This window comes from Stegodyphus dumicola, chromosome 1 (assembly GCF_044657685.1).
Source record: "Stegodyphus dumicola isolate Sdum_Otavi_A_Nest chromosome 1, ASM4465768v1".
Taxonomy (NCBI): Eukaryota; Metazoa; Arthropoda; class Arachnida; order Araneae; family Eresidae; genus Stegodyphus; species Stegodyphus dumicola.
In genome coordinates, this window is record NC_140768.1 from 188,849,907 (window position 1) to 188,994,085 (window position 144,179).

Sequence of the window (144,179 nt, forward strand, 5' to 3'; positions counted from 1 at the left end):
GCTGTCATTAGCGTGGGGAGAAATCTTCTTGATGTTTTGGGATAAAGGCCTTGCACTGACTCTAAAGAAACAAATTTATTACCAGTTACAAAGTGGATGCATATATAAAGGGATTTAAGAATTTCCGTTTTAGAGCAGTTATTGAATAAAAAATAGAATTTTTTACAAAATGAACGTTTACCTATAAGAGCATTAATGAATTAAAACGAGAAAAATAAAAGTAATAAATGCAAACATAAAAATTTGAAAATGCAAATCTTTCAGATTTTACATTACGCCCAAAGGGCGTTTTTTTAACGGTTTGTGGGTTACCTTTATTTTTAAATATCATGTTCTTCGCACTTAAACCATAAAACTTCAGTTAAACAGCAATACCGCAAAATAAATTTTAAATGAGCATATCTTTAGAATTTCCGATACACAGTCTCGCCCGTTGAAGATAATTTTTTATATTATTATTTTCATACAGTGTTGCCTTTGCTCGCTTTAAAATCGTTAAGTTTCTTAATAAAAAATTTATTGAAGTTTTACGAAATATGAAACATATAATAAAACAAATTCCAAATCTCGGCTTCGAGATGCCCATATTCGGGTGGAAATGTACGTTATTCAAAATTGGATGGGTCTAGGTACCGTTGTTTTATCACAATGCGAGAAACATACATATATTTATGCAGATTATTCATTATTTAATTTCAAGGCAGATAGCACTCGAGTGCTTTACCGTAATCTAATAAACCAAAACCATTATTTAATTTCTTTAAATATAATACAGGGCTGTAATATGTGGTAGCAACAGTTTGAAAAGTGAACTGACATAGTTTTCCAACGGAAAATGAAAAAATGAAGTTAATAGACCTTCTCGGCTAACGCCCTTTGTTTTAAAAATAATATATCTTGTAATTTAATGGGAATACGAGATTAAAAAGTTCTCTTTAAAAAATTCTTCTACAAATTTATATCACGCATAATAAAAACGTGAGGCTGTCTTGATAAATTTATAAATATTATACATCTGACAATGCGATTCAATTATTTGATTTCGTAATTTAAGAACCTATGATTCTTCTTATAAAACTGTACAGGAATTTAGCAAAGAAGCTATTAAGTAATCTCTTATTACCATTAATCTATGCGATAAATTATTATTATTATTACTTTTGGTTCAGTCTTTTACTTCCAAGTATGCTTTTACCTCAAATAATCGAAAAGATATATAAATTTAAAACAAAATTCGCCCCAAAATCAGAAATTAGGTTACGAATTTCATACAAATTTAATTTCAAAAGCTATTTTACGCTCTGTAAAATGATGCAAACTTAAAAATTTTGAGATTTTTAGTTTATTCTTAAATGGAAATATGCGCAAAAAATTTCTTCGACATTAAATTTTAAAAACGAATTATTATCATCCGTAAACGGTGTGTGTAGAAAATTTGAATTCAATAGCTTATCGATAAGTAGTTCAAAAATTGACGACGAGCTTTTGATTAAACACCGTGAATGAACTGAATACAATTTTTGGAACAGCTCTATTTTTAAGCACTTTGGAAAGATCGGTAAGTTGTTGATATAGCATAACCGTTATTTTTATAACATTCTTGGCATTATGAAACGTGTAAGTGACATTCATAAGCGATTCCCGACAGTTCTGTTCATTTGTCAAAGTGGCTGCTTTTGAAAATATTGTGAAGCTCACTCGATGTGCTCCACTATCTATGATACTCATTAAAGATATTTAACTATGTTTTATTTCTATACAGAAATACTCCCCCCGGGGGTCGACGTAGAGAACTCTGCGAAGCTACTGGCTAGGATCTGTACCTAGGCAGTCTCGGCCACGGGGGTATAAAATTTATGAACTTGGTGGTTCTGAAGGCTCTGGGAAAGGTCACTTATTGGCCGGCCCCGGAGTCTGGCACGTCCTAGCACGGCGTGGTACTAGTAACCCGGGGGGTCTCCCCCGGGGTCGCTGGGTAATGTCCCGCTGCGACGGGCTCGCCCAAGCGACTGGTAGGAGCATTAGACGACCGGTGCTGCCTGGGGCCTGTCCCCAGGTGGTGCGCTGCTCTTGTGGAGGGTAATAGTGGAGGTTGAACCTCCACGACGTGCCCAAAGGGAGAGTAGACCTGTAGTGGGATTAAGTTCCCGGAGCAGGGCAGCCAAAATCCTATACAGAAATACTGGTAAAATTAAGAGGTCAAATATTTAATTATTTGAGTTATATAACTACTTATACTGTTTCAAGAAATTTTGAGTCATTTTGTAAAAATAATCTTTTCTTTAAAATTCCTTTCCCCCCTACCCCCTATGCTTCATGACTTTATTACTATTCTGATGAATGGAAGGTTTGTAGAGACATTACATTTTTTTTAACAGCAAGAGACATGAAAAATGAGCAATGCCTTACCCGGGACGCGAACCACGGACTTCTCGAATGCGCGCCGAGCGTACTGAGACCACGAAGGCATGCTAGAAGGGCGGGAGAAAATACCGTATATACTCCCCCTTTTAAAGGGCGACTGGGGATTAGGGGACCGAATCGCCAAATCCTTGCGGCGGAGAATCATCATCCACCACCTTTTTTGGTTTGGGTACCACAGTAGAAACATTAGGTTATTTCGAAGCAGTACATGTGAAAGAGGAGCAATGCTTCCCCGGGACTCGAACCACGGACCTCTCGAATACAAGCCGAGCGTGCTGACCATTACACCCCGAAGGTATGCTAAGAAGGCGGGAGAAATTACCTTATAGGTTATGAAAACCAAGAGTTGAGTAGGTAATTACAAATTTAACTAATAAATGCTCTACAAATACAACTTTTAATATTTTAGCAGAATTTTTTTTGAAACGTATTTATATAGATTGTTGTAGAAATCGACACAGTTTGATGCCAATTTAGAGGAGGGGTTGTTTATGAGCGTATTAAAAATGCTTTTCCCACTCAAAATGTTAACTACTTTAAAATAATAATTCATAATCGCACTGAATCTGATATGAATTATTTCCCCTGAGATTTCTTTAAAAAGAAAGAATTACAATTGTGTTTAATGCAGAAAATTTAATGGAATTGGCATCTGCGCAAGAGGACGGAAACTATCAGTTAGGACTTTCTAAGGAAAACTAGATTTCCTTCACATTGAACGTAAAAAAACTTTCATCGAACAAGCATGTTCACCAGGATTTGAACTTATGTAGGATTACCAGTACTCAGCGGTTTTAGCGCTTGGCCACTGGGGCCCAGAGACCGATTAAAAATCTTGTTTAGAAACCTTTTATCTTGATTTAGTGTGACAGGTGCCGTAGTTTGAAGGTTAGGATTACTTGAATACACCAAAACACACGAGGACTATCTGCTTTTAAGGAAAGAGATGCCTTCCTAGAGGAATTTTTAACGAGAAAAGTCTCATATTCATGTTATACATAGGAAAAAACATGGAAAAATACCATTCAGCCATCGTATTCGTTCGTCAGGGTGTAAATCTAAGTCGAACTACCAGTATTTACCGGCCACTAATATGGCCGTAGTTTAATAGGGGAAATAACTGTTGGATTGTAAGGCATCTAAATTAAGAAATAAAAAAAATTCACTTCTGAGGTAATCTTAAACCCAAATTAAGTTTTTTATTATAATTATGAAAGAGTTCAACTCATTTGTTAATTTTCAGATCGTTAAAATTAGTGTGGCTTTAATGAATGATTATTTAGACCTGTTACAGGAAACAAATACATCAAAAGTTTCCTTTAAAATATCAGGAATTATTGAAAAATCTTCTGTAATTTATAAACGAGAAAACGTATTTAACCAGATTTTACATGTGTGAAAAAATAATGAATTTTGATCTCCCCTAGTAGAGACATTTGTAATTATATTTCTAATTCCAAATTCAAAGTGAGAAATCTAGGTGCCTGAAGCCAGAGAACACTATCGATTCTTCTTGGCTTCTTTTTTCAGCGATGAAATAGATCAACTGCATGGAATTTTTATGATTTTTCTCAACATGTAAACTAAATGCGTGTAAGTGTTTCTTAGAAAGCTCGTAAGTAGAATATCTCTATCTTGGTAGATAGATAACGTGTGCTTTAGTAAATTTAACAAATCTAAACACAGGGCCGACAGTACTATGTTTGAGGCCTTTCTCTAACTTAGTCGAATAGTGTATCGAATAGCCGAACAGTGAAATCACCCTACATCGCCCTCTTTTACTTACTTTTATACTTTTATCTCAATATTATATATTGCATCCACGAAAATTTCTCTGAATTAATGTTATTTGGATTCGAAAATCATTTTATGCTTAAATACATCTTTCCAGATGTTTGTCTTTTACTCACTGAGAGTCAATGCTTCTTGAAGATGTCAATTCATGAATGAAAAATTATTTCTTGCTTTTCCGGTTTCTCCTAACCGTTCCCACAAAGGTCGAACCTTTGGGCAAAAACAGCCCTCCTTTGATGTTAATTCCTTAGTAAAAGAGAAAGCACTGAACGGGGTAAAGTAGTAGAAATCTTGACCTTCCTTTTCACTCAAAATTCAAGCATTCCCAAAATCTACTATAAAAGATATACTTCCTAAGGTATAAAATTTTTGTGTAATGAAATTATAAAATGCTATATATATATATATGCATTCTAATATATACATATGCTAAAATATGAATGCATATATATATCATTGATTATATAAATATATCATTGATGACATATATATATATATCAATTAAACCATTAGACACACTCACACACATACATAATCAGATATATTACAGATATAGAATCACATAGTATCAGTAGGTGAGAGAAGAAAATATATCCTACTGGTGAAAGATTGCTGAAGAAATTCAAAGCATAATGAAAGTTTCTTTTATCTTGGAATCAAAGAACTTTTTTTTATCGCTTTAGTTTTTGGGAGACTATTAGATTAAAATGTAATAAATAAATAAGTATATGGAAGAAAAATAAATCTTTAAAGGAAGAAAAAGGAAAAATAGAACCAAACAATCAAATCATTTTCAGCATTAAAACCAATTTTAAATGCGACAGTTTATTTTTCTGCCGATACGAAAACTTAAGAAAATAGACAGAAATCTGCATTGTTTCACCTATTAATATACGACAAATGGAAAAACGATACAAGAAAAAGTAAATCTGAAAAATTTGCGAAAGCGGAATAATTTCGAATGCTGCACAAACAGAAAGATACCATGCAGAGACATTGGATTTTTTTGGAAGCAAGAAATGCGAAATTTCAGCAGTGCCCTCATTGTGCTTCTAATAAGGAGGTCTTCCAAATTCTAACTGGAAGGACTTCCATTTATAACAAGATAGTGAGAATGGCATAATTCCTTATTATTTGTTTTCATTTAAAGGGCGAGAGAGAAGAAGCACGAGGCACTGTCGGAATAATTCATGTGTTAACGAATTATCGTCTGACATGTTTTCGTTGAGGTGCCATTGAAGAGACATAGCGTTTTTACAAGGAGAAAAAAAAAAAAAAAAAAAAAAAAGACACGAAAAATCCGTTATCTTATCAGCGGAATACGAACCACAGGCATTCCGACTGATAGTCCGATCTACTATCACTTGCACTCCGAGTTCAAATTCTAGCTGGAAGAAGCTCCATTGAGCAATTTCCAGCTAAAAGAAGAATGAGATAATTTCTCATAATCAATATGGATATATAACTGATGATTCTAAAATTTTATTATCATTAAGACTGGAAAAAATACACGATTTAATTCATTTTCATACATTTTAAAAGAAGTTAAATTTTTCAGAGAGTTACTATAAAATATTTATTAGAATGTCAAATTTAAGCATTTCAATTATTTATATAATAAAGGATAAATTTTATATTTATATAATAAAGAAAAATCGTTGATAAAATCACTCTGATTTTAGTGGAGATATTTTAAGAAATAAATAAGTGAAAGCTGGAGGAAGAAAAACTATTTCAAGTTATATGTTTATCTTAAAAGTAACAAGAGAAAAATTATGTTAAAAGAAAAGGCACGCATATCGAAATTGTTCCCTGTACTGCTGACAAATTGTTATATGGCATGCATTACTATAATGTTCATGAATAATTGATTGCTACTAGATTAATACAAGCATAGCATATTTCTAAGGACTGATTTGCTGTAATTTCCAATTTGATTTTTACATACTTTTATATTTATAGACACTAATTACATCACACTGAAGATTACTCAATGCAATAATTCCATTGCAGTTTTATAGAAAATTATAAAATTTTCAGTTTCAATAAACAAATATATAATATTTCGATGACTCAGCAGGTAACATAATTTATTATCTTTCAAGTTTTTTTCGAAAACACCTCGGCAGATATAGAATCAGCCGCAGACTGTACTAACTTTAACAAGCGCAGTATCTGAGTGTTCACATTTCTGTTTATAACTGCAATAAGAACAAGTATAAGTTTGAAACGTTTACCAATGGCTATGTGGATAAAAGAGATGATCATAAGTATTTTGACCTGGTTTTGGTTTCTGGTCAATACGTTGGCTGTAGGGAAGATTTCGTGATTTTTTCTATGTGAACTAGTTTTCTTTATAAATTCCTTTAAGTCTTTCGTTAAGTGCATACAGAGTTGCTACATTAAACATTAGTAAGTGTTTACATAGGTAAACATTTTAAAAGCGACTAGCGTAAAGAAAGATTATTTAAATTATGTTTTTAAAATGCAAATTCATAACACTGAAAACCAAACAGTAAACATTATAAGACTAATTTAATAATCTTTGGTTTGGTTTACTTGAAAACTTTGATGAAGTCTAACGTTAGGAATGGAGACAAATAAATAAGCAGAGATTCATCTAAATTAACATATATTGAAACACAAAATGGCACAAGTACAGTAAATTCTACATGGTAAAGTAAAACAGTGACAACAACTTAAAAAAAAAGTTGCCAAGAGAAAAATATAAAAAGCGTGTTGCCACACATGTTGTAAAATACAAATGGGAAATATAATCACAAATAAAAGTTATTTGCAACACTCCCCCTTGATTAAATTTCCCTCAGTCCTACACAGAACCTTTGATTGAACAAGGCTTTCTTTTGCACACTCTTTGTGAACATGTCTGCTGCATTTGATCTGGAAGGCACATACGTAAAGTTTAACAACTTCTCTTCAACCTTTTCTCTCAAGAAAAAATGCCTGAGTTCAATATGTTTGTTACGCTCTGAAGTGACATGGTTTTTGGCTAAAGAAATGGCACCCTGATTATCAACAAATATGCTTTGTGGAAAGTTTAAAAAATGTTCTCCCACAATTTCTTTAAAAAAATTTTGGAACCACAGTACTTCCCTGGCTGCGTGGCACATTGAGAGGTACTCAGCTTCAACTGTTGACAATGCAGTTGTCTGTTGTTTCTTACTGCTCCATGAGACAGCTCCACCTGCTAATAGCACCACATAGCCACTAAATGATCGTCTGTCAATCTTATCACTAGCCCAATCAGAATCACAAAACACTTCCAAATTCTTTCCTGTCTTTTGGTAAGTCAGCTTTAATTACTTGGTCTGTTTTAGGTAACGAAGGATATGTTGTACACCAGCCCAATGTTCCTTGCTTGGGCAATTATTGAATTGGCTCATGTAAGTAGTAGCAAAAGCTAAATCTGGCCTTGTTCCTCCTGCTAGGTACAAGAGCCCTCCAACTGCCTGCCTATATTTTAATGCTCCTTCAGCATTCAACATGTTATCCTTAGTGGCTGTTGTATATTTCATACCTGGATCTAATGGTGTTGATGCTCCTTTAGCATCTTGCATATTGGTTGTTTCCAAGAGTTCACTAGCATAGACACTTTGGTCAAGAGTCACACAGCTATCTTCCCTTCTGCTTATCCTAATTGAAAGAAGGTGATATATTTCTCCCAAGTCCTTGATTTTAAATGTAGCTGCAATATTATCCTTAAATTCCTGAATGATGAATTCTTTGCTGGACATTACAAGAAGATCATCCACATGCACATCTACAATTAACTCCTTTTCTTTATTGAAGTAAACACAAGGATCTGCTCTGGATCTTGTTAGGCTCGTTGATTTCAGAAATTTATCGAGGCACATATTCCATTCTCTCTCAGACTGATGAAGTCCATAAAGGCTTCTCTTTAGCAAGCAAACTTCTCTGTGTGTTTTCTCATGCAGACTCACGGGTGGCTGTTCCATGAAAATTGTCTCACTCAGTCTTCCATTTAAATAGGCTGCAGTAATATCAAGTTGATGAACCTGCCAGTCTTGCTCAACTGAGAATGCTAATAAAGTTCTAATTGATTTTGTTTTTATTACAGGAGAAAACGTCTCTTTGTAGTCAATTCCTTCGACTTGGGTGTAGCCACGAGCAACTAAACGAGCTTTATATCTTTCCACTTGTCCATCTTTGTTAAGTTTTCTCTTGAAGACCCACTTACATTTCACAACTTTCCTTCCCTCTGGCCTAGGCACTATGTCCCAAGTTTCATTTCGTTTTAAATTTTCCAACTCTTCTTCCATGGCTAACTTCCATTTTTCTGCATCTGGACTAGTTAATGCCTCTTCTAAAGTTTCAGGATCATTCTGGAAAGCTTTCTTGGTTGTTGAGCCTTCATATTTCTGTTTCTCGGATTGTCAGCTGCACTGCATTCCACTTGTAATTCCATTTATTTCTGGAGGATTTTCTTCATAAATCTCTGAATTTTCCATGATATAATCCTTTGTCCACTTAGGCGCTGAAATTTGTCTTCTGGGTCGAGTCTCCTTTTCTGGTATATTCTCCACCTCCTGTTGAGGGCCTTCATCTATTACTTTATATTCAACTTCATCATCTTGAGATGAATTTCTTCCAGAAACTTGTGGGTGCAATGTTATAATGTTTCCAGTCATGGAAGGTTTCTCTTCAAATATGACATCTCGGGAACAGATTACTGTACTGGTTTCTTTGATGAAAATGCGGTACCTTTCATCTCCATCATACCCAAGGAGATAGCCTTTAGTTGCCCTTTTGTCCATCTTTCTCCTCTTCTGAACTGGGATATGAGTATAGCAAGTCGATCCAATGATGCGCATGTGTTTTATTCTGGGTTTCTTTCCCATCCATAATTCATAAGGGCTTGAATTAGGAACTGAAGACTTGCCTGTCCTATTCAATATATAAATTGAAGTACTGACGAACTCTGCCCATAGGAAAGCTGGAAAGTCCACTTCCTCATTCGAGTATTTGAGAGTTCTGGCCATTTCTAGGACTGTTCTGTTCTCTCGTTCAGCACTGCCATTTTGTTCTGGTGTATATGGAGCTGTGAGCCTCTGGGAGATTCCATGCTTGTTCAAGATCTTGCGAACGGCTTGGTTGTCAAATTCTCCACCATTGTCACTGAGCATTTCTTTAACCGTATGCCCTAAGTTCTTAGCGTGAGCTATGAAATTTTCAAGCACATCTTTTACTTCTGATTTGTGCTTTAAGAAAAAACAGTATCGAAATTTGGTGTAGGCATCTTTGAAGATTGCAAAGTAACGGTATTTCCTAAATGACTGATCAAATGGCCCACAAATATCTGTCGAGAACAATTCTCCAGCTTTTGTAACCGCTTTCCTGGTTCCAAACTTTAAACGGTGGGATTTTCCGTATACACAAGCTTCACATAATTTCATATCAGACTTAATCTTAATATTCAACTCTTTCTCTACAATGGCCTTTACATGCTTTTTATCTTGGTGACCCCATCGTTCATGATAAAGTTGGAGAGTTGATTCATTATTCTCAGTCATGTTGATGTCAATGTGAGTTTCAGGAACTAGGTCTTCATCACGGCTTTGAAGAGACCCCCACCAGCATTTCTTGTTCCATGCAGAACTATTTCACCATCTATTTTTAAATAGCAGTCCTTAAATGTTGACTCAAACACACTGTTTTGATTTCTATCTTGAGATGCTAATACAGAAAATAGATTTTTACTTATTTCTGGAACATACCAGACATTTTCAAGATTTTTGATTTGATTCATCCCATTTACAATGGTCATTATCTTGATGGTGCCTTTTCCAATTGCTGGTAATGACTTTCCATTTGCCACAGTGATGCTATGAGGAAGCTTAAATCTTTTGAAGTCTATAAAGTAGTGCCTGTTATTGACGACATGCTTCGAGGCCCCATTATCAATAAACCAATCATCAGTATTCGTTTCTGCAGAAAATATTGTATCATCTACGGCTAGAAGTGTCATATTTGCAGCAACACTGTTTTTACTTCCCTTGTTTGGCCCTATATGTGGACTGGGTTTCGGCGGTTTTCCATCAGCTATCCATTTCTTGCATGTTCTGACCCAATGTCCTCTCTGGTGGCAATAATTACACTTGCCATTGTTTTTCTTGTTAATAGATGATTTCCGCTTAAATTCCGGATTTGCTATCAATGCTTCCTGATCTAAAGTTTCTAAAAAATTTGGATCTTTCCTTAATTCTCTTTCATGGGTGCACAATTGTGTGGTTAATTCATCTAAAGTTCTCTTTTCATCACTAAGAAGTAACCAACTCGATTTGAAAGTACGATAACTGGGAGAAAGAGTATCCAATATTTTACAAATCAACAGCATTTCTGGCAGTCTGTTTTCTTCCTTATTTTCAAGCCCACTGTTCAGTTCATTCCATAGATTTTTCAATTTTGACAAATGAGCTGCCATATCATCATTTGACCAACTGAATTTGAAGAACTGTAAACATATGTTATAAAGTTGGTTATCGGACGAATCTTTGAATATTTTGTGAAGTTCCAGCCAAATGTCTCTTGCGCTGTCAAATCTCATTACCGTTTGTAAAGTGTCTTCAGTCATGGAGTTCGTAAGAACCATCATAGCGCAATTATTTGCTTTATTAAAAACCTTCATATCATCTCTAAATCTCTTTCGAATCTCTTCGGCGGCCGCATGATCAGGCTCCTCTGGCTTCTTCAGTTTTCCTTCCACGACTTCTAAAGCGTTTTCGTGATAATTTAATACGAACTTAATTCTATATTTCCAAATAGGCCAATCACTTTTTCCGCATAACGGCTGAACCAATATCTTTGCAGCTTCCATTTTTGCGAACTAATTTGCCGACTCACGTACGGCTTAAGAACTGCCGTGTTAGGCTTACGAACTGCCGGTAATGTTTATCTCCACTTCGCTCATAAATTTCCCCGCACAGTTATAGCATACTGGTACCCATAACCTGATGAAGTCTAACGTTAGGAATGGAGACAAATAAATAAGCAGCAGAGATTCATCTAAATTAACATATATTGAAACACAAAATGGCACAAGTACAGTAAATTCTACATGGTAAAGTAAAACAGTGACAACAACTAAAAAAAACGTTGCCAAGAGAAAAATATAAAAAGCGTGTTGCCACACATGTTGTAAAATACAAATGGGAAATATAATCACAAATAAAAGTTATTTGCAACAAACTTTACTTAAAAAACATTGAAATTTACAATGTTTACAACAAACTATTATTCTGCCATATTCATCGATTGCGTTAATCAATATCTAAAATTATTTAACGTAAAATGTAACTATCCGAAAATTATGTAAAATGAGAATTTTTTCCCACTATATCTGTAGCTTACAATGGCTAGAAAAAAAAGATAGCTCTAGATAATGAGTATTTCTACAATGAAAAAACTCTATTGACTAGAAATAGTCTTTGGAGACCTTACTGTCAGTTAGCCGGCGGAGGTCAGGTTCCCTTCCAAGTCGTTTTCTTTTCCCAGGAGGCAGAGGTAGAAAGGATTCTTCCCGATTATTATTACTTTTAGCAAAGATGTTTACAATTATCAATTCAATCCTTGCTAATCAGACGAATTTGAGAAGGAAGGGAAAGTTGTAGATAAATTTTGCTTCTTCCAGTGCCAATTACAAATCGTACAGTTATTCAATAACATTTGAACTATATCATTAACGTTGCATATTACTAAAATGTACTTGTTCTTAATTAAAGTCCTTGATCTGTTCTAAAAATAATACCGCAGAAGTTTCAGAAGTGAAGTACAATTTAAAGCTACTTAACATTTCTATGTATATAAAAAAGTAAAACTGTTTAAAATGCATATAGTTTAACGCTTCCTGTTTTATTTGGAATAATATTTCAAAAATAAAACTCGTGTTGGTTACGACCCAAGCAATACTTAACGGGATAAAGAGCCGTACTTTGATAATGCCTAGGATCATGCATTCAGTTTTCGTCGTTTTAATAAAATCCATTATGATACTTATGCTGGTAATTATACCAGCATAAGTATCATAATGGATTTTATTAAACGACGATACTGCATTTACGGATACAGAAGTATGATTAATACACTAATATCACAGAATATAAGCTTTTTATTCTCTGACAAGTTTTGTCAAGATACCAATTTTTAGTTCATATACAAGTCGTAAATTCCCTAGCCAGATTCCTTTTTTTATATAAATAGATGCATAGAGGACAAATTGGAACAGTTAATTATATTTTTTATTCTTTTTCAAAATTTAATTCTTTTAGATATAATTTTTAACGGTAAACGATATTCTGCTAAGTTATAATACAAAATTTATTACTAATAATAATTTATATCCTAATATTTATATCCTAATTTAATAATATATATATCCTCATTTATATCACTCAAAACAGAATTGGAAAACTCATTCAAATCATATTTAATCAAAACATTTTACGAAATTATGGGAAAAAGGAATTTTGGAGTTTGTTTGATTTTTAACGGTGAATTCAATCATTAAAACATTTTTACCGTGTTTCCTCATTCATAAAACATTAGCAAAATAATTTACTAAATAATTCTTAGATGTAATAGTATTCTTGTTTATCTTTTGTTATATGACTAAAATAAATAAAAAAGCGGCTGGTATTCAATATTTATTTTTATTTAATTACAAATACTTGGCTATTGGTACTCAAGACATAGTCTTTCCATATTATCACTTTTCTATTAGGCCTTGAAATTATGTTAACGACCTAATAGAATTCGGAAAATCCTATGATTACATAAAACTGCGGGAGGTGCTAATAATGACAAATTTTAAATGAAAATAGAAATTTATTTAAATAAATTTATTTAAATTCTATTTGTGAGTGTCTGCTTTATGCATTTAATGTATCAAATGCAGAAAAGTGAGAAAAATCCATCCAACACACAGAAATAATTTTTTCTAGTCTGTGGTAAGATTGTATCAAATACATTTAAACTTCCGTTTAAATTCGAAGTGCGATCTCTCAAATCAACGAAGGAATACATTTTTGGCTTTAAATTCCACATTAGTAGCAACTGTATAATAGCTAAACTTACCAAAATATTTGTAGAAAACCGCCAAAATTCTAGAAATAGCTATAAAATCCCGAAAAATATTAGGAAGATTATTGCTTGCCAATTCCACGCTGAAAAGACGAAGATGAGCTCGACTGTTAACGAACAACTTGTGGGAAAAATTCAACGCTAAAATATAAATGCATATGCCAAATTTTCCAAAAATTCCTGATAAATATTGTACTCTCATCGTAAATATATATGGACTTATAATGTGATGAAAACTGAGTCGGTAAAAGAATGGATTAAAATTTAATTTCCCAAAATAAATTTTCCTACTAAAACTAAATAAAATAGATAAGTAAATAGTAAAAAAAAAAAATGGGGAACAAAATAAATAATGATCTTTCTTAAAATACTGCCCAATAAAACATGTCGAATAATTGAAAGTTTACAAGCTTGGAAGCTAAAATTCTAAAAAGATTTCGGAAAATTCGGCCGTCACATGTTAAAAGAAACAAGTCTATAGGCTACTAGTACAAAGAAAGAGGAGGGAGACGAAACTAAACGCAACAACTACTTCCCGCCATTCAATAGCGGGCAGGCAATTTTATGGCTTATCCACCACACTAAGGGGAAGCAAACATATTGCCTTAGGCTGGGCCATCTTAGAGAGATTTCAGAAAACGGAAGCGATTTTTTAGAGGGGTTTGTTGTCTGACAACGCGACCGTTTTCAAAGCATTTCGTTCCGAGGGGCGGGCTCGTTGATGGGTTAAAACAGCGCACAACTGATTATCACATTCATGTCTGTTTACATAATGAATTGCACTTTCCAATTAAGTGCACGGGCCTACTAGTGGCCGAAGCGTCGTTGAACACTGGTAGTTCTGTCTCAGGTTAGAATGCCGCGAACGGGCTGGCTACATGACGTTTCCTTGGTTTGTCCCATTTGTAACTGGTATACGAGCCAGTTTTAAAAAATCTTCTACAAAGGGATCCCTCCTGTTGTTATCCCTCGAGGCTTTGCGGTAATCACATAAAACCAACTGAGCCCACCAGCGGCCGAGCGGTAAAGTCGCTGAACACTGGTAGTTCGGTCCGAGGTTCGAATCCCGCGAACGGGCTGGCTGCATGGACGCTTTCGTGGTTTTCCCCATGTGTAACGTGTATACGAGCCAGTTTCCCTTAGAAAGTCTTCCCCGAAGGCATCCCATCCCTTAGGCAGATAGCCCTAGTGTGCTTTGCTGTAATCTCAATAAACCAAACCATAAAACAAACTTATGATGTGAACACCTAATTTCTAGAGTTGGTATAATTAATGTGTTTTAGGTATATTACCGAGTGTTGGACAGTAAACAGTGTTGGACAGTAAACAACTCGCACATGTTTGATTGCTCATGTATTCATATGCTTTATTTGATCTTCATTTTGCTGAATAGTATCTGCTGGCTGTGAGGAGGTAAATATCAGCCATATAGATTTTTGTCATTTGAATGGACAGAACAGTAATTATGAGCCATAAAGTTAGTCAGAAAATACTTTCACCAGGTCACAAATTTTCCAGTGAGCCATCAAATTTTCATTGAAATGCAGACAACAGAAAATACACATAAGCGATGCGTGATAAATAGACTTATCCAGCACATGTTTTTAAACTATTCTTAGTGTATGCAAGAATTTGGCTTTTACTGATGTAACTGATTGCTATAACCAGAAGTGTGTTTATCTGTTACATGAAGTGCCAGAGTGGAGATCAAAATGATTAACTTGATAGCAATCACCTTTCTATCATCTTCCATTACTAACAATAAAGTTTAAAACGAAAAGCGTGTGAGCGATACAAAACAACACGAAGAAGCGAATGTCACTTGAAAGGAAACGTCACTTTTGCCAATCTGAGCAATAACTGATTCTTGTTTGGCTTTCAGCCTGTTTGCCAAGTGAAGATGATAACCCTATTTAGCCAAAGGCCGTTTCTCAGAACTGTTGCTACAAACGTTTTGTCCCGGCAACAAACAGCTAATGTGATAACGCTTTAACATTTAGTGGCAACAGAATAACAACACAGCTTCAAAACATCGGGTTAGCCATGTTGGCCGTTTATTGCCCATTGAAAAACAATCGCCAAGCAGTGGGCTAAACCGTATTTTAATCGAAGAGACAGGGTATTTTACATCAATAGGTAAAAAATTACAATCCCTTTTCACATGAATTTTTAAGCACTATAATTAGATAAAATACGAGGGCTATCCAGAAAGTAGATTACGTTCTGGAATAAAAAAATAAACAAAGTATAGGAAACAAATTTTATTATGTACAGATGAAAGCCACACTCAAATACTACTTTTCTACATAGTCACCATACAAATTAAGGCATATATCGTAGCGATGTACGAGCTTGGAAATTCCTTCGTCGAAAAATTCGGCCGCCTGCGCCTTCAACCACTTCGTTACCTCTTCTTGCAGCTTGGTTACCACAAAACTTGTGGTAACCAAGCTTTTCGCTGATGATTTCGTGCAACAAACTTCGCGAAATTTGTGGAAAACTCAAAGAAAGTTCCGTTATTGTGAAATTTCGATTTTCACGGACTTTAGCATCGACTTTTTCGAGAAGTTCGGCGGTCACTATGCTGGGTCTCCCACTTCGATCTTCGTCGTGAACATTGGTTCGGCCATTTTGAAATCTTATGACCCACTGACGCACTCCACCTTCAGTGATAATGTTGTCCCCATACACTTCACGAAGCTGCCGATAGATTTCTATCGGTTTACAGTTTTTTGCAGTCAGAAACCTTATTACTGAGCGCACCTCGCAGCTCGCGGGATTTTCAATTAACGCAGACATTTCAAACAGTCACAGTATCTGAACGGAGCACAGCACGAACCTCTCACTAGCACGGCTAGATGCAGACTGAGCTGCGCAACGCTCTGACCCCAAGATGGCCGCGCTAGCCCCGCCCCTAGCGGACACAGACGGAAACGTAATCTACTTCCTGGATGGCCCTCGTATTAACAGATGACTTCAAGAATAATATCAAAATCTAAAATCCCAACAAACACTGTAATTCGTTTTTAAATAATACTGCAAATGAATCCAACTAGTTATCTTTTTTCAGATCCTGATTTTTGACAACAAAACACAAATGGGAATGTTATGCACCAAAGATGTAATTTATTATGAAAACCAGAGAGAAATTTAACTAACATATTCTTCTCTGTTTACTATTATATAATTCGGAACTTAATTCCAATTGAATTTTTCGAATGTTTCAGATATTAAGCAGAAAATTATTTGTTAAGTATAGACGAATTCATAAAAAATGTTTCTACAACTGAAATTGATCAGAAAACCAGAAATCACGACACATGTAGAATATATAAACATAAATTATAGAATAATTGATTAAGTTATTTACAATTTTAGACTGAAATTTCAACAATTCAAATAAGTAACTTGCTCTTAGCTCAGGCGGCAATCCAGTAAAATGTAAGAGTCTTCGAACAAAAGCTGTTAGTTCAGAACAGAATACAACTGTTTATCTCCCCTAAATAACTTTATAAACTGCTTAACAGATAATGCAAACGTATCCAGTATGCTTCGGAACATTCTTCTTTGAATTGAATTACGATGGTGTATTCAATTTAAAAGATACATCGCTAAACATTCATCCGACGCCATTACTTTTCGATCGCAAGATTTTTAAACGGTTGCATATAAGCAGCCGAAAACCAGACGATCGCTACGCCGCACGAAATGGTTTCGATCGGTGCCGGAGGATTGCAAATTGTCGCTCCGCACGAAAAACCCGTCATATGTGACGTCACTCTCGTATCGAGATCTCGTCGCACGCAAGGAGGATAAGGCCCCAGGTACCTTTATTGGCTAGAGTCACCGATTTTATCGTCGGCTAGTGAGCAGTGAACACTAAGGCTCCTAGTCCGTCACAATTATGTACAGACACACGCCAAAGGTGTACGGAAAAGTTTACCGTGACGTCACGGGCTTCTGTCTGGGTTACAATATTTGGCTTTTTATCATGTTTCGCGGTGAATTATGGCAAAGATTAACAATTTATCGTGCGATGTAAAGAAACATCGAAGATTTCTTGTTAGGGTGCAAACGTTGTTGTAGTCAAAGAATATCTTAGATATTCGTTGGTTGTAGTGTTCGCTTATTAATAAATTTCTTCTGGTGATAATTCAGTTAAAATCACTGACAAAAGTTTGATAGGACATGTGAGAACTTCCATTGCAGTGTTCTTTGAATTAACATTTATTTCCTGCTAAACGTATTATAAATAAAAGAACAAAACAATTTCAATTTTTAATATCTCTGTTAGCACTTCATATAATTTTTTTAGTGGTATGAATAAATTTTGTGCATATTGATTTAAAACTATTACCATCAGGGATACAAAACTGAGTTTTTTTTCCTCTTACGAAAGCACTGAAACTGTTTAATTATAAAAATACTATTTTAATACTTAATTTTGAACGCATTTTTTCTGTTGATAATTTATTTAATCGTAAAATGACTGTGCTTTCGCATAATTTAACATCATTTGTGAAGTGAATGACACTAAATTTCAGATGTGATGATTTTTTAAATTGTTTCTGCCTCTGAAATAAAAATTTATTCTAATGTTTTGCGAGTTTTTAAGTGTATCAAAATGTCAATGTTCCATCGGCACTTGTGCAGAAACATGGGAAATTGACTCATCGTTTGTTGTAATTATTATGTCATTTAATGTGAGCAAAATGTTGCAATGTATTTTATTTTTTTCTTGATGAATTTGAAATTATGAAAAAATAACGTATGGTGTAGATGATGACAGAAATTTTTAATGAATGAATTTAGAAACTGTAAGATGAAAAGAATTTTACCTTTGATCTGATTCACAACTGCATGTTACAAAACATACTTCATAAAGTATGCCGAAGTTTTATTCCTTGCAAAAAACATGATATCTATTATTCAAGTTTGTGATCAGAGAATTATTATAGAGCAATGAAAGAATATGATCTTCGTGAGGTGAGCTGTATTCTTCATAATCAGGAAAATTTGGAATTTTATTCCTTGCAGAAAACATGATATCTGTTATTCCAGTTTGCTATTAAGAAATTTTTATAGAGTGATGAAAGAATATGATCTTCGTGAGTATTCTTCATAATGTGGAAAATTTGGATGAAAGTGCAAATGAATTAATAAGGACTAACCTCCTTGGTGTATTTTCTGCATCTTCTAAATACATATTTTGAAACCATGTTTCAGAAAACACAATAATAAACTGTTTTAAGCAGGATAACTTTTACTGATGGCAAAATCAGTCACTTCCCCAAACAGATCCAAGTACAAAATAAAATAAAAATGTCTTTGAATATGATGATGAGAAAACTTTCTTACTTATTATTTCTCAAAACTGTCTCACCCAGTGCTCATAAACTGTGTATGAATGAAATTTTTCATGACAACTGCATGCTCTCCACTATTATTGAATTTTTAGCTCTTATTTCTTAATAAAAGTCCTATGGAAACATGCAATTTTATATTTCAATTATACAACCATTTATTTAGTTAAACTGTATTGCAATTTCCTTGGGCATATTTCTCATCATTTAATATTATGATTCAGTTTTTGCTATCAACACAGATATGGACGAATGTAATGATATGCAAAACAGTGTGTGCTTTTTTTGTAGAAAATGCAATCGAACTTTCCAAAGAGAATGACCTCTTACTTAAATAGATTTGTATTATGGGAGTGGTTATCTAAGGAAATGTGCTATTAGTGATGTTCTATTATCAGCCATTATTTTATTTTATATCAAGTATGCTAATCATTCGCAAAGGACCTCTTCACATAAATTTTCTCTCCATTATACATGTATAAATCAACTAGTTGAATGCTTTGGCATAATCAATAAAGTATTACTACTTGCACAGTGATGTTTTGGTAAAAGTATATTTACAAGTACCCATTGGTGATTTTTGGCGGCACATGGATACCGAGTTTGTGCACATTGACCTACATAAATGCGACACGAAAAATTACAAATTATGATCAGAACGAGAGAGTTATAATAAAACATTGGTATAACAAATACATTTGTTAATGGAAAAAAACATCACAGAATTGCACAAACTAGGCATTGTGCACTGCCTTGACTTTCTTTATCCATGAACACGTTGACCTATTTTCACTTAAAAAATCACCAGAGAATTGCAGAAACTTGGCATTGTTCACTCCCTTGACTTTATTTACTGACTGAGTATATTTACGGATGTACAGAACATTCAACTACTCAACAATCAACATAAATGAAACAACAACTTGGCAATAAATGAAACAACATCTTCGCAATAATACAAGGGGTACCCTTCAGTCTACTCTAACCGATGCTTTATATAATTGCCTGTACTTCTGATGAAATGATATTGTAGCTTTTGCTTACAATATTTTATCAATAATTATTTTCTTTTCTATTAAGAGCATGTATATAGTCCTCACTGTACCTTTATTTACCTCATCTTCATGATATGCATTGCTATGCTTAATTTGACATCTGCTTTCTATTTTAAATATTTTTCCTCCTCTTTTTTTTTTTTTTTTCCCAACTCCTTAAAGGATGGGTCTTTGGGAGGAAAAATTAATGTCTCCTAAAGTGTCATGTGCTGTTCTCAAAGTGGGCCAATCTTTTTTTACCTGCTTTTTTATTTTCAGCTTTCTTGAAGATAATCTTTTTAGCTGAAAGGGGCAATTTGCCCAGAAAGGCTATTAATTTTGTTTTGGCATTTTGCGTTGATTCATTATAAATGGTGAATCACTTTTTCAATTGTTGCCACCAAATATTAGAGTATTATATTTAAAGAAGTTAAATAATGAAGAATCTGCATAAATGTATGTATGTTTCTCACGTTGTGATAAAACAACTGTGTTTAGGGCCATCAAATTTTGAATAATGTATGTCTCCATTAGAATATGGGCATCTGGAAGCCCTAATTTGGAATTTGTTTTATTATCTATTTCATATCTTGTAATGCATTTATAAGTCTTTGATTAAGAAACTCGATGATTTCAAAGTGAGCAATAGCAACTCTGTATGGGAGGAGGGAACATTTTTATCTCCAATGTGCGAGACTGTGTACTGGGAATTCGAAAGACATGCTCTTTTAAATATTTGTGATATTGCTGTTGAATTGAATTTTATGATTTAAGTGTGAAGAACATGATATTTAATAAATAAAGATAACACAAAATGTTAAAAAAAAACCTCAGGGCATAATATAAAATCTGAAAGCTTTCAGTTTATTTATTTATTTATTTTCAAAAAGTAGTCAATGGTTGATCATGTTCAGATAAATGACTTGGTGGTTTCACAAAATGAAATTTGCTGTCTGGTTCCGAAACGAAAAGTAAAACAGATCTGATGAATTGGAAACGGATGAGTAATTACACGAGATGTCACTCAAAAAGTTGCACTAAATGTATTTAATATGATACATAATTTGCTATTTTTATTTTCTTTTATATGAATTGTTGATAAATTATGATTAGTCATGTATACTTCAGATTGAAACTACTTTGTGAAATCAGGTAAGGTATGAGGATTGAATATTAAAATTATCGTACACAAACTTAAGAGCGTATTTCATTTCTTAAATGAGTTGAATGAAAAATTTAAATGGGTGAATTATCTGTTTTCTTGGTACATTCACTCTGCTAAAACAGATTACAATATTTGGATTTTATTTTTGCCTTATGATTTGGTGCAGTTTTTTTAATCAAATCAATTAAATTACTACAAAAATTCAAGAGGGAGTCATACAGTGAGCTATAGTACAATGAAATTAATAAATACACAGATATTACATGATTTGTAAGTTTTAAAATGTTTTATTCTGTAACATATTACAGATAAAAAATGATTACTACATGAAATGAAATAAAAGTTCATCAAATTTGACATAATACCATAAAGGTCATTGTGTGTTCCTGTTGGTACAGGACACATATTGACCGGGTATCACAATTCTATTCACAAACATAGTAAAATTTCCCTGCTGATGGTCATCAAAGGAGCTATAATGCAGTCTTGGAGTTTTGATATTATTAGCAATAGGAGCATATAAATATAGTCTAAAGCACATTCCAAAAGCAAAAGATTACGGAGTGTATGGTCAATGATCTCATGGTCATCTGAACAACATTGAGTCATCTTCTGATATTGATCAATCCAAAAAAAGATATAAATTTATTATTAGGTAATACAACAGTTTTCAGAGAGGAAATGTGTATTTTTCTGAATCATATTTCATTTAGAGAAATAACAACTATAACGTATTAAAATCTGACATACCTTTTACAGTGTTTCTGTAGAAAAAAAGGACCCATGTACCTTTATCAGTGAAATGGCATATAAAATGTTCAAGTAAATATAATTTCTATTCAGTAACAGCATGACAATTTTCCATGTCCAGTACATAAACGTACCTATCCAATAAATGCTTCACCACTAGATAGTGGAAGAATTGTCTTCCATGCATACGATTGCAAAATTTATATTGCAGCATCTGTAAATAATATGGTTTTAGTTGTAATCAACATTGCAAAATCTTCCCTATGTTTGGTTATAGAACACATATTTGCTACTAATGTAATTTGTAGACCTATCCTGTTTGTGGATTACATGCAGTGGTGAGCTATGAAAAACTTGACAAAGAGTTTGCATTTTATTCTATATAAACAACTTATGCAATTCTAATGAACTGTTATATTTTTTACAAAAACAGAAAATACTAATAATTGTATATGAATGAGAAAAACGTAATATCTTTTACCAATAAATCACAAAATATCAATTTTTAAATATTTCAATACGTTTACCATTACCAGTCTCAGGTTAATCTCATTGATTTGGAGGGTTAATCTCATTGATTGGTGATAAAATGCATATAATGTATCAAGAAATATTTCAAAATGATTTCTTTAATGGTTTTGCTTACTGAATCTTGTGATACTACTGTAAATAAGAAGCTAAGCAGTATACAGTAATAAATTACAATATTAAGAAAAATATCTAAAAGTTTGATTACAGCTACTTTTTTTCCCTTCTTAATGTCACACCAGCTGTATGTGAACAAACTGCAATTAAATCTTTCTTCAAATAGTTTTAAAAAAATAGGTATGAATGTTAACCATTCATTATACATGCATGTGTAGATTCAGTAGCAGCATTTTCTGAGTCTAAACAAAAAGAATAAGTTGTATCTATCATAGCTTAGATATAAATTTAATAAGGGGCTAATGCAAGTTTCCTATAGCTCAGTTACTAATTTATATGCGAAACTAAATTTTTGCACTGTTTCATTGGAAATGACTGGCCATCTGGGGTTCTTGCCTTTATATAAGTAGCCAGTGTTCTTGAACTGTCAATACCATCATAGGATACTCTGCAGGTTTAGAATCATAGGATGCTTTGTGTACACTGGTGTGCAAAAATTAAGGACGAAGTCGAAAAATTAGCATATCAGCTGAACGAAGGGGCAGAGCGGACAGAAAGACCAATCAAGAGATTAAGTAAGGTGATGTACGGTAGCACATGCGCAGATATGCAGGTAGACGTAATGGGGGAGTGTCTGAGTAGTATAAAGCATGTTCTTGGTGTAAGATCAGTATTTCTGGCAAAGAGATTGCACACCGTATAGCAGTTAAAATCACACCCAGTTGCTGCCTCAGCGAGAAATGGCGAATAATCAATCTGTTAGACGACATCTGGATGCTTTTACCCGAGGTCGAATCATTGGCAAGTTGGAGGAAGGCCGCAGTGTGACAAATGTGGCTGCAGAGTTCGGAATTGCTCACAGCATCGTTTCACGACTTTGGAGACAATTTCAAACTACAGGAACAGCTATCCGGGGGTTTAGTAGTGGTCGTCCACGAGGAACCACACTCGCAGATGACCGGTATATTGCCTTACAGGCCAGAAGAAACAGGCGGGAGAAATCGCTAGACACACGACACAGGCGACTGGACGACCGATATAGCGTTTTACGATGGCCAGAAGACTGCACGGTGGTGGTCTGTTTGCACGACGCCCTGTACGGTGTGTACCTCTAACGCCTGCTCATCGGAGAAGGCGTTCTCTGTGGTCCCGGGAACACCGGAATTGGAGAGACAATGAATGGGGACGAGTACTCTTTACAGATGAGAGCAGATTCAGTCTGAGTAGCGATTCTCATCGCATACTCATCTGGAGAGAGCGGGGAAGCCGCAATCATCCCTCGAACATCATTGAAAGGGACAGGTATGGAGGTGGCGGTGTTCTCGTTTGGGGAGGCATCATGCTTGGTAGTCATACAGACCTTCACATCTTCGACGCAGGTTCAATCAACGGGACCCGTTATTGTAACGAGATTCTTCTTCCAAATGTGCGTCTTTTTAGCGGCGCTATGGGTCCGCAGTTCCTTTTCATGGACGACAATGCACCATGTCATCGCACAGTAGCTGCCGAACAGCTCTTGGAGAGTGAGGATATTGAACGTATGGATTGGCCGGCACGATCTTCGGATCTCAATCCCATCGAGTATGTATGGGATTTTCTAGGCAGACGCTTGGCAGCTCGTATCTTACCACCAGTAACGATTCCGGAGCTTTGATTGGCGCTGCAAGACGAATGGGCAGCAATTCCTCAACAACTCATTGACACCCTCATTCTCAGCATGGGCAGACGCTGTGAAACCTGCCTAGCAGTCAGGGGAGATCATATCCCCTATTAAAGACCGGATGTTTCTTGCTGGACACCCATCACAGGGATGTTTCGGCCTTCAGTCGCATTGCGCTCCATGCTACTTTTTCAATAAAGCTTCTTTTTATCCCTCTGATTTCTCTTTTAGTAAGTGTTGCTTACATTACTCATGTCCTTACGTATTGGTGATCTTACGGTATTTAATGTGTTGATTTGGAAAGCTTTTGTACAAAGTTATATTGAAAAAACCGTCTCGTCCTTAATTTTTGCACAGCAGTGTATATCAATCATGCTTGTCTTTGACATATGTGTTGCATAGTCAAAATTTATAATTATTTTGCTTTTACTAAAACAAAAGCTTTTCTCTACTGTAACTTCACATTTTCAAAATAGAGCATATATTTTTGCTACATATCACAAGCAAGTTTCCATGCACAAATTTTGAAGTTTAAGACATTTTTTTCATTACTTGAATATCAAGAATGTATGAGTCATCGATCACATATTCTTGATTACTTACAGAATCTTACAACCTAATGAACCATTTGTATTTTCTCCCTCCTTCCAGCATGCCTTTGTGGTGTAACAGTTAGCACAGTCGGTGCATTGAAAAGTCCAGATTCGAGTCTCCGGTGAGAGCAGTGCTTATTTCTCACGTCTCCTGCTTGAAAATATCCTTATGACTCTACATTAAGACTGTACGATGATAGATAGAACTGAAAATTTCTAGATCAAAAGTTCCCCCCCCCACAAATAAAAGAGCATATGATTGATAACACTTTTCGCAGGCGTTGTAGAGACATTAGGATTTTGTTTGGAAGCAGGCAAGATGAAAAATGAGCAAACGCCTTAGCCGGGAATCGAATCGCGGACCTCTGGAATACCGGGCCAGCGTGCAGAACCACGAAGGCGGGAGAAATACCTTATATACTTCCCTTTTAAAGGGCGACTGGGGTTTTTAGGGGACAATCGTCAAATCCTGGGTATGGAGAGTCATCATCCACAACCCTTTTAGTTTGGGCGCCACTGTAGAGACAGACATTGGGATTTTTTTTTTGGAGGCTGGAGAAATGAAAAATTAGCAACCGCCTTCGCCGCGGACCTCTGGAATACCGGCCCAGCGTGAAAAAACACTACACCACGAAGGCACGCTAGGAAGGCGGGAGAAATACCTTATAGTGTAACTTAATTTTGAGATTCTACATATATGACGTGCTAGGAAGGCGGGAGAAATACCTTATAGTGTAACTTAATTTTGAGATTCTACATATATAACGTGTAGAACTATCTAAAGGCATTTCTTTAAGAAAAGCAGAGATATACCTATTTTAGGCAAGAAAATCATCAATGAGTAAACGTTTTTACCTTTTATATCTTGGAGATAGAAGCTTGAAAAATATAAGTCATCCTGTGTTGTGCTGGGAATCATTTGATACAATAAGAAATTCACAGTGAACGAGCTATGAACAGCAGTTGACACCCACCAATGGCTGGATGGATAGGACCACCGAATACCAGTAGTTTGACCTGGTTTGGATGTTTATGATTTTCGTGTTTTCCCATCTCTCACCAGAGTCCCTTTTAAAGTCCTCTACAAAGTTAAATCTTTTGGAGAAATAGCCTCTTGTGCTTTGTCTTAATCAATTTGTAGAGACATTAGGTATTTTCTGGAAGCCAGAGAGATGAAAAATTAGCAACCGTCTCCGCCTAGAATCGAACCACGGACCTCTGGAATACCAGCCCAGCGTGCAGAACCACTACACCACGAAGGCACGCTAGGAAAGCGGGAGAAATACCTTATAAATTTAACAATGATAACAGCTGAACAGCACCCTCAGAGCTTGTTGTGAGTGTGGCAATCCCAAAGTATCCTAATCCTTCAGAATATCACCCTCTTGGTGAAATGGGATTCGCGATCCTGGAGCCCTAGTGATCTTTCTTCCTTTCTTTTTCGTCTCTGCTTTTTTGTTCTATTTTCGTTTCTTGCACCTTAGTGGGTTTCCTTTTCGGGTGTTGGGACTGAATGTGTGATTCTGTTACATCACTTTCCTTCCAGTTTCTCATGAACAGGAAACCGCTTACGCGTTTGCCGTGCCTTGTCACCCATAAAACTGGAAAGGAGGATCCTGGTAGTTGAGGGGTGGGGTACTGTCCCCAACACACTACTTTGCCCTCTGCTTCAGATTAAAACAGGAGGCTTTTAGCTGTTCCCTGTAGTGTCAGTCGGTTAGTCACTAGTCCTTGGTATCAGTGGTTTCGGGTGTTTCCGCTTTTTGGAAAGCTTACTGTGGGGCTTCAGATTGCGTATAAAGTCAGTGCACCCTGTCGCAGGAATCTGCATCCCTATGTTGGACTCTGTGGTGGGCTGGGCTGCTGCCGGGACTGAATCTTTTATTTCACTAAATATGGCTTCTAACACACAAACACATGAACAAAATGAAAATTGTCCTATTTCTATCAAAGTTAAGACAAATGCAAATTCTGACAAGAATAAAAAATAAACTGCAGTTTCTGATAATTAGTAATCCATCAGAAAATCTTCAGAAAGTGACACCGTTCTTAATGTGTGTGTGTGTAAGAACGCTAAGTTCTGCAGCCAACAAAGGGCACTACCTGATAGGCAGTTCATCGCCTGCGTACCTGAGACAGACAAGGATAGACACTACGCGAAGGTGAAGGCTATCGACTTCCGATTTTGTTCTGATTCCGTGAGGGCAAGAAGTGACTTTATAAAGAAATGAAAAATTTCCTTGTGTTTATCTAGCGCGAAGAGCCGCTAAACAACTGTTATATCTCTATTTAGTCTGTTAACTTTTATCCGTAATTAAATAAATGCTCTGTGACGTGGAAAACATTCCAATTTTCACTCAAAATTTTTTTAAGGCTAGAAGTTTTCAAGTTAGAATTGGCTCTGTTTTTTTTTTTTTTTTTTTTTTTTTTTTTTTTTTATATATATATATATATATATATATATATATAACTTTGAACAAGACGAGGTTTGCTCATGGGTGTGTTTTGAGTGTTATCTTAATCACGCTAAAAATAAACCGTATCTTAAAGGAACTTCCTCTCACTGTCTCAGGATAATTGTACATTGACAATCTTCAAGTTACCAAGGGGCAGATATGAGATATGTGGAGAGGCAATTACGGATCACTATTAATAAGATCCAGATATAGTCAAAGAAAAATGGATTTGCGTCTTCAAAACGGAAGGCTGTCACAAGCACTTTTGCAGAAAGGGAAATCTGCATCCTGAGCTTTAACTTGAAGGGTCATTAATTCCAACTACGCCCGAAGGGAAATTCCTATGAGTGATTGTTCAATCGGAAACTTACTTTCCTTCCACGAATGATGTACCTGAGGAAGAAATGTTTCAGAACTCTTACCTTCTCAAAGGTCCTGGCCAACACCTTTTTGGGTGCAGAGGATGGGATTATTGTCCCGCATATATAGGCAATTCATCCGCTCTAGACTGGACTCCCGATAAAACGTGATTAGGTCTTTGTTTGTACCTTACTTCAACCCATATTATTACTCTCAACACATTTTATTATTCTAGTGTTAGCGCATTTATATACTTTGCATATAATTTTCAATCCTCATCGCTAGAATACAGTGTCTTAATCTATTTCATCTATGCTTATTATGTTTCAACTTTATTTTGCATTTTCCATATAGCAAATAACATTTTCATGTTTGTTTAACTTAGATACTAATCTAAGTCGCGCAAAAGCGTTTATCCTTCTATTTCTAGCCAAAGGCCTCAGAGCACAACGCCAACTAGAGGTCAAAACTCCTAGTGGTTGATGCCTCAAGAGCCACCAGCGATGTCTAGACTGGACTATAGGTTCAGAAGTTAATGATTCGGTACAGACTTTTGTATTATTGAAACTTGATCCGATTCATCATTGAGCTCTGCGGATTTGCCCTAGAGTCTTTAAAATATCTCCTGTATAAAAACAGTACATTTATTGCTTAGAATCATCGTTTAAATTAAAGCGTGAACAATTGACCCTTCATCACTAGTTTTGTATAATGTCGCAACCTAAACATCCTTGTCTGAGTACTCTTGATGACTGCTATAGCTTATTATTTGCAGCACGGCCTCTCTGCATTCCTACGTTCCCTGCAAGAGCTGAGCCTTTGATAGAAAAATATTCAGTGCTTGATGTGAATAACCGTGCCCCGAGCAGAATGACGTCATATCCTACCGTGAGATGGTCCAGAAATTCGGCTCATAGAAACTTTTACGATTATGATAACAGAAAAACGAACGAGTTAGCTTACAAATAGCTTTTCTATGAACAAGGAACAGACACTGCAATTACATTCCAATATACATTAATGGCTCAAAAACAGCAGGTCATGTGGAAGTATCATTTGCGTTTCGACGTCACGTAGAGAAAAGAAGGCTGCAATGTGCTTGCTGACTATTTAACGCTGAAGCCGATACATTCAAGTTACTTCGTATACTTACTTTGATACTTACGTATCGGTATTACGAACTTAAATAATTCGGTGTATGACGCTGTTAAATATTCATCTAAGCCAAAAAAAGTTTATAAGGTTATTTCTCCGGCCTTTCTATCATTCCTTGGTTCGAGTCCCGGCTAGAGCATTGCTCATTTTTCTTGTCTCTTGCTTCGAAATAACCTAATGTCTGTACAACTTACACCGATTTGTTAAGTGCACAAAATGCTTTTCAAAGTTTCTCTAGAGCCAGAAACCGATGGTGACAGAAGTGTTATTGACTACCTTAAAACTTAATAAGCCGTGAGTACGAGATCCTTTACTGCTGTGTTCTTGGACACATTCAGATAACGGGTAACGAACTGGCAGATATCACAGCAAAATCTGCCGTGAGACTGTTTAAATCAACTTGTTACTTTGAGAAATATTAAAGTGATTATCAAGGGTAAAATCCTGAGTCTATCGCAAGGACCTGCAAGTGAATAATAAAATTAGAAGCACAATGCCTAGAATTAAATATTGGGAATCAGAGTAGGAGGAAGTCATTTGAACCTGTCTGACAAACGGTCACTTCCAAATTACGCACAATTATCTCTTAAAAGCGGATAGGGAACCAGTATATTCCAGTTGTAATATTAATCTGTCCTATATGACTGGCGGGTGGCGATTGGCCTCCCGAGGACAAATGTCCAGAACCGGCTGTAGGCGGCGTGAACCGTGAGCTTGAGATCGTCGTAGGCAGTGGCGGAAGGCAGGAGACCCGGCGTTTGATCGATGGGCAGGGACTGTGGGAATGGCTTCAGGCTGGCCTGCTTGCGTCTCCCACAGTTCAGCGTCAGCCTCCTCGTGGTCCCGCTGGAAACTATACGGTGCCTTGGTCCAAGCCTTGGCTCGTATAGGCTAGAGCTACTAGAGATACTTTATAGTAGCCTTAGTATAGGCTAATGAAGCTAAGCAACCAATCCCAGGGGATCGACTGGTGGGAATTTCCGGAACCGACCATTTATGGGAGGAGACCCGGGGTTCTCCCAGACCACTGGCTGGACTTGTGTCCTGCCAGCTTCGATTTGTTGGGTAAATAATCAGACTTCACAGGACTAGAACCACAGGTCCATCCTATGGTAGGCGCGGGCTTGGCAGAGACCGTACTGGTACTGTCGTATCCGTTGCCTTTGCTGTGGGGGCGTTCTCATGTAGATTTTGAGTGCTGTGCCGAGGTAGGGGACGGCTCCCCGCGTAGCCCTCAGTGTGATGGATTATGGCGATGAACATGAGAAGTCCCTGCGGGCTGTTCGGTGGGTTGGCGCCCCGCCAGCGCAGTCAACTGAGGAAGGCCTCTGTATCGTGTTAAGGCGCTCTAGAAGCAGCCAGGTAATGTTGCCCGAATCGGAGTTAATGTTCTATATGACAGATTTTGTTAGAATTGCTCACGTTTTGATAGACTTCAGGAAATACTATTTCACTTTTTCAGGTACTTCTCTCGACTTTTAATTGGAAAACCAATCGGGTCTCACGAAAATTTCCTGCCACCGCAAATATCGTTTGAGCAAATAGTTCGCGTTGACGTGTTGAATCATATTTTGTCAAACGCTTTTTGGCATTTGAAAGGAAGAGACTTGCTTTAGAACACTGTATTGTGAAATTTGTAAAAAAAATTTCATCATTATTATGTACAAGGTGACTGAAATGGAACTATCACGCTACGAGATTTAAACTATCATTTACTTCCAGTTTTATTGCAAAACGTCAGCTACAGAATGTCACCAAATCGTGTGTATAGCTTTAGGTGTGTGTGTGTGTGACTATGGCAAAGCCTCGAGGGCTATCTGCCTAAGGGGAGGAATGCCTTCGTGGAGGACTTTCTAAGGGAAACTGTCTCGTATACATGTTACACATGGGGAAAACCACGAAAACGCCCATGCAGCCAGCCCGTTCGCGGGATTCAAACCTCGTATAGCTTTAGGTACTACTAATGTTTGACATTGTTAAGGTCAGTGCCAGATTTATGTATAAGGTGAACATAGCTTAGGGCCCTCCGAAATATTGTAGCATATCCCATATAAAAAAATTGACTGATATCCCTCATAAAGGGCCCCATATCCCAAATAGTTTAGGCTCTCGTCAAATCTAAATCTGGTGCTGGTGAAGGTTTGGTATCGAAATTTCAAAAACAAGCATTACGACATTCAAGAGGCAGAGCATTCGAGTCGGCCTACTGATGTTGATGAGGTCCGCCTGCGAGAGTATGTGGAAGAAGTGCAGTATGCAACCAATTGAGAGCTTGTTAATGAGTTAGTGCCATGTCCATTGGTCGCAGTATGCATCTCATACACTTGACGTTAAAGTTGAATCGCTGGGTGCCGCATGAGATGATTCAAGCTGATAAGGACGGACGTGTTTGGGCCTGCACTCATCTGCTCGAATATCAACGCAAAGATAAAATTCTGTACCGGATCATCACTTGTCATGAAAAGTGGACTTCAACAACACAGGCCAAAAAGAGGGGTTGGTCTGCACCCGACGAGCCCATCGGCAACGTCGCAAAGGGCAATTTGGCTAACAAAAGATAACGCTTTGTATCTGATGGGATTGCCGGGGTATTATCTAGAATATGTATCTGGAAAAAGATAAAGAGCGAGATGCTAGTCTGTGTTGACGCTGCTATTAAGGGCAAACGTCGAATTGAGTTCCGGAGCAAAGAGGTAATGTTCCATCAAGATAATACAAGACCACATGTGTTTGCTTTCACTGACTGGAGTCTGTAAGGACTCGAATGGAATCTTTTGTCACACCCCCCCCCATATAGCCCTGACATTGCTGCTTCGGATTTCTACCTTTTTTCACATCTGCAGTTACATCTTGCTGGTGCTATCTTCCATTCTGCACAGGACGTCTGAAATGAGGGTGATGTTTTTTGGATTCTTGGCCAACAAGTTTCTATGCCGAAAAACTACCAAAACTTTGGCAGAAAATCATAGATTTGGGAAGTGATTACTGCCCGCACTAAAGGTATTGGTTTCATGTTTTCTCCCTAACTTTAATGAAAACATTAACCAGATATTAATCCATTTACGTTTTTAAGGGAGACTGGGTTTTCTTCTTTAATCTGAAGTGGTTGTAAAGCGTTTTAATGTACTTTAATAATTAGAGATTTTACTTGGCTTTATATTTTATTTGATCTTGTGAATTTTATGCATCCCTTCACATCACGGTTTTGCTACGAGTCGTTTCATTATTTTGTTGCTTTTATGTTGTTTTGCATTTTTCTCATTACATAATGCATTTTCAACATGTGTTAGCTGATTTTTATAATTTCATACCATTTCTAAAGGAGGGAATAGATTATCATGCTTTTGGCCTATTATAGTCATGTGCCAAAATATCCACCAACTAACCAACAGTATATGGTCATAAACAGACCTAAAATTGTATAAGCTTGGTTTTTGAGATGAATCATAATTCTAGACGGAGCGCACCGGAGTCCTAAATAAGAACGCTTCGGCACTTCTATGTAACTGAACAATAATTTCAGTAGAAATATGGTCTCGAAAATTTTATTTTTAGCAATAAAATTATATTAAAAATTGCTTATTAAATTTTAATTCATCTCTGTACATTTCAGTGCTGGTTTAAGCTCATTTCCGGCGCTGTGCGCAGAGGATCTAGGGGGGCCCTTGGCACTGGCAGATCCAAGGAGGAGCGATATCAAATGAAACAAAATTTTAATTTTTATTGTAAAAATATATATAAAAATAAACAGTATTCTTAAAAAAATAATAATTATACCAGCATTTGCTATGACTACACATAAAGCACAAGGACAATCATTCAAAAAAGTGTAGGTATATACTTAGCTGAACCTTTTGTCACATTAAGTAGAGTAAGAAATAGATACAATTTAAAAATCGCATTGCCCGTAGATTCAAAAGAACATATTACAAATGTAGTTTACAAGGAGTTATTGTAACCAGATTAAAGGAAGCAATACTTTTATGAAATATATATACTTAAAAAAACTTTTAAAGATGAATACTATAAAATCCATTCTCAGAACAGGTAGCTCTGCTAGTACTACTACTAATAATTTACCTTATTCACTACTATCTGCTATCTTGCAAACCAGTACAGTAATCTATCGTTTTGTTTTTCTGGCAGTCCACACGCCATTATTTATTTATAATGTTTGTGTCGTGTTACATATTTGGTAAGGTACTGTCTGTAGTCTAATTCATCTGCCTGCTTCCTGATGTAAGACTCATTATAGTTGTCATCCCACTCTTACCACCCGGAACCGCAAATTTGATATAGACAGACAATATGGACATGGATGTGCAGGTGAGAGGCGCGGATTATTTCCACAAAACTATTTATAGTTTTTCTATCGAAATTTATAACCAAAAATTCTGGTTGGGTCCAGCTTATCCGGGCTATTTTATATATTATTATAACTACTTATTTTTTAAATTATTAATGATTCTCATAGCCATTTTATTTATTTATTTACTTTTGTTCCTCTTTTCTGATGGTATTGCATAGGGCTCCGGCATTTTAGAAACCAAACCCTGGTCATAAAAGACAAAAAACAAAAACATAGCACCAAAATGTATCAGATTTTGCAGATGAATTAAGGCTGTTTTCCCCAATATTTCAATAAATTATCAGCAGCTGTCTAACTATACTACATTACAAATATGAAAATAATTTGGGAAACTTTTCCTCCGGTGCGTATCAGTGCATCCCAATATATAAAGCCTCAGAAAAATGCAGTTTTGTGAAGCCAATAAAAAAATATTCACGATTTTCAACAAATGATGGAAAACTAACAGTTCTTTCAAAAAATAATAGCATAGGAAAATGAGTAGTTAGTTAAGGCATTTTCTGCTCTAAAAACAAGAAAATTAATTAATTTAGGAGGAAAATTATTCAAAGAGAAAGGAAAGAAATAAAAGGAAAAATTATGTATGTTGTGAATGAACAAGACAGATTTTAATGCAAATTGATCAAAAGCATGTATTGTGATTTGCTAGATTATACAGAAAGTATGGCAGACATTTTGAGATTTATTAATTGCTACAAATATTTTTCATTAGATGCTATTTCACTACCTTGTTGTAGAACAGCAATTTGCAACTGGAAAGCAGGAAAATGTGATTAGTTGCAGCTTTTCAGCCACATACCAGCAAGCCATCATTGTACCTTTTACACGAATTAGATGACTGGCTATTAATATCATATTGATCACCAATACGACATTCGACAGTTGCAACAGGATTCACTTTTTCTTCATAACTAGACTCGAACATTGCGACTATTGTTTAGTACAACAAAAATTATTCCTTAGTTAAAAATGTCCTGAGCCATTCATTTCATTACACCAAGAATCTTAGCACCTTCACATCAATCCAATCTGTCTTGTCAGAACAGCTGTTACCAAATACCAAAAGGTTTTCAAAGATCCACATCCAAGCAATCTTAAAAAAACTCTCTTCACTTAAAATGGAATATCTGCAATTCCTTGTCAGAATGTCAAAAAAAAAAAAAAAAAAAAAAAAAAAAGCATTATGTAATTTTCAAAACATATTATAATTATGAAATAAATCTTACCATTTCTTTTATGTCTTGAAATGTGTTTCCCTTGTGCTACTTTAATTGAAAGTAGTGATTACACATTTCCATTTTTTGTTTTCACCCCATGCAAAAACTAACATATTTTTTTGTCTATCATCCTATCTGTTAAAATCAATTCCTTCAAAAATTTTGGTACTGTTCTGTTATCAGGATCAGATTCAGAACTGTATGTGTTCATGTATGCATATATATATATGTATACACATATGAATGTATGTGTGTATACCTGTACATTTCTGAATCCAGTCCCGGTAACAGAACAGTACCAAAATTTCATTATAAAACACAGTTGTTACTAATAAATGCACATGTGTAACTGATGTTTGACAAATATCATTATATTAAAAAAAAAAAAAAAAATATTTTTATTTCATATAATAATCAACAGATGATAAAATAACAATCAAGAAAAACTATAATAAAGCAAAACTGAGCATAGGTGAACTTGCTATCCTAAGGAGGGTCCAGACACCAGACATAGAACTAAGATGTCCTAATTTTCACAAAAGGGGAATCTGAAAATATCCTAAAAGCACTTATTTTTTGAAAGCTATCCAAATGTACTATATAGACAATCATAAAAACAAGTGCCATTGGGATTTCATGAAATATGGTCATATTGAAATCTACGTAAATTAATTTACATTTATATCTTTAAACAGACACAAAAACATCATGTAAGCTCTTATTTCAATATTAATAATAAAAAAATGTCAGCAGAGATTTTAATGGCTAACAGAGAAAAGAAATTGATTATAAAAAAAGTCCCTCCTGAAACAAAAATTTAAACTAGTTTTAGGAGACTATTTAAAATCATTAACATTAGAAACAGTCCCAACACTGACAGACATCAAGGCCTAAATATGAAATCAAAACAAGATTTATCACAGCAATTTAATTATTAAATTTCAATACATAAAATTTTGAATGTATCAAATTTCAGGGTTTTTCCTAATTTGCATAATTTATTTTCCTGTTCTCAACTTCCCCCTCACATTCTCTCACCAGGATGTAAATTTAAAGTTAGGTGAAGTGCAATTTAAACGTGTGATTATATCAGTTTATTCAGAGCGTGTTTCACTAGCCTAGCACACATTTTGCGGTCACTCGATTAAGCCTTTTGGCCTTACCCGTTTAGATTTCTGCGAGTCCATCTCTTAGGCGTAATTTTGAAGTGCGTTCTTGCACTCATTTTTTTTTTTCAGATTTTATTTGTATTTTCGTTTATATTTAAGTTATCGCCGCAAGTGAACTGTGTTTTTGTAACGCACAAAGCCCGTGCTGTCTGTTATTTTACTTTGAGTTAATAAAGGGTTATTTTGCACCCTTCTTTTGTGCTGGTATTTATTTCATGCATGTGCGAGAATTCGCCAGGTTCATTGTAGGATCTAAGTCAGTGTATGTGAAAAAGTAGAGATGGATCTCATAAAATTTAATGTTTAGAGATAGCATAGCATAAAAATACACAGGTTTCTATGCCACCCAGGAGGTACTGTGTCAGCTCATTACCATAATGGTTCCCTAAAACTAATTACATTTTTACATTCAGTTCTACATAATTACCATTTAGGTTTTAAAAGTAAAGTTTGTAGTTATCCAAAGTAAAAATGTTTGTTAAAGGCCTATAATAAACTAACTTCATGAGATGGGTTATGATGCAAGTTTCAGAAAAAAAAAAAAAAAAAAAATAAGCTGTTTAAATTCTCTTTAAAGTGTTTACTTAATACTTAAATGATACAAAATACTGATCGAAAAAATAAGTTCAGGACATATTAATTATTTTGAATATGAAATACTGGATAAAATACATCAATTACCTAAATTTAATACTACAAGAGAAGTAAAATTTTAAAAAACAAATATACTATTCAAAATCAGACTAGTTAAAACTTTAGCTCTCATTATCTCAGATACGTCCATTTACTTGAGTTTTCATTAAAAAAAAAAAAAAAAAAAAAAAATTTCTAATGGCTTGGCAAAAAATTACAAAAAACTAAAATCTTATAAACAATAGAACTACGGATAAACAGATTCATGGTTTTTTAATACAGATAAAGCAAAAATATATTTTCTTAAAACAAACTTTATTACATGAATATTGAATTGTACTTAAAAAACCATTAAACATTTTAAATCATGACCTGCAGAAGATTTTGGCAAGCTTCAGAAAGCTACTGTTATTCAACATAATGAATGTATTAAAAATGAAACAAACAAAATAAAACTGTGTAAGATGGAACCATATAACTTTACTGAAATACTCTGGCGCAGGAATAAAAACTCAAAAATCCTGGTTCGACAATAAACTTCGTTCCCGCGGGAGGATACCTGAAAAGAGAATGATCTTCGGGTTTAAGCGCTGAATAATCTTGTACAGATATTTATGATGAATTATAAGTATCTTCATTTTTCCTGTTTGCTTAGACAAAGACATAATAAAAATAATACAAATAACAAAATCAAATTAAGAATAAGCACGTGCTATAAAAACACTCACCGACGCAAATGGCGGAATACGATTTGTATTTTTACTACATTACGTATTTGGCGCAAGTGTCCAGTTTGGGGTGAAAATGATAACCCTCCAACCAATCACAGCAAAGTACACTTTCCCGACACATTTGGCGTTTGTCTGTACATAATTGTGTAAACTCCGCGACCGGGGTACGCCGTCTTGCCAGGTGAAACTAGTCGATATTTTGGTGACGTCAAAAATTCGAAAAGTGGGGTAGGGTTTGGAAATACGCGTCACAGCAGGAGGGTACGGCGAGTACGTTTTAGGAACGTGCAACAGGCCCCACAATATTTTACAGTTAGCTTGATTTTTTTTTTTTACCTTCGAGCACAAAGACATACGAAATAAGACACACGTGTCTGTGTTTCTGTTTGCGCAAAATAATAAAAAGAATATTCTAATAAGTAAGTAATAATGTTTTTTTGATTGAAATGCGATTTGAAGTGCCGAAGTTAAGAAGCAGGACCATTGTCAATAGTAGAAATATTACCTGCATTTTATTTGAATGTAAATTCTAAAGTTCTGCTTTTAACCTGGTGAATATCGGATCTGTCATGGATGTGAAAGGTAAACAGGCGAATGCAGTGGAATGTGTTAAGACTGAATTCGTATGCTTGAGATTTTTGATTAAACTGAAATTGTCAGAAAACAGTGCATTAAGCATAACGGGAAATGTTAACGCATTAAGCATAACGGGAAATTTCCCGTTATGCTTAATGCACTGTTTTCTGTGCTAACTTGAATTTAATACAAATTTATTTCGTATATCACGTTTAACCTGTTAGTTTTACATCTACACACTTATTATCTGTGAATTTTTACTACCATTGTCTGCTAACTTGAATTTACATACTCTAAAAACCACGTTTACGGCTCGGCTCATCGGAGCTTGGCGAGTAAAAATGCAACGGCGCCAACGGGTTCTCTGCGGATGAAAACCCGAAAGGGGAAAATAAATTATCCTTTACTGTACTAAACGTTTATGATCTCTTAGTTACAGTGTCTCACAAAAGTGTTCGTACACTTTGCGGAAAAGCGCTGTAACATGGAATTTAATTCGAATATGAAGCCCAATATTTTTTCATATTATTTACATGTGATTTTGAATAAAACCAAACTTTTTAATTTGTAATAATGACTTATTTTCTTTTTCTAAAATTGAAAATATAAGAAGGCACAGATAAAACATTTCATAAAAGTGATTGTACACCGAAACATTTTCATTTAATATTTAAAAATGCTTCGTAGTCATAAGCAGAGGCGTAGCTAGGGTTTTCAGTGTCCGTAGGGTAACTGAAGAATTTCCACCCCTCTATGTGTGCCAAGAATGGAAAACGTTTCAATTTAAAATTTCGTAACATCAATTTTGCGCCACTCCCTCCTTGCCCCACCCTAGCTACGCCACTGGTCATAAGGAAATAGCAAACATCATTCAAAAATTGATCATTTTTCTATCATAACGATGGAAATTCGATTCTGGATATCGCTAAAGTAGTAAATTTATCCTCATGTACTGTGCAGTATGTGATAAAATGCTCTAAAAAAGAAAATCCAATTCAAAATAAAAGAAGAGGTCTGGCAAAGAGGATTTGATGTGACTCAATGTGATCAGAGATTTAGTGTTAGAAAATCTGTGAAAAATCCACATTTAAGAGTTGTAAAGATTTCAACAGAATATACTGAAAAATGTTCTACTTCAATTTCATTTAAAACTGTTTGACGAGTTTTCAGATCAGCTGGATTACATGGGCACTTTGCTCGAAGGAAATTTTTGGAAGTGCAAAAAATAGAAAGCTTAAGCCTTTCTCCTCAAAATCAATGCTAAATAAGCTTGAAGCATATTGGAATCGTATTTTATTTGCAGATGAAAGCAGATTCACATTTTTGGTCCCTATGGGCACATAATTGTATGGAGGGGGAAAAAAAATGAGCTTAATCCCAAGATCTTGGTTATGAATAATAAAGAATAAAGAATGGCGAAATGAGAAAATAATAAAGAATGGCGGTGGAGGTGTTCCAGTGTGAGTGTGCATATCAGCACCAGGATTAAATAATTTAGTATTTATTGATAACACAATGAACCATGATCTTTATTTAAATATTTTGAAAGATAATTCAAAATTATCCACCCAAAATTTAGGTACTATAATCAACTTTATTTTTTATCAGGGTAATGATGTCAAGCACACGGCCCTCAATGTTCGCCTTTTATTTTGGGTGTCTATAATCCACAAGCTCTTAAAACACCAGCTCAGTAACCACATATAAACCCAACAAAACACATTTGGAGTGAATTAGAGGTTGGAGTACGAAGACACAACATTAAAACAAAAACCGAACTAAAAATGGTAATGATGGAAGAATGGAGAAACATTGATGCAGATATTACAAAAAAAAAAAAAAAAAAAAAAAAAAAAAGGTGTTAACTATATGCCTAGATGTTTGAAAGCTGTCATAAATACTGCAGGATATACTACAAAATACTAAGTGACAGAAATACTACAATATTTACTAATATATGCAGATTTTTTTAAAGCATACGAAGACTTTTGTGAGGTAACTTTTCTGTTACTTTATTAGTATTGATTTCCCCCCTCCAAAAAAAAGTTTTAATATGTTCATAAAATAATTTATGTAGTTTTGTTAAGAGAAAGTTATAAATATTATTAAAAAATTCCATTTCAAAAGCAATATTTTTCAAAAGCAATTTCCAAAAGCAATTTCCAAAAGCAATATTTCACTGAAACTTGAAAGTGTCTGAATACTTTTGTGAGCCACTGTATATAAAATTATGTATAAATCGTGTTTCCCAGGTTTAAATAGATAGCCCTTGGGGAGTTTGCCATATTCTAATAAAGTGAAAACCCAAGTTTTAATATCTTAGAATGATGGGGCACACCAGTTGGTGTTTTATGTTAAATGGTAGCATTTTCAGCAAAATGGGCAAGAATTGATCATTACTTTAAATTATCGTAACTATAAAATTAAGTGAAATGGCAAGATTTAAGGATATATGTAGAAAGGTTTTGATTGCTGTTTTCCAAGGAAGATTTTAAAATATATAAAGAAAGGTTTTGATTGCTATTTTCCAAGGAAGATTTAAGAATATATAAAGAAAGGTTTTGATTGCTATTTTGCCTTTGTAAGATTTTTACATTTTGAATTATTTATTTGAAATTTTGATATAAAACCTTTAATAATTTGCCTTTATGTGATATCAAAGGAAGCACTCGAGATATAAAGAACTCTTCTGAAAAGGAAGCTAAATTTTATTTAGTTGGATGATAAGATTTGAAGTGTGGTGGAAGGCAAATGGATGTAGTTTTATCATTTACAGTAGTGTTGAAATTGCATATACAGTCAAAAGTCGTTAATTCGGACATCCATAATCCGGAATGATCTATAATCCGGACCTCAAAGCTACAAACTTTCTGCGCATGCTTCGCGTTCACGCATGCGCACAGGCGTTTACAAGAGCGCGTAAGACCCTTACGGCTGCGAATATGTTTGTGCGCATGCGCGTTTAATGTTTAACGGAGTTATCTAATTCAGTTAATGTTGCAGATTGCATTGTTCCTTAATCTTCGAATTGGATCCGGCTTATTATTTTTTGCAGACTGTTAGAGCAATTTTATAAAAGTAAGCTTGAACTTTCGATTATGTCAAATAGAATTTCCAATATATATTTACTACAAAGCGAAAGTATGTTTTGAAATCCGAAATCTGTTTATCAATTTCACGCTGCTCTGCGGCAGAGGTGGGGGCAGAAACGTCATTATTATATTATGATAGATTAGAAAGATTATGTCAAATAGAATTTCCGATATATATTTACTAATATGTAATTTGTATCTACAAAGCGAAAGTATGTTTTGAAATCCGAAATCTGTTTATGAATTTCACGCTGTGGATTGGAAGTTGATCTGTCAACACTATCCTTATCTTCAGAGCAGATGTTTTTATTTTATTTGGATTATAATTCGGTACTAAGTTTAGTATTTTGTCTCGATGTACTCTGTCTTTGATATGATTTAAATCAAGTTCCTCGTCATTATAATTCGCTTCGGATAGTGAAGAAAGTGACCCAGAGGTTATTGAAAACGAAAACATTTCGATTGACAAATTAGTTGGTATTCTCAACACAGCAATTATAGGACTTGAACAGCGGAACTTTGTAACTAAACAAGAAATTATGTCTGTTTAATAGAATTAAAGAGGAAGTATTATTACATGAAACGAAGCAACTTACATTGAAGGAAATGTTTAATAAAGTAAACAAATAAATATTAAGCTTTTTCTTTTTGTAAATTTTGATACCCTTTAGATCATAATTGTTCTCTATTTCATAAATTACGGTTTCATATTTTTAATTTTGTAATTTTTGCATGCCATCTTACCAGATTTAAACTGATGATCTATAATCCGGAAAAATCGATAATCCGGAATCGCCGAAGTCCCGACGAGTCCGGATTAACGACTTTTGACTGTATTTCATGTGACCAAAATGTTCATTTTTTTTTTTTTCATGGAACTTTCTTGAATTTTCTGGTCTATTATCCTCATCGGTATCGCATGAGCACAGGCTTCTTTGTTATTTCATTTCTAAAGAAGGAGGTTCTATATTCAGACCTTTGAAACAAATACTGCAAATTCTTGGAAGTTACCTCTAATTCTTGTTGCTCTAACACCTGCAGTAAACACTGAAAACTGTCCATTTATTGTGAGAAATATTTTTCAAGATGCCGTGGAGATGATTCAAAACTGGTTGATTATTTTAAAACACTTTTAAGGTTTAAGTTTCTGACTTTAATTTGATAGCTTTTTGAACATTTTGGTATGTTTTAAAATTTTTATTTTTATGTGTTCTATTTATTTTAAAGTTTTATGTGTTTTTAAATTTTCCATGTTTTTAATTCTTTCTGTGGTAAAACTGGATATTACGGTCCAGTTTTGCACATTTTAATAAAATTGCCAAGTCCAGGTTACGGTATCTGGAAAACCGGAAAAAATCAGGGAATTCGAAAATTGACCAAAAAAGTCAGGGAATTTAAATATTTTAGTCAAAATCTGGAAAAGTCAAGGAATGTCATACGGCGATCACCCAAAAAGCGAGTTTTGTGCCAATGTTGGAAGCGATGACTTTGTTGGCGAATTATGTATCGTATGAGCGTCATTCGGGCAGCTGGCGTAGAGCCAATTTTCGCAGCTTCAATCAGATTTTCTTTTAGAAAGGCAAAGCAAGTTTCCGCCAATTTTTGTTTCCAGTAACCTCAAAAACAGGGGTGGCCCAAGAGCGATGCGTTGTGCAGGGAGAAAATTATGCCACATGTGCATGACGCCATGTGGGTGACAGTCGCTAGTTCTTGGTGTTTGTTTACATTAGCTGCATCAACAGTTTGCTTTGATTTGTGTTTTTAATTTGCTATTATATCTAGTCGGAAGTGGCAAATTGTGCTCTAGCGTTGTGTCAGAATTATGCACGCCAATATTTTTTTTTGGCGGAAAACACTTTACAACCACTATTAAAATAACTGACTATTTTTTTAATGAATTTATGTAGTTTTCATATATAACTGTGATGTAATTTTACATTTATTTTTTATTTTACTGCTATTTTACATTTAAAATGGAACAGCTTGAGTATAGGACCCCCATTGGCGATTTTTTGGCTTGGCGACCAGAAATGTCGCCATGGAAAAGCCATTAAAATTGAAAACACAAGTTAGAAAGCACGGTTTACCCAGAAAAAGTTTTAGAATATATGTTGAAACAGCAAATTTGAAGGCACATAAGTAAGTAGGAGCACATTTTAAAAAGTAATATTGAAAATACAAGTTTAGCCTTGTAAAACCAGTTAAAATTGAAAATAGATGTTAGAATGCACATTTTAACAAAAAAAAAAACAAAAACAAAAAAAAAAAAAAAATTAATACAAATTTAGAATATATATTTAAACAGTGAGACTGAAAATAAATAACGGCATATTTTTAGCAGTCATACTGAAAATACAAATTACAAGCTGTAAAATTGAAAATAGGAGCTCAGAATACATGTTTAAATTAAAAATATAAAAATAGGAGTTAAGAATGCATGTTTAAATTAAAAGTAAAGTTTGAAACTACACAAGTACATGGAGGCATATTTAAGCAGTAATATTGAAAATGCAAGTTTTAAGTTATAAAACTGAAAACAGGAGTTCAGAATACATGTTTAAATTAAAAATAAAAGAAATGCTGGAAATTTAGTAAAATTTACAAAATCATGGTAATTTTACAAAGAAATCCTATACTCTGCCCAATTTATGTCCCTTACAATTTCAAGAAATTTGTTGAATACGAAGTGGAGTATTCTAGAATTTGCTGGGTTACCAGAAAAACAACCATTCAAAAAGTGCACCAAGCCAAAAGTCGCCAATGGGGTCCTATACTCAAGCTGTACCTTTCAAATTGAAAAATTTTTCATTTTAAATAATTTTTTATCATAATCTTTATTTTGTGAATGAAACTTACATCATAGTGAGATATTTAAACTCAGCGTCATGTTTACCAATATTGAGTACCTGAATGATTAGTTGATAAATTCGCTTATCCAACTTCATTTACATGTTTTGGTTACTTTCTTGGCTGATCTTTGGAATATGGTAACTGGTAGTTTGGCGACATTTTGGAGGCGATAAAGGTTACTACCTAGGACTTTGGTAATAATGTGAGCAGTACTCAGTTCCGATTATGCATTATTTTGTGTGAGGGAAATGAGAGATCATGAGATATGTCATGTGATATTAATGGACGAATTACAGTTCTTTAATCGGAAAAGGGGGGGAATTTGGAAAAATATCTTTGGCAGTATATTATTTTGTATTAAGCTTCACTGTGTGTTGTGTGAAGTAGTGTTGAATAATTTTCGGATTGTAAGGCGCTGTCTAATATTATTTTAAAGATCCGGAAACAGGTGCACATACCAATACAATAGAGGGCACGTGGAGTGTTATAAAAAGCGCCATTCCGAGGCATTGTGATAAAATACAGCACGTAATCTTACGTGCTAATCGCGGCATAAAGTGGAACATGGAACAACATTGTGATAAAGAGAATTTTGCTTTTTATTTAGCGGAGGAAGTGTGGAGGAAAAATTCGCAGAAAAAATCGTTCAATAATTTTATTGAATCAATAATAAAAGTGTATCCACCATGTAAGCAAGATTCTGAAGAAGATTAGGTAAGTTAGTATTTTTAATTATTTGAGGATATTATTTTTATGCATTGTTCTAAATGTAAGGTGGAAGTAAAGTAATTTGGTATTATTGGAAAATTGTTATTAGCAATGATTTAGTTTAAAGTAATTAGGATTGTAAGCTAATTTTTATTAATTTAATGTATGTGCTTATTTATATTTTAAGTAGTGTTTTTGAATTTAATTATATTTTAATTAAATGATAGTTATTTTGTGAATTATATGTTTGTAGAATTTGGTATACGTTAGAGTGGAAGTAAACATGCATGGAAATAATTTAAATATTTGACACTAAGTATTTGTAACCATTTGTAATGTTTGCGGTATGAATTAGTTGGTGACGTTTGTAATATAATAGATAATGTAGAGGTAAAAGTTTTTGGATATTTTATTTATTTTATACATGGAAATGTTCATATTTGGAAAGGGTATATACTTTTTCACGATCAGGTAATTTCATATATGTTCTTTTTACCGGGTTTAAAGATTCAGAAAATTGTCATGCATTTTCATGAAATTTTTCTAATTTATGAGAAAAAAGCAGTGTACATGGATATAGTGAGCGCAATGCCATTTTTGTGCAATTCTGGGATTTTTTTTAAGTAAAAATAAGTCGATGTGTACATGGTTTAGTGATATTTTAATTAAATGATAGTTATTTTGTGAATTTTATGTTTGTACGAATTTGGTATACGTTTAAGTTGAAGTAAACGTGCATGGAAATAATTTAAATATTTGACACTAAGTATTTGTAATGTTTGCGGTATGAATTCGTTGGTGACGTTTGTAATATAATAGATAATTTAGAGGTAAAAGTTTTTGGATATTTTATTTATTTTATACGTGGAAATGTTCATATTTGGAAAGGGTATATACTTTTTCGCGATCAGGTAATTTCATATATGTTCTTTTTACCGGGTTTAAAGATTCAGAAAATTGTCATGTATTTTCGTGAAATTTTTCTAATTTATGCGACATGGATATAGTGAAGAGTTTTAAGTAAAAATAAGTCGACGTGTACAGGGTTTATGTGTATGTGTTTATTCGGAAAAACGCACAAGGAGTTTGCTATTGTGCACTTTTTCCCAATTTTGCAGTGAAAATTTGTCATGATTAAGCAGTTTTGTTAGATAAAATTTCTAGCATAAGTGTAATTCGGCTAGTAGATTGTTGGAAAAAGTGTTGAGTAAATAAAAAGAAAAGAAACATGTGAAAAGAAAAGAAACTTTACTTCGTGAAGGCAAAATGGCGGTGGCAAAAAAAAAAAAAAAAAAAAAAAGATTGTTGCTGTAGCAGAGTTGGTCGCCAAATTTTCGCCAAAAAATCACCAAATTACCTTAATCCAAAGATCAACCAAAAAGGCATTACGCACACTCTTGACTTTATCCATGTACACATCGACCTATTTTCATTAAAAGTCAAAGAAAATTGACCAAAATCCAATTCTTCTTACTCTTGTAAAAAGCGCCAAACAAATAAGTGGGCGATTCTACACTTTAGCAGCGCAATTGTTTCTAAGTGCTTATTAGCTAAAATTACGATCGAAATTTTCCGGAAAATGTCACATTACATGCCTCACGATCTTTCATTTGTCTGAGACAAAATAATCTGTGATTCAAACTGTGTACTTCTCACATTATTGCTGAAGTCCTAGCTAGTAACCTTTATCGCCTTACCAAAATGTCGCCAAACTACCTGTTACCATACTCTAAAGGTTAGCCGCCTTTTTTGTGCAATTCTGGGATTTTTTTTAAGTGAAAATAGGTCAACGTGTACATGGATACCGTGTATGTGCAATTTTTAAAAATGTGGGAAGCAGTTTGCGATTCTGCACTTTCTCCCAATTTCACACCTAATCTTCGTCATGATTAAGCATTTTTGTTCCATAAAAGTTCTAGTATAAGCGTAATTCGGTGAGCAGATTGTTGGAAAAAATGTTGAGTGAAAACGTGCTTTTACTTCGTGAAAACAAAATGGCGTCCAAAACAAAACTAGCAGTTTGCTGTAGCAGGGTTGGTCGCCAAAAAATCGCCAAATTACCATAATGTAAAGATTCACCGATTTATTTAATGCAGACAATACAATACAAAAATATTGAAAAATACCTTGTTTTACAACATTTATTTCCCTTAATTAACTTAAATATCGTTTTTCATTTTCTAATGCTTTCCTTTAAGAAAAGGATGTAATGTTTACTATTATTTTCAGCATTCGTACAAATTCTGTGCATAAAATAAATATTTGCTTTAACAAAATGCTTAATCAGAAGGTATATACCTGGTATTTCCGGTATTTTATTATAACTACCGCATATAAATTGATAGCTTACATTTTTGTTTACATTTTTTCCCTTACCAAAATCATGTGTCTTGTCACCCGGGTGACGTCACTACCAGCAACCAATAGCATGCTTTTTCCGTTCCTGGCCTAACCTTTAATATTAAAGAACCTTGCCTCGAGAATCCTAAGACTCACATGTGCAGGTTAAGTTGAACTGAAGAAAATACCTTCCCATTCTCGTATACAACAAAATCGGTTTAATCCCAATATACGGTACCATGGAGGCTAGAATAGCTCCCATGTACTGTGTTCTAATGTAAGAATGTCTATGCAAAGAAAGAAAGGTTCTATATACGTAATGTAAATCAGTTTGCTATAGTGCCGCTAGAAAGCGGAGAGAAAATTGTGGAGCATTTATGTTAAGAAGAAATGTTCTTTGACTTTCGCAATAATTTATACTCAGATTTTCGTACATTTTTGGCTCAATATAACTAATCTATTAATTAATTTACTCGCACAAAAAAATCTTTTCTTTTCCTTTAAAGTTTAAGGAAATTTAAAACGATATTTGTTTTATGTATTCTTGATAAACTTGACCTTCGAACTTCGCGAGCTTCGGCGACAGATATTTTCTGCATACACAGCTCTTTCCCTCTACGTTGGGACAGAGCCATTCCTGTTGCAGAGAAGTTTTTTTATCGTAACAATACATATTTTTTTAATTCTAACCTCCATATACAGTACACATGGGATTTGGCGACATTATGATGAGCAGTAACTACAGTAACTTCTTTCTGTTTCTTAGTCTCTGTTTAAGAAGGTGTTGGGTAGTAAACCAGTCATTTTGGTGTTGGCGGCAGTTTTCAGAATTGTACAAAGATCATAGCGAAGACTAGGATTTTATCGCAAAATCTTTTAAACTTTTTTTTTTTTTCATTTTAAAAAATGCCTTAAATTTCATTTTGCAGTAAAATAAAAAAATAGTAATCAGTCATTTAATATTTGCCAAAATAGCATTAGTTATTGTAATTAAATTTTTAAGTAATTAACTTTATTTTAATGTTATTTATGTCATTTAATGTTCTTTCCTCTAAATTTATTTTTTATTAGTTAATAATACAGTCAAAAGTCTTTAATCCGGACCTGTCGGGACTTCGGCGATTCCAGATTATCGATTTTTCCGTATTATAGATCATCAGTTTAAATCCGGTAAGATGGCATGCAGAAATTATAAAATTAAAAATATGAAACCGTAATTTATAAAATAATGAGCAATTATGATCTAAAGGGTATCAAAATTTACAAATAAAAGAAGCTTAATATTTATTTGTTTACTTAATTAAACATTTCTTTCAACGCGCGCATGTGTAAAGCATACCTTACGCATAGCCGAAATTAGAAAATTGCAACCAGAAAACTATTTGATTTGTATTCGTGATATTTATAATGACGAGGAATTTGATTTAAATCATATCAAAGACGGAGTACATCGAGATGAAATACTACATTTAATAAGTAATTATAAGCCGAATAATATAAAAACATCTGCCCTGAAGATAAGGATAGTGCTGACAGATCAGCTTCCAATTCATTGCACGCGGCGTCGTTTCCCTCCCCCCGCAGAGCAGCGTGAAATTGATAAACATATTTCGAAATGATTAGATAATCAAAGGATATGCCTTTATCCATTTTTTGCAGCAATTCCACTTTCTGTTTAATGGACTTCGAAACATACTTCCCCTTTGCAGATCCTTTACATATTAGTAAATATATATTGGAAATTCTATTTGACATAATCGAAAGTTCAAGCTTACTTTTATAAAATTGCTCTAACGGTCTTCAAAAAATAATAAGCAGGATCCAATTCGAAGATTAAGGAACAACGCAATCATCAACATTAACTGAAATAGATAATTAGATAATTTTAGCTTATACCGTCCGTTATACATTAAACGCGCACACGAAAACGTATTCTGCGCTTGCGCAGACGCATATGCGCAGTCGTAATTGTCTTGCGTGCACGCGTAAAACGCCTATGCGCCTGCGCAGAAAGATTTTAGCTTTGAGGTCCAGATTATAGATCATTCCGGATTATGGGTGTACGAATTAACGACTTTTGACTGTACTTTCAAATTTCAGGCAAATTTCTCTGGCATAATTCTGAAACTAAATCTAGCAGTATGATGACATGCTATCACGAAATTTAATGCACATATTTTTGTTTATGTATGCTGCTAAATAAATTTAAAATACCTGAATTTATTTCAAAATATCATTAAATAGATTTCTTTCTTTCGTTTAGCTGCAAAATGTCTGCAAAAAACTCATTTTTTAATCCAGATGGGGCAGATTCTAATCTCAATCTTCAGTGGAGAAAACAACTCCTATTATAGCTACAATAGTAATGTTTTCAGGATTATATATATAATAAGTCATATGCAATAGGCAAATTTTTGTGTTTTCAAGTGGTGCCATAATTAATTTACCTCTAAGCGCAGCCAACGCGCACTATGCGTATAGACTGGAATTTTCTCAAAACACACCTGGAAAAGTTAGGGAAATTCATTCTCCTCTTTAAGTGACAACCCTGCAAGTCGCCAAATCGGTTGTTTTTGTGCGTCTTAGAAAATTGCTAATTCATCATATCACCATATCAAATGATTGCGAATTTGAATTAATTCTGTAGGCATGCAAAAATATCTAAACAACCTGTAAACATGCAAAAATATCTAAAAAAGGACTTCAAGAAAAACAACAAAAAAGGGAGAAAGTGCAGAATCACCCACTGCTTGGTGTGTTTTTAAGAATTGAACATACTCGGTATCCATGTACACATCAACCGATTTTTCACATAAAAAAAAAAAAACATCCCAGAATTGCACAAAAATGGCATTGCTCACTCCCTTGACTTTATCCATGTACACATCGACCTGTTTTCACTTAAAAAGTCAAAAAAAAATTGACAGAAATCCAATTCTTCTTACTCTTGCAAATGCCAAACAAATAAGTGGGCGATTCTGCACTTAAGTATTTGAAAGTTAATAACTATGTATTTTATAAGATCAACAATATTAAAAGTTTTCATAATACCATATACCATTTTTAAGACAGTAGCAAAATGCAGTAAAGCGTTTTATCACAAAATTTAAGAAATTGTAATAAGCAATAAATGATCGGAAAGCATTGATTCGTATTTAATCGGTTGTTTTCATGCGTTTTAGAAAATTGCTAACTCATCATATCACCATATTAAATGATTGCGAATTTGAATTAATTCTGTAAATATGCAAAAATATCTAAACAACCTGTAAACATGCAAAAATATCTAAAAAAGGACTTCAAGAAAAACAACAAAAAAGGGAGAAAGTGCAGAATCACCCACTGCTTGGTGTGTTTTTAAGAATTGAACATACTCGGTATCCATGTACACATTAACCGATTTTTCACATAAAAAAAACATCCCAGAATTGCACAAAAATGGCATTGCTCACTCCCTTGACTTTATCCATGTACACATCGACCTGTTTTCACTTGAAAAGTCAAAGAAAATTGACAGAAATCCAATTCTTCTTACTCTTGCAAATGCCAAACAAATAAGTGGGCGATTCTGCACTTTACTTAAGTATTTGAAAGTTAATAATTATGTAGTTTATAAGATCAACAATATTAAAAGTTTTCATAATACAGTATACCATTTTTAAGACAGTAGCAAAATGCAATAAAGCGTTTTATCACGAAATTTAAGAAATTGTAATAAGCAATAAATGATCGGAAAGCATTGATTCGTATTTAAGACAAGAGGTTACCAGATTTGGTGCAATTTCCCTTCACTTGGAGACTGGACCGTAATCTCCAGTCTAGTCCCTTCTGTGTGTGCACTGCATGTTTCTACATGCTAATAAATAATGAGTACTTTTCCCGGTAAAAATATTTTTACGCGTGCCCCTTGGCGAAAATTGGCGGTACAGGGATACCGAGTTTCATCCTATTTTCACTTGAAAAAACATCAGAGAATTGCACCAACTTGGTATTGCATACTCCCTTGACTTTGTCTATATACACATTGATCTATTTTCTCTTAACAAGTCAAAGGAGCAGCCAAATATGTATATAATCTCATGTAACTACATTTTAAATCAAACAATCAAATAACAAAAAAAAGGAAATTCATCTTAGCACTACACAAAGAAAATATTCACTTACTTTATTTAGAAATTTTCCTGTGTTCAGTCAAACAAAATTCCTTAACAGCACCCAAAAATTACCTAAAGTTATCTGAACTTGAATCTGTATACTGGCATCGCCACATAAATTCACAAAGAGAAGAGTCAAAAATATCCTTCGACGTTCAACCATATTTCTTTCCTTCCTACAAACAGGACGGTTATAATGGCTGCTAAGTAAACCTTCGTTTAGACACCTGTCAATTAATGCACTTCCCCCCTTTCGTTCCAAATCTTACAGAAACTTCAAATTAATCTCCCCATATTCAGCCATTTTACCATCTAAACCACAAAAAAAGCAATAAACTTCCTACCCAACACACAACACAAGCCCTTACAAATCTTTTCCCATCATTTAAATTTACCGCAATCAGGTAACCAATTACGTCATTATAGAGTTTCCATAACATTCAACTATTCAGGTTACCATAAATGAAACAACAACTTTGCGATAATACAAGGAGCAACCTTAAATCTACTCTAACCCTTTTCCCTTATGCACCTGCCCCCCCCCAAATTCAAACACCAGGGTTTTTAATTGTAAACTATTTCTAGTTACAGTTGATGGGTCTTGGCATCAGGGCTGTGGAGCCAGGAAAATGACCGACTCTGACTCCTTTATATATACAGCCAAAAGTCGTTAATCCGGACTCGTCGGGACGTCGGCGATTCCGGATTATAGATCATCAGTTTAAATCTGGTAAGATGGCATGCAGAAATTACAAAATTAAAAATATGAAACAAAGAACAATTATGATCTAAACGGTATCAAAATTTACAAAAAGAAAAAGCTTAATATTTATTTGTTTACTTTATTAAACATTTCTTTCAATGTAAGTTGTTCATGTTGCTTCGTTTCATGTGATAATACTTTCTCTTTAATTCTATTAAACAGACATAATTTCTTGTTTAGTTACAAAGTTCCGCTGTTCAAGTCCTATAATTGCTGTGTCGAGAATACCGACTAATTTGTCAATAGAAATGTTTTCGTTTTCAATAACCTCTCTGTCACTTTCTTCCCTATCCGAAGCGAATTGTAATGACGAGGAACTTGATTTAAATCATATCAAAGGCGGAGTACATCGAGATGAAATACTACATTTAGTAAGGAATTATAAGCCAAATAAAATAAAAACATCTGCCCTGAAGATAAGGATAGTGCTGACAGATCAACTTCCACCGTTGGCGTTTCTCCCCCCCCCTCCCTCACTGCCGCAGAGCAGCGTAAAATTGATAAACAGATTTCGGATTTCAAAACATACTTTCGCTTTATAGATCATTTACATATAAGTAAATATATATTGGAAATTCTATTTGATATAATCGAAAGTTCAAGCTTACTTTTATAAAATTGCTCTAACAGTCTGCAAAAAATAATAAGCCGGATCGAATTCGAAGATTAAGGAACAACGCAATCTGCAACATTAACTGAATTAGATAATTTTAGCTTAGCTTATACTGTCCGTTCTACATTAAACGCGCATGCGTAAACATATTATGTGCATGCGCACATGCATATTCGCAGCTGAAAATGTCTTACCCGCACGCGTAAACGCCTATGTGCATGCGTCAACGCATGCGCAGAAAGTTTGTAGCTTTGAGGTCCGGATTGTACATCATTCCGGATTATGGGTGCCCGAATTAACGACTTTTGACTGTATATATGTGCGTAAACATATACAAATGGGTTACAGCTTATTTTTTTAATATAAAAGAAGTAATAGATGCTACAGAAAAAAATTGATGGCATAGAAAATTATTTATATTAATTAGCATTTATTATGTAATAGAAAAACTGACATTAGTTATTTATAAGAAACAGTATAGCTTCGGCAAGATATTCTTTGTTGGAGGGCCATAGATCCGATTTGATAAACTTCAGAGCTGAGAAGAGTCTTTCCACACTAACTTGAGTAGGAAGAAGAGCTGTTACTATTAGGGCTACTTCTTTTAACTTTTAAGGATAGATTTTTATAACTTCTAAAAGAGGTGTCTAGCAAGCGCAATCATATTTCTGTATTTCTTCAAAGGCTGTGTACAAATCTTGTTTGTATTTTTTCATTTTTATATCTAAAGGCTCTTGATTTTTATTTTCATTCACTTTGCCTTAACCTTTTCAATATTATCCAAAAATATTTCTTAAAATCTAATTCATCACTAGAAAAGGATGATAGAGACTCAATTGTAGTGTCTGCAGTTTGACTGTCCTGATTCGAATTCTCCAATTGTTCTGAGAATAATTTCATTCTTAATGAAAGTTCATAGATGACTTTCTTTGCTTTTTGAATTTTTTCGTCATCCAAGGAAATTCGGTGTTTCAGATCTACATATATTGAACACAGCAAGATCTTATTGTCTAGCAAACTAGTTTCTCTTTTCTTTATTGAAGAAATGATTCCTTCTGCAATAAACCCTCCATTTCAGAAAGAACAAACATCCCATTCTTCCATTCTAGCCTCCTGTGAATTCTTCAGATTGCAACTTTTTTGTGGCTATATATGGTATAGAAAGAAGAGTTTCCAATTCTTCAAAATCATTCCACAGTCTTTCTGTTAGTGAAACATTAGGATTATCTACTTCTTCTAAAAAAGTTCTTAATTCTAAAAACTATTTATCAACAAATATGTACTTCCTTATTGCGTTGCTTGATCAACAATTGCTCCTTTTCCTGCTCACTTCCTGAGAATGGTATCAATTTCAGGAGTTCTTGCTGCTATTGCTGCTTACCTAAATTTACCAGTGAGATTTGTAACTAAATGAAATTGCTAATGGCAAATATCGCATCCATCCGTATATTTATTTATTAATATGTCAATAAAATAGAAAATAACTATTTAATTAATGTATACAGTCCATAAATAAAAATACTAATTCAGCTTATCATTAATTTTTTTCAATTCATTGTAATTTCACTTCAAATTCAAACTGTCGAACAAAAACTGGAGTCGAAGTCGACCTGCTTTTAGCGACTCCAGCTCCGACTCCTTTTACCCCAAAATCTGCCCGTTTCCAACTCTGACTCCACAGCCCTGCTTGGCACATGTGTGGCTTCTCTTTCTCAAGCATTAAAAAGCATGGCAATTGTATAATGGAAAAGTACCAAATAATCTTATATTGACATTTACTGCTAGAAATATTTTTTAATAAATGACATTTTGCAAAATGCATGCTTGTTGTATTTTTATGTCAAGGTAAATTAAATCATTAATAACAAAAATATATACCTTCTGTAAAGTGTAATTATTTAAGGCAGATATATTTTTAAGATTTTTCTTATGCACATGATTTGTAATGTCATTAGATTATTTCAGTGTGACATTCAAATCGTCATCACTCTCAACAAAATGGCTATTTTCCTACTAACTTTTAATAAGATTTAATTAATGTATAATAAGTTAATATGTGCATTTAATTTGGTTTTAAATCAGTAAATGATGAATTACTAATAATGTACATTATTGTATGTGTATGAATTAATAATGTTATCTTCAGTCTGTTTAAAAGTACTTAGTTTAAATAGAAGCTTGTTTTCCTCACTCAGGATTTCACCAGCATAACATTTTAAAGGAAATAGATACTTTCTGGTTGCTTGCATCTCTATGAGAAATCGCCAACTAATTTGTGATTTTTTTTGTTATAATAACTAAAAACTAATTTGTGATTTTGTGAAAGTGATAAGTTTGCATACCTTTATGGCTTGCAGGTATTATTCTGTTCATCAATGAAAATAAAAGAAGCATTTTATAAGAGAAAAAATTACAAGTGAAAACAAAATTCCGTATGGCTCAAATTTACATTTTTACAGCCAATAGGTACTGTAGCAAAATATTAATTAATTGGAAAGTTGTAAATCCAAATGTGTTCAAACTCTATGTGGTATACATGCATGGAGGTAGTTATTGTCACATGTGTTCTTGAAAATATGGAAATAACTTTCTTATTTCCATGTTTTTATTTGGCACTTCTATTGAATGTTGAAAGTGGGAGCAGAGATACAATCTTTGAAAAGTACCGAAAATTGCAGAAGAGAATTAATACTGCGTTCTTTATATAGAATAGTGCTGTTGAAGAATCGGTCCAGTAATATTGCTTTGAAATTTCGACCTTAAGGTTCTTGACAAATGAGGCTAATCGCACCCCAATAAAACAAGCAAGCAATTCAAGTCGTGGTATACGTTTTTCAAGGGAGCTACTCGTGCTTTGGCTTTCACTAGAGTCACTTTGACTTCTTTATTTTGCCTTCTCAAATATACTGCACTTGTATAAGATCCCTGTGAAGCATCTGCAAACATATGCATACTAAAAGAGTTTCCTTTTGTCAGTGAAAGTAGTCTGGGAATCTTCACAGATGATAACAAGGGCAGTTCTTTGACCCACTTCAAGAATTTTCTTTTGATATCTTCAGGTAGCTCTGCATCCCAGCTCAATTTAGTTTCCCAGCTTTTTTGCAAGTATAACTTTAGAAGGAGTGTAAAAGGACAGGTGAAATCTGTTGGGTTAAAAACTCTCTGTAATTGATAGTACATTTCACCTTGTCAATGAGAGATCACTCAAGTCAATATTAGGGATGTCACAAAACAAAGAATCTTCATATTTATCCCACAAGTACTTTCAATGGTTCGCTCATTGTAGATTTTTCACTACTCAGTTCTGTTTGTTCCCACCCTCATAAGTCAAAGTTAGCACTTGCCATTAACTGAGTTGATTTTGTAATAAAGTATTCTGCTTCTTCATTCGAATTCACTGAAGTGACACAGTTGTCAACATAGAAGGAATTTTTCAATTTTGTAGCCACTTCCTTTAAAGAAGGTTCACATTGGTCTAAATGAGAGTTGATCACTGCTCCTATAAGAAATGGAACTGTATTTTAGTCCAAAGACTACTCTGCAATGGCGAAATTTTCTTATTTCCTTTTGTTCCGAGTTTTTCCACCATAGGAATCTTAGGAAATCATGATCAGAACTTTGAACAGATATTTGAAGAAAAGCTATTTTAATATCTGAGATAATCCCTATTTTTCCTTGCCTAAATTCAAGAAGCAGTCTAGGTATTAATTCAATTAAATTTTGACCTTTTGCTAAACAGTCATTAAGTGACGGGAAATCCTTTTGCTTGCACAAAACGTCAAATACAGGCTTTACTGCTGTTGTACAGTTATCTTTGAAGACTGGTCTGTGGGGAAGATAATGATTGTTAACTGGTTCCTCTTCTTCTGTTACTTCTTCTATTACTCCAGATTCGAGCCATTCTTCGAACACTGCATTGTATGTTTCAAATTTATCTTTCAACATTAGCTTCTTTGTCGTGAAAATCAATCGCTTTTCAGCAACTTCTCTGTTACTTGGCAAAGCTTCCTTATCGTTGATCCAAGGTAAACTGACTTCATAGCGATCATCCACCCTCTTCAGAGTCCTATGAAAGTGATCCCACACTGCTTCTTCTAACTCTGAGTCAGTTTTACTTTCTTTGGCATCTCTAATTCCCAGTGCTTCTAGCTTCCACAAGTTTTCTATGTCACTGCTGTGAGTCAACATCGACGTTATGGTTTAAGACATGGACAAGGAGTTTCTTTCTGAAACATTATCTTTTATCTTTCCCGTGATTGTCCATCCAAGTAGTGATTCCACAGCAGTCAGCCCATTTTCTAATTTCTGAATTCTTCCGGTTAACAGAACACCTGCGATGTCAGCTCCAATAAGAACTTCTATTTTCAAATCCTTTTTTCCTACATCAGTTGCATGGATATTCTTCTGTTTTAGTTCTTCTATCCATGGTCCAGGCTGTAAACTGATTACTGGTCCACAAATCTTCGACTGTTCCAACTAGATTAGTCGTCTAGAAAAATCACCTCTTAGGCTTCTAACGTTCACTTCATAGCGTTTGTGAATTTCTTTCTTTGTTGTTACTCCTCCAAAAAGTGCATGGATTAAAGATTCAGATCCAATTGCGTGACACCCTACGTCTACAGCAGTCTCCTTTAATATGTATGAACGTTGCGATCCTGTATCGATAAGTGCCCTTACAGTCTTCTGCTTTTTATTTGCGTCTATATTAATTAATAGGGTTTGAAGAAACGCTTCATTTAGGAAATTAGTGCTCGCAAGTGATACGTTTTGTGTTTCCTCTTCTTTATTCTTTTCAACATCATTGCTCTTTTGATTGGTGGGCAAATCCGGACACATAACACCCCAATGTTTTTTCGAGCATATCAAACATCCCCAATGTCTTTTCGAACATATCAAACATCGTACGTTTGTTTTGCATTGCTTGGTCTTGTGTCCAATTTTGAGGCAGAAGAAGCAACCCTTCTTTTTGTTAATTTCATCATTCTTTTAACTCGGAAGCATCTTATGAGCAACAAAGCAGTCTCGACTTCCATGAAATTTTTCACAAAATATGCAAGAATTCTTCTCACTATAATTGGTTGCTTTATTATGGCCTGAGAATAAATCATTTGCTGTAGGCACGAAATGTTCACTCTGGTACCTTTTATCTCTTCTACTTTCTTTCTTGGCACCCGAATCAATTAATTTAAATCCAGCTTTTGCCAAAGAAATTATCTGCTCTCCTTCCACTTCGTTCTTTAAAAACAATAATAATTGTTTCAATTTCTCAGAGTGAGAATTTTCTGCTGTAATTATTGATGCATAATTTGTAATCAAAACTCGTAGAATTTCCTCAGGAATGCAAGATTCCGCGAGCGGAAACAGCATTGCAGCGTATTTCTCGCTTGTCATTCCTGTTGACTCCAACGAACGTAAATACGACTCTAACTTGTCATACAATTCTGATATACTGCATTTTCTCTTTTGATCAGTGACATTTTTAATAATCAAACCTAATAATTCCCGAATATAGAATTCTACCAACAATTCTTCCCTGCCGAACCTATTTTTTAAGCTTTCTATAACTTTTTCATAATTTTCGGCAGTTACAGGGGAGCTGTTTACAATATCCCGTGGTCTCGTACTGGGTACGGTCGCTTGAACAAGATAATGCATCTTATCCTCATTTTGAATTTCTTTATCTTCATGTATTCACCAAAATTGCCCCAAAACCGTAACCAAACTTTAATTTCGAAACCGAAGTGTTTTAACTCTATTTTAGGTAATTTTAGTTTCCGTTTGTTCGAATTCGGCGGAACACTGCTAGTAGATTGTATCATTTGGTGATTGAAGAATAATTCCGTTTTTACTCATATTAAATCTAATTTTTCTTTGTATTCTTCAACTTTTGCCCATTCATTTTCAAACTGATCATTCAAAGAAAATTCTGAATTTAATATTTGAGTATCAAATGCATTAAGTTCAACAGCTAAACGTTCTAAAGTAACGAGTTTCATTTTTATAAATTCTTCATCAGGAATTTCCTTTTCTAATTCCTGCAAAATTGCATTAATTGTTTTCATAAAAGACTTTCTGACAGGTTTCCGTTTCTCAATTAATGATTTCATTTCAATAAAAATAAATTCAATAAAGTCAAATAGAATTAAATTCGATAAAACCAACAAAATTTCCTTGACTTGTTTTACCGATCAAATAGTTCAGTAGCTTCAGAATAAGCTAAAGCTTTCTCACTTGAAAAGCTTTAATTGCCTTATACCATGGCGATTTTTTAATTTGGTTAACCAACCCTGTCTAATATGTGTACTCATTTTTTAAATTAATATCTTCATGAAAAATTTTAGCTTGAAACATTAGCACTGTATTTGACAATGGCAAGCCCTTGCTGTGATGCCGTCTGACCCATTCAAGCATCACTTTGTCATGATCGTCACTTCTAGCGCAACGGATAATTTTTCTGTTATTCTTTGCAAGTGGGGTGTTGGAATCACAAAAATTTTTTTAAAAAAAATTCCTTTTTCTCTTTTCTTACGTGATGTACAGTTGACTTCCCAATACCATACTCTTAGCATAATATTGAGACCTTTATTAATTTTTTGTAGCAATTCCACTTTTTGTTTAATGGACATCAAAACATACTTTTGCATTGTAAATCCTTTTGCAGCTCCAGAATTAAAAACTCTTTTTGCTGTAATCAAAAGTTCAAAACTTTTATTTTCATAAAATTTCTGTAATGATAACAGCCTGCAAAAAATAATAATATGGATCAAATCAGAATGTTAAGGAACTGGGAAATCTGCTGTATTAACTGAAATTCTTTGGAATCGGTAAAGTATAATTTTAGCCTAGCTTAATAAGTCTGCTGCTCAGTTTTGTCTTGTTTCTATCGCACATTGAAGCAGTTAAGCCTGAATTAATTGAGTTATTTATTATACTTACATCTATTTTTTGCAAATGCTTAAGGCTTATAGAGGGTCGACGCTAGATATCTTACTACCTCATGTAGTCTCTGGGGGGTCATAAATTCAGCTCTCGAGTGCCTCCCTCAGTTCTAAATTTTTGCCGCCCATAAATTTTGGATCCCAGTGCTTTTCCTAAATTCTAAATATGTCATGCCTTAATTTTGTTGCTCGGTGTTTCTTTAAATTCCAAAAATTTTGTCTTTTCTAAATACTGCCACCCGGTGTGGCCATACGAGTTCTGACGCAGGTTCTTGGTTAATGTGAAAAGCAAATCGGTTATTCTTAAGTCAAATAGCACTAAATGTAATATTTTGGTCTATGAGTATTAATAACAAAATCTATTTTTAGCATATGGAAAGAAATTTTTGTTAAATTCTTCCTCGTCGTCATTTCTTTCGCATTTAACTTAAATCTGCAATCATTGCGAAGTGTAATATCAACATAAAAGGTTACCATACTTTTTGCTATTCAGTTACTAATATAAAAAAAAATTATTTAGGCATTGCTGCATGAGTCTTTACCGGTATAAGTTATCATGTGTTGATAAACATGCGGTGATGAAAGTAAAATATAATAGATTCCCAAGGTTGGCATCAAGGAGCCAAATTATTGATCACACAAATAATTTATGCTAAAATGGTTGTTTCTTGAATAATAAGTTATTTTATTTAGTATCGAAGTGAAGTTAAAAATTGGAACTCTCCGCATGTTTTATAATGGGGAAGGGGAATCAAATGTGCATGCATAAAGCATCCAAAAAAAAAAAAAAAGTTGTTGGGGGCTTTGAAGTCCAGATTTTACATCATTCTGGATATTGGACGTCGTGATCTCGAACTTTGTACTGTATTTCATTTTTAAAATCGTAAGAATTCATATTACAATATTACTTCAAATTTAAGGCACACTTTTTATTCTAATTAAGACAAAATTTGGCTTATATGAAAAGTAAATGTTTATAATTTTTCTACCAATATTCCTTTCTACATAGATTTTTATTTTTTAATCTTTCTAAAATATAGTATTAATAATTATTTAAATAGTACTCAGGATAATGTGTACTAAAGATAGGCAAAACTGCTCCTTTAAGGAATCTGATCAGAGCAGTTTGTTCACTGAAGTGAGTCATTTCTTTATAATGACTCATCGCTCACTAACAGTGACTTTGATGAATGCGTTTGAAAAGGGATTGATCAAGAGTGGTCTGCAAAGATGGGGGAAAAGCAGAAAGAATTGAACAAGGAGTGGGATTACTGGAATCAACTCAACCAAACTGCTCACTCCTTGGACTGATTTCTTTCAACTGTACTTTCAAGATTCCCGAATAAAAAATCTTTCTACATAACAACAATAAAATTTGGAATAAAAATTAAAAAATAATGAAAACTAAACCTAATTTTGTTAAAGATTACATTATTAGTCCAAAGGGGCACTTCGCCTAGAAGGACTATTAATTTTGTTTTGGCATTTAACATTGATTCACTACAAGCATTATTTCACTCTTCAAATATTTCACCACCAAATGTTTTCACTCTATATTATATTTAAAGAAATTAAATAATGAACAATCTGCATAAATGTATATATGTTTCTCACATCGTGATAAAACAACGGTACCTAGAGCAATCCACTTTTGAATAACGTATGTTTCCAGCTGAATATGGGCATCTGGAAGCCCAAATTTGGAATTTCTTTTATTATTTATTTCATATTTTGTAAAACTTTAACGAATTTTTGATTAACAAACCTGATGATTTAATCGCGAGCAATGGAAGCACTCTTCGGGGGGGGGACCTTTTTTATCTCTGGCGCGCAGAACTGTGTATCAGAAATTCTAAAGATATGCTCACTTTAAAATTATTGTACGATATTGCTGTTGAAGTGAATTTTATGGCTTAAGTGCGAAGAACAGGATATTTAATAAATAAAGGTAACACACAAAACATTAAAAAAATGTCCCTTTGGACGTAATTTAAAATCTAAAACCTTTTAGGTTTTTTTGTTTTTTTTTTTTAATTAATTTTTTTACTACTATAATTGATATTTTATTGCTACTACAAAAGCACAGTGTAAAAATTAACTTTTAGATTGGAGGCAGATCCTGAAGAACAGAAAATTGTCTGCTGACAGTACCGGCATTTTCCTTTTTTTTTTATGTAATTTAACAGAATGATACCAAATATCACTCAAGATTCTTCGGTAGGATCCACATTTTGTTCTGTAACCTTGAAAACATGCATTAGATAGACAAATTTATGTTTATAAATATATACTAATTCGAAAGAAGATTAAAGAGAAATTTACAGTTAGTAAAATAAGTAAATAAAAATATAATTTATATTACATGAAATTTACTGTGATATTGTAGAGAAAAGGTAATACTTAACATTCATATCTATACTGTGACACAGTATTGAAAGAATCGAAATGGAATTCATAGGAACAGCTCCAAGGAAACAAACAGAAAAAAATAAGACTCTGCAGGAGCTAGATTTGAAAGAGCAAATAATGAAGACTCATCGGAATCAAATCCAGTCATGACTCCAGATAGTGTCAGAGTGCTATAATTAAAACTCCGCAGGAGCTATATTTGAAAGAGCAAATAATGAAAACTCTTTGAAATCAGATCTAGTCATGACTCGGAAGAGTGTTAGAGAGCTGGGAAACCAAGGAACTAGTTCATGTACTCCAAGTACTTTAAACAGATCCTTGTACCGCCAGATGGGTAAAACAAAATTCCATCAATTTACAAACAGGAGTGATTAGTTTCGCTGAGATGCGTCGTTTTATTTAATGTTTTGTTTTTTAAATACTAGATGGAGCACAAGCAAGCCAGAAGCACACATATAAACATGCATAACACACTTAAAAAAAAAAAAAGAAGAAAAGTCAGAGATGTTTTTGGTAAATAATAAAGGAAAGGTTGCTAGTATTTGCATTAAAATAAATCAAATTTTTTCCCAACAGCTCTTGGTGAACTGAAAAAAAACTGCCGTTCCATTTTCGCCGGAGCACTGATCATTCGTTCAGTTAAAGGAATTGGTTCTTCTAGTCAGTTCCGGAGCAGATCATTCATCTCTAAAGTGTACCAGTGCAATAATGAAGATGAGAATTTAAATTTTGAAAGTGAAATTGTTGGAATAATATTTGAAGATTTTCAATAAATTAGATTCCTTATTATATTTGCATTATTATCTGTTAAACAAATGAACATTTTAAATTTTTAACATGTGTTATAAAATTACTGTATTTTTAAAAATTTAAAATTTTACTGTGGTGTAAATTGAAAGTAATATGACAGTAAACATGTATAGAAAATATTTGTGTTTTCTTATTGTAGTGTTCATTTTCTTCAGCCATTCTGCAAAAATGTCAATGTCACACACACTTTTTTGTATAAAGAAAAAGTATAAAGAAATTTTGGTACTATTCCGTTTTGAGGACCGTAAAAAAATTGCAGCAAAAATGTATGGGCAAAAGTGCGAAATCTAGCAAACGCGCCTATTTAACAGCGCGCCAAATCTAGCGTACACGCTGATTTCAGATCGTAAGTTTATATAGTTCTATATTTCTTAAGACGCCATTGAAATACTAGTTTAATTTTTAAATCCTTTTTTTGATGTCCTATGGATTTAACAATTTGGGAATTCCCCATGACGAAAAGTCTGTAATAGAATTTTGAGTAAAGTGCAGAATCACCCACTGCTTGACGCGTTTTTAAGAATTGCACATACTCGGTATCCATGCGCACATCGACCTATTTTCACTTTAAAAAAAAATCCCAGAATTGCACAAAAATGGCACTGCGCATATCCTTGACTTTATCTATGTACACATCGACCTATTTTCACTTAAAAAGTATAAGAAAATTGACAAAGATCCAATTGTATTTACCCTTGTAAAAAGCGGCAAACAAATAAGTGGGTGCTTCTGCACTTTACCGAGAATTCTTTCAAAGAAAAAGCATCATTCATTATAGAAAATTATGTTTCAATAACCAATGAGATGAAATTATGCTTTAGCGATCACTCTGTAGCGAAATAGCGATGAAGGCATCCATTCAGTTTAACAGTTTTTATATAAATTATAATACTGATCTGAAATAGTTATTTACTCTTAGGGTTCCATTCAGTCATGTTTAGCCTTTTTTGTATAAATTATAATAATAAAAATGTATTATATGAAATTAACCTTTCATCTAAATTAAAACATCAATCTTAGATAGTTATTTACTACAGTCAAAAGTCGTTAATCCGGACTCGTCGGGAATTCAGTGATTCCGGATTATCGATTTTTCCAGATTATAGATCATCAGTTTAAATCTGGTAAGATGGCATGCAGAAATTATAAAATTAAAAATATGAAATCGTAATTTATGAAATAAAGAACAATTATGATCTAAAGGGTATCAAAATTTACCAAAAAAAAAAAAAGCTTAATATTTATTTGTTTACTTTATTAAACATTTCTTTCAATGTAAGTTGTTTTAAGTTGCTTCGTTTTATGTGATAATACTTTCTCTTTAATTCTATAAACAGACATAATTTCTCCTTCACTTACAATGTTCCGCTGTTCAAGTCCTATAATTGCTTTGGCAAGAATACAGTACTTACGTATTATCGCAACCAGGTTGGCGCTATTTGTAAGTTTGAGTAAAAAAGTATGAATAGAAAGAAAATGTACATTTATTAATTACAGATAATTTTTAATACAGTTTATTATATTATTTTGTTTTATAATATAAAATAGCAATTAAACCCTTCCGGTTTCGAATTTGAATAAGTTGCAGAATTATTTTTTCGGCGGAAATCTTTTGGCTATTGCTTTTAGCACTGATTGAAAACCGTATTCGCAATAACCATGTATGTGTCGACTTATTTTTACTTAAAAAAACATCCCAGAATTGCACAAAAATGGCATTGCGCGCACTCTTGACTTTATCCATGTACACTGCTATTTTCTCATAAATAACAAAAATTTGCACGAAAATGCAGGAAAATTTTGTGAATCTCCACATGCTCTTTTTACAAAACTACGTATAACACGTAGGGTTGCCGTAAGTAGGGTCGCCAAATTTGGCAATTTATGCGAATTTTGGCCTGGTTGCGTTAATACGTAAGTACCAAGAATACGGACTAATTTGTCAATCGAAATTTTTTCGTTTTCAATAACCTCTGTGTCACTTTCTTCACTATCGGAAGTGAATTATAACGATGAGGAATTTGATGTAAATCATATCAAAGACGGAGTACATTGAGATGAAATACTACATTTAGTAAGGAATTATAAGCCAAATAAAATAAAAACATAACAAATAAGTGGATGATTCTGCACTTTACCGAGAATTCTTTCAAAGAAAAAGCATCATTCATTATAGAAAATTATGTTTCAACAACTAACGAGATGAAATTATGCTTTAGCAATCACTCGGGAGCAAAATAGCAATGAAGGCATCCATTCAGTTATGTTTAGCAATTTTTATATAAATTATAATAATGATCTGAAATAGTTATTTACTCTTAGGGTTCCATTCAGTCATGTTTAGCCTTTTTTGTATAAATTATAATAATAAAAATGTATTATATGAAATTAACCTTTCATCTAAATTAAAACATCAATCTTAGATAGTTATTTACTACAGTCAAAAGTCGTTAATCCGGACTCGTTGGGACTTCGGTGATTCCGGATTATTGATTTTTCCGGATTATAGATCATCAGTTTAAATCTGGTAAGATGGCATGCATAAATTATAAAATTAAAAATATGAAACCATAATTTATGAAATAAAGAACAATTATGATCTAAAGGGTATCAAAATTTACCAAAAAAAAAAAGCTTAATATTTATTTGTTTACTTTATTAAACATTTCTTTCAATGCAAGTTGTTTTAAGTTGCTTCGTTTTATGTGATAATACTTTCTCTTTAATTCTATAAACAGACATAATAATCTTCACTTACAATGTTCCGCTGTTCAAGTCTTATAATTGCTTTGGCGAGAATACCGACTAATTTGTCAATCAAAATTTTTTTGTTTTCAATAACCTCTGTGTCACTTTCTTCACTATCGGAAGCGAATTATAACAATGAGGAATTTGATGTAAATCATATCAAAGACGGAGTACATCGAGATGAAATACTACATTTAGTAAGGAATTATAAGCCAAATAAAACAAAAATATCTGCCGTGAAGATAAGGATAGTGCTGACAGATCAACTTCCGATTCATTGCATGCTGCGGCGTTTCTCCCTTTCACACACACACACACACCGCAGAGCAGCGTGAAATTGATAAACAGATTTCAGAATGGTTAGAGAAACGAAGGATATGCCTTGATCCATTTTTTGCAGCAATTCCACTTTCTGTTTAATGGACTTCGAAACATACTTTCACTTTGTAGATCCTTTACATATTAGTAAATATGTATCAGAAATTCTAGTTGACATAATCGAAAGTTCAAGCTTACTTTTATAAAATTGCTCTAACAGTTTGCAAAAAATAATAAGCAGGATCCAATTCGAAGATTAAGGAACAATGCAATCTGCAACATTAACTGAATTAGATAATTTTAGCTTAGCTTATACCGTCCGTTATACATTAAACGTGCATGCGTAAACATATTATGCGCATGCGCACATGCATATTCGCAGCCATAAAGGTCTTACGTGTATGTGTCAACGCGACGCATGCGCAGAAAGTTTTTAGCTTTGAGGTCCGGACTATGGGTGTCTGAATTAACAACTTTTGACTGTATTATACTGCCTTTCCTGCATTAGGGTTGCCGCAAATTATTTTTGACAACACTGGCATCAACAATAGTTTGGCAATTTTTACGGCCCTCAAAACTGAATAGCACCGAAATTTTTAGTCAAGTTTATTAGAGTTCTTTTGATATTGGGTCACTACAGGTTCATAAACTTCCTGCGTTTCATATTTCGAGATTAGCTAGGGTAGTACTACTGTATTTCTGCAGTTATATAAATTTTAATGATATACTTTTTTACCCCTTTGAAATGTCCTTTCTTCTGTAACTTTCCTGGCTAGAGGAGTCATCACAATTTTCACAGACAATGCTCAGTTTACAAAAGTGGAGACTTTGGCCAGAATAAGTAATGGAGGCATTCTCAATTTATTTTTAATATGTAGTTGATGATGTTGATGCAAATTCTATTGCATAAAATAACCTTATTATTCAACATTTTTCATTCAAAGTTATGTAACCAAAATGGTACATTTTATTTTCATGGTTTTAGTTTATTATGTAAAGGTTTATTGTGCATAAGGTAAATTTACACATTTTGTATCAGAATCTTGTTTTTTTATGAAGAAAAGGGAGGAGATTGATTTTATTATAAACTTAAATTACAGAAATATGACCAAATGAATGCAATTTAATTGTTTATCAGTCTAATAATTAAATACATGAAAAATCACAATTTGATTTAATAATTTAAAATTTTAAAAATGACGAATAATATTGGCTCTTTTTTATATTATATTTCTCAGTAATGAAAATTGCTTTAGTAAGTTGGATATTCTAATGCAGTTTAACATTTTATTCTTGCTTCTAATTTGTGTTTTTAAAACTTGAAATTAAAAAAAAAAGTATTTAAAATTTTATATATTTTAAATACTTTAGGAGGATTTGGATGCACTTTTGAAAGTAGAAACCAGAGCACGTCCCATTTGTACTAGCAGAAATCAGTATTAAAGTAATGAAGCAACTTTTTTTTTTTTTTACTTTATTATGTTGAGAATATAAAGGCTTAGTTTCTTACTGACTTGGAATGACAAAGTAGATATATTTCATCAACTTGAGAATTGTCTTCCAAATAATCACCAACCTTTCTCTAGATAAGTTCTAGGAATAGTTTCCAGCAGAGACGTATTTGGATTTTTCACTTATGGCATGGCTTAAAACTTCATTGTTCGTGAACTCATCTTATTTAATAGTATTCTTCACATTTAACTGAGTAACTATATCTTTAGCATTTTCAGTTAGCATAGGTAAGCTATTCACTGGAATATTTGATGCATGGCACAGATCACGAACCTCAAGAAAATTGTATCCTGAGTTTGCAGCTTCATTTGAAGCAGATTTTCTTCAAGTTGCTGCTCCCAATTCTATTTTTTTTTTTTAATTCAGAAACATTTTCTTTTTGTTATTGACACAAAAATATCCAGTTTATTCCCAACAATTCTATTTTTATCAATTCTGTATTATGAAATTCTTTTAAAGTTTTAGCTTTGTATTTTAATTATACAGTCAAAAGTCTTTAATCCGGACTCTTCGGGACTTCGGCAATTCCGGATTATCGACTTTTCCGGATTATAGATCATCAGTTTAAATCTGGTAAGATGGCATGCAGAAATTATAAAATTAAAAATATGAAACCTTAATTTATAAAATAATGAGCAATTATGATCTAAAGGGTATCAAAATTTACCAAAAAAGAAGCCTAATATTTACTTGTTTACTTTATTAAACATTTCTTTCAACGCGCGGATGCGTAAAGCATATCTTACGCATAGCCGAAATTAGAAAATTGCAACCAGAAAACTATTTGATTTGTATTCGTGATATTTATAATGACGAGGAATTTGATTTAAATCATATTAAAGACGGAGTACATCGAAATTAAATACTACATTTAGTAAGGAATTATAAGCCGACTAAAATAAAAACATCTGTCCTGAAGATAACGATAGTGTTGACAGATCAACTTCCAGTTCATTGCGCGTCGCGACGTCCCCCCCCGCGCGCAGTGCAGCGTGAAATTGATAAACAGATTTCGGAACGGTTAGATAAACAAAGGATATGCTTTTATCCATTTTTTGTAGCAATTCGTTTTTTGTTTGATGGACATGGAAACATACTTTCGTTTTCTAGATCCTTTGGGAGCTCCAGCATCGGAAATTCTATTTGACATAATCGAAAGTTCAAGCTTACTTTTAGAAAATTGCTCTTACAGTCTGCAAAAAATAATTAGCCGGATCCAATTCGAAGATTAAGGAACAACGCAATTATCAACATTAACTGAATTAGATAATTTTAGCTTATACCGTCCGTTATACATTAAACGCGCACGCGAAAACGTATTCTGCACTTGCGCAGACGCATATGCGCAGTCGTAAATGTCTTGCGCGCACGAGTAAAACGCCTATGCGCATGCATCAATGCGGCGCATGCGCAGAAAGATTTTAGCTTTGAGGTCCGGATTATAGATCATTCCGGATTACGGGTGTCCGAATTAACGACTTTTGACTGTACTTTTCTTTTTTATGCATTTTATTGCAAAGGACAAGTAATCAAATTACAATATATCTCTGAAATGATATAAAAACACATTTTCTATTAAAAGCCTATCTGTTCATTAGAATTCATAACCTGTTATATGCCAGCAGGTGATCTTTTCTTGGTACTTGTGTATTAATGCAACCGCTTTGTAGTTTGGCAGTTTTTTACAGATGAAAAGTTATTTATGCGGGTATAAACTGGAGATTTTCATGACTTTTTTAAAAAGATTGTAAGAGCTTTAATATCATTATTAATCTCTCGTGCATTTGAAATAGATGAATAATAAATAATGTACAGGTAACTATCAATATTGAAACGCAGGCTCGAGAGCCGCATGCATTTTCTCGCATGAAGCATAATTATTTTTTTAAAATAAATTTATATACTTTTTCTTCTCTTGTTTGTATGTCGCCATTTTTTTTAGTGTAAAATAAAAGTTATTGCTGTGTTCCATCATTGGAGTTTACTTCAAATTGTTAAAGAAGTATCAGTCTTAATTATTTTAAAGGCACCGGCTGAGATCGAATAATCATGCGTATTTTTATTTTATTAGTTCATCACTGAGCGTAATATTAGTGATACCGGATTATTACTTCTTATTAATATTGAATTGCCTTATGTTATTAGTTCATCACTGAACTACCTGTTTCTAAAATTAGTGATACCAGATTATTACTTTCTGTTAATATTTAATTGTCTTATTTTATTACCGTATTGGATATTATTTTTAATATTCATTTTAGCTGTCTAAATTAATTAAAGTATTTGATTTGAGCTATTTTGAGGAAGTTTAAAGAACACAGTGTTCATTAATTTTAAACATAGAAACAATGTCTTACTTAGGAAGAGCTCGTAAGGAAGATTTGCAAAATCTTGCGGCTGAACTGGGAGTTCATGTGACTGCAGATTTGAAAATAACCGATTTAAAACAGAAAATTGTTGAAAGCAAAGATTATGATGAAGTGTTTAAAGGAGTCTTAGATATAATAATAGATACAAGTCTTAGATACAAGAACGAAAAGAGAGGAAGGAAAGAGAAGAACGTAGGAGAGAGGAGACCACTGGGTGAGCAGCTGTGCCGCCATAAAGACTTTCAGCTTTATTGCTCACTCAGTGGGAACGTAGGAGACAGGAAGAAGCAGAAGAGCGGAGAAAGAAAGAACAGTACGTATTAGAGAGATTAAGGCTTGAAGCAGAGACTTGAAGAATTTGTATCTCATTTACTAGGACTACTTCCTTACGAAGTACGAGGCATATTCGGAAACTAAGTACTGTTTTGAAAAAAAAAAAAAAAAAAATAGTAAAACAATTTTTTCGAATCCAATTTTATTTTTACATGAAAATACATGTCTTAAACTATTTTTCAACATAGTTTCCGCCAATGATCAAACATTTGTCATAGCGGGTGACCAGTTTTTGTATGCCATCGTCAAAGAAACTTCCCGCCAGTTTCGATAACCACAACTCCACAGCATTTTTCGTGTCATCGTCAGATCCAAAGCGTTTGCCACCAAGCTCGCGCTTCATGTGCAGGAACAAGTGATAGTCGGACGGCGCAAAGTCCGGGCTGTACGGCAGGGGATCAAACTGCTCCCAATGCGGAACTGTCGAATTAACGATTGAGTGACACCAGCAGTATGGGGCCGAGAATTGTCATGGAGCAACACAATTCCTTTACTGAGCATTCCTCTTCGTTTGTTTTGAATGGCACGCCTTAGTTTTGTTAAAGTCTCACAATATTGTGCCACATTAATGGTTTCACCTCTGGGAAGAAATTCAGTAAGCAAAATGCCTTTCCTATCCCAGAAGACAGTGCACATGATTTTTTGTGATGACATTGTCACTTTGAACTTTTGTTTTTTCGGAGAATGAGTGTGTCCACTCCATTGATTGTTGTTTCGATTCTGGTGTGAAATGACACACCCAAGTTTCATCACCTGTCACAATTTGGTTTAAAAAAGTTTTCTCCCTCATCACTGTACCACGTAAGAAATGTCAGGGTACTACCAAGTCGCTTTGTTTTGTGAACATCAGTGAGCATTTTTGGAACCCATCGGGAACACAGTTTGCGATAATTCAAGCGGTCAGACACAATTAAGAACAAAACAGTACGTGAAATTTGTGGAAATGCTTCTGAAAGAGTTGTCATTGTGAAGCGTCTGTTCTCATGAATTGCTTCATCAACTTTCCTTACCAAATCATCGATGACAACAGAAGGCCGACCACTCCGAGCCTCGGCGTGGACATTTGTTGGACCTGCATTAAACATTCTTACCCACTTTCTCACCATTCCATCACTTATCGCGTATTCACCGTAAACTTCTGTCACTTGACGATAAATTTCGGCCGGTTTAACATTCCTCGCGTTCAAAAATTTAATCATGGCACGAATCTCGCAGTCAGCGGGAGAACTAATTGTCTTAAACATTTTGAATGTACACAGCAAACTGAAAACACAACATAGAGCAACCAAAATGGCAACAATTGAAAGTCAGTGAACAAGAAAGACTAGTGCGCATGCGCAGGACGCCTACCACAGCGCTGCGACGGCGCTAGAATGAAACGGTACTTAGTTTCCGAATACGCTACGTAACACAGTTAATAGCTAGAGAACCCTCCGATAAAGCTAAAAAAAATAAAAATAAGACTGAAAAAAATTGTCATCAGGATTTAATTCGCAAAGCTGGTTCCATAGACCTAGAAGTCCATGTCCAGATGATAAATTTGAAACACGGAAGACGCCACAATGTTATCAGTGTGGATCCTATCAACATTTAAGACCCGAATGTCCAAAACTTAAGAATAGTACTGAATCTTCTGCTAATCTTAACAGAATTAGTGCAAAACCAGAGGACAAAATTCTATTACCTTATACTAGCATGGGTTATGTAAATGGTCATAAAATTCCTATATTAAGGGATTCAGGTGCTAGTATTGATATACAGTATAAGTCCAGAAATCTGCAAAGCTTGGGACCAAAGGTTGTGCAGATTTTGCGGATTTCAGGGCAGAAAAGATAAAGCATAATATTTGGACTAAAAGTGGAAAATAAATAAGGCGTATTAGATACAATTAATTAAATTATTATATACATTATTGCAATAATTTGTTATATGCATTAAATTATTATTACATACATAAATTGATTATATTACTCATTGTAATTTATGTACACAGCATCGAGGTTTGCCGATTTTGCCTCATGCAAAGATTTCCGGTTTTGGATTCCGGTGTTAGAATTACTACTGCTGTAAAATTTCTACAACTTTTCTTTACTTTTCTGTATATCATACACAATCGTGTCGCAATTCCATACCATCCATTCTGCTATAAATCGAGGAGTTCCATCTTTTGCAGAATGTGCACTTTTCGCATTACCGTCAATGCAACGTGTTTACATTTTTCAACGTTGCAAGCAGTAAAATCATGAGTGCATTTCTTATCTGTCATTGTATTAAAAAGGGCTGAAATTTAAAATATTCTTAATTTATCCAAAAAATATCCGGATTAAAAAAAAAACAGCACTAAACAATCTCGTGAAATAATAAAGCTAAAAAAATAAAACAATGTGAATCGTGAACTTGAACAAAGAGTTGAGTGAATCGTCTGCTTTTTTACCTTGATGCAGATTAGAGGGGAAAAATCTTTCATCTTTTTTATTTTATCTTATTTTTTTTTACTTTTTTATGTCAGTAATTTGGTATTTTCGTTATGACTCATTATTATTCGGTAATTATGATGTCATTATTCGGTAAGTATTTTTTCTTCGATATTTCGTACTCAATGTTGCGGTTTCCGGAACCTATAAACTGAATGTTTATGTTTTGAGAGGCAATGCAGATTTAAGGTCGACGGATTTTCGGTATTTGACCGTAGTTTGTTGCAAATACATCGTGCCGGAAATGCTGACAGGTGAAAATGTGTGGGGTCAACAGCCATTAGATTTGAATCCAACCTGTTTACCATTAGCTGAGGTCAAACTAAATTGTGATCTTGGGTGAGTAATAACCAAGGCTGCCATTATTATAATTGAACTCGACAAAGGAAGATATTTAATAGGCAATCGAACTTTTTCACTGTTGAATAAACAAAGAAAGGAACCTGATAGTTATCCTCACCGGATTAATGCCATCTCTACTAGAGCTCAAAAGAAAAGTAAAATAGCTGAAGAGAAGATCTTGGAGCCAATAAAGGAAGAAAATAAAGCATCCAGAGATGTCTTTGAAGAAGAAGTTAAATCAACGGAATAAACATGAGAGATGTTCACGGAAATTTGAAAAACGATAAAGAAAATTAATATTGAGAATCCTTTTGTAATGCAGATTTATCATCATCTTTCGGCTTTTAATTTAATATCAAAGGTGCTAATAATTGACGAAGAAAACAATTGTCGAAAGCAAATGGCAGTTGAATATTATCCAAAAGGCACAGATGAATTGAGGAAAGGCTTTGCTGTGAATTATAGCTGAGGAGCTGGTCCAACATGGAAGAGATCTAGGTGCCGTCAAGAAAAAAGGAAGACTAAATGAATACTGTCAATTTTCTTCTTATTTAAATGTGATGTAAAACTATTTGTTGAAAACTTAAAATTTTGGTTTAAAATTTGGAACTTGTGAGAGAAATTACCTTCTCTTAAAACAACTGAGAAGGCCAAGCTCATAAATTTTCGAATTTTACAGAAGTCTCTCTGTTGGGGGAGAGGTTGTAACAGCTTTAATATCATTATTACTCTCTCGTGCATTTGAAATAGATGACTAATAAATAATGTACAGGTTACTGTCAATATTGAAACGCAGGCTCGATAGCCACATGCGTTTTCTCGCACAAAGCATGTAATTATTTTTTTTAAATATGTTTATTTACTTTTTCTTCTCTTGTTTGTATGTCACCATTTTTTTTTTTTTTTTTTTTTTTAAGTGTAAAATAAAAGTTATTGCTGTGTTCCATTGTTGGAATTTACTTCAAATTGTTAAAGAAGTATCTCAAGATTCTCAAACCATCATTTATCACAAGTCACCAAACATGATCAATATGTGAAAAAAAGGTGTTTTAGTAATTTAAAATGCAATTTTTAATTATTAAATAAGTATTACACTATGCATTAAAAAGTAAAACACTTTCATTCTTGCCAATTTTTATTTATTTATTATTTTTTGGGGAGAGGTTCTGTTTTTTTCTTCAAGTGCACAGTCATCTGTTTTTTCAAACAGTTTTTCATTTTATTTATTATAGATGAATCATTATAATTGATATATTGTTCGTTTAATTTAATATAGAATATATATGTGGAAAATGTTTTCATTGTTACAGTTCTTATACTGATATGTCTCTCAATACTGCTAATCAATGCAATTATCTGCGAGAAGCATGCATGCCTAGTATGAAATAAGAAGAATATAAAAAAAAATTGGTTTTTCTGAATAAGAGTAATTTTCTTATTTATTTATTTTTTTTTTTAAAGTTAAAACAGGTCGATGTGTACATGGAGAGTAGTGCCAAGTTGCTATGCAATGCCAAGAAATTTACAGTTCTCTGACTTTTCTTTTTAAAGTTAAATTGGGCTACTGTGCACGTGGGCCAAGAAAATAGAAAATTATGGGTTTTATTGTGGATATGTTGCAATTAAAATTTACTTAATTTACTTTTATATTAATGCAAACTCTTGGTACACTTCGGTAATTCTTTACGAATAAAAAGATAAAAGCTACTTATCACATATAATTTGCTGGTTTTTGCATCTTTTTGTTAGAAACTATTGATATTTGTCGGTAAACGTTATTAATGCATGAAAAGAAAACATACTTTAACAATTTAAAATACAGATTAGAACTATTATATAAGAATTAGATGATACATAAAAAAAAAAAAAAAAAAAAAAAACTGAAAGGTTTTAGATTTTAAATTATGTCTAAAGGGGAATTTTTTTTTAACATTTTGTGTGTTACCTTTATTTATTAAATATCATGTTCTTCACACTTAAACCATAAAATTAAATTCAAGAACAATATTGCAAAATAATTTTAAAATGAGCTTGTGTTTAGAATTTCCGATACACAGTCTTGCGCGCTGGAGATAAATATGTTTTTTCCTGTACAATGTTGCCATTGCTCCTTTTGAAATCCTTGAGTGTGTTAGTCAAAAATTCATTGAAGTTTTACAAAATATGAAATTGATAATAAAACAAATTCCAAATTTCTGCTTCCAGATGCCCATATTCGCAGGAGGATTACGTTATTCAGAATTTTGTGGCTGTAGGTACCGTTGTTTTATCACAATGCGAGGGACATACATACATTTATGCAGATTCTTCATTCTTTAATTTCTTTAAATATAATACATGGTGATAATATTTGGTGGCAACAATTTGAAAAGTGAAACAATGCTTGTAGTAAATCAACACTAAATGCCAAAATGAAATTAATAGTCCTTCTGGGCAAATTGCCCGTTTGGACTAAAAACTTACATTCTTCTTGAAATCTTTCTTTAATTTTTTTTTTACTTGTGTTATTCTTCTTCCAAAGTACACAGTGATGTGTTTTTGCTTTAAAAAAAAGTTAGAGAATTGTGGCTTTGTGCAACCCTCGGCAACAGCAGCTATCTACAAAATGCATTTCCTCATTGTTCCCTTTGGAAAATTTTCTGAAAAATTCTGTATTACTGCAGAAATTTTACTGCAGTTTCTTCCATTGCTGTCAACTACAAACTCGTATTTTAAAAGTAAGTTTAAGGTAAAAAATATCATGATTTGTTTTTAAAAACTGTTGGAACTTTGAATGCAATGAAAAAGAACACATACAGAAATGGCAGCAATGCTTGACTGAAAGATTGTTATGAACATGATTGCTTAATTGAGTTTAGCACGTTCTGAAAATTTAGCAACTGCTACTAAGATTGTTGCATTAATATGCATCCACCTTAGCAGTTACTATATCTTAGTTAATTTATTACTGTTTGTAAAATTTTGAATTTTTCATTATACTTAATTTATAATTTTTATTATGGATGTTTTTAACATTTTTAATTTTGTTACTTCGTTGCTGTTTTATGCAATTTTCAGCGTGCCATCATTTAAAAAAAAATGACTACTATTTCTTACATGTTAGCTTGGCAGAAAAATAGTCATCAAAGATTGGCGACTTTGTGAGAACACACTAACACTGAGTGGATAACGTGAAAGTGTACCCCCTTTTCTTTATTTGCCAACTAGATTTAAAATCTTCCACCTATCTGAGATATTCTATATCTGTTTTTATGTTACCGTATTCCCTTTTATATTTGGATACTTCTAAAAGAATGAAATGTAATCCAGAGAAATTATTAGACTTATGTGTGTGGGGGGGAGGCATAATTCAGTAAGTGAGGGTAAAGAACATACAAGCAGAGTCATATATTGCATTGTATGAATGAAACATTTTACTTTTAACATTGAGTAATTAATTGGGGAAGCAATGAAATGACATATAAGTGAGAAATATATAAAATTTTAACTACAGAAGTACTAATTCTTATGCTTACTACTCTTGTTATTATTTTATCCACTAAAATAGCCCATTTAATTACATTTTTTTTTTTTTTTTTTTTCATTTTAACATATAGGAACATTTTCCAGAATTTTCCTGATTAACATTTCTATAGAGCGATTTTCTGTTTGTATTGATATCACGTTACATGAATCTCTTTGATGAAACAGATATTGTGTTATAATGGATAAAATCAGCTCTAAAGAACCGGTATGTTTTCTCCCTTTTTCATATTTTCATTAAATTTTAGTGTTCATGGTATGTAATATTTTTCTAAAAGTTTTTTTCTTCTTTGTTGTTATGTCACTGTATTTTTCAAAATAACTACGTCCTATGGTTCAGGTTTATAGTATGACTAAATATGAAAGCTGTTTACCTTGAGGATTCAGGATAACAAATCAGCAGTGCTTCCTTTAAGTGCATATAGTAAATTTGTACCGAAATTATTAAAGAAGTGCAAAATGTTTCTAGCAACCTTAAGAAATTTTAAATATGAAACTACAACTAATGCTATAAACTACATATAAAAACTTTATATCAATGTTGTGATTTCTGTGCCAGTTGTTCAGATTATTCCTAATTGTATATGTTACATCAAACTAATAAAAAAAGGCAAAATATCACAAATTTTGCATGAAATTCAGATTTCAAAATCAGCTGTGTTGTGAGAAGTGAAATAATCCCAGTTTTGTGCCAAATATTAATCCAAGATGAGGTTTGGCTCTAAAGTTTTTATAAAAACAGCGTTTTAAGGAATTGTGCTAATTTTTCTCTGCCAAGTTAACTATAAAGTTGTCTCCCATAAAAAGTGAAATAACAGTAGAATCCGAATTATTCAAGTTTTGATTAACCAAGGTTCTATGTTATGCAAGCTCAATGCAATAATAATAATAATAATAATAATAATAATAATAATAATAATAAGGTTGTTAAAATAGCCTTGCTCGAAAGATAAACAATCTGTAGACTTGGATTTTAGCAATAATTCAAAGATAAAAACTCCACCATTATTATGTTTGAGCTCAACAGCCTTGATTTTTTGCTTAGAGTGAAAAAAATCAGTTAGTTTTTAGTTTTCACTCAGAAGCCACAGGATGTAACTTATTATGCAACAATAGATCATTATAAGCAATTTTGGCCTTCCCCCCCCATTCTAGTAACTGCTTGTTGAACAGTGGCTGGCAGAAGAAATTGTATGGTTTTATCACTAGAAAAAAAGCATGGTGCTATTAACAGGCTATATCATAGTAAACTGATTAAAAGGTGACTAGTTGTTTACGCATTGGCAAACTTACAGTTGGAGACTGGAGAAGGAAAAGGGAAGAAATTGAAAAAAAAAAAAAAAAAAAAAAAATGGTTGACTCAGTATGCATATGTGATTATAAGGTATAGGTGCAAAAGACCCCCCCCCAAAAAAAAGTTGAGATGGGAAAAAAAACAATGAAAGATAGCAACTGTTAACAGACATTAAAAGCATTGTTCTTATGGTTTCAGCATATAAGACAGCAGAAGTCCAGTATCTGGTCCAATATAAGGCTTTGGACTTTTTTAACATGGCAAACACAGTGAAGAGGCAGTTGCTAGCACAAGTTGGCTTAATTGCTGGGAAAAAACAATATGCATTGCAACAATTAAAGATTACAGGGGAGATTTTGTCAACTAACTCAGTGACTCCTTCTAAACAGACTAGGACCACAGCAAAATTATAGCTGGGACGAAACATATCTGAATTTTAAAGTGTCTATGCAATATGCAATTTTGCTACGTCTATGCAATATGCCGGCAGGAAAATAAAGCAGCACAATAAAACAGAAAGCTATTACTTGATTTCTATAAAAATGTGTGATATTTTATGCATACTCTATAGCACTTCATTTGTAGTGCATGTACGTGTTTTCAAGTACATAGTGTATTTAGTACCATGTATATATCTGTACATTTGAACCAGCATAATCGGGATTCTTTTGTATATATTGGAATGAAAATAAGCATTTAAACATATTTTAGAAATGTAAATTGGATGAACAGTATAGTAGTATAAATAAAGTATCAGACAGAGGTAAAACATTTAATATATAATCAAATTCAAGAGTTTAAAACTTCATTCTTGATTAGTTAATAAAAAAATTATCTTTGGGACTTAAAAACATAATTTTTAATTTGAATAATTAACAGTGCCCTTTCCCATTTAACCTAGAAAATCCTGAAAAACCAGGAAAATAAAAAAAGTCAAAAACTGAAATTTCATCAAAAATGTCAGGGGAGTTTTAAAAAAAAAAGTACTGGTTAGTTGACTCAAATAAGCATTAGTTTAGAAGCTCATAGTATCAGTTAGCAATAGTAATAAATAAGCAATAGTTTAGAAGCTATATATTCATTTTTTAAGTAATACACAAATAAAAATGCTACTTTTAAATGCAAAAATCAATACAAATAATTAGAAATGCATAAATACAAATTATTCTATCAATAATAACTTATTAAATTTTTAATTCTATTAAATTCTTCTCAGTTTTACAAAACAAAAGTAAAAGGGCTATTTTTATGAGTAGTTTGGCAGTGTACATCGGGAATATCATGTATGGCCAAAAAATAGGTGTCATTTCTATTAACTGATCAAAATAATGCAGATGCATTTGTGGTTTACTACTCTGCATGTTGTGTAGAATGTAACACGATTCAGTTATTTGAATATTAGGACCTTTGCAGGATTGACAAGAACTTTATCAGTCCTGCTAAAAATACTGCAGACAGCATTAAAAAAATGATTAAAACTAACAATTTTAATGGCTTAGTAAAAAGTAATTAACTAATTGAAAGCAGTTGATCACAGACTACATCATAATCTAAAATTTCTTTTGCAGAATCTAAGATTTTTTTTACAGAGTTTGATATTTATTTTTAAAAACCCAACTTTTTTTTTTCCTTGGTTTTTAATATGCATATTTCCTGTAGATATTTTCAAGATCCCATTCACAATAATAAATATGATAAATTATTGTAATTTTGTTTTTTATTGCATTGTATTTTGTAATAAATTTATAAAAATATTCAGTTACTCATACTTAATTTGATAACTAATTCCTGTATTTGGTCAGGGAAATTAAAAGTTGAATTTTGGTAAGAATCATGTACTTTTTTTTTTTTTTCCCTGGCACTTCTGCATGTTGAAATTTGTGTACTTTCATTATGTATTCTTTCTGTCTTGCAAAAAGATGATAAATTAAAAACAATTGTTATCGAGTCCTTCCCTCTCATTCTAAAGATAGCAATGTATTTTTAATAGGTTTAAAAATGTGTCATAAAATTCAGATGTTTTGTACCACAAAATAAAAACTTTTATCTTGCTTTTGTTTAAGTTTGTTTGAAAATGTGCAAAATTATAAATTCAATTTTTTTGCAATTTCACACAATACGGTCTCCATGAGGCATATGAATGTTGGTGGCACTTTACACAAACCAAATGGCATCACCTTGAGTTGTCAGCTTCCTTGTTCAGTAGTAAATGCTGTATTTTCTTGGTTGTTGGTGTATCTTTACCTGCCATTGCACACTTTCAAAAACCACTTGCTTCCAGAAAGAGTGTCATGAATTTTAGGAAGAGTAGGTGTCTTTGTTATGTTATTTAACCAGTGATAGTCAACATCAAATCCGTTTGAACCATCTTTCTGATCGGGGTGATGCGAGATGCCCAAGGACTTGCTGAAGGCTCAATAACATTGTTTTCTTGCATGTTCTTTAGAATTTTTCCCACCACTTCCTATTTAGCAGTTGGTAGGCATAGTAGGTTGCTTGGGTAGTGAATGATCCCCATATCAATTCTGTGTTGTACCAAACTTGTTTGACCTATATCAGAATAGATACTGGAGAAAATATCTTGAAATTCTTGAATGATATTGTTGCGTGCATACCGGTTCGTTATGAAATGAATGCACAAGTCCGATGAAAAATGGACAAAATTTTATTATTATCACAATAAAGATGCTTACATTTTCAGTAATACAATATCTCACAGTAGTTATCTTTTAAATACTCAAATGTCCAATAGAACGTAATTCAAAACAGCTAAAGAACGCTAATCCGCGAATTCGCTACAATCAACAAGAGCAGTTTTCTAAACAACAACAAACTAAGCAACTACTACAAACTGAGATGTTTTCCTCCTTTTATAAGATTTTAAAATCACGCGCTAGAATTTTCCAGTACTTTCTCGAAATCAAAAAGAGATATTTATTTATTTAATGCACGCGCTCTTGTGTTTTCAATTTTCTGGCTTAGCTTTCTTTTAATATTCGTCATGCGCTGCACTGCGCGAGAAATAAAACCATTTAATTTATAATTGAACTAACATTAGCTTTTTAAATACCAAATTCGTAACAATATTTTCTCCAGCAACCTCTCTTTATTGCTTAGTTGTGCAGTCTGCAATAGTCCTGATATTAGGCTTTCTGAAGACACAGAGACTGAAGCACTATTGGATCATTTAACACAAGTCGCTGGGGTACATGCTGCAACCACTTCACCTTTCCACTTACATTGGTAACTGTCACCAGGATGATGGTTGTCAATAGTTGACTAGTACTGTGGTTACTAGAACCCCTTTCAGCCTTTTACATTTCTTAAGATAATTAATAATTCCATTCTGCCATACCGGAAATTTCTTTTTTCAGCTATGGATCCAGGAAGCAAAATATCTGTTCTTGATGTTATTGTGATTTGATCTTGAGCTAATGCAGTTCATTATTTTTAAAATTCATGGAAAAATTATATTTCCTTAGAAAGTCTAATGCGAATATGCAAGGATCCATAATATCTACTACACATGTCATGTGATGGTATGCAGCACTCTTAAATGTGATATTAAAGCTTAACTTTCCATCAATTTCGATTTTATCCCAGTCTGGAGGAATGCTAGGTGGCATCCAGATGAGTTTACCTTTCAACTGTTGAGCTAAATCTTTCTGGGTGATGGTAATACTTGCTCCAGATCGATGATCGTATTGCAAGGAACTTCATTTGTATGTCCCATGATGAAGAGACCATTACTGCCGCCACTTATTGCAAAAGTCTGAAGTAATTTCTGGATGATGGTAATACTTGCTCCAGTATCAATGGTCATATTGCAAGGAACTTAATTTATATGTCCCATGATGAAAAAACCATTATTGCCGCCACTCATTGCAGAAGTGTGAAGTACTTTAAAATGAAGCTTCCCAATATCTGGCGACCTCCACCAGTGAGATGGCCACTAATTAGTTTCCTTCCTCTTTGCTGGGAATAGTTTGTATCCTGTACAGTCTACACAGTCTTAGCTCCTGTATATTAGGGTGTTCTGTTTGACAGTAATTTTTTTTTTTATTTTTTTATTAGCTGTCATCTCTAGGCAAAACAATATGCTTGCAAATTGAAATGAAGACATGAAGCATTTAAGAGGACTATAAAAATAAGCTCATTGAGAAAGAACTGGAATAAGTTCAGAAGCAGCAATAAAAGGTGACTGTGGAGAAAGTATCTTCAAAGAACAAGGAGGGAATAGAACATAAACCTAACTCTTTGATTCGAAAAATTTATGCTAAGTGGGGTAGGAGCAAAGCGTCATGAGAGGATATTGCTCTGAAAAAGCTGTAGAATGGTACAGCATGAGCATTTTCAATGATAATGCATTGTCTCATCTTTGGAAATTTCTAAATGAGGCAACAACAAATCACATTGAACAAATTTTGAGTGAAGCAGAAGCCCAATGAATCTAGAAGTGACGAGTGACACTAAACAAAGAAAACATACACCATAAACTCAGTTGATTACCTTATGTTTTTATGGAAAGGGAATCCTCATTGAAATAACAACATTGCTTCCTTTTCTCATCCTAATTACTTTCTAAAATTCCATTCATTTTTCTTTGTATGGGTATAGCAAAATTAAATCCAGTTTTTATTTTATCTACTCAACATTACGTTCCACCCCCTCTAAATTTAATGATTTCCATTTGTTTCATGTCACAAAAGTATTGAGTTGTAACACTAACAAAACTATTGCACACAAAATGTTGTTGTAAAGGTACACTCTGGTTAAAAATCCAACCCTGAGAAGAATCACCAGGCAATGTGCTGGCAACTGAAAATTTTATGAAAATTTATTTATCTGACAACTCATAAATGGCTGCTTGCATTATTCCAGCATGGAATTCGGCTTTTGAAATTCTCTGGCCATCTTTCTGGCTGCTGCTTATTAACATTTCTTAGGTGAAGGTAGTTTTTTCCAAATTTGTGCAATTGTGTGGTGTTTTTTCTGGTGCAAAGTCAAAATAGGTCGATATATACATGCAAGAACAGTGGGAAAGTAGCTTATCAGCTGTTCTTAGGTGATTGTGATAATTGCTTTTTCCGAATTTGTGCAATTCTCCAATGTTTTTTTAACAGGTCAGCGTTTACATGCAAGAAGAGTGGGGGAAAAGGTAAATGTTTTATTGGCGACTATATTTCACATTTTAGGTTAGTGAAACATTAGTTGCCAGCGATTGACAATTTTGTGGGAGGTTTAGTGTATAAGCTGAGAGTACCACTTTAAATTTTAAATAAGCAAACATCTGTGGTCCAGGAATAGATTTATCCGATTTTACATCGGTTACTGTTCCGAAAATAATTTGTTTACAAATATGTCAGATGAAGAGCATCTTTCAGGAATGATTTAAATTTATGAACCAAGGCTTCACTGTATGTGGGACATTTAAAAAGATAATGCATAAGGTAATAATGCAATAATGTGCATGGCAGAAGTACAGGGTGGTTGATGCAACTAGAGTAAATTTATGTTCTTAACAGTTAAATGCTAGAGGCAGCAGCAATATGCTGAGTTCTTTTTTGTACATCTGTTTTTAAGTGATGAATGTTTGAATTTGAGACTTATGGTGCTTTTAAGTATGTGCTTTTGGGACAGTGGACAGTAATACAGTCTGATGTTGGCCTTATCATTTTTATGAAGGTTTTTCTCAACATACAGAATGTCCAGTGGCCAAGAAAACCAAATTTATGAACCAAGCATCAACAGATGAACAAAGTGTGATGATCAACAGATGAACAAAGCATCAACAGATGAACAAAGCATCAACAGATGAACAAAGTGTGAAATTTGTGATAGATCCTTGAGAATGAACATACAGTAGTATACAGGAAGGTATTATAAGCTGTTTCATCAACATCAGTATAATATAATTTGATAGAAATTTGTAAAAAGGAAGTGTTTATGTCCAGTAAGCCCTTCCCTCTTGACTTTGAACAGAAGCAGAAATGCCTGATTGTTGCAGTGTTCCTGAAACAAAAATTGACATTAAAGATGAAACTTTTCTGTCTCAAATAATCATCACTGAGTGTGTGGGAATTAGAGACTTTAAACTGAAATTGAAATTGCAGGCAAGTGGAAACTTCCAAGCTCTACAAGATCCAAAACATTATTAACTAGTTCAAACATGAATGAATGCAAAAGTTGTGCAGAAAACTGCACAAAAACTAGTATGGTTTGCTTAGAGTTGGACAACTCGTTTTGCATAATGCAGCATGTCTGAACCTGAAAAAAGTTTTGACTAATTTGCTGATCAAGTATGATTAGAATTATTGCCTTTCTTACTGTACCATACAGATATAAGTCCATTCGATTATCAGCATCTTTTCTAAGCTGGAAAAACTACTTTAGGGTAAAATTTTTCCTTCCTGGGGAGGTTTCTTCGGTAATTACCCAAAAATTTAATAAAAGTGGTACACTATATAAGACTTTTTTAATTTAAATTTTGTGATGGAAGAAGATTAACATAGAAAAATTGTAAGAAGAAGCAATAAAGAAAACCAGTAAGAAGTAAAAGTTAGTGTACATTGTTTTTTTAAATGAGTTTTATAAATAGTCTTAAACGTAATATTAGGATTTTTTTTTGGGGGGGGGGTGCGTGTGTAAAATATTTCATTACAGCAATACTGATTGTCAATCATTAGTAGTTTTTGAGCTTTTATGTTTTATGTCTATTTATTCAATTTATCACAGAAGTGGTCATTTTAATTTTTTTGTCATAGATCTCTCCTCAATATGAATGTGACTACTGTCAGATGAAGTTTAGAAGTAAGAGAGTTATGTCAAGGCATATTTTATCCCATACAAGTATGGCCATTTTATTAATGCTTCTTTTAATAAATGAAGTGTATTTATTACAAAAAGTAAAAACCACTATCATTATCTTGTCATTTATCAGTGATCTCGTATATCAGTTACTTTGTGTAGGTATTTTTGGTAAAATTTGATTGGATGGGATCTGATTTGATTGGTAAGATGTAACTTGTAAATGTGTTAAATTGAAAAATAATACAGTACAAAGTCTGTAATCTGGACTCGTCGGGACTTCGGCGATTCCGAATTAGGGTTTTTTCCGGATTATAGATCATCAATTTAAATCTTGTAAGATGGCATGCAGAAATTATACAATTAAAAATATGAAACTGTAATTTATGAAATAAAGAGCAATTATGATCTAAATGGTATGAAATTTTACAAAAAAAAAAAAAAAAAAAAAAAAACTTAAATGGCTTATTCACCAATAAAGGCTGCAATTGGCTAGTCAGTCCACCAGGAATGACAGCTATCTGGGTTTTTAATTCTCTCGCTTTATTCTTTATGGTTTGAGTTCTATGGGCGCTAAACTGATCCAAAACCAAAAGAGAGGGTTTTCTTAAGAGTCCACCAGGTCGCCTCGCCCATATGTTCTGTAACCGCAGTTTCATTCCATCTTTGTCCATCCAGCTTTTTGGATGAACATGAACAATTACACCCGTTGGAAGTTTTTCTTTCGGATGAGTTTTTCTTTTGAATATGAAAAACGGCGGTAGTTTTGTGCCATCAGCACAACGTGTTAGAACTACCGTATATTGGGTTTTTATGGTTATTGATTTCGACCCTTTAATACTCACAGTCTTGTTGGATGGTACATCAAATGTGAGTGGAATTTCATCCATATTTCGTATTTGACCGAACTCAAAATAAGTTTTCTTGCGTGTATTTATAACAAATCTATAAAATGCTAGTATTTTTTCTTCATAATCTGCTGGCATTTTCTGTGCAATAGTTGTTTCTGTTTGCATTGATAAGCCTTGCCTTTTCATGAACCTGTAGCACCAGTCCTCAGACCCTGAAAAGTTCTGATTCCCATAATTTTCTGCAAATCCTTTGGCCTCATTGATTATCATTTTGGTTGAAACACTTATCCCAGATTTCCTCTTATCTATCACCCACATTTTTACGGCATTTTCAATTTCAGGTCAAGATGGAGCTGGGCATCGAAGGTTATGTTTTTGTTTTTTAGCAGTGTTCAGTTGATCTTCCTGCAGTCGCCAAGTACGTTTCATTTTTTTGGTAGGTGGTGGACCGAAATGCCTTGCTGCTGCTCTGTTTCCATGCACTTTGGCGTAGTTTAACACTCCTAGTTTATATTGAATTGTATAGCTTAATCTCTTGTTTCCTGTAGTCATATTTTCCATGATATTTATTTCAAACAAATAGTTTTAAGCATCGATACCGACACGTTTATACAGAGTAGCACCGATACCGAAATGTGTGTCTGCTGAGTCAAAGAAAGTCTAGAAGGAAAGGCTCCATAGACGTAATGTGACCGTCAAACCTGTTCGAACTTTGACATCAGCTTCAAGCTTTGACGCTTTTTGGCGACAGATGTTTCACGCATGCGCAATATAATTATGGCAGATGTAGAAAACGTTATGTGTGTCTAGACCTTTATCCGGGCTAAAATAGCATTCAGTATTGAAAGTTAACGTGTGTCCTTCACGTATAAGACGCAGGCAACTTTTTTGAGACCAAATTTAGGAAAAAAAGTGCGTCTTATATGCCGTCAAATACGGTAAGTAATGTGGCATGAAATGATTTTCTCAATTTTTGGGGGCTAAATTGGTTTGCAGTACAACTAATTTTTTCCAGCTTACCCATCAATGTGAATGACCCTTCTGTTTTCATTCAAAACTCACAACTAATAATGTTTACTACCTTTATTCCTGCAGCTGACATGTGACTTGACGTTGGTAAATTATGTAGAATTTTAGCTTTTACAGCCAGCATTGGATTTCTACGCACTTTCAGTATAATTTGAGTTAAGCGATTATGCATTCTGTCACGTAAATTTATTAATTTAGAATGTACTTTTAATTTATTGGTAAGTATAAAAAAATGCTTTACTGAAGTAGGTGCTTGATTCACTTTTCAAACTGTTGCCACTAAATATTATTGCCATGTATTATATTTAAATAAACTAAATAATGAAGAATCTCCATGAATGTTTCTTGCATTGTGAAAAAGTAATGGTACCTAGAGCCATCAAAATTTGAATAACATAGTCCTTCAACTGAACATGGGCACTTCTAAGCCCTAATTTTGAATTTTTTTTATTACCTATTTCATATTTTGTAAAACTTAAACAAACTTTTAATTAACGAACTGAACGATTTCAAAGCGAGCAATGGCAACACTACAAAAAAAAAAAAAACATTTTTGTCTCCAGCATGCGAGAATGTGTATCGTAAATTCTAAAGATATGCTGTTTTAAAATATTTTGTGATATTGCTGTTGAATTCAGTTTTATGTGTTTATGTGCGAAGAACATGATATTTAATAAATAAAGGTAATTAATGCACAAAACGTTAAAAAATGCACTTCTGTGTGTAATATAAAAATCTGAAAGCTTTCAGCAGATTTTTTTTTTTTTTTTTAATTTGACTTTCAGTATGATATATATTTATCACTGTTTTATCTCTTTAAAGGGTATTTTAAATGAAATGTTCATAATTTAAATTCATATTACGCTTTTCATTATATACGAAATTTACCCAAATCACACAGTGGCTTTTCACAAATTTTGGATGATATATTTAACTGAACAGTTTGCTTGGAAAATAGCTTTATATGTCATATTTTCCAAGATCTGATGTATGTATATAATTTGAAAAGAATAACGTATCAAAAAATAGCCAAGGTTGAAGGAATTCCTAAAAATTTGCAAATAGTTTAATATTCTAAAAAAGATTATTAGTTGAGAAAAATTGAAAGTTATAGAATTGTCATGAAATTAGAAGGAAAAAAAGAATTGTATTCTTAAAAAGAAGAGAAATGTTCTTGTTTAGGAAATCTGCCACAAGTGTGAAAATTAATATCTTAATTTAACATTTAGTACCATATGATATAAATTATTGTGAAATTACCAGATGTGCTTATCAATTTTAAATGAAGATGAGTGCATTTAGGATGGGACGTTTGCAAGAACAATATTCTTAAAATTCAGAAATGAAATTATCACTGCTACTAAGAGTTCTGTTTTAAATTTTTTAGTCTCGATTCCGTTTCGATTAATCGTTCAAGAACTAAAGGAGGCTACTAAAATAAACCATAAAAATAATTTACCTGTTTTTTGATTAAATAGTATCTCCCCTCCCTTTTTTTAAATATTGAAAAATATGTATAATTAATCTTAGCCATATAATGATAAAATTAGTTGTTAAGAAATTTCAAATGTTATTTTTAATTTTCACATCTACACACACACAAAATGATAAATAAACAAATAAATATTCATATAGGCGATTATCACTGTCTGGTTATTTTTAAGGACTTTTATCACATGTGCTTTCACCCAGTGGGCTTTTGTTTGGTGATTAGTAAAAATGGAAATCAGAGTTAGAACTACATTTCTTACTATTTCTGAAATTTCATTGAATGTTCTTGTCTCATTCAGTCCACATATTTTTAGTAAACTACTTTTTCATCTTTAATGCTAATTAAAACCAAATGTCATTCAACGTTGAAACATGCTGAAGATGCTTTATGTCCAGCAGTGTCAAATATCGCACCACCATTTAATTTCTTATGCAGCAGAAAACAAGCATATCTGTCTCATTCGAATTTTCTTTAATTTTTGTTTGCTTTTAAGCTACTTCTAAATAAACATAAAATTACTTCTTTTTATATGTATATTGTTTACCAAAGAAGTAAATTATTTATGGGAGGACATTTATTTTTATACTTTTATTTTATATTTAATATCTGGGGTAGTGAAAAAAAACTCAGCGATAAAAAGGGGTCACAGTTTAAAAATGTCTAAGAAGCTCTGCTCTAGACAGTTAGTGTGAGGGGACAATACCTGTAAAATCTCATAATGAAGTTCTGGTGTCCTTTACACTTTTACCTGCCACCTGCCTGAGCTTTCATTCAGGTATGAAAAAATATTAACTTTATTTCTCTGGAAAAACACTTTTTTGATTAACAATGATTGTAAATATTGGGAAGACATCAGAATAGGCATTTCTAATGTCAAAACTATGAATTATTTGGAATATGCATTAATTTTTAAGCAGAATAATTTTTTTAATAGATAGAAATAAAGAATCAAGTGTTATTCAAACACAGGTAAAGAAATGCTTTCAGAATTTTGTCTTAGGCACAGCTATTCCTCAAATGAAAATATCCTTTTCTGTAGCATTTGATATGTGAATTAAAAATGAGAGTAAAATCTTAAAGTGTATATTTAGGCTATGAATCTTCAGCTAAATTTTGTAATTTTATGTCTTCACAGTAAATTTTTTATTTGAACAATTTTTTATTGGGATGGAATCCTTTCAGATAATATGTTTTTGAAAATTTTGATTGAAATGATGAAATGAAATGAAAAATGAGAGTAAAATCTTAAAGTGTATATTTAGGCTATGAATCTTCAGCTAAATTTTGTAATTTTATTTCTTCACAGTAAATTTTTTATTTGAACAATTTTTTATTGGGATGGAATCCTTTCAGATAATATGTTTTTGAAATTTTTTGATTTGATTTGTTATTTTTTACAATTAAAGATAGAAATAATTATTGACACCATTTAAACAAAAACTTGCATTAAATATAGAGTCAAAAGTCGTTAATTCGGACACCCATAATCCGGAATGATCTACAATCCAGACCTCAAAGCTACAAACTTTCTGCGCATGCATCGCGTTGACCTTTACGCGTAAGACCTTTACGGCTGCGAATATGCTTGTCCACGTGCGCAAAATACGTTTACGAGTGCGCGTTTAATGTATAACGGACGGTATAAGCTAAGCTAAAATTATCTAATTATTTATTTCAGTTAATGTTGCAGATTGCATTGTTCCTTAATCTTTGAATTGGATCCGGCTTATTATTTTTTGCAGACTGTTAGAGCAATTTTATAAAAGTAAGCTTGAACTTTTGATTATGTCAAATAGAATTTCTGATATATATTTATTAATATGTAAAGGATCTACAAAGCGAAAGTATGTTTCGAAGTTCATTAAACAAAAAGTGGAATTGCTACAAAAAATGGATAAAGGCATATCCTTTGTTTATCTAAACTTTAACGTTTGTTTAACTAAATTTTGTTTATCTTTAACGCTGCGGTGTGCAATGAATTGGAAGTTGATCTGTCAGCACTATCCTTATCTTCAGGGCAGATGTTTTTATTTTATTTGGCTTATAATTCCTTACTAAATGTAGTATTTCATCTCGATGTACTCCGTCTTTGATATGATTTAAATCAAATTCCTCGTCATTATAATTCGCTTCCGATAGCGAATAAAATGACAGAGGTTATTGAAAACGAAAAAATTTCGATTGACAAATTAGTCGGTAGACACAGCAATTATAGGAGTTGAACAGCAGAACTTTGTAACTGAACAAGAAATTATGTCTACTTATAGAATTAAAGAGAATGTATTATCACATAAAAAACGAAGCAACTTAAACAACTTACATTGAAAGAAATGTTTAATAAAGTAAACAAATAAATATCAAGCTTTTTTTTTCGTAAATTTTGATACCCTTTAGATCATAATTGTTCTTTAATTCATAAATTACGGTTTCATATTTTTAATTTTATAATTTCTGCATGCCATCTTACCAGATTTAAACTGATCTATAACCCGGAAAAATCGATAATCCGGAATCGCCCAAGTCCCGACGAATCCGGATTAACGACTTTTGACTGTATATTGAGATGCCTGCATTACAGTATATTCACATATCTGAATTCAAATAAAATGTCTTAATTTTTAAATCACCTCATTAAAAATACTCAATCTGTTTCTTGTTTTTCTGTAGTAAATTATTGACGTGACTAAAGCTTGCTTCCACCAGGTAAGAAGATGGAAAAGCCAGTTATATTGGTTTAATAACAACTTTTATTTTAGAATATTTCGTTCAGATGACTTGATCCAAAACTTGGTGTATCTCTCTGTCTTGAATAAGGTATGCTTGAAAAGCTTTCTTTAGTGCAATGAACTCTTGCATCATAATTGTAGTATATTTTTCCTCTATGTTTATTTTATATGATTTTTTCCTTGCTATATGATATAGCTTTATTTCAATAAACAATAAATTATCAATTTTATTAATAATTTTTAATCAACGAGATGTTTATTAAGCTGTTCAGTTACCATTGCATATTCAACTATTAGCCCCAATCGACCCCTTGGATAATCATTTACCGTAGTTAAAATTTCAGAGGCCCCCCCATACTGTCACTGCCGACCCCATTAGGAATCCGATTTATAGCAACATTTAACTACCGATTAATTTCCTTTTTTGTGTACTTTTTTTTCTTTTCTTTTTTTTTCTTTTTCTTTAATGTGGTGTTCTGTTTGCATGCAAAAATGCATTTTTTGACTAACAATGTAAATATTGGGACATCAGAATAGACATTTCTAATGTCAAAACTATGAATTATTTGGAATATGTATTAACTTTTAAGCAGAATAATTTTTTTTAAATTTAATCTGTTACCAGTTTTTAATGCATTATTATGTATCATGCTAAATGTGTAAACGAGTAAAAGCGTTTTTCCAGAGAAATAAAGTTAATATTTTTTCATACCTGAACGAAAGCTCAGGCAGATGGCAGGTAAAAGTGTAAAGGACATCAGAACTTCATTATGAGATTTTACAGGTATTGTCCCCTCACACTAACTGTCTAGAGCAGAGCTTCTTAGACATTTTTTAATTGTGACCCCTTTTTATCACTGAGTTTTTTTTCACTACCCCAGATATTAAATATAAAATAGAGATATACAATGAAGTGACAAAAGTCATGGGATATCTCCTAGTATTTTGTCAGTCCTCCTTTTGCCCAGCGAAGTGCAGCAACTCGACGTGGCATGGACTCAACAAGTCGTTGGAAGTCCCCTGCAGGAATATTGAGCCATGCTGCCTCTATAGGCGTCCATAATTGTGAAAGTGTTGACGGTGCAGGGTTTTGGGCACGAACCGACCTCTCAATGATGTCCCATAAATGTTCGATGGGATTCATGTTGGGCGATCTAGGTGGCCAGATCATTCACTGGAATTATCCAGAATGTTCTTCTAACCAATCGCGAACAATTGTGGCCCGGTGACATGGCGCATTGTCATCCATAAAAATCCCATTGTTGTTTGAGTACGTGAAGTCCATGAACGGCTGTAAGTGATCTCCAAGTAGCTGAAGGTATCCATTTTCAGTCAATGATCGGTTCAGTTGCATCAGAGGACCAAGTCCATGCCATGTAAAAACAGCCCAGACCATTATGGAACCACCACCAGCTTGAACAGTGCCTTGTTGACAACTTGGGTCCATGGCTTTGTGGGGTCTGCGCCACACTCGAACCCTACCATCAGCTCTTACCAACTGAAATCGTGACTCATCTGACCAAGCCACGGTTTTCCATTCGTTTAGGGACCAACCGATATGCTCACGAGCCCACGAGAGTCGCTGCTGGCAATGTCATGCTGTCAGTAAAGGCACTCGAGTCGGTCTTCTGCTGGCATAGCCCAAGGAAGACAAATTTCGCCGCACTGTCCTATCGGACACGTCCCACATTGATTTCTGCGGTTATTTGACACAGTGTTGCTTGTCTGTGAACATTGACAACTCTACGCAGACGTCGCTGGTCTCGGTCATTAAGTGCAGGTGGTCGGCCACTGCGCTGTCCATGGTGGGATGTTATGCCTGAAATTAGATACTCTCGGCACACTCTTGACACTGTGGATCTCGGAATGTTGAATTCTCTAACGATATTCGAAATGGAATGACCCATGCGTCTAGCTCCAACTACCATTCCGCATTCAAAGTCTGTTAATTCTCATCGTGCGGCCATAATCACGTCAAAGCCTCTTCACATGAATAACTTGAACACAAATGAAAGCCCTGCCAAAGCACTTCGCATTTATACATTTTCTACGTGACACTACTGCCATCTGTATATTTGCATATTGCTATCCCATGACTTTTGTCACTTCAGTGTAAAAATAAATGTCCTCCCATAAATAATTGACTTTTTTGTTAAACAATATACATATAAAAAGAAGTAATTTTATGTTTGTTTAGAAGTAGCTTAAAAGCAAACAGAAATTAAAGAAAATTCTAATGAGACAGATATGCTCGTTTTCTGCTGCATAAGAAATTAAATGGTGGTGCGATATTTGACACTGCTGGGCATAAAGCATCTTCAGCATGTTCCAACATTGAATGACATTTGGTTTTAATTAGCATTAAAGATGAAAAAGTAGTTTACTAAAAATATGTGGACTGAATGAGACAAGAACATTCAATGAAATTTCAGAAATAGTGAGAAATGTAGTTCTAACTCTGATTTCCATTTTTACTAATCACCAAACAAAAGCCCACTGGGTGAAAGCACATGTGATAAAAGTCCTTAAAAATAACCAGACAGTGATAATCGCCTATATGAATATTTATTTGTTTATTTATCATTTTGTGTGTGTGTAGATGTGAAAATTAAAAATAACATTTGAAATTTCTTAACAACTAATTTTATCATTATATGACTAAGATTAATTATACATATTTTTCAATATTTAAAAAAAGGGAGGGGAGATACTATTTAATCAAAAAACAGGTAAATTATTTTTATGGTTTATTTTAGTAGCCTCCTTTAGTTCTTGAACGATTAATCGAAACGGAATCGAGACTAAAAAATTTAAAACAGAACTCTTAGTAGCAGTGATAATTTCATTTCTGAATTTTAAGAATATTGTTCTTGCAAACGTCCCATCCTAAATGCACTCATCTTCATTTAAAATTGATAAGCACATCTGGTAATTTCACAATAATTTATATCATATGGTACTAAATGTTAAATTAAGATATTAATTTTCACACTTGTGGCAGATTTCCTAAACAAGAACATTTCTCTTCTTTTTAAGAATACAATTCTTTTTTTCCTTCTAATTTCATGACAATTCTATAACTTTCAATTTTTCTCAACTAATAATCTTTTTTAGAATATTAAACTATTTGCAAATTTTTAGGAATTCCTTCAACCTTGGCTATTTTTTGATACGTTATTCTTTTCAAATTATATACATACATCAGATCTTGGAAAATATGACATATAAAGCTATTTTCCAAGCAAACTGTTCAGTTAAATATATCATCCAAAATTTGTGAAAAGCCACTGTGTGATTTGGGTAAATTTCGTATATAATGAAAAGCGTAATATGAATTTAAATTATGAACATTTCATTTAAAATACCCTTTAAAGAGATAAAACAGTGATAAATATATATCATACTGAAAGTCAAATTAAAAAAAAAAAAAAAATCTGCTGAAAGCTTTCAGATTTTTATATTACACACAGAAGTGCATTTTTTAACGTTTTGTGCATTAATTACCTTTATTTATTAAATAAATTACCTTTATTTTTAAACTGTGACCCCTTTTTATCGCTGAGTTTTTTTTCACTACCCCAGATATTAAATATAAAATAAAAGTATAAAAATAAATGTCCTCCCATAAATAATTTACTTCTTTGGTAAACAATATACATATAAAAAGAAGTAATTTTATGTTTATTTAGAAGTAGCTTAAAAGCAAACAAAAATTAAAGAAAATTCGAATGAGACAGATATGCTTGTTTTCTGCTGCATAAGAAATTAAATGGTGGTGCGATATTTGACACTGCTGGACATAAAGCATCTTCAGCATGTTTCAACGTTGAATGACATTTGGTTTTAATTAGCATTAAAGCTGAAAAAGTAGTTTTCTAAAAATAAGTGGGCTGAATGAGACAAGAACATTCAGTGCCATTTCAGAAATAGTGAAAAATTTAGTTCTAACTCCAATCCAGAATTCATCAAGGATTTTTGTGAAAACTTAAGTTTTAATTTTAAATCTCTAGATAGCTGTACAAATTCTTTTTGCACTTTATATAACTGGTAATTAATCTCATTAATATCAATAAATATAATACCTTTAAAAGACTATCATTTATTTCCAGTTCTGTTGCAAAAAATCAGCAGTAATCTCATTAATGTAATTCTTTAAAAGTCTTAAGAATGCAATTTCTTTAAATTCAGATATCCAATTGAATTTTTGCGATCCCATTTGTGGTCGCAACCCATAGTTTAAGAAACTCTGGTCTAAAAAGACCCTTCGAGGCGGTCCTGTGAGTACCCTGTTGAACGAAAGTTGAAATCTTGAGGCACTGGGTGTTTAAACTGGTGCTTTACTGAATGGGATAGCAAGGCTCAGCGTATAGTTGATGACGTAACTGCAGTGGGGATGCTTTCATCCTTGCTAAATTTAATGGTCTGTAGATAATGTGTTCTTAAAAATCAATTTAATAGACTTACAAATAAACTGAATTTAAGGTTTCATATTTAATTCTCATTGTTTATAAATCTGGAAACTACCTTATTTTCATTAAAATATGGAACGCCAAGATTTTTATTTGTAGAATGTTTCTGGTATGAATAATTAGATTATCACTTCCATTAACAATTATCATTACTGTTTTATAAAATTTAATTGCTGAGAAACTCTTGTTAAGCAACTTAATGAATCAATTGAACTTATTTTACTGCCATTTTCTTTATACTGTATGGCCACTAAATACTGAACTGTGTGCTTACTGCAAGATTTCCTTTGTCTCTAAGGTAAAACTAATTGTCCCACACCTTCTCCAAGAATTTTGTCTGTGGGAAAGTTGTCAATTTGTATAGTAATTAAACTTTCCTGTCTTTCTCCCAAGCTTCCATAAGAGATTCATAAGTCTCCTGTTCTCTTCTAAACACATGTAATACATACTCTTCCTGATGGGGGTTCCTTGTTTTGTTTACTCAATTCCACATTCCTTTTCCCACCAGGATTTCTCTCATTGCTGGTCACTTCTGGCTTCCATGCATCTACCCTCACTATAGACTTTTCCTCCCTCCTAAACTCTGGGTTTCTTGCAGCACTTTGTGCAAGGTTTTTCATCCACTTCACCTATGCCCTGTAACTCACGTCCTAATATGGTGAATACTTCAAGAGGAAGGAACACATCCTATGCTATTGAATCTGCAACTGCACATAAAATCTCTTGATGTGTGACATTGGTGCTTTCTCCCACAGTGGTACTCAGAGGAATATTTACCAAAGAGCATGTAACATCTGAGCCAAAAATACCCTTCAAATATATAGTCAATTCTTCAATTTTGAGACTTTTAGTTAACATTTTCCTAACCTCTGTAATCTCTGCCCTTGAATCAATGAGAACCTTTACCTATTGTCCCATTTACACTAATAGAAACCCTTTTCAACGTACACAACTGGTAGTTTTTTACCTTCTCTGTCTTCCTCAAAGGGTTCACTTGAGTAACCATTGTCTTCTGAAATATCATTATCTTGAAATTTTCTTACACAGTTTACCATGTCTGTAATTTTCCCTCATTAAAGTTATATTGTCTGGAGCTTTTAATCTGGTGACAGTTCCTTTTAAAATTTGAAGCTGACCCATATACAAAAAGTTTTAAACCATTGGTTTTCAAGGGGGGGGCAGTAAGGAGAATGCTGAGGGGCAGTGAACTTGCTTTGGATGGCAGAGGGCAGACATGCTTGGGGCAGTGTGGGGGCGATTTTCGGATTTAATTTTAAAACTACCAAAAAATTTATTAAATCGATTATCCAGTTTACACCATTTATACCAGCAATAAAATGAACTTATGTGATGCCTCTCGTGCAGTTCTAAGAATGCTGAGAAGAATTTGCATTCTAGACAGGATGACTTTGAAGAACTCAATACTGTGGTTCTTCTCCGATCCCTACTAGCACAGTGCATGCATTCTTTCATATGAATGTTGGATTTAACCTGTGTTTCTTATGCTGCTTTTCGTTTGTTCCCTCCAGTTTCGATTTACTTTCATTGTTTATTTGGCCAGTTAGCTAGGTAATTGCGCTTATTAGTTCTTTATTGTGATCATGAATTATTAATTTTGAGGAATAGTTATCTTTCCCTCTTCATACTTTGCTGCGGCCAATGATGTCATTTAATAAAAAGAAGTGTCGTCAATGCAGTTTCACACACTTGAAGTTTGGATTTGTTCCTTCTCTGTGGAACTTGCAAATAGTCATGTGTTTACTTTGTAACAAAGTGTTATCTAATGAGGCAATGAAATCATATCATTTACAGGAGCATCTACAAAAAGTTCATCTTGACAAACAAAACAAAGATTTGAAGTGTTTCACAAACATCAGGGACAAGTGTCTGAAGGCACCATTTGTCTCAAGCTTATTAGCAACCTCATAAAAAATGCAATGATGGTTTGATATCAAAATTAAATGCTAAATCAGGGAAAGTTCATACCATTGTCAAAGAGTTGATGCTGCTGGTTGTCAAAGAAGTTTTAGAAAGGGTTTTACACCATCCAGCCACATTGAATGTTATAAAAAATGTCCCATTAAGCAATGATACAGTTGACAATGAATTGATGAGATAGCTTAAAATGTTGAAGCTTCCTTATGCAAACTTTTGGTACCCACCGAATTTTCACTTCAGGTTGATGCATCAACCTTGCCAAGTACTAATGAGGCTTTACTGTTGGTGTATGTCCAGTTTGTGAAGGAAGGAAAAATTATTCAAGAGATGCTTTTTGCAAAGACCTTGATTGCAGATACTAAAGCTGAATCTACTTTTAATACTATCAAAGGTTATTTTAATGGGAAAAATATTCCTCTTGCAAACATTATGCCTGTTGCCACTGACGGCACTCCTGCAGTGGTCGGTTGTCATCATGGATTCATTGTCCTTCTGAAGAAGTATCAACTATTTTAGCTGTTCACTTTGAGATTCATAGATAACATATAGTTGCAAAAAAAATCGGCGACCGTTTGCATCAGTCATTACAAAATGTCATCTTTGCTGTGAACAAAATTCACAGTAATATTGTCAGAAATCGATTATTTGAGTACTTGTGTTAGACCAACAATGAAGATTTCAACCACTTGCTTCTGCACACCGAGGTTCACGGGCTGTCCAAAGGCATCTGCCTTAATCCATTAACCGCCAAAACTACAAGGAATGTTTCTTTTCTCATGAAAATAATAGCAAGTATTAAATTAAGCATTTATAACATAAATTTACATTGAAAATAAAGAAAATGGTCTTACCTATGTAAAAAACGAGTGTTGCGTTCGCGCAACGTTAGTGGAATAAGACTACAGATGTTTAGTGAGTAGGATTGTACTCGTGTGATGTTTCTTTCAGTGGAGCGCAGGATTACTTTTTAGCTGTATAACGTTTTATAAATCTACAAATCACTTTACTTGTAATTAATTTAATATTAAAATGTACATTTTATTTCTTTTACAAATACAAATTATTTCAATTGAAAGATTCAAGCATGAAAAACTTGATTACAATCATGATGTAAAGCTACATTACATACTTTGCATCTATAAACAGTCTGGCTATGGTACTCTTTACAACAAAGTCTTTTGTTGTCAACGGACTTTACGATAAAATGTCTACCATCTATCTCCATGCAATGGTTTTTGAATGCTAAATTTACTACGTCTTCCTGTTGCTGATCTATTTCTGGCTAATTCTACACTCTTAATAGGAGTTTGCAAAAGGAATAATGCATTCTAGCGTCTGAAATCTAAAAGAGACTTTACATTTCCAGTAGTAAAAAGTGGTGTTATTTAGTAAGTTTAAATACGGTCTCACCTCATATAATTTATCAGTGTTGTCAATTTGACTATTGTCAAATGCAAATTCTGCTTCATATTCCTGTACTGCAAACGTGATATCAATTCTCGTACAACAGGAACAGAAATGTCCTTATCAAAAGACCAATGCATTTTTTCTTGAGGTAAAGAATGATATCCTGTAAGCAATAATATTCCAATAAATCTTCTCATATAGGCTTCAGATGCAATAAATTCTGGGATTTTTTTTCCTTATGAGCGTATATATTTGTCTGTTCAACGAGAAGAGAGTAAATGTCTAAATCAAAAAGAAAATCGAAAATCTGCGCACTAGTTTTACCTTGTGTTTTGTCTTTTATAATTTATCTTCTATCTCTTTCTTCATGTTTCCTGAGACATAACTAACAGTTCCTTTTTTATCCACTTCAAGATTTCAGTCTTCTAGTATGACCATAACTGCTTTTAGAAGGCTGAAATTTACTTCTTACGTGAATTTCAACTTCCCCAGCAGTATCATTTGGCAAAATATCATTATCATTATTTAAAACATTGCCATTCCTTTCTTCTTCGTCACTAGCCTCTGCAATTTCTGGGGGAACAGCAACAATATCAGTTTCATTCTAATCATTATTAACATTATCATCATCTATTTCTTCATCAAAAAATCTTTGAAGGGCTTCTTCTAATGTAAGATACCTCGTTCTAGGCCTTTTTAAACAACCAGAACAGGAACCAGAACATCAAAAGGAATGAGTGAAAAAGGAGATTGACTACCCGTTTCCTGCTGATGTTGCGTCAACGCAACACCTGTTTTCCCTTCTTTTCCAACACAAATATAACATCTGACTGATGTAATGTTCTGATAAACGGTGACCTTGACTAAAAATAGATCACTCATAAAGACGGCGATTCTTTCGTTAAATATTTTCAGCAAAAATACCCGGTCGAAAATTTTGCTTAAAGTATGAGATTAATTATTATAAACAAAATGATTGTTGAAGGCAAATATTTTTTACAGAAATAATCTTCATAATATTCCCTATACAAAATCATCTGCTGGTATAAAATATCTTAGGTAGTTATATTTATATATGCATTTATTTTGACTATTGCGTCAACGCAACACCAGTGGCTAATGGGTTAATAGGTTCTGGAATCTTTTTGACTCTGTACTTGAGTTCTTCAAAGAGAAAAATGTAGCTCTGAAAGACAGATTGCTGAAATTTAAGAATGATGTTGCTTAAATAACTGATGTATTTTCAAAATTCAAAGGAATTAATTTGCAGCTTCAAGAGGGAGAGCTCAATTTAATCACAACAAAATTTATTATTTATACCTTCCTAAAAAAACTCATTTTGGGGAACCCTTTGATGAATACAAGTTTATTGTCAACACCTTGAGTCTTTGCATGAGAACTTTTCTGAGTGTTTTAAGGATAGTTCTTTAATGGAAGTCCCTCAATGGTTCATGAACTTTTTTATGAATATAAAAACATCAGAGGTTCAGAATCAGGAGGAATGAATCAAACTTCAAATTAATGCATCTTTGAAAGCCAGCTTGCAGAATGGTAATCGTCTCAGGGAATTTTGGCTTCAAAGTAGCATCATTCGCCTTTACCCAGGATTGTGGATTATTGTAAAAAAAAAATTCATTCCCGTTCTTTGTCGAGCGATGATTCAGTGCTGTGATTGATCTAATTACAAAAAAGAGAAATCGACTCCAAACTGTGAAAAGAGGGGACTTGGGCCTTCATCTCTATAAAAATATTGAACCAAGCATTCAGAAACTGGCTCTGAATCATCAAGCACAAACATCCCTCTGATCATACTTGATTATTTCATTGATATTACTCTTTTAGTGTATTATTTTACTGTTCTTTGTTAATTATTTAATTTATTATTATTAATTGTTAATTAATAAGTATTTTTTAAACATAAAAGAATGTTTATTTTATTTGTTATTATTATTTTTTTTAAGCATCAGTCATTTTAGTTCTAAAAAAAGTTTGTAATTACATTCCAAGGTAAAACTGTAGAGCTAAACAAATTTGTTGTATAAGTCTATTGGAAAAACTTGCATAAAATTTAGGACTTCTCCTTTCCCATATCTGAAATTACAAGGTTTTCAAAGGGCTTGTTAAAAAATTTTTCGCTCCTTGTGGAGGAGCTTTAAAAAGGTTGAAAATCACTGTTTTATACCTTTAAAGTTACCTGTGCTTTTCCCTGTTCTAGCTTTGGTGTCTGATTCATGGCAATCACCTACTCTCTCTTTGAACTTTGGTTTGTTACCTAATGCTTGATATAAATTCTTAATTTCACTTGTTTCTGTATGTATGTTGTAGGATTTCATTTTACTGAACAATGAGTCTCCCTGCCTTAAAGTATATTTCTGTATACATAGGTCTGGTAGATTTTTATCTGTCATCACCAACTGATTAAGACCTTCAAAGTCTGTCACACCCCTTGATTTTACATAATTTTCAAACATAGCTATTACTCTTATAGAAAACTGGCCAAAGGTGTCTTCTGAACTTCACCATTGCTTTCCTGAAGTTCTCTAGGTATGCTTGGGATGAGGATTTAAATTCTTCCAGCACTGTCTTCTTCATTTCCTCATAATTCCCATAATTATTCTCATTTATTAATGTTAATAAATTTTCTGCATTATCTCCCAAGATAAATTAAAATTATGTCCTTATGCTCATTAAGAACATTTTTGTTACCATGGGTTATTTCTAAACTGTAAAAGAAATAGTCTCAGCCATCTGCCCTACTCAGAACCTATTGACTGTTTGAGTGTAGGGCTTCTGTTTAATTAACATTCCTAGTTATCTACCATATACATGTCAAGGACAGTTCTTTTCTCCGCCTTTAATTTATATTACTTTTCTTACCTTTCCTTCTCCTTCTTTGTCTCCCCCATCTGCAATGGTACACTTAGAAGATCCTTTGCTGCTTGCCCCTCATAGCTTTCACCAGCAAGAATTTTTTGCATTAAGCCCAAAATTCTGAACTCGGATAACACTTTAACATCAAACTCTTTTACAAAGCCAATTAGATTAGATGTTTCTAGATTTAATTAAAAATGACATTATGAGAAATTTGTGTTCAACATACTCCACGTTTAAAAAATAATACTGAATACTACTTTTAAAAAATAATACTGAATATCCTTTTAGCAAGTTATACATTAAATTAAATAATTAATTAATTTTGAATTTTAAAAATATAAAAGATGCATTAAATCTATATATCATCTAAACCTAATATATATATATATAATTAGATAAAAGCACTTAAGACTTAACCTTCTGAGCGGCCAGGGTTTTCGCTAAGAAAAAACAATTTCCCAAAACTACTATGAGAACAAATTAGTTTTTTGATTTTAATGTAAAAACTCTCCTGCAATATTTTTAGAATTATCAACAATTTTAAAGTTGTTGAAGTGCTGCTAAGCCTTTTTTTTATGGCGGCCATTGATTGTTTACATTTGAAACAGCAGACTAGTGGATTTGTTGCCAATCTAGAGAAACTTAGCTTCACAACAACAAAGATAACGCCTTCATTTATTATTGCCAATTAAATCATGCTTAATCCTTTCTGGAGTTCTTTTAAACTAGCAACATGAAGCGCTAATTGATTGCAGTTCACAAATTTGACACTGTGTACACATTTTTTGAAGCACTGCATGCTGTTAAGACATGCACCTTTTGTTGATTTCCACACACACATTTTTTTTTATTTATTTTTTATTCCAAGAAATGACACTGCAACTAAAACCACTTTGAAATATTACACACTCTTAATTGGATTACACATGTAGTAGATTATGCTTCTTCCAAGTGTAACCTGTGACTCACATTTAGATCTTCCACCTCCGATACAATTTGCAAATTTTATTTCCTGTTAAAATATAATTTGAACTCTGCTACCACTTGTCATGGAACTTTCTGACCATTTTAAGTTATTCCCATGTTAGGATGATTCAATTATACAGTTCATCTTTCATCCACTTACGATATATATCCTCAAACAAAGGAAGAAACTGCATAATTCCTGCAAATTTCAAAGTAACAAAAAATATATTACACTTTTTATGTGTAATATATTTCTTACAGAGTAGCTTTAAGCATTTCAAGATTTAAACATAATGTCATCATTCAGTTTAACAGAACTCTCTAAAAAAATAAATATAATGACTTAATTCAAACTGTAAAAAGTTCTGAAGCCACAGCGAGCATGCTGCCGTTCCATCACCACCTCTTCTCAGATCCTTCTTTCTTTTCAGCTCAGTGTGGTTTGCCTCGCCAGTCTCTCCAGTAGGGCTGTGTCAGTTGCTCTATCCAACCGAGCACATGCATGACCAGCGGTTTAATAAATGAACTGTTTGGTTAAACAAAGGAATAATGATGAATGTTGAATATTACTGTTTAGCAAATGAATTTTCCGTAGTCCTATATTTAATCTAACCCTAATTTACAGTAAAATCACACTATTGTTTAACTTACAGTAGTTCTATATCTGCTATAGATTAAATGATTAATAATTATAATGACATAATTATAAATGATACTATCTGTTATAAATTAAATAAATAGTATGTAATAAGTCATAATAGTTATATTACAATTACTAATATATTTATTATTGCAAGATTAAATGTATTTACTTTTTATAAATATACATATTTGCTGTAGTTCAGGCTAATTGTATTTTAGAAGCGTTTTTTTTTAATACGAGTAAATATAATCTCATTCATGAAAAAAAGACTGAAAATTTTATTGGCAAATATTTTTTTTTCTTTCCCCCTGTGAATAGCATTAGTCCATTTGTTTAACATTTCTTTCCCTGCACTTTGGGAGCACTGGAATATTTCCTGTTACATTTGGGTTACACAGCATGTGTATACCACATACAAGCTTTGATGAAAGAGAAAAACAAAGTGTATACATATAAAACGGAAACACACTATGGCCTTCATATATTTAGGGGATGCTGAAGATACTGTGTTCCACCCTTCAGCTATATTTATGGGCCAAAGGGCTATTATATATGATTATTACTCAGACTGTGATTAAAGAAACTGCTTTGGTATTAATGCTTTTCTGCAGAATGCTCAAACACGAATCTCATAGACCATTTTTATAGTTAGTTGTAAAAAAGAGGCTGAAAGAATAAAAATAGAAGGCAACTGCAATTTATTCATATTTGCACAGTTAAGAAAAATGCATGGGATGGCTGAGAGAAAATACAAAACCTTTTTTTCACGGCTTGATATATATATATATATATTTAAACAGATTTAAATTTTAACAAACATGTATATACGTAAAAAAGCAAATTTAAAGTTAAAATAATTAAAAAATGTGCAAACATATAAAAGATTTAATTTTCGAACTAATCTACAATATCATTTAAATTCAGATAGCATAAGTAAATCAAGTGCAAAACCAAACCTTGAAAATAAATTCACCAATTTAGCAAATTAAAATTAATCTAAAAATTTTTTTAAAAATGCATAAGTGAATGACTGTTGAGCAGGCAGGAGACAGACTTATCAAGGGGAAGTTGCCTCCAAACCTAACTCTTCAATCATTCAATTCGTGTTTCGTCATTCATGCAGGCAAGGGTAAAAGTCAAAACCAAAAGAAAGAGTGAAGAATGTCTAAAAAGAAATACCAATAAAGTGGTACCTTTAGAAATTAGCAATTAAAAATTAAAGTTCTAAAAGGAAAATACCAATGAAGTTTTTTGAGAAATAAGCAATATAAAGTCTAGTATTAAATTAAACTTTTAAAAAAATTAAATTAAAAAAACATTTTCAGAAAAATTAATTTAGAAACCCTTGTCTACAGAAACCTCCCTGACATGAATATGCATATCAATAAAAAGAAACTAGAAATTTATGTAAAGCAATAAGAAACAAAAAGAACTAATTCATAATTTATAAAAAACAAATGTATACTTAAAAATATAATTTCATATACTTAAATACTACATAAAAATTCATAGAATTATAATATATATATAATATTCATATATATAGAAATATAAATATTCATAGAAAATACTTAAATACTACATAAAAAATATTTAAAGCAAGTAAATAGTAAGTTTTAATTCTAACTTACCTAATATATTAGCATTGGGATCTGCAAAAGTATTTCCAAAGTGATGTAAGTGTGTTCTGCAAATTATATAGATGGCGCTTATGTAAGTAAAGTTGAATGCCAAGCTGCTATCTTTGTTTTATTAAAAAATTTTTGTAAACTTTAATATTAAAATATTTAAATAATATAAATCTAGAAAAAATTAAATATCCTAAAAATATGTAATTCAAGTTTTAATTTTAACTAATCAACTATTTATGGTAGGGAGTTTAGTAGCTGAACCAATCAAGAGATGTAAGTTTGCTTTGCAAATATCATAAAAAGAGTACTAATTGAAGTAAAGTAGAGTTAAGTGGTTATTGTGAATTAATAAATGTAAACTTGTTTGTAATGTGAAATGTGTGTTCTGTTGCAAAATTGTGTAAATATTGCAAATAATAACATTAAGTAAAAAAAAATTTTGTGAAAATTACAAATAATTAAAAAGTAATTAATTAAAACTGAAATGTTTTAAAATTTTAAAAAAGTTTTAAAGTAAAATTTAAAATTTAAAAAAGGTCTTAAAATGTCTTAGAAAAATTCCCCAAATTTTTTTAATACACATTTTTTTTTAAAAAATTCCCAGAAATTTCCTAGAAATCTCCCAAAAATTCCTTAAAAAAGTTAATTAAAAGCTATATTTAAAGAAAGAAAATATTGAAAGTTTAATAAACTTGATTTCAAGTGGTATATCAAAACTTTACTAAATACTGGCTAAAGTATGGAAAATTAGAAGAAGATTAAAATCTTCACTCAATTCGGGCTATAATTGAGACTTTTGAAAAGAGTTGGCCCTTTATTAGTAAAAGAAAAGTCATAGCAGTTAATGTTCTTGATTTTTAAACTTTTAAATCTGTTGAGAACTGGAGCATTATTATAAATAATCCAACTATAATTGTGTTGTTTGTTAACGAGTTTTTGGATTAAATTGCAGATTTTTTTTATTTTAATTGCAAATATGTAATCAATATTCTTTTTATAACCTTTTGTACCATTAGCAATAAATCTAAATTTGAGTGGTGATTTATGAAATTTTGGGAGAGCATATAGATTTGCTAATCTATTGTAGTTAGATGGTTGTGAAATTTGCAGTTTCTTATGAAATGCTTTTAGCTTTTTTGCAATAACATTTTCTTGTATATTGGTCTATGCATTTGCAAAGTTATACCAGACACAATAGTTAAAAACCAAACTCAAACTCAGGTGCAAACACCCTACAGAAGTTATTACAAGCAAATTCAAACTTCCATTAACTGTGTGTCTCTCTTGCTGGCAATGTAAGCTGATTGGCTGATTCTAGAGAGATGCATGACACACATGATATCAAAAGAACAATTAATTTCATATCGTTTCAGTACTTTTGAAAAAAAATAAAGAGTTTGTTTAAAATGTATTGCTCTTAATGGCTGAGAAGTATACTTAAAATCAATTTAGAAATTCATATGCATTAATTAGAATATAAATGTTAGATAGCCTGGAAAAAAAAAAACATCTTGGTAAAATTCCTCTTGTAATAATTTAAAACTTTTATTGAAGTAGTATGTAGTATACAAGGGTTGTGTAAAAATAAAAAGTTGTTAAAAATTTTTATCTAATAATTTTTAAATCTCTTCAACAGTGGTTTTCTGGTGATCTAATTCATTCATCTTTAATATATAGGTATTAATTTACATCTGTTTGTTGCAGATGCAGAACCAATATATTGTGATGATTGTGGCGGGGAATTTCCGAATCTTGCTGCTCTGGAGCAACATTCAGGAAAGCATGAAAGAAAAAACAAATACAAATGCAAATATTGTCTTGAATCTTTTCGACGGCATTGGAAGTTCACGAAGCACTTAGAAACACACGACGGACCTCATCCATATGAATGCCGAATTTGCTTGGACAGTTTCAAAACAGAGAAATACTTTCAAGTGCATTTGAAAACACATAAAAGGTTAGAGCCAAAGTCATTTGTTTGTAATAATTGTAAAAAAAAATTTACTCATTTAGCTCTGTTAAATAGACATCTGCTTACTCATAGTAGCATAAAGCCATACCCATGTGTCTTGTGTGACAAAACTTTTCCAGATGTTGCCACTAGAAGTAGACATGTAAAAAATCATGCTCCATTATGTCTTCTTTGTGATAAACGGCCTTTTAAGAATTTTGCAGCTTTAAGACATCACATTGAGCAAATGCACAGGAAGAAAACACAAATAAAAATTGCTGGAAATAAGCAGGCTGAAAATGAAATGCATAAAATTGAGCATGTCCTTCAGAAAGAGGATGAAAATGTACCTGATGGCAATATTGTCGTTAGAAAAAGTCCTGATTATTCCAGAATAAAAAATTTGTTTGAAACCCCCAAACAGGAAATAAATGTTCCAGTAAAGAAATTTTTTGATGTGAGAGAAAACATTATTAAAAATACCAGTTCTGATGCATTATTTCAAAATGTATCTGAAAGTGGAGAAGAAGATGAAAAGTCTGTCACGAGGCAAATTTTAAAAGTAGCTGTAAATAACAACACTGATGTGAAACCTGAGCTGCCAGATTTTCCTTTTGATGTGAAGCCTGAGGTGCAAAAGCTTCCTCTTGATGTGAAACAAAATGTTCCTCTTGATGTAAGCAATCAATGTCAAACAGTGTTTAGTATGTTTCAGAATCCATGGATTGGAAATCAGAATCAACTCATGCTTCAGAATCTTACTATAGCAAGTGTGATACCTTCTTCTATGCCTTTCAGTTCTGAATATTTTATTAACTGGTTAAAAGAATTCACAAATCAGTGCAGGCTTTTGAAATATCCAGTTGAAGGTTTTTTATTAACAAAAATCAATCAGGTTCATAAAATTATTTTGGATTTGTTGGCCTCATCTTCAGGCGTATTTTCCCAGAAGGAAAATTTCCAAATTTTGATGGAAATAAATGAAATATTAGAGAAAGTAATCTCTGGTAATATGAAATATAAATTGAAAATGCTTGCTGTATCATAATTTTTTGTTTTTTATTTTTTTAAAGTTCTGCTTCAAAATTATTTTCCATCGTATTTATGAAATTTGTCGTATGGATCCTGCTTTCATGTCTGTGAATTTAGTCAGATTCTGAAACTGAATTTCATTTCATATCAGTAACCAAAATAGCAATAAAGCAGAATGGTTTTGAAAGAATGGAAAACAAACTAAGTTTTAGAAATGTATTAAATTACAAAATTTAATTTAAATTGGTGTAAAAAGAGAGTATTGAACCAAAAGTTTTTGCTGTAGCATATGGTAACTTATTTTCTAATTTTTAATGTTTTTTTATTTCTCAAAGAAGAGAATTTGCTCCAAGGTTTGCTGAACTTTAATTTCAATTATATTACATAATTGATGTGAAGTGAGCCCTTCAAGAAGTGATGCATACAAGATTTAATGTATTGCACATGGCATCAGTATAAAGTAAGATTTTGAAAATGGTGTATTCTCACCATCTGTTGCATACGGTAACTTATTTCCTAATTTTTGATGTTTTTTTTAATTATTATTATTTCTCAAAGAAGGGAATTTGCTCCAAGGTTTGCTGAACTTTAATTTCAATTATATTACATAGTTCTTGTGAAGAGAATCCTTCAAGAAGTGATGCATACAAGATTTAATGTATTGTACATGGCATCAGTATAAAGTAAGATTTTGAAAGTGGTGTATTCTCAACAGGATTCTCAAGTTTGTTCCTTGGTGGAGAAAACTGGCAGAAAAAACAGATTTTTTGCTTCATTATTAGTATTATATTTTTTTCTGTATGTAACACTATTGAACTTCTATTCAGATTAAAGATTTCATTATATGAAATTTTGGGGGGGAAATGTTTAATTATTTTGCATTTCATTTCAGAAATAACAAGACATTTATTTTCAAATGAATTAAACTATTGTTAGTAATTTTATCACTTTTAGCAGCATCAGAAATGCATCATTGTTCATTGCCTATGTTTATTGTAGCATGCGCATTTTTGTTTCTTTTTTTTTTTTTCTTACAGAGAACATACAGACGCCCCATGCACCACATATGTACAACATGGGGCTTACAAGTAAGTTAACTAAAACATTATTAAAATTTACATGCATAAATAAACATTAAAAGTTACATCCATAAATATAGTGAACAAAAGCAGAGAAATGCAGTCTGGACTTCACGAAAACAGATAAGTTCACTGGCCAAGTTACTCCGAACATTTTCAAATCATTCTGTAAGCATAATCTAGGGCCATCAAATGTTCCACATCCTGAAGAACTCTTTTTGAACATTCACATAAATTGTTTGATCGTAGATTAAAACAAATTTGATCATAGATTAAAACGAATTTGATCGTAGATTAAAACGAAACAGGTAACTTGCAAATTTACTGTGACCAGATAAAAACTGAGACACTTTAAAATTTAACGATAGGAAAGACTCGAAATTCAGTCTATGGTAAATAGAAGGAAGGAACTTTTTGGTGACTTCAGCATTACAAGATGAAATGTATTCCTCATTCCACATAGCTAAAAGCTTTTTATAATGAAAGGACATCCAATAACTCTTTGAAATGCTAATGTTGATATCAATGGGTAAATTTAAGGCATCTTTAGCTGAGAAATCAGCTCTTTCATTTCCGTAGAAACCATGATGAGCGAGCACATAAGCAAAGCAGATATCAATACCTCTAATTCTAAGTGAACTAACAGTTACTAGGGTTTCAATAACTAATTTATTGCAGCTGGTAATACTGTTCAAAAGTTGAAAATAAGAAAGAGAATCAGAACAAATAGGGTACTTTGAGGATGTTGTTTCATTATCCTGCACCCATTTGACGGCAAGATAAATGCACAGAAGTTCTGCTTGAAAAACTGTGCATTCATTCCGTATACGGTATCTAAAAAAACAAACCTCGGAATGGCCTTCAAAAAGAACAAATGCAAGGCTAACCTTGTTGTTCATCTTGCTGCCATCTGTAAAGAAAACCATATAACTTATTTCAACAGTCTCTTTATAATCACAGAAATTTATGGGTTCTAAAGTAGCGGGATGAGGAAGATCAGTAAAGGGGACAATTCCATTAATACAGTCTTTCAAAGCATCAGTTGCCAATGACTCGAAAATATTATTCTTATATGCAATTTCAAAATCAATACGCGGAACTCCCGCAAGAACAAAAGTAGCCTCATAGCTTAAGGTTCTATAACCACTAATAATACAAAGAAGAATTCTCCGTTGAATCTTTCTTAAATTTCTTTTGTTAACCTTCTTGGCAAGAACATGTCCCCAAGCTTGACAGCCGTACGAAATGAAAGGTACAATACACTGCTTATACATGAGTTTCTTAACATCGTAGCTTACTCCAAAAGTATTTTTGGCGATTCGGTGAAAGCCATTAATAATTTTTTCACATTTAGCAGAAAGGAATTCAATGTGCTTTTTCCATGTTAATTTTTGGTCAAGAATGACACCAAGATACTTAACATTTTCTACAAATTCCAATGGAGAATTATCAAGCTTCAAAGGAGCAATATTTTGTTTATCAAGCGTACTGGGAACAAGCATAGCTTTACTTTTTGAAGGATTGAAAGTGAGTTTATGAGAAATCGCCCAACTGGAGACAAAATCTAGAACTTGTGCTCTCAAAAAAATTTTATTCAAAATCCTTCCTTGGAAAATTAATAGTAAGTCGTCTGCAAAAGCAATTTTTAAACAACTGTCGAGATGACTTAAAAGATCATTTATTATTATATTCCAAAGAGTACGTCCAGATACAGAGCCTTGAGGACAGCCTTTTTCTAGAGAATAAACCTTAGCTTCGTTCCCAAGCTGAAGCTCAGCGGTCCTCTCGTTCAAGAAGCTTTTAAGAAAGTTATAGATATTATGTGGTATACCAGCATCTTTTAAAATTTTTAAGATAGTTGGTCACTAAGCATTATCAAAAGCTCCTTTGAAATCCAGGAAAATAAGAAGTGTAGTATACTTCATTTTCTTTGCACACTGCAAAATATTCCAAAGGCAAATAATGGCATCTTCAGCGGACTTCCAAGGAGTAAATCCGAATTGAGAATCATTATAAAAGCATTTCTGTCTCAAATACCAATTTATTCTGTTAACGAAGAGAGTTTGAAGACATTTTCCCAAAGTAGGCAAAAGACTAATGCATCTAATATTATCAAGATAAGGGGTTCTTGTATCTAAAGTTTTAGGAATCAAAACAACCCGAGCCTTCTTCCATTGTGCTGGAAAAACTGCTAATTGTAAACAAAGGTTGAAAAGTCTGTGTAAAACTGTGCTATCCACCGCATGAAAGTGCTGTACAATTTCATTAGAAAGAGTCAAGCCCAGGTGATTTGTTCTTGAGATTTTTAATAACACTGTTAACTTCTGAAGTAGAGAACGGACAGTCCATAAAAGAAATATAAGGTCCATCAGACTCAGTACGCATAGTTCTATAAGAATTTCTATCATCACGTGCATTATCTCTTGAGAAATTCTTTGTCGTTATAGCAACAATTGTATCGCTCAAACTCAAAGTAACACTGCCATCCGGGACTCTAATTCCCGAAATCTCAATCCTGTTCGCAAAATTGGTCTTAACCCCATACTTATATATATATATTCAGACATCGTGAACATTAATAGTTGAGAGAAAATTTCTCCACGACTCAAGCTTGGCATTAGCTAATTTAGCCTTATAATTATGCCGCAATTCGAAATATTTTAATTTTATAAATATTTTTAAGAAGACTGTTTCTTTCTCTCTGGAATCTACGCCTAGCAGCATTTACATGCTTTCTAAAACAATCAATTTCCTTAGACCACCAAGGGACCCCATTCTTCTTACTTTTCTTCATCGGAATTGAAAGTAAAGCACAATTAAAAATACTGGTAGAAAGTCTGTTTACAACATTTTCTAATGCAATACAATCAGAGCAACTGTTAAGAAGGATATTCAAGTTACACAATTCTCTCTTACAAAGTTCAGTAAATAAAAACCAATTCGCTCTTTTTAAATTAGAAGATGTAATTGGACGGCATAAAACAAGTTCAAAGATAACCATTTTATGGTCCGAAAGAGAATCTTCCTCAGAGATATCCCAACCTTGAACGTATGGCAGCAGTCGTAAGCTACAAAGCGTAAGGTCAATATAACTCGAGTCTTGCATGGAACAGAAAGTAGGTCCGCGATTTTCATAAGTAGAAACAAATGATTCGCACAAATAAAATCGCTAACCTTCGTTCCTCTAGCATCAGTAATAGGACTATGCCAAATCGCTGATTTGCTATTTGAATCCATACCACATAAAAAATTGCATGGTTTCTTCATCGTTAAAATACGTGAAATTTTTAATAGTTCTATGTCAATATTAGTTTGGGGCTCGAAATAAGCGGAACAAATAGTTCATCAGTCAGATCCATTAATTTTTATATCTGAAACAACTGTATTATAAACTATGATTTAAGTCAAAAAAAAAAAAAAAAAAAAAAAAAAAAGATTCTGGTTGCGAACAATAACAACAGACTTGACAACTTCTGCTTCGGAATCATAGTAAACTGTATTTTATTGGAAACCAGGAAGAACACCTTTATAAAAGTGCGGCTCCTGAATCAGTGTCATTTGCTTCCATATATAAGTTGCTGAGTAGCAAATTTTGATTTGTGTAAATTTATTTGTACAAAACAAACAGACAAATTGTCGGACTTACCCATAATAAATTTTTGAAGCTGCAAGATTCATCATAAATGTATGGCTAGGTCAAGTTCCAGAAAATGTCTTATGATTTACATCAACTTTCTTAGTTGCATTTTTCGTCTTTTTATTAAATCTTATGCAATTAATACACACTTGCACTTCTTTTTTATCACATTCTGAACTCTTATGCTCACCAGAGCAGCAATAACAAGCCAAGAGATTTCTGCAATCAAGACTTCTGTAGTAGCCTAAACATTTAAAACAACAAAATCTTCAGCTTTACACATATTCCACATCACTTTAATACGCCCAAAATTTAAAATACGCTTGTGCACAGCAGGATGCACCTCAATAACCACGCTTCTCTCACATTAAAACTTTTAGTAAAGCGAACTTTTAACGTCTTTCCAAGTCTCTTCACTCACGGTAATTTCAGGATTTTGTTCTTCAATAATTTTTAACAGTTCATCATTACTAAGGCTGTTTGGCACATTTTAAAGTAAAACTGTAGGATATTTTCGCCTTGGAATAGAGGGATTCAAACTAGATGAGTCTTCCTGCAAAGCAGTAAACAGTTTTTCTTTATCATATCCCGAAGCACATTTCACCATTACTTTATTGTTATGAACTGTTCGAATATTGCTAATTCCAATTTTATGTTTCCGAGAATCGATTTCAGCCTTAAGGAGTTTTTTAACTTCATCAGATGTACAGTTTCGGGCACTCACAAAACACAGCAATCTGAATCAGTTTGATTTGTCCCAACAGATGGCGCGACAGTATTAACATACGATTTCGTTTGCATGACTGAATTCAATAAGCCTTTTTTACAAGCTTCACGAAAATTTACAGATTTAGCATGCTCAACATACCTAGTAATCAAACTTTTAATCTCACTCAAGGCTTTTTTCTCATTATCACGAATCTGGGGATTCATCGATACGATGGCTGATTCCACTTTTTGAAGCTCATTGTCCAGAGCTGCATAGAACTCGTTGTTAGAACACAGCCTCAGTTGTTATTTTTCTTTTCATAGTTTGTCACTGTAAGAGTGGCAACCATCTGATCTTTGTTGTAGTTTGTTGTAGATCTACGAATTTTGAAAATAAATATGACGCTTTCGAACTTTATATGTAAAGTTATTTTATTTTAAGTTTATTAGGAGAACGGGTAGTTCTTGCAAATCTCGAACAATTTTGTTGACGACGGAACTGATCGGTAAAACAAGTCAAGGTAATTTTATTGGTTTTATCGAATTTAATTCTATTTGACTTTATTGAATTTATTTTTATTGAAATGGAATCGTTAATTGAGAAAAGAAAACCTGTCAGAGCGTCTTTTACGAGAACAATTAATGCAATTTGCAGGAATTAGAAAGAGAAATTCCTGATGAAGAATTTATAAAAACGAAACTTGTTACTTTAGAACGTTTATCTGTTGAACTTAATGCATTTGATACTCAAATATTAAATTCAGAATTTTCTTCAAATGATCGGTTTGAAAATGAATGGGTGAAAATTGAAGAATACAAAGAAAAATTAGATTTAATACGAGTAAAAACGGAATTATTCTTCAATCGCCAAATGATACAATCTACTAGCAGTGTTCCGCCGAATTCGAACAAACGGAAACTGGAATTACCTAAAATAGAGTTAAAACAATTCGGTGGCGAAATTAAAGATTGGTTACCGTTTTGGGGACAATTTCGGCGAATACATGAAGATAAATTCAAAACGAGGATAAGATGCATTATCTTGTTCAAGCGACCGTACCCGGTACGAGACCACGGGATATTGTAAACAGTTTCCCTGCAACTGCCGAAAATTATGAAAAAGTTATAGAAAGCTTAAAAAATAGGTTCGGCAGGGAAGAATTGTTGGTAGAATTCTATATTCGGGAATTATTAGGTTTGATTATTAAAAATGTCACTGATCAAAAGAGAAAATGCAGTATATCAGAATTGTATGACAAGTTAGAGTCGTATTTACGTTCGTTGGAGTAAATAGGAATGACAAGCGAGAAATACGCTGCAATGCTGTTTCCGCTCGTGGAATCTTGCATTCCTGAGGAAATTTTACGAGTTTTGATTAGAAATTATGCATCAATAATTACAGCAGAAAATTCTCACTCTGAGAAATTGAAACAATTATTATTATTTTTAAAGAATGAAGTGGAAGGAGAGCAGAGAATTTCTTTGGCAAAAGCTGGATTTAAATTAATTAATTCGGGTGCCAAGAAAGAAAGTAGAAGAGATAAAAGGTACCAGAGTGAACATTTCGTGCCTACAGCAAATGATTTATTCTCAGGTCATAATAAAGCAACCAATTATAGTGAGAAGAATTCTTGCATATTTTGTGAAAAATTTCATGGAAGTCGAGATTGCTTTGTTGCTCATAAGATGCCTCTGAGTCAAAAGAATGATGAAATTAAGAAAAAGAAGGGTTGCTTCTTCTACCTCAAAATTGGGCCAAGGCCAAGCAATGCAAAACAAATGTACGATGTTTGATATGCTCGAAAAAGACATTGGGGTGTTATGTGTTCGGATTTGCCCATCAATCAAAAGAGCAATGATGTTGAAAAGAATAAAGAAGAGGAAACACAAAACGTATCACTTGCGAGCACTAATTTCCTAGATGAAGTGTTTCTTCAAACACTATTAATTAATATAGACGCAAATAAAAAGCAGAAGACTGTAAGGGCACTTATCGATACAGGATCGCAACGTTTATACATATTAAAGGAGACTGCTGTAGACGTAGGGTGCCACGCAATTGGATCTGAATATTTAATCCATGCACTTTTTGGAGGAGTAACAACAAAGAAAGAAATTCACAAACGCTATGAAGTAAACGTTAGAAGCCTAAGAGGTGATTTTTCTAGACGACTAATCTTGTTGGAACAGTCGAAGATTTGTGGACCAGTAATCAGTTTACAGCCTGGACCATGGATAGAAGAACTAAAACAGAAGAATATCCATGCAACTGATGTAGGAAAAAAGGATTTGAAAATAGAAGTTCTTATTGGAGCTGACATCGCAGGTGTTCTGTTAACCGGAAGAATTCAGAAATTAGAAAATGGGCTGACTGCTGTGGAATCACTACTTGGATGGACAATCACGGGAAAGATAAAAGATAATGTTTCAGAAAGAAACTCCTTGTCCATGTCTTAAACCATAACGTCGATGTTGACTCACAGCAGTGACATAGAAAACTTGTGGAAGCTAGAAGCACTGGGAATTAAGAGATGCCAAAGAAAGTAAAACTGACTCAGAGTTAGAAGAAGCAGTGTGGGATCACTTTCATAGGACTCTGAAGAGGGTGGATGATCGCTATGAAGTCAGTTTACCTTGGATCAACGATAAGGAAGCTTTGCCAAGTAACAGAGAAGTTGCTGAAAAGCGATTGATTTTCACGACAAAGAAGCTCATGTTGAAAGATAAATTTGAAACATACAATGCAGTGTTCGAAGAATGGCTCGAATCTGGAGTAATAGAAGAAGTAACAGAAGAAGAGGAACGAGTTAACAATCATTATCTTCCCCACAGACCGATATTCAAAGATAACTGTACAACAGCAGTAAGGCCTGTATTTGACGCTTCGTGCAAGCAAAAGGATTTCCTGTCACTTAATGACTGTTTAGCAATAGGTCAAAATTTAATTGAATTAATACCTAGACTGCTTCTTGAATTTAGGCAAGGAAACATAGGGATTATCTCAGATATTAAAATAGCTTTTCTTCAAATATCTGTTCAAAGATCTGATCGTGATTTCCTAAGATTCCTATGGTGGAAAAACTCGGAACAAAAGGAAATAAGAAAATTTCGCCATTGCAGAGTAGTCTTCGGACTAAAATGCAGTCCATTTCTTTTAGGAGCAGTGATCAACTCTCATTTAGACCAATGTGAACCTTCTTTGAAGGAAGTGGCTACAAAATTGAAAAATTCCTTCTATGTTGACAACTGTGTCACTTCAGTGAATTCGAATGAAGAAGCAGAATACTTTATTGCAAAATCAACTCAGTTAATGACAAGTGCTAACTTTGACTTAAGAGGGTGGGAGCAAACAGAACTGAACAGTGGAAAATCTACAATGAGCGAACCATTGAATGTACTTGGTCTTCTGTGGGATAAATATAAAGATTCTTTGTTTTGTGACATCCCTAATATCAACTTGATTGATATCTCAGTGACAAGACGAAACGTACTATCAATTGTATAGAGAGTTTTTGACCCAATAGGTTTCACATGCCCTTTTACTCTCCTTCCAAAGTTATACTTGCAAAAGAGCTGGGAAACTAAATTGAGATGGGATGCAGAGCTACCTGAAGATATTAAAAGAAAATTCTTGAAGTGGGTCAAAGAATTGCCCTTGTTATCCTCTGTGAAGATTCCCAGACTACTTTCATTGATAGAAGGACAATCGTTTAGTTTGCATACGTTTGCCGATGCTTCACAGGGATCTTATGCAAGTGCAGTATATTTGAAAAGTCAAAATAAAGAAGTCAAAGTGATCCTAGTGCAAGCCAAAGCACGAGTGGCTCCCTTGAGAAAAATAAGTATACCACGACTTGAATTTCTTGCTTGTCTTATTGGGCTGCGATTAGCATCATTTGTCAAGAAGAACCTTAAGGTCGAAATTTCAAAGGAATATTACTGGACCGATTCGTCAACAGCACTGTTCTGGATAAAGAACGTAGAAGTTTGGAGCACTTTTGTGAATAACAGTTGTTTTAGAAATTAGAATCCTATCGGATCGTGAAAATTGGCATCATGTACCAGGTGCGGAAAACCCAGCCGATATGCCATCAAGAGGATGCTCTGGGAAGAAACTCATTGAATCAAGATGGTGGGAGGGCCCACCTTGGTTGGCACTGCTGGAAGAAGAATGGCCTTGTTCTATCCCAATCGATAATAAAGAAGAGGTTAATACTGAAAAACGTAAAGCAGTTATAGTTTCGTTAAGCAATATTAGCGATATGTCTTCACAATTCTTTGGCTATTTTTCAAAGTATAAGAAAATACTTAGAATGACTGGGTGGATACACAGATTCATAGGAAATACCCGAAAGAGGAAAAAAGAAAGAGAATCAGGAGAGTTAAAAGTTTATGAATTTGAATTGATAAGGGCTGAGAAATCTATCGTAAAGATTATTCAACATGATTCTTTTTCATCTGATATTAAGAAGCTGAAGTCAATAAGTGTGTTCAAAGATGACGAAGGCATTTTACGTGTCAGGTCTAGGTTGACTGAAAGGAAAGACCATGAAATTTTATTTATCCGATGTTACTTCCGAAGAATCATAAGATTGTGGAGAAATTGATAATTGATAAACATCTCTCTATGTCTCATGCAGGAATTCACGTACTGATGTCAACACTTAAAGAGACGTTTTGGATCCTAAAAAGTAGAGTTACGATTCGAAAAGCTTTTATATGCATGTGTCAGGTGCAGGAGACATGGAGGTAAACGACTACAGACTGTGCCTGCTACTCTACCAGAAAACAGAGTTAGAGAGGCTCGTGTTTTCGAGATTGTCGGCGTTGATTTAGCTGGCCCATTAATTTTGAAGGATAAAAGAAAAGCTTGGATTTTACTTTTCACATGTGCTGTTTTCAGGGCGGTCCATTTGGAACTGATTTTGTCCCTTTAAACTCAAGGATTTTTACTTGGTCTTAGAAGATTTATTGCTCGTAGAGGGAGGCCATCGATAATTTATAGCGATAAGGGAAGTAATTTTGTCGGATCCAATAATCTCTTGAGATCGATTAATTGGAACACCATTGAGATAGAAGCCGCCGCAAACAAGCTCGATTGAAAGTTCAGTCCACCCGCAGCACCATGATGGGGTGGCTCTTGGGAACGACTTGTTCAAATGATTAAGAAGCTTTTGCGTAGAGTCCTAGGGCAGTCATGTCTGAATTATGGAGAATTGATGAGTGTGCTGTGCGACTGCGAAGCAACTGTGAATGCCAGACCACTCACTTATGTATCAGAGGACTCTGATGATCTTATCCCTTTGACACCGTCCTTGTTGTAGGTGAAATTATAGTCTTTGGAGTTCCTGACTTGGATCATCTTGATAAAGTTGATTTCAACAAGAGACTGAGACATTTACAGAATTTACGAGAGTTCTTGAGAAAGAGATTTAGAAATAAATATCTAGGCCTGCTAGTGCAACGTCCATCTACAGTGCCGATTTCTCAACAGATAAAAATCGGGGATATAGTTCTTATCGAATGTGATGACAAACGCAAGGTGTTGTGGCCTCTAGCAAAAGTAATTGAACTATATCCCGGAAAAGACGGCAACATTCGAGTAGTTCGTGTCAAAACCATGTCTGGAGAATTAGTTCGACCAATCCAGAGAATATTCCCTCTCGAAATACCTTCATCTTTGGAGTTAGATGAGGCAAATGAAACTGAGACGCAGGGTGAAGACAGTTTAGTCTCGAAATTACCAAAGAATAATTCAGCTGCAGATTTATCAAAGGACATTAAGACTGTCGTGACTAGAAGTGGACGACAAATTAAAATTCCATCTAGATTTCTAATTTGAACACTACTTGAGTTATTTTAGAGTAGAAATTTAAGAACTTATTTTTTTTTTTAATTATTTAGCCTTAGTATTTGTGTGGACAGTATTTTTTTTATATTTTGTTTTGATTGATTAAGTATATGTCATCAATCAAAAGATAGAACCCAGCCTCAGTTGTTATTTTTCTTTTCATAGTTTGTCACTGTAAGAGTGGCAACCATCTGATCTTTGTTGTAGTTTGTTGTAGTTCTACGAATTTTGAAAATAAATATGACGCTTTCGAACTTTATATGTAAAGTTATTTTATTTTAAGTTTATTAGGAGAAAGGAGAACGGGTAGTTCTTGCAAATCTCGAACACTCGTCACCACCACAATCCGCCATGTTGGCGTCCTATTAGCATGTGCATTGTAAACAACATAAAACGAAACGTTTCTTGAATAAACTCAGATGTTCACATTTTTGCCAGTGTCGTCCTCTGAATTATTTCAAGTGTATTTATTAAGGGTTAAAACCCCTGTTCCAAAATTGAATTCCTTTTAAGGGAAATTTGTAACATTCTGTGTTGGTGGTGTAAATTTTTTTAAGTAAATAGAGTAATAATAAGTATTTTTTTTAAGTAAAGTTTTAAACATGTAATGTTTAATGTTTAAGCATGTAATGTTTAAAACATGTAAATGTTTAAAACATGTTTAAACATGTAATGTTTAAAACAATAAAACTATAATGTTACATTCAAAAACTCCATTAAGGCATCAAAATAAGAAAATGGTAAAATCTTCTTTCAGTAATCAATTTTGTTCTCTTGTGTATTGATGATATACTGGTTAGGGGAGTCCACTACAGTACCAAAGGGCCCGGAGAAGACATGGATGTTTTTAAATGCATAGTGTTGGTGCGGCATGGCGGCACTCAGGCCCGTGCCGACAATAGGTGTAGGGTCATGCGGCGCACGCCGCCGCCGAGTCAAAAAGGCACTGGGCGATCATTAAAACAAGCAGTCTGTCTCACTGCCTGTCTGAACAGGGAAATTCTCGTATTTGAACGTGTTTTTGTGTTGTCTTATTGATACTCAAAAACATCAAAAAGGAACCTATAAACTTTTAACCCTTTAAAATAATTCTATAAACTCCTAAGACCTCTAACTCCAATGAGTTCATAAAGATATTAAGTACATAAATTCAATACTTACGTACTTAATATCTTTATAAACTGTTCATAAACACTTATGAACTCATAAAAACTTTAAATTCATCTCCGCAGCTATTACAGAACTTTCAGATTAGAATTAATTTATGTATAATGATTTAATGTATATATTCAAATTTGAGATATTGTATATATTATAAAATTTAAATAAACATGGTCTCACTGAGTGAGCAATAAAGTTGAATGTCTTCATGACGGCACAGCTGCTCACCCAGTGGTCTCCTGCCACCTGTCTTACTTGAACGCCCTTCCGGGGATCGACTCAGGTAAAACCTGAGAAGCTGTTGATTAGGATCTGTATCTAGGCAGTCTCGCTACGGGTATTTAAAATCAGTCTCCACAGGGATGGCTATTTCAGGGACCATATGGTACTGTTTGGTTTGTGGTGGAGCTGTATAGTTAGATATTGATGGTTGTCCGGGGCGAAACACCGCCGTCGATGGAGTTGACGAATTATACGAGCCTTTAAACTGTTTGAGATTTCCAGTGGGCGCTTGGAGCCTCAAAACTACATGTTCATATCCTTCCTTGGTTTCTCCCTGAGGGCACCTAAAGCCGACGTCTGTATACTGTGACGTAGTGTTAGCAGGCCAAATTGGTGGTCTGGTCTGTCTGACAGTGTTTAAGTGACTTCGTTCTGTTGTCCGGGGTTGGCGCCTGTGTTGATGGCAGATGTTTTTACATCCCTCCAGGACGGGGACATGGAATGTGAGTTGCTGAGTATTTCTGTCGACTCAGCTTAGTCTTAGCTCGTCGCCTCGACCAATAGGTTAGCGGCCTCTTGGATCGCCTCTAAGGGTTAGGGCGTTTAACTGAGTTAAGTCAGCCTCGAGCTTGCCATGTCTGAGTGCCCCTTAAGTGTAGATGCATTCGACAAATTGCTTAATCCTTATTTAGTGTCTACTTTTGCAATCGTAGTAACTTGTGCAACATTTATCTTTTTTGTGATTCTTGTTATTGTTATTCTACTTAAAAAAAGGTATGACCAGTTACATATTATGTTAAACTTTGGTTAACTTTTTTAATCGGAAAAGCAACGATTTGAGCACAATTACTCGAAAACTGTTTACCTGCCATGTTTGAACCATTGTCGTATTCCTGGCCGCATAACTAATCTAACTGGCCGCGTACTAATATCTAAACTATTTTCTTCTAAAGTCTTTAATAAGAATGTTGTTCGTCCTTCACCGGTCGTATCTGTTGTAACACAAAATACTAAAAACCTTTCTTCAATATTTATGTCTGTATTTTCTAAATTGATAACTGCTCTTGATAGGGTACTTGGTAGTATCTATTTAAGACGTAAATGAAATAACGAAACATTTTTCTGTATCGCTAAAAATCGGAAAGTGGCCAATTCTTTATTTTAGAATACCTTGCTTATTTTTACTTCACTTTAAATCTCAAATAGGTATATTTTAAATTCAGTGGTACACCATAAATATGTCAATCCTTTCTTCTGGAAAGATAAATAATTTTTAGTTTAATAAACGAGTGGTTTATGTAAAAGACCATTTTTTCGAGTAATTATGCTCAAATCGTCACTTTTCTAAATTAAAAAGCTAACTTAATTTAACATAATATGTAACTGCACTTACATTTTTCTATGTAGAATAACAATAACAAGCAATCACCAGAAAAAAAAATCAGAAAAAAGATAAATGCTGCATAAATTACTGCGATTGCAATAGTAGACACCAAATAAGGATTAAGCAATTTGTCGAACGCGTCTACGGCTCAGGCCTTTACCCTTACATACGCATCGGCATCACGTATTTTCGTTCACATGTATTTGCAAGAGATGCTCAACTTATGTCAAAAACTGCAAAAAGCATTAATTGATAAGAATAAAACTCATAAAACTCGCCAGTTAAAACTCTAAGCTATATCATTGTCAACAACATAGCGATGTGCAGATAAGAATTTTGGATATATCTCTAGATATCAGCTCTAGAGCATCTTTTGTGCTCTGTTGTAATCACAGTTTAAACCTTGTCATAAACTACGCTGCGAACAACAATTTATTCAGTGCAAACGTATTAGATATGTAAATTAATTTGTTTTTAATTTTAAGGTAATAGATAGTGTTCAGCAATATATTTGGCATCCAATGCATTTAGTATATTATTTCGCTTCACTTGCAGTGTTACTTTTGTAAAACGTGTTGCTGTTGACTAATGCTGACTTGTCTGAGCTACAGGCAGCCCAAGCCCACGAAATTCCACGTGGCGAGGGGCTCAAGATATGACTGTCGTTCGCAACTTACAGGTGAGAGTGCGATTTATCTCAGTTTCGCTCCCGTTTTTTTTAAAATTACAAATTTACATTTATTAATCAATTCAAGAAATGCATACAAAAGCATTAAAGTCAAGATTACTGTTTAATTTGACGGTATTTTTAGACATTATGCTGTACATAAAAAGGCTTTCCTTCTTTAAGAAGTTCGTTTTTAAAAAGGTTACCTTTTTCATCGAAATCGTCGGCACTGATACGAAATGAAGGGCGATTTGTACTGTACTTCAATTTCCTGACCTGTAAGACGCGCAGTGATTTATCAGGTTAAAATGTGGGAAAAATACTTAGACAGAAAAGAATTAAGTACCTATTTTAATGATAAAACACTTTATACAACGAAAACGGAACTATTGCATTGAAAAATTAGCGAATACATCAGCGTTTCTTAGAATCCCAGAAATTCGTAATCATTTGTTGCTAAAATCATAGTTATTTTCACTTATGTTGTCACTGTAACTAGATTTGCCACGTTTCTAAAACACAATGTCATCCTTATTTCCACCTAGTGCACTGCTAATTCCACACTTTTTAAAAGATTTGTTGTAGGATAAAATTGGATAATAGGATAAATATATTTTTCAGTATTAACTTCATTCTGAAGAATTTTCTGCAGTCTAGTTTGCGTTATTTTATTTATAAGTCTCAAATTAAAAACAATTTAATGTTTATATGTCATTAGAAAATTAACAAAAAGCAGCGACCACAATGTAATTGATAAACAGTCGTTAGATGTGAAAAGGTCGAAAGCCATTTGGGTTAAGACTATTTTCTCAGATACTCAGCTACTTCGCATACATGTAACATAGCATTCAAAATGAAAAATTCAATATTTACTACAAATTCATTGATGTAACAAATATCTGTCTTTCTACTCCTACTTTAAAAAAAAGATGTTATTTGCCTTGCAGTTTATAGTTCACTAATACATTTTCATTGTACAAAATTGCATTCCTTCGAAGAATTCAAATTGTATTTTCCTCTGTATAAAAACTGGATGTAGAGAAGTTAGATGTTTAAACGACCCCCACATTTTCTCAAGACCACGAGCAAGACTATCCCCTCCTTTTCAGCCTCCCCCGTGAAAAAAGTGATTCTAAATTTACGACCTGACCGCATATAAGGTGATTTCTACACTATATACGATGGCATGGCGAGAAATTTTAGCGTTCCTAAACAAATTCTCCCAAATTTATTGCCCTTCTGAAAGGGAAAATTTTCTGCATGCGAGTGAGGGGACTTTACTTGAACGTCTCATGCTCTCATGAGTTCGTATTTCAAGGGAAACTGAGCACTGCAAAGCCTGCTTATTGTTAAACTAAAACGTTAGGAGTTCTAATTTTTTTTTCCTTGAAATTGTGGTTCAGTTTTATAAAAAGAAGTACCGGAGCTCATCTTATTTAGGGCTCCGGTGCGTTCCGGCTAGAATTGTAATTTATCTTAAAAATTGAGAAGTACCGGAGCCGGGCTCCGGCGCAATTTAAGCACTGGTATTCATGCAGATTCTTCATTATTTAATTTCTTTACATATAATACAGGGCGATAATATTAACAATTTGCTAGGAGACACGGACATTTATAGTAAAACAGCGCAAAATGCCGCTTCGAAACTAACAGCCTTTCTAGGCAACCGCCGCTTTGGGCTAATAAATTAAATTAACAGTAAATAAAATAATAATAATAATAATAATAATAATAATAATAAATCTTATGCAGAACTAAAGATAAATTTTAAAAAAATAATCGCTATAAAATACAAGCAAAATTAATTATTACGGTTAAATACAATTTTAATATTATAATTAAATGTATAACAATTTTTAAGGAGTCAAAAGTGTTTATCCCTATGATGTATTATGAAATAAAATTCCGTTATAGAAATTGTGCTATAATACTCATCTATAATTTTAAAAAAGCAGCACAATTTAGAATTTTAAACAAAACTTTCAAAAATTCGTTTTTAAATATTTTAGTATTTTTTACGTATTTACACCAATAAAAAGCATAAAAATTGCAAGAGAAAAACGCTTGTTTGAAATTTTCTATTAGTTCAGATTTAAAATATTATTTTCTAAAAGAAGTAGTTACAAATTTCCTTATAGCATAGTAAAAGCTAAAAAAATATCCAGCCCTGAAAGCATGCAATAGCTTTGTAATTATTTAGAACGTTAATGATACTAAATTTTTAAAAATCAATCTCAATTTCAAAAATAAAAATATGTAGAAATACTAATTTGCGAAATGAGGCGCTACAACCAGCTTTTTCTTGACAATTATACACGCTGCAATAGGCAACCAATGTTAAATTTCTGCAAGTCGTCCCTACTCCTCCGGATGTGATCAAGGTGACAGCCGGCAACGCCTCAGACGAGGGAGAAAACCCATTTGTGTTAGTCTAGTTTTATAAGGTCCATGGTAATATCGCCTAATTTAGTTTACTCTGCATGCATTTTATGTGTTTTTTTATTTATGTATCTTTTATTTCTTTATATTTACTATAATAATTAATAAATAATAGGCAATATATTTTTATGTTACATTTAAAATAAGAAATGCAGATGTTTTCTAAAAAGCGGGAACTGTCCCACCAACGGGACGTGTGATAACCTAGATGCCAAACTGAGATTGCTTTTTTGCTGAACTTTAAATTCTATGTTGACATATTTCTCTTTTAATTAGATGTTTTGAAAATGGTCACTTAGCTAAAACACAACTTTATGAGAGTAATAGTTTAAGAACTTTAATGCATTCCTAACACCTGGTCCATGTGGTATAGTAATCAAAAGCACTTCTCCCGCGCTCTGTTCTTAGGAAATCAGAAATCATGTAGGAAATCAGAAGCATTCCTGCTATGTACACTGAGGAAAAAAAAAAAAAAAAAAAAATGGGACAGTTCCATATCTCCTGCTTTACTAGGCCGATTGACGAAATTCAATTTTTTTTTATATATTTATCTCGAAAGGGCAACTTGGGATATGTATTAAATTTATACATAGCACTGTTCCAATATAGGTATTTTGACACAATAATCGGACTTTTTCTCAAATGTCATGCCAGTTTTTTTTCCATATTTCGATTCTACGACTAAAATTGTGCCAAGTTGCCAAGTTTTGTAAAAATCGCATCAGTAGTTTTAAAAAAATTAGCTCTCAAAATTTTAGCTCCTCGATGTTAGTTGAATTTAATATATATTTATTAGTATCTCTTTTTTTGTTAAACTTATTTGATTCTTCCTTTCACATTTCGAAATTTATTTTTACAGGGTTCGTACCGGTCCTTAATTTCGGCCAAAATCGGCAGAAGGTCCTTAATTTTAATCATCTGAAATTTATATCAGTTTTTCAACTGCCAGTTTGAGTGTGAATTAGCATTTTATAGGAATATTTTTGGCGATTCACTGACAAATATGGTTATCCTTTGAAAGGGTGAATGGGCTATAATTTGTTTCTATTTCTAATATACTGGGATACTCGAGTCTCTGAGCAAGAATTGAAATAAGCATTTTGAAATTATTTCATTTTTCTAATGAAGGGATCTTAAACAACGTTTCGCTTTTGGGGATGTGAATTCTTTTATTAAGCGGTTCTAAATTTGGCGACTTATCAACATTTTGGCGATTTTAATATTAGTTTCTATAGAAAATTTTTAATAACGAGATCTGGAAAATTTTCGACTATTTTTTTTAAAACATTGTAACACTGATAAATTTCATTAAAATAATGGTAATATATTGAAATTATATTTAAAAAATGACATTAAAATAAAACATTTTTATTTTTTGCTGTCATATTATACAGTTCTATTTTGTGGCCACTTACTATTTAATATTTTGAATCTGAAAAATAAACAAGGTATAAAACACAATTTACGATACAGTTGTTAGCAAAAACAAAATAGCTATGTAATTAATTAATGTCTTTTTAATTTTTTCATGGTAAGAGTTTTTCCCATTGTAATTATCTCAGAATATGCATCAGTTTTCTCTATAAAATTAATTTTACACTTTTTCCCTCTTCCCCCCAAAAAAAATATTTCTGGCTTTTTTTTTGCTGTTATTGAATTGGTAGGGGTAATTTTTTTTAGGCATTGCAGCTTGGGAAGTTTAGAAAGATTTGAAGGCAAGATTTATACGGTACAGGTCAGTTCGACGCCTACGTTTCGACGCCAACGGTTCGACGCCAGCGTTTCGACGCGGGGTCAGTTCGACGACTACTTTTTTTGTTTTTGTTTGACGCCATACTTTTCGTATTTTTATTTATTTTTAGAATAAGTTTACATCATGATTCAAATAAATGCGATATGCCTGATATAATATATATTACAATAATTTTTTTTTTTTTTTTTTTTTTTGAGAAAGACAGAGAATTCATTTTCCCTGCTAAAACATACTCCAGAATTGGAAATGTACTTGACGATATTTGCATGCTTAACTTGTAAGTAAACATTTGTCATCTTAGGTATATAATCCCTCACTCTGAGTATGAAGCTCTTGTTAACTGCCCCTTCCCGTGGACTCGTATGTGTCAGGGTACTCATAATAATTATGTCGTAAATTGTGTATGTGTCAGATTAGTGGGAGGTTATGAAATCTCTTCAGATTTGTAGTTATCTATTGCCGATTATCAACGCATGCGCATTTCTTATCTTCTCTAAAGAGCCCGTAATCTATTGAACGCCAGTCGACATTTTTTAATTCAATGTTAGCACTTGCAACCATTGAAATGTCTGAAAGCGGAAAATATATGACTAAGAGAGGTAAAAAAAATTATGAGCACGATGGATATATATACTGTTTCCATAAATATATAGAAAATGAAGCAAAAAAATCGTGGCGTTGTAAAGTTGAATTTTTCAAAAACAATAAATGTAAAGGAAGAATTTACATTGATGCAGTTACGGGTGAATTTTTAAAACTTGTTCGCAATCATGCTCATGGAAATGCAGCACGCATGGAAGTTGTCCGCACTTTAACATCAATAAAGCGAAAAGCTGTTGAAATACAAGAAATTCCCGCAGTAATTCGCATTGAAGAAACGCAAGAGCTGTCTGTTGGAGCATTAGGACAGTTTCCAAGTAGAGAAGCTGTGAGATTAGTTATTAAACGACGTAGAAAAGGCATAAATGCAGCCCCGTCGCAACCAATTGACAGGGCTTTCATTGAACTGCCAGAAAATTACAAATATTACGGAAAAAATAACGAAAATTTTGTTGTCGGCGATTCGGGATCGGGTGATCAAGACCGAATTTTAATTTTCGGAAAAGACAGTGTCAGCGATTGGATTCACCGCGTAACAAAAATTTACGTTGATGGAACTTTTAGTCTAGCATCAAATCTTTTTTCCCAAGTTTTTGTTATTATGGCCGAATGTGGAGGTTTTGTACTGCCAATCATTTATGCCCTCTTACCCGACAAGGCGGAAAAAACATATACACGATTGATCGAAATTATTTAAGACAATTGGCCACTTTTTAAGCCGAAAAAAATTTCTTTAGAGTTTGAAATTGCCTTAATTAACACCTTTTCAAGCAAATTTCCAAACGCAGAAATTCAAGAGTACTTGTTCCACCTTGGGAAAAATATGAAGCGCAAATTAGCAGAATTCCGTTTAATGCAACGATATAATACCGATGTTGATTTTGCTATCTATTCACATATGATTTCTGCATTAAGTTTTGTGCCTTCCGAAGAACTTGAAAATGTTTTAGAAGTTTTGAGTGAGAATTTACCTAAAGAGTTAACCCCAAATTTAGATTACTTTGAAGATTATTACGTTGGAAAGATACAGAAAAATAATCGTCGCCCTCGTCCTACTTTTAAACCAGAAATATGGTCATGTTATGCTAAAACCTTAAATAACGAAGGACGCACCAATAATTTCGCGGAAGCAGCGCACAGGCGTCTACAGTCAGAATTTGGTGTTTCCCACCCCACATTATGAGAATTCATAGATGGTCTCAGGTGTGTTCAAAAATGAATTGATCAATGTTATGAACAATTTGTACGTGGAGATGAACCGCCGCACAAGCGGAATAGGTATCTGCGAGCTGATATGCGAATTAAAGTAATAGTTGAAGATTTTGAAAATCGAGAAATAAGGGAATACCGGAAAGGTGTGGCGCATAATTTTGCAATGGATTACTATAATAACAGTTCTGTGATGTAATCTTATTTATCTGTAATTATATTTGTCTGCAATATAACTTCTTTGTAACCATATGTTTAATTACCATTTCTGTATTTTGCCTTTTTGATGCTGATTTGTGAAATAAATAAATAAACAAAAAAAACCTCCCTCATGCCTCGGGGCCTTGACGTTGGCGAGGGGCCTTCTCACTAATCTGGGACACAAACAAAAATCTAGAACACTTTCACACATATACACACATATATTTATTTCAAATGTGCATGCAAACGATCTCTAATTCAATAAATAAAAATCAGTCATATTACTTATTTAAATTACTTCATATTTATTCTAAAAAGAAATAAAAATAAGAAAAATTATGGCGTCGAACTGCTCTGGCGTCGAAACGTTGGCGTCGAACCGTTGGCGTCGAACCGTCGGCGTCGAAACGACCTGCTTCGAGATTTATAGACCTGCGATTCTAGAAGGTTCTGGAAAAATGTGACAAAATGAAAAATGTCTCCATGGTATTAACACGTAATGGTTGTATTTTACAGAAAGTTTATAATGAATTTCTTACTTTTTGGAGAACGGCTGGATGGAAGGACAATGAAAACATCTGTTTGAATGTTTTGCTTCTGATATTAGAATCTTTCTCTAAACATGTTTATTTTCCCTTTATTTTCTCTGCTTTTCACTCGATACAAGCATGTAAAATATCAAAAATGCTTCTAATCTTATCACATGGACAAGTATTATAGAAAGGAATTTTTTTATTAATGAAGAAACTGAAAACTGACTATTTAAAAGATTCATCCAATATCCACCACACACAGGGCTGGCACTAGACATTTTCCCACATGATGCAATCTCTGTGGATCCTAAATTCTGCAGCCTAGTGCCTTTCTAAATTGTGCTTCCAATGCCTGCTCTAGATTCTTAAAGTTTTGCCATCTCTAGATTTTGTTGCTCGGTGTGTCACTAAATTCTAAAAATTCTGTTACACTAGCTCTGTAACCTGCCCTTACCATATATATTTCATATTTCTTCTGAATGTTCAAATTACTACAGAAATAATATTAGCAGCTTTTTCTATACATTTTAAATGTATTTATTTATTTATTTATTTTTATTTATTTATTTATTTTTAGAATAACAGAAATCGTTAAATCGAAAAATTCTAAAATGGAAAAGAAATTTGTTGAAGAAACTTAATACATAAAGAGAAAGAAAATTATTCTTCAGAGACATGTAGAGTTATTATTATGTAAATTACCCAGTTGTTTATAATTTCAGCCTGTATTATGATTTTCCATTTCTATTTCCTTACGAGAATGCAAATCATTTAAACAGTTTTTAAACTGAGGTTGTTAAAGTGTATGATAGAGTGTGTTTCTGACATCCACTTGCTCGCTGTATTAGTTCCTACCCTCGCTGTATTAGTTGAACCAGCTGATAATTTGTAATTATTCGTCTTTACATTATCACCGCCAACATTTGAATGTGTTATGAGGATAGATACTGAGCCAGCTTAAATTTAAATTAAATTGTATAGTCTTTGACCCCTAGTCCACATTTTTAATTTGAATTTTGACTGTTTTTGTTTAATTACATTACCACGAGCTGCATTTGATTTTGTTAGCATAAGAACATGCCTTTAAACATAAAGGCATGTTCTTTTTTAAATAAGAGGCTTGTTTAAACTTCTGTCTGACTTTGTAGTTACTTTCAGACATAGCAAGAATTTGCTTCATGTCTGTTGAGGACTTTTACCAGACTAAGTAAACTCTCATAGGTGCATTGTGGAGAGGTTGACAAGTTAGGAGATGAAGCACGGAGAAACTAGTGAGAACATTGTTTTACCTACTGAGACAAATTTCTAATTGTTAGAAAAGGTGTTTAAAGACAAGGAAATCGATATAAATTAGCCAAAATGTCTAGGAAGGCCTCAAATTAAAAAGATGCATAAATATTTTATTGAGTGTTGTTGCTACAAAACATAAATGTTTTGTAGCTTTTAATGTGTAATTATCCTAATATCATTTAAGAAACAATATCATAAATTGCATGGCTTTTAAACTGTAAAATTTTATTGAATTGTGATTTTAAAAAGGCTTGTTTAACAAATATTGTTAAAAAATAAATTTAATAGTGGCCATGTAAATCCATAATGATTAAAATTATCTAACTATCTAATTTTATTATTTATAACTAACTGCTTATCCTTAACAATTTTAAAATTTATCTCTGCATATTAAAGCGAGTTTTTGCCTTTCATTAATCCTTACCGTGGTCACAAGATAAAACAAAAAAATGTAAACATTCATGTTAAACTTATTCTTTGCATCTAGTGAGACTTAAAATAATACAAAACAGCTTATCACCTCTAGTACTGTAGTGGCTTATTGGAACCTTAAAGTATATTAGCAGAGTTACAACCTCTGGAACTCTACACGAAGCTACGACACTAACTGCGTCAGACGGAGCCCAACTAACTTTCAAAACTTGCCAACCATCCCTAGATCAGTTCTGGTTTCAGGTTTGTGCTGATCAGCAGATCTCTCTCTAGGCAAGCAGCAGTGGTGACAACAGCCAGTCTTTTGTTATGAATCAACCTGATTATGATTTTACTTCTCATTTTAATCTATGATGTTTGACATAAAATATACTTGCTATTTACTAAACCTCTAGACTGAGCAAGTATGTGACGAAATGAAGCATTGAAAAATAAAATTTTTTAAATAAATAAAGCTGTTATTGAAACGTAAATAAAATGTTACTTATCTTCTTTCAAATATGCCCAACTATTATAAGCGTAAAATATTTAATGCTGCTTGATAAATTTCATAAAGTTTATTTTATGCTCATACTTATTAATAAGTATGTTAACTATGTTCAATAATAATGCATCTTACACGAATCTATTTTATTTTTTTAAGCTGATACTGCAAAAGAGAAGTTCAGGCATAGCAAATATTTTTAATTGAATTTATTCAGTTCCTATTTGCTCAAAGGTCCTTAATTTTTGGTCATTAATGGCCCTTTCTGCACACGGAAATTAAGGAGTACTTGTGTGTGCAGAAATGTGTACGAACCCTGGTTTACTCCAAATAAAATTTGGCCCTTTTTTATGATTTATTTTTAAAATTTGTATTTTTAAATAATTTTTATAAATTTTTCGAAAACAAATTGAATTATAACCTATAAAATTCTTACCATCATCTTAAAGCAGATGTATTTCTAAGCATACATGCAAAAATTGGAGTTTTTCTATTAAAAATTTCCGAAGCTATGCGTAAATTTACATATCGGCGTGTTTTGAAATTTGGCATATTTGTTATAAGCGATAATAACGCCGAATGTGATTTACGTACTTTGTTAAAATTATTTGAAATAATGATCGATGACTTGTTTTTGCTTGTTTACAATGAAAAAAACGAAAGGAAAATAGGTTGCTATAAATTAAGAAGTTTACCAAGTGAATTGTTCTTGGCGCAAACTGAAAAAACTACGCCAAGGTAAATTTCTGAATCTCTCTCTAAATTTCACAACAAATTTTACAAAATTTATTATTTAGGGATAATTTGAATCGTAGACTCGAAATATGGAAAAAAGTTGGCATGTCATTTTAGAAAAAGTCCGATTTTGTGTCAAAATACCTATATTAGAACAATGCTGTAGTATATCAATGGTGGTGAACCTTTTTGAGGCTGCGTGCCCAAAATTCAACCAAAATCCACTTATTTGTAGCAAAGAGCCAACACTCCAGTTAAACCTGAAAATGGGGGTTTGGCTTAGCAAAGCAACACACACTTGTCTTAAGACTTAAAGAGAAAAAACAAAAGGAGAGTTTTCAACGATACAAAAAAAAAAAAATACTTTTTAATTAGGAGAAATAGATTTTGTGTAATTAATGGGATTTTTGCTGTTATATATATTCTGATATTTTGTCAAATCTTGGCCCATACTTCCTTAATTTGAGCGCAACACATGCAACACTCAAGTTATTTGTCGGTTTGTTTCTTGTGTCACATTTAGTATAATTCAAAGCTGAAAACAGCTGTTCACACCCATAAGATGATCCAAACAAAGTAAGAATAGCAACCCCAAGTGTTTTCATTGATTTAAACTTATTTGCCAGAGTTTTTATTCCACGCTTTAAGGATTTCATTTTCATAACTATCAATTGTATTGTCCTGTGTGATCTCTTTATACTCCGTCTTCTGAAGTGTTGTACGCAGATAAATGAATTTTCGTTTCCACATATAGCTTTCTTGAAATTCCAATAGCTCCATTTCCAGATTTTCAAGATCTAACCGCTATAAGCAAGAAACGTCAAGTTCTTCAAACTTAGATTTATCTGGAGAAGTAAGATGGTGTATGGTGGTGTGGTGTATTTAATCATGGCAAAGCACACTAGGGCTATCTGCCTAAGGGGAGGGATGCCTTTCGTGGAGGACTTTCTAAGGGAAACTGGCTCGTATACACGTTACACATGGGGAAAACCACGAAAACGCCCATGCAGCCAGCCCGTTCGCGGGATTCGAACCTCGGACCGAACTACCAGTGTTCAGCGTCTTTACCGCTCGGCCGCTGGTGGGCCTGGAGAAGTAAGAAAACACATGGTTGTTTCAATCTGATCTTCTCCATTTCCAGATTTTCAAGATCTAACCGCTATAAGCAAGAAACGTCAAGTTCTTCAAACTTAGATTTATGTGGAGAAGTAAGAAAACACATGGTTGTTTCAATCTGACGAAACTGTACAAATCTAGTCTACAGAAATCTGTCATTTAAATTCTCCTTTGCAGCTGTTACCATCCTCGAAAATTCCTTGCAGATTTCTTCCTGACTTGAAGGATTGTGTGCAAATTGTGTAGAATTTTCTAGATGCAGCTTTATATTTGGAAAATATTTCATCTGCCCACTTGCAAGATCTTTCAAATGTTTTAATATCGCAAAACATCTTTTATGCCGTTTTTCCCAGGTCTTCCAGTTACTTGTTCATTGAAGTGTTGTGTAAAATCTATAAAAACGTGACGTTGTTAAGCCAGACTATATCAGTGAGCTGTGGGTAATCCTGCCCTTTTTCATTCAAAAATAGCCTAATTTCATCGAAGTAGCTTACAAATCTCTTTAAAATCCGTCCTCTGCTCAACCATCGGACATTATCGTACATAAGCAAAGTGTTATACTGTGCTCGAACCTCATTAAGAAGTGCTTGAAGCTGTCGACAATTAAGAGCTCGAGCCATGATGTAATTCACCATTTTGGTGACATCTTTGAGAATATCGTCTAATATTTTGCAGCTCACTCCGTCACAAAGAGCTTCTTGGTGAATGAGAAGATGAAACTGAATAACTGGATGTTTTACTTCTTTAACAAAGAACTGTATTAAACCAGATGAAGTTCCCAGCATATGCACCATCACTAGTAATTGAAACTACTTTTTCTGGTCTTATGTCTTATTACAAAAAAGCTTCCACCACAGCATTGTAAATATCTATTCCTTGTGTTCTTTCGGGCAAAGTTACCAATTTAACCAGTTCTTTTCTCATCGTACCACCAACAGCATAACGCAGAATTATTGCTAGCTTTGCATGGTTATTTATATATGCACTTTCATCCAACCACACTGAGTAACAGGCTGCCTTTTGTCAGTGGTGAGCTTCTGACCAATATCACTTGCCATCAGCAAGACTCGATCTTTAACAGTATTTATGCTAAGTGGCATCTCAGCGATGCATTGTTTAATGTTGTCCTTATTTGAAAAGCCATGGAAAAGGGAATTACTTCCAGACAACATGACTTCTTTGAAAGCGGTTTACCATGTTTTGCCAAGCACAGTGAAATTTAAAAGCTGGACGTTAGTAGAGAAAAAATGAGAGTTCTGAGCCAGGGATCTTAGGGATCTGGAGTTGAGGGAGCTCCCGAGAAGGAAGGCTCAGCCGTGGAAGGGAGGCTTTCAAATGGAGACAGGCAGCCTTATCAGGAGGTGGATGGGAGTAGGGTAGTTGCTACGTCATAGAAAAAAAGATATGCGCTTAGATTATTTTCTTTTTTAATTTGGTGATTTAGGCATTGAGTAGTTATATGATAATGTGTACTTATTTATATTGAGTTCTTAAAAACGTATATCAAGTAGGTGTTTTAAGTGACTGATATAGTCCATTTCCTTAAACAGATATAAAATAAAATGTTTCCTTCACAGTCTTTGGAAGATAATTATTTTCTTACTTGTATTTATTCTATGACTGAATATCTGCAAAACTGCTACATGTCATCACAATTTAATAAGAGATTATATTTTACTGATTTATCGGAGGTGATTTCCCTTCGTTAATAAATTTTTAGCCTTTGTGTTTTTTCTTCGTATTCCAACTGTTTTACTACGTATATGATGATTATTTCCTAGTTACCCTGAACGAGGATTATTTTCGAATTTAATGATTGAGTGATCCTATACACTCAGAATTTTACCTTATTTCTTAAATCTTCTGTTCATAATATCACATATACTTTCCGTAATCTTCATTACTCATTTTTATTCTTAAATTCATTTTACCCAGAGTTTTTTCAGACTTGTTAGGCAATACTTTTAACTTATTCGTTATATTTTATGAGTGTAATTATTAAACACGCATTTTCGTGTATTATATTATTCAATGTTAGATGTAATTTTTAACTTTTTTCGTTCTTTTCAACGTTAGCGATCTTCAACATATTCTGTATTTTAACTTATTTCATACATTTTCTAATCATATAGAGGACTTGTATTTAATTTTAGATGTAACATTTCTAGCTTGTTTTGTACATTTTAGCCTTCACACTATTTAATATACTCAAATTTTTAACCAGTTTATATTTTCACACTATATACATGACTTTTACTTGATTTCCCTCATACATTTTAACCTCCATGATTTCCAATATAGTCCTAATTTCAACATAATTCCTGCATTTTCATAGCATATACCTGACGTTTATTTAATTTTATGTGTAAATTTTAACTTATTTTCTATTTTTTAACGTTTTTAGTTTCCAACATACTCTGAATTTTAACTAATTTGCTATATTTTTACACTATGTACATGACTTTCATTTAATTTATAGCTACTTTCATACGTTTTAAACTTCGTAATTTCAAATATACTTTACATTTTAGTTTAATTCCTATATTTTCTGACCATATATATGAATTTAGTTTAATTTTAGATGTAATTTTTAACTTGTTTCGTACATTTTGTACCTTCGTAATTTTTAAAGTACTCTAATTTTGAACTTGCTTATTACATTTTTCTACCATATACCTAACTTATTTAATTCTAGATGTAAATTTTAACTCCTTTTCTGTTTTTTTTTTTATTGTTTTTAGTTTCCAACATACTAAGAATTTTAACTAATTTCTTATATTTTCACATGACTTTCATACGTTTTAACACTTCTAATTTCAAACAGGCTCTTAAATTTAGCTTAAGTCCTCTATTTTCTTGCCATGTATATGAGCTTTATTCAATTTTAGATATTATTTTTAACATGTTTCGTACATTTTATACCTTCGTAAGTTTTAAAGTACTTTAATTTCGAACTTGTTTATTACATATTCCTACCATACGCATGAACTTTAGTTAATTTTAGATGTAATTTTCATACTTTTCTGGCACTGGGTTTCTTTCTAGTTTCCAACATACTCTAAAGTTTAACTCTGTTTTATAATTTTTGATTGTAATTGCGCTTGCGATTTTACTATTTCAGCTAAATTAACACGCTTAAATTTCTTAAAAATAGAGATCGATTTCAATTAAGCATTTTATTTTACAACTTTTAACTGTTATTCATATCCAATTTGTTGAATAGTCCTTACTTAGTCCATATTTTATAGTACTATTTTAATTTGCCAATTCTACATTCTGTAGTACTCTTACCATGACTTATCCTACTACTATGACTTATCCTACTACTTACTTCATTATTAACTTCATTTGCATTTTCAAACTTTAACATTTCCTGCATATTCTGATATTTCCTTTTAATTCTTAATACCCTTTATATCTGAATATATGTTTTTAAGCTCTTCAGTGTTACCAATGTTCAGTTTTGAATCTTGATTCTCATTAAGCTAGTTTGATAGATTTTGAATTTTTAGAATGAAATCGCAACTTTCATCCATAATTTTAGACCCATATTCATTCTTTCAATTACTCATACAAAATTCATTCTTATTATTTTGAACGCTCAGTACCTTTTAATTCAGTAATTTGTACTAATTGAATGCATTCTACATCACTTTAAATGTCTCGACTATGTAAATTTTCCCTTTATTGCCTTTCCCTACACTAAGTACGGATATTTCTGCCTTCATGAACGGCTTTCATGTGAAATGGACGAAATTTGACGTTACATGTATAAAAGAAATTTCTAAGATAAACATTTCCAGTACTGAATAAGAGATGAATGACCATCGATTTTACCCATTGGTTACAATTTCATCTATTTAAAGTTTGTTTTATTGATATGCATTTATTTCTAACGCATAGTGTTAATACAGTTTTTTAAATTAGCCCAGTTCCAACTTAATTCACTAGACAATTTCATATATAGACTATTTTTCAATTTCTTAGACTAAAATGTTCCTTTTCGCAAATGTCAGTTTGCATTAATTTATTTACCAATTTATTTTCTTATGAACGAAATCTTTTGAAGTACTTTACACAACATATATCATTACTAATATACCTATATTTACAGAAGGAACCAAAGAGTAAGAGACATTTTACCCAAATCTCCACTACAATCTCGAATATTTTAACCTTCTTCATCACAAATACAGAAATTTCTTCGTACAATACTCATCATAGCAGTTAAATATTCCTTACTAATACACATTTAATAAGGAATAACTCATTTTCAATAAAAAAATTACACCCAAATAAGTATTACGTTTTCTTATAATTGTACATATATGTTTGCATTACAGGAACTTTCTATGCATTTTCGAGAACTGTAATTTGCTAAATATTACCTTTTTCTGAGTGAAAAACTCCAAAGACCATCTAAATCATTCATATTTTCCTGCAGTATTCCCACAGTACACAATAACTATCTTAGAACTATTTTCTTAATATTAAGAACTAAATATGAAATAAACATTTTTCACTGTAGAATATTTAAGGTTTTACCCAAATCAGGATATAATCTGTACTGAGTTTAAGTTATTTACCCAGAATTCCCAACAAATGTTTAGAAAGTGTGCGATAGAAAGCAATATATTTACCTAAAAATGAGTCTTAATATATTTTTACTGGTTTCAGATTTACTAACAGTGGGAAATACCTGAAGTTCACTTTATATACCCTCGTCAGTATACACAGAAAAGTCATGAACCTTTCTGTAGTACAATTAGCCCTTTACATACATTTAATATTAATCTAAATAATTTTAATTAACTTTCAACTAGGATTTTTAAAAGAAAAGAATATTTATGCGATGCATTATTAAATTACTCCCACGCGTTGTTAAGGAAAATGCAATTAAATATTCAAGTACACACTAAGAAAATTCCACTCGTTAGGAACAGTAAAACCTTACCAATACTTAAACGAAATGTAAAATCGTGTAATGCATTAATATAAAACTTGAGTAACAAATCATTTCTTATAAGCAGTATACGGTTAAAAAGAATTTTCTTATAACTTATCAACTTTTAAGAAGTAAGAGTAAGGTAATGAACCAACTTTTTAGAAATGCTCTTTTATTTTCTAAATCTACCCTTTTGTAGTAACAAGAAAATTCAGTGATACCCCTATTTTATTTTTATGTAGCATGCGCATTTCTCCTAACAGATGAAAATCCAGATATCTTCTTTTTCCAAAGATTTAGCTTTAGACTTACTTTCATGGGAAAAGGAAAATAATTTTACTTAAAAAACAGGATATCTTCTACTAAAAGACCTTGAAAAAATCGCGATCACATCTGTATGTAGCACTCAGTGATTTAGTTTCAAACCAAATTTTGATATTGTTTAATCCTGCAAGCAACAATTTTCACCTTCGAGTTAAATTTTATACGACTGCAACAGATTTTTCAATGACTTTCATACTCACATTGTGTAAAAGGACTTCTAGTTTTGACTTTTTTAATTTATAATATTGAGAAATACACTGATTATTTTCAGAAAACGCCATTTCAGAATCATATTTTACCACTCTGAAACATTTGAATAACACTTTTCATCATAATGACAACCAGATACTTCATTATTTTTTACAAAAACAGGAATTTTTTTTTTCTAATTCCTTTTCTAGAGATACTAATAAATTCTGCTATAGAAAGATGATTCAATTCCTATTGTAACTCTATACACTATTTGCAAAGAGAAAATACACTGTAGATGATAACATAGCATCATATCACCCACATATTTTTAAAAATTTAGAACAATTTCAGTAAGGCAAATTATCTACAGAGTTTTCAAACACGGATATATTTCTGAAAGAAACTACCTAACATACCGCTCATTTACTTCTAAACCATTTAAATAAAACCAAACAATTAATAAAATATTTGAATTTTCGATAAAGTTTAGTACATCTATACAGTTATTTAATTCATGAAGTACCAAATTTTGAAAATAATAAGAGTAAAAACATCACTATTTTAGAATTTAGGAAGAGATCTTCAATAATGAGAGTGAACATATACCGAACTTCATGCAAGATTTTTATCGTTTCATACCAAACATTTCACTATTTCGTAGATTCTAAGAACATAGCCCAATCTTTTTCAAAGAATATATATCATTTCACATTAATTAGAGAGTGCCATACGAGTTTAATTGCAGGTGCTTACTGAATGACGCTAAACCTTTCAAGGAAATAATCAAATATTTTTCATCTTTCATGAAAATTTGTGAATAACAATGATATTTCATAAGAGCTAGAAGACTTAGTGCAATGAAACTGTATCAAAAATAGAAAACTATTTTCCAAAATATGAATTCCCATTGGAAATTTTAAATATTCTTATGTAAAGTTATATCCGAAGTTATATCACTTCAGTCGAACTTGAAGAAAAACCAGATTTATTACATGATTTGATACATTTCTCGTATTTTTTCCGAAAATAGAAGTTTATATTTTTCATACGCAAACTATTACAACGAATTACTGACATTTTATTCCCATATTACTTACCATTTTTACTGCACAAAACTATTGTAAGTTCCATGTTCGAAGCTCAGCATCCATAAATTTCACATAATACTACAGTTACACAGTGCAAATTATAAGAAAAGCTGGATAATCTATATTACATACAGAACATAGACTATAATACCCAAGGACCTAATTAAAGTATACATTAAATTGTTAAAAAAATTAACCACATTTTATATAATTCTATGCATATTTCATATATTAAGCACATTTCACGTTTTTAGAAATGTAGCATTACGTTTTCCAAGACAATCGCCAATACATCCAACCTTATGAAAATGAATCATCTAAAATAAGAAGGGGTAGTTTTATTATCTTAAACTGGTAAACAAGCGATTAGGGAAGTGAGGCCTTATTAAACAAGGATATGTACATATCCTAATAGTGGTAAGTTTAACAGGCTGTCACTTTCGACTGAAGTGATATAACTTCGGATATAACTTTACATAAGAATATTTAAAATTTCCAATGGGAATTCATATTTTGGAAAATAGTTTTCTATTTTTGATACAGTTTCATTGCACTAAGTCTTCTAGCTCTTATGAAATATCATTGTTATTCACAAATTTTCATGAAAGATGAAAAATATTTGATTATTTCCTTGAAAGGTTTAGCGTCATTCAGTAAGCACCTGCAATTAAACTCGTATGGCACTCTCTAATTAATGTGAAATGATATATATTCTTTGAAAAAGATTGGGCTATGTTCTTAGAATCTACGAAATAGTGAAATGTTTGGTATGAAACGATAAAAATCTTGCATGAAGTTCGGTATATGTTCACTCTCATTATTGAAGATCTCTTCCTAAATTCTAAAATAGTGATGTTTTTACTCTTATTATTTTCAAAATTTGGTACTTCATGAATTAAATAACTGTATAGATGTACTAAACTTTATCGAAAATTCAAATATTTTATTAATTGTTTGGTTTTATTTAAATGGTTTAGAAGTAAATGAGCGGTATGTTAGGTAGTTTCTTTCAGAAATATATCCGTGTTTGAAAACTCTGTAGATAATTTGCCTTACTGAAATTGTTCTAAATTTTTAAAAATATGTGGGTGATATGATGCTATGTTATCATCTACAGTGTATTTTCTCTTTGCAAATAGTGTATAGAGTTACAATAGGAATTGAATCATCTTTCTATAGCAGAATTTATTAGTATCTCTAGAAAAGGAATTAGAAAAAAAAAATTCCTGTTTTTGTAAAAAATAATGAAGTATCTGGTTGTCATTATGATGAAAAGTGTTATTCAAATGTTTCAGAGTGGTAAAATATGATTCTGAAATGGCGTTTTCTGAAAATAATCAGTGTATTTCTCAATATTATAAATTAAAAAAGTCAAAACTAGAAGTCCTTTTACACAATGTGAGTATGAAAGTCATTGAAAAATCTGTTGCAGTCGTATAAAATTTAACTCGAAGGTGAAAATTGTTGCTTGCAGGATTAAACAATATCAAAATTTGGTTTGAAACTAAATCACTGAGTGCTACATACAGATGTGATCGCGATTTTTTCAAGGTCTTTTAGTAGAAGATATCCTGTTTTTTAAGTAAAATTATTTTCCTTTTCCTATGAAAGTAAGTCTAAAGCTAAATCTTTGGAAAAAGAAGATATCTGGATTTTCATCTGTTAGGAGAAATGCGCATGCTACATAAAAATAAAATAGGGGTATCACTGAATTTTCTTGTTACTACAAAAGGGTAGATTTAGAAAATAAAAGAGCATTTCTAAAAAGTTGGTTCATTACCTTACTCTTACTTCTTAAAAGTTGATAAGTTATAAGAAAATTCTTTTTAACCGTATACTGCTTATAAGAAATGATTTGTTACTCAAGTTTTATATTAATGCATTACACGATTTTACATTTCGTTTAAGTATTGGTAAGGTTTTACTGTTCCTAACGAGTGGAATTTTCTTAGTGTGTACTTGAATATTTAATTGCATTTTCCTTAACAACGCGTGGGAGTAATTTAATAATGCATCGCATAAATATTCTTTTCTTTTAAAAATCCTAGTTGAAAGTTAATTAAAATTATTTAGATTAATATTAAATGTATGTAAAGGGCTAATTGTACTACAGAAAGGTTCATGACTTTTCTGTGTATACTGACGAGGGTATATAAAGTGAACTTCAGGTATTTCCCACTGATAGTAAATCTGAAACCAGTAAAAATATATTAAGACTCATTTTTAGGTAAATATATTGCTTTCTATCGCACACTTTCTAAACATTTGTTGGGAATTCTGGGTAAATAACTTAAATTCAGTAAAGATTATATCCTGATTTGGGTAAAACCTTAAATATTCTAATTGAATATTTAAGGTGAAAAATGTTTATTTCATATTTAGTTCTTAATATTAAGAAAATAGTTCTAAGATAGTTATTGTGTACTGTGGGAATACTGCAGGAAAATATGAATGATTTAGATGGTCTTTGGAGTTTTTCACTCAGGAAAAGGTAATATTTAGCAAATTACAGTTCTCGAAAATGCATAGAAAGTTCCTGTAATGCAAACATATATGTACAATTATAAGAAAACGTAATACTTATTTGGGTGTAATTTTTTTATTGAAAATGAGTTATTCCTTATTAAATGTGTATTAGTAAGGAATATTTAACTGCTATGATGAGTATTGTACGAAGAAATTTCTGTATTTGTGATGAAGAAGGTTAAAATATTCGAAATTGTAGGGGAGATTTGGGTAAAATGTCTCTTACTCTTTGGTTCCTTCTGTAAATATAGGTATATTAGTAATGATATATGTTGTGTAAAGTACTTCAAAAGATTTCGTTCATAAGAAAATAAATTGGTAAATAAATTAATGCAAACTGACATTTGCGAAAAGGAACATTTTAGTCTAAGAAATTGAAAAATAGTCTATATATGAAATTGTCTAGTGAATTAAGTTGGAACTGGGCTAATTTAAAAAACTGTATTAACACTATGCGTTAGAAATAAATGCATATCAATAAAACAAACTTTAAATAGATGAAATTGTAACCAATGGGTAAAATCGATGGTCATTCATCTCTTATTCAGTACTGGAAATGTTTATCTTAGAAATTTCTTTTATACATGTAACGTCAAATTTCGTCCATTTCACATGAAAGCCGTTCATGAAGGCAGAAATATCCGTACTTAGTGTAGGGAAAGGCAATAAAGGGAAAATTTACATAGTCGAGACATTTAAAGTGATGTAGAATGCATTCAATTAGTACAAATTACTGAATTAAAAGGTACTGAGCGTTCAAAATAATAAGAATGAATTTTGTATGAGTAATTGAAAGAATGAATATGGGTCTAAAATTATGGATGAAATTTGCGATTTCATTCTAAAAATTCAAAATCTATCAAACTAGCTTAATGAGAATCAAGATTCAAAACTGAACATTGGTAACACTGAAGAGCTTAAAAACATATATTCAGATATAAAGGGTATTAAGAATTAAAAGGAAATATCAGAATATGCAGGAAATGTTAAAGTTTGAAAATGCAAATGAAGTTAATAATGAAGTAAGTAGTAGGATAAGTCATAGTAGTAGGATAAGTCATGGTAAGAGTACTACAGAATGTAGAATTGGCAAATTAAAATAGTACTATAAAATATGGACTAAGTAAGGACTATTCAACAAATTGGATATGAATAACAGTTAAAAGTTGTAAAATAAAATGCTTAATTGAAATCGATCTCTATTTTTAAGAAATTTAAGCGTGTTAATTTAGCTGAAATAGTAAAATCGCAAGCGCAATTACAATCAAAAATTATAAAACAGAGTTAAACTTTAGAGTATGTTGGAAACTAGAAAGAAACCCAGTGCCAGAAAAGTATGAAAATTACATCTAAAATTAACTAAAGTTCATGCGTATGGTAGGAATATGTAATAAACAAGTTCGAAATTAAAGTACTTTAAAACTTACGAAGGTATAAAATGTAAGAAACATGTTAAAAATAATATCTATAATTGAATAAAGCTCATATACATGGCAAGAAAATAGAGGACTTAAGCTAAATTTAAGAGCCTGTTTGAAATTAGAAGTGTTAAAACGTATGAAAGTCACGTGAAAATATAAGAAATTAGTTAAAATTCTTTGTATGTTGGAAACTAAAAACAATAAAAAAACAGAAAAGGAGTTAAAATTTACATCTAGAATTAAATAAGTTAGGTATATGGTAGAAAAATGTAATAAGCAAGTTCAAAATTAGAGTACTTTAAAAATTACGAAGGTACAAAATGTACGAAACAAGTTAAAAATTACATCTAAAATTAAACTAAATTCATATATATGGTCAGAAAATATAGGAATTAAACTAAAATGTAAAGTATATTTGAAATTACGAAGTTTAAAACGTATGAAAGTAGCTATAAATTAAATGAAAGTCATGTACATAGTGTAAAAATATAGCAAATTAGTTAAAATTCAGAGTATGTTGGAAACTAAAAACGTTAAAATATAGAAAAGAAGTTAAAATTTACACATAAAATTTAATAAAAGTCAGGTACATGATGTGAAAATGTAGCAATTATGTTAAAATTAGGACTATATTGGAAATTATGAAGGTTAAAATGTATGAGAGAAATGAAGTAAAAGTCACGTACGTAGTATGAAAATATAGCAAATTAGTTAAAACTCAGAGTATGTTGGAAACTAAAAACGTTAAAAAATAGAAAATAAGTTAAAATTTACACATAAAATTAAATAAACGTCAGGTATATGCTATGAAAATGCAGGAATTATGTTGAAATTAGAACTATATTGGAAATCATGGAGGTTAAAATGTATGAGGGTAATCAAGTAAAAGTCATGTATATAGTGTGAAAATATAAACTGGTTAAAAATTTGAGTATATTAAATAGTGTGAAGGCTAAAATGTACAAAACAAGCTAGAAATGTTACATCTAAAATTAAATACAAGTCCTCTATATGATTAGAAAATGTATGAAATAAGTTAAAATACAGAATATGTTGAAGATCGCTAACGTTGAAAAGAACGAAAAAAGTTAAAAATTACATCTAACATTGAATAATATAATACACGAAAATGCGTGTTTTAGTAATTACACTCATAAAATATAACGAATAAGTTAAAAGTATTGCCTAACAAGTCTGAAAAAACTCTGGGTAAAATGAATTTAAGAATAAAAATGAGTAATGAAGATTACGGAAAGTATATGTGATATTATGAACAGAAGATTTAAGAAATAAGGTAAAATTCTGAGTGTATAGGATCACTCAATCATTAAATTCGAAAATAATCCTCGTTCAGGGTAACTAGGAAATAATCATCATATACGTAGTAAAACAGTTGGAATACGAAGAAAAAACACAAAGGCTAAAAATTTATTAACGAAGGGAAATCACCTCTGATAAATCAGTAAAATATAATCTCTTATTAAATTGTGATGACATGTAGCAGTTTTGCAGATATTCAGTCATAGAATAAATACAAGTAAGAAAATAATTATCTTCCAAAGACTG

At 32.8% G+C, this 144,179-nt stretch overlaps 1 protein-coding gene across 2 annotated transcripts; it reads left to right on the top strand.

The window, feature by feature from the left end:
• The first annotated feature begins 36,839 nt into the window (after positions 1 to 36,839).
• On the top strand, positions 36,840 to 107,466 carry LOC118187482 (uncharacterized). 2 transcript variants are annotated; one of them, XM_035357719.2, is made up of 4 exons: positions 36,840 to 37,217; positions 75,581 to 75,714; positions 83,565 to 83,649; positions 105,338 to 107,466. In XM_035357719.2, exons 2-4 carry the CDS (start codon positions 75,688 to 75,690, stop codon positions 106,630 to 106,632), a joined length of 1,407 nt encoding a protein of 468 aa, XP_035213610.1. In that variant the 5' UTR covers positions 36,840 to 37,217; positions 75,581 to 75,687; the 3' UTR covers positions 106,633 to 107,466. The 2 variants fall into 2 exon arrangements, with proteins under 2 accessions (XP_035213610.1, XP_035213609.1); XM_035357718.2 differs by having other exon boundaries at positions 36,840 to 37,054.
• The last annotated feature ends 36,713 nt before the right edge of the window (positions 107,467 to 144,179 follow it).

Coding starts and splice junctions, on each gene's coding strand:
- LOC118187482 (XM_035357719.2), top strand. CDS start 75,688: ATGGATAAAATCAGCTCTAAAGAACCG. Junction 75,715..83,564: donor AAATCAGCTCTAAAGAACCG/GTATGTTTTCTC, acceptor TTTTTGTCATAG/ATCTCTCCTCAATATGAATG. Junction 83,650..105,337: donor GCATATTTTATCCCATACAA/GTATGGCCATTT, acceptor TGTTTGTTGCAG/ATGCAGAACCAATATATTGT.